General features: G+C 39.3%; 1 protein-coding gene across 1 annotated transcript; it reads left to right on the top strand.

Annotated features, from left to right (window-relative positions):
* Positions 1-41,075: 41,075 nt before the first annotated feature.
* On the top strand, positions 41,076-136,778 carry PARM1 (prostate androgen-regulated mucin-like protein 1). Its single transcript, XM_016154000.2, has 4 exons — positions 41,076-41,334; positions 100,854-101,558; positions 121,944-122,022; positions 132,929-136,778. The coding sequence occupies exons 1-4, from the start codon at positions 41,292-41,294 to the stop codon at positions 133,011-133,013; spliced, it is 912 nt and encodes a 303-aa protein (XP_016009486.2). The 5' UTR covers positions 41,076-41,291; the 3' UTR covers positions 133,014-136,778.
* The last annotated feature ends 7,401 nt before the right edge of the window (positions 136,779-144,179 follow it).

The raw sequence follows: 144,179 nt of genomic DNA, 5'->3' as shown, positions 1-144,179 counted from the left end.
AACTTGACCTTGTGTTATATTCCCTAAAGGATGTATGTAAAGTGAATCACATCTCCTCGTGAATGTTATTTTTACAATGTTTTACTTAGATAAAAGAAAATAGCACCAGTGCATAGAACAACCATTGGGTGTTTATTGAATTCCTCAAACATGACCAGCATGAGAACTACTCAATAACTAAAAAAAAAATTAATATCCATTAACCATGGTCTGCTGTGTATGTTCACTTTGAAAGTCTGGTAAAGTAATAGTCAGATGAGGAATTAAGTCTTTGCACATTTATTTAAGAAACACACACAGGTTAAAGTACACCAGTCAGGTTTCATTTCTATTTTTTTAAAAATGACTAAGCAGCAACACTGGCTATGCCCCAGCCAGGAACTTCACAGAATTAATGCGCTGAAAGATCTATAAGGAGATGTACTTCCAGCTAGACCTGGAGAATAAGTTGAATTCTTATGTCAGTCTAATAGCCATGGTGTTAATACCTTTAAGTGTGAAAATCATAAACTGCTCCTGTAACAGTCATTGAATTTTGTTGACCAAATAGCTAAATGAAAAAAAAATAAAGTTATCCATCTCATTAAAAGAACTGTAAAGTGTTGATTGAGCCAGCTGGGAGCTCTGAAAAGAATTTTCTTCTTTTTGGAGTTGCCACCTAGTACTCTTAGAGTAGATAAAAGTGACATGTTACCTTGTATGTAGAAATCATATCCAAATTTATTAAGCAAACAAATGTGAAATGTAAAGTCCCATGAGAGGAACACCTAGGCAGGTTTGGCTAGTCACACAGCTGCTCCCAGGACCCAAGGGTGGCTGCTCCTGGCTCCATTTAAGAAAATCCGTGAGATCATTTCGAACTCCTTTTTCTGGGTTAATCATCCAATGAAGTAAGCAGTCTATTTATGCCTTTGGGTTGTGTGAAGAAAAATCTCAAAGCTATGTCTTAGAAATGTTTTTAGAAATGGGTCGTATCCAACTATAAAATAAGAGCTCTGGTTATTGCACACACACAATTTACAGTGAAATGACTTGCATTTTCTTCAGCATCTCCAGTGAATTCTCAAACAATTCTCAAAAACAAAATATAAGCCCTACAATGAATTAATGAATCTTTAGATTCATGCAAGAAATAACATGCTTTTTGTCTCAGCCACAAGACCTGTTAGCAAACTTGAGAGGCAGCTGCATGCTGGAGCTGCCTGGATTATTCCTGATCTCAACAGTGAAGCTATTGTTCACAACCTTTTACATCAGTGTTCCATAGAAGTATGTTTACTTGATAAAGTTTCAGGAGAGAAATCCTAAAGGACTTGTTACTTTGAAAACAGTTGGTGCTGATACTGTACTACCCAAGTCACCACATATATAAAATATTTACTATGTTTTTTTTTTCTTTCTGGTTCCAAAATTATTACATGTTCATGCCTTCAAAAGGAGAAAATGTACGGAAAACTAAAACCAGAATCATGAGGTTTTACTTGGATTTTTGATTGATTTTTTTCACTTTGTACTATATCAAACATTTTCCCATGTCATTAAATGTTCCTCTAAAGTATGAGTACACAGTCTAATAGGGTAGTCTAATTTTAACAATCTTTATTTTTGAACATTCGGATTAGTTCCAAATTTGCTATTATAAATTAGACTTTAAGGAACGTGCTTATACATAAATCTGTCTGCATGCATTTCTTTGAGATACTTTTTTAAATGTGGTAGTGCTATATCAAAATATTTTAAGTATTTTTAAAGACTTTGATATGCATAGTCAAATTTAAACAGCCAATCTGTTTTATGTACAACAGAAAATGAAAATAAATAATTTCATGGAGTATTTACTGGCAAGAGCTTAGCACAAAATGGCCACGCCTTTGCTTTGACAGAATTCTCCATTGCAAGGTCAAGCGGTTGATCTTCATGACCACCAGATGTCAGTCTAAAACAGAGCAAACTGAACTAGACATAGCTAAGGAAAGGGAAATCCACTCTTAGCCTCATACACTCTGCTTGCTACTCTGTGTTTTCCTTAGGTTACTAAGGAAGTTGGGCCTTATCAAATACACACACACACACACACACACACACACACACACAGACACACACACACACACACACACACAAATGAATTTCATCATTAGATCAAGCACAAGGACGTTGGAGGATCAGGTGTCTTTCAATGAGCCTCAGGTTTAGGGCCACTACTTTGTTTTGCTTTATATTTTCTTAAAAGCTTCACACACTAGCCTCACAGACGAATCTTTTCAATATCAAAGATATTGGTTTCCCGAAACATTTTATGCCAATGCATGTATTTGTTCAACTAGCGCGCAATGAGGCAATGACTGTGGAGAGTCACCATTATTTCCTCTGACGTTGTGGATGCTTCCTTGCTTTCTTTTCCTGTCTCTGAAGAAAGAATGCTCCAAACTCTAATGCATTTGGAGTTGCCAAAGATACGGTAGATGTTTGGTACACACAGAAACTTTGCTATAGTGAGAACAGTGATACCATATTCTTTCAACAAGAAGAGAAGACTAATGTAACAATGTGATAGTTCTCTTTGAATGTCGAATGTTTGTCATACTAAAAAGGCAATGGAATTTATCACATCATGTTCACAGAACTAGAATCGATGCCAAAGTCACAGGGAGATTGATTTGGAGACAAAGTCAGAGCTCAAGGCTCTACAGTTCATGGTCTACAAAGAGTTGTGGTTGAAGAAATGAGTTTGGCCACACTGTCACTCAATTCACCTTTATCATTGCACAAAGTTGCCAACAGTGCAACAAGCCCCTCACCCAGAGTTTGAACAGCCCAAGAGGGGCACCATGAAGACAGTTCCTCAAAAGGTGCCTCCAGTTTGCCAAGCTGCACACTCCCACAGGGAGAACTTGTTTCTAATCCTCACAAAGGCACACTGTGTCAAGGTCATGTTCAAAAATTACCATGAGATCTGACCAAAAATGGAAGGGCTGCATGACATGCGATGAGATCATTTTGGCAAGAATATTATACAATGGATTTCTAAATGAGAAGGAAGCTAACTCTTGAATGTCCTTCCAACTCTAAGAGTCTACAATTTCTTAAAAATGGAACAGAAGGAAACCAAGCATTGCACATTTAAGTTATCACATCCAAGGGAAGAGTTTTACGATGAAGTTTTATGAAAACAACTGTTGTAAGAGTACTATTAATTCATTGGCTTAGGTAAAGAAACCAGATCCCTAAATTCCTAAGGCAGAACTAAAGCCTAAGTCAGTAAACTTCTAAGGATGAAGAAGAGAATAGGGGATTCATGCAGCTTTGATGAATGAGAAAGGAAGGACTATGCTGAGGTCAAGTAGAATCAGGTTTTAAGAGACAAAAAGGAAACTGAACACCAAGCCATATCCACAAAGTGACTTTTTGGAATAGTGGGGAAAGCTCTATGTATAAAAAAGCACCTCTGGGATGTCTGAATTTCAATAATTGAAGCTTTAAAAAGAGGTCCACACTCTTTGTGCTGTAACATTCTTTTTTTCACTTTTTTTTCTTGTCATAATTGTGCACTTGCCTGGTTTTTATCTCTTTCCTAGACTCCTGTTTCACTGGTCATTCCTTAACACTGGTTGCATCTTGTGCATATGGCTCTTCCTCCTCCCCAAGCAATCCCTGGTGAACCAAACTCCTCCCAGTGTTACTACCCTTTGAATGGCAGCAACTTCCCAATGTAAATCTCCAGACTACACTGATATAAACAAATGCCTGATAGACATCTCCATTGTGACATCCCTTGGGCCCTGTAAAATTCGGCATGCCCCTTTAGGAAAGCACACTGTTCTCCAGCCATGCTCTTCTGTATCTTATCCTCCCCATTTTATCCTGCTGCCTCTGTACTGTCTCAAGCCTCATTGCTTCCAGACTGGACTATAGCAACAGCAGTCTGTCTGTGGTGAGTTTTATTTGTACCCACAAATTCTTCCCACTCCTTTCCCCAAAATATAAAACCCAATTACACTGCCTTTGACTGGATTTGGTGACTCATATATAATAAATAGAAAACAGTGGAAGGGACAGTTGTGACCAGGTCATTCGAGCATCATTACTCTTTAGTCGTTAGTAATGATGTCTCTTAGATCCCTAGTTCTAGAGGAAGTCAGTTGTTATGCCATAAAAACCCTCAAGCTGATCCTATGGATTGATCCAAGAAACATGAAACTGAAGCCTCTCACCAATAGTTGGCAAGGACCTGAGGCCTCCTGACAGAGACCACACACGTCTTCTTGGAAGTGGTTCCTCCAGCCTCAGTTAAGATCTTGGGTGATCACAGGCTCAGTCACATTTTGACTGCAATCTTATGAAAGACTCTGAACTGGACCTACTTAACTAAGCTCATCATGAATTTCTGACCCAAAGAAGCTATTAGATAATAAATAAAATAATAAATGTTTATTATTTTAAGTCACTACATTTGGAGAGTAATTTTCTAGGATGTAATAGACAGCTAATACATAATCTACTTCCTTAACACAGCTCAAATTCATTCATTTTTCTCTATGTCCACAGACTACCCTCTGGTCAAACCATAATCACCATCAAGCAGCAGTAAGCCTTTGGCCGATTTACCACATTCACTTTTACCCCCTATGTTAAATCCACTAAATCCTGGGTGATCATTTTAAAGCATAAATCTGATCCAACCCATTCCTTACTTACACTGAAAGTGGCTCCCATTCCTCTTAATATACTCTTGAAATATTTAACCATGTCCTATCCCTTCATCTCCAGCCTCCTCAGCTACTACTCTCCAACCACAGAAGATGCCAGATGTTCCCTACTTCCTGACTTAATTGTTTTGTGAGGGCAGCTATAACAAAATACCAAAGACAATGCGACCTAAACAACAGAATTTTATTTTCTCACAGTTCTGAAGATTAGAATTCCAAGAATTTCAAAGTGTAGACAAGATTGGCTTCCTGTGGCTTCTGTCCTTGGCTTGCAGATAGTTGTCTTCGTGTGTCCTCACAGGGTCTTTTCTCTGTATATTTGTACTCTTAGTGTCTCTCTAAATGTCCAAATTGCCTCTTCTTATAAAGACACCAGTCATATTGGAATAGGACTCACCCTAACAGCTTCGTTTTAACTTAATTGTCTCTCTAACTACCTTATCTCAAAATACAGTCACATTCTGAGGTTCATAGGTTAGGACTTCAACATTTAATTGGGGGAAGGGGCCATTCAACCCATAATAATGATCTTCACTCTTAATGTATCCTGCTGGAAGGGGCCTTGCTGTAGAAGGCAGAGATGCAGAGTGTTTGGTGAAGGGAGAGGATGGCTGGGGTAAAACAGGAGAAGAAATACCAACAGAAAGAGAAATGGAGATTAATAGATGTCAGGTAAATACTGCCTACCTCACAAGTTTGCTAAAAAGAATTTATTCAAACATGAATAGTTTCTGCCTTCTACTGCAGAAAGGGGTTGAAGAAAGAATGTCACACAGTCTCATGGGCAAATAAAACATTAGAACATAAAACAAGCAGCTTCTCCCACCAAGACGGGATAACAGCACAGAAGTCAGTCAGCCTGAGAAATGAAGCAAAAAAAAAAAAAAAAAAAAAAAAAAAGCCATACAAAATATAAAAATACATATTCCTATGGCTAGTATCAAAGTCAAAGTATCAAAATTTGATGAAGTGTATCTGCAATAAATGAGTTAGGAAGATAAAAGGAAGAATTTTGCACACTTCCAAAAAAAGAATCTAAATGTAATTTGATTTTAACTAATTTTAATACATACATGCATGCATGCACAAATGTAGTTTTAGTTTCAGCGGTATTTCTTACCTCTTTTAAACTATTGATATTCTGAAAAGAAAACAAATCAATATTGCCTACCTGCTCAGCCATAAACACAAACGTGCCCTTTTATTCATTAATCTTGCGTTACAAACAATACTAAGCTAATGAAAATAAATGCATATAATTATTCTCACTTGTAGCAAAAAGTAAAAAGTTTGTCAGTGTAATCTCCCAATCTTCATTTATTCCAAGCTTTCTATAAATGCCCTCCAGTATACTGTCAGACTTTTGAAGGATGCAAGTTGTAGTAGTGCAGACCTGAATTTGATACTTTCTAGTGTCTTTCAATTATACTTTGTATAAAAAGTTGCTACTTCATAGACTTTCATTGGAAGTACTTGTAAAACTTCCACCTTGTTCACAGCAGAGGTAGGCAGCCACCCATTCTGCCTTTGGGTTAAATCCAGGACTGAGAACACAGCTGCTGCTTACTCACCTCTGGGTATTTGCTTACAATTGCTTCCACCCTCATACTTTTCTGGTATGAAATCTAATGGAGTATATCAGTTATTTTTAGGAGTATCAAAGGCATCATAAGTGTTTGGAGGTTAGAGTAAAATGGGATTTAGAATTCTAGAAGTGGATCAATTGCACAAAATAAGATCATAGGTGTGCTCGTGAATATAGATTTCTGCAGTCTAGATAATAATTATTGATGTAAAGGATATCAGGAAACTTGGGAGCTAGGCTAGTAGATTATTAAAAATCCTTGACCCTGAATCACCCATGATTATGAGTTGAGGAGATAACATGGAAAGACCGAGGCCACAAGAAAGACAAGGAAAGACTTGCATGACACCAAGGAAAGTGATAAAATCTGAGGGTAGGAGTGTCAAAGGAGGGAAGGATTTCACTCAAATGATTAAAAGTAACAGTTCAGAAGGACTTATGAGAGTCTGATAATTGATGGAATTCCAATACCATTTTCAGGCTTCATGATGGATGAATCATGGTAAATATGAGTCCATTTAATTTTAAAAAGTCACAACTAAAACAGTGACTTTGAACTTGGATTACACTTACACTTCAAAATCTTATCACTTGAATTATTCAAATAATTAATGTCAAATAAAATTAGGAACTTAAATTATATTTGAATTAAGTGAGCCTCAAATTTGGAAGGAATTTTATAGCTATAGTTCAATCTCATATCAATGCAAGTGTACTCATCCTTGAGTTTTGAATCTTAAGTTGAAGGTATATCCTTGGCCTGAGTTTTCTTTGATTGTATGACCATATGTGAAAAAATAAAGTGAGAAGAAGAATGGTTGATAACACATTATTTCAAATATGTTGCTTCCATGGATTATTTTTAAATATACTCAATTTAAACTCTCATTTTTTCCTTCAAATTCCCGTACAAAGGGGCCTCTTTCCAAATAAAGAGCTCTCATAACTACCTCTACCCACACAGGGACAACATACCACATACAGAATGTCTCAGAAAATAGGTTAGAATAACACAGAGCTAACATTTCACAATTTGAAAAAGATATTAATAAATATATATTTACTACTCATCGTTTCACGCCTTATTATTATTATTTTTTTAATACTATGATTGTCCTTCAGGAGAAACAGAGAGAAAAAAATTACACCTCCAAAGTGAGGCGTATTTCCTTTATGTGCTCCCTGGCCTTTTAGAAATCTTCCAGACCCAGAGCTATAAAGGGAATAATAGTCTCTTTGCACTGGAAACAGCTATTGACTTATAACTAAATCTGACTGAACAAAGTACATTACTATCTTTTCCCCCTTCTCCATCTTGTATGAGAAACAAGGGGAAAAAAAATCTTAAAAGCAAAATGATCTGAAAAGTGCTTGCTGCTGGGAGGAGAAACCTCTCTGGACTTGGCAGTTTGTCACCCTGACATTTATTGCCTGATGAGCACCAGCTAGCTAATTTTTGCAGAGAGCTAGACTGAGTGTGACAGACCTCTCTGGCTATTAGTTGGAGAGCTCGTATACACAGGTATTTATGTGGAATGGACTTTTTGAGGAGTGAAAAATAAAGTTGTGATTAAGTGAATACAAATTATGTAGTGAGAAAGAATATCTGAGACTATAAATGCCTCGATGATGATGATGATGATGATGATGATGATGATGATGATGATGATGATTAAATGAGAAACACTCCTGTGAAGGGCTCCCAGAAATAAGTTTGGCTCCCCTTGAAGTGTTGAGGGTTAATGTGAGAAGGCAAATAGTTCTGTTAATAGATAAGAATAGGTCTCTGCAAAAGGTACATTTTATTTTTCTGGGGTCAAAAAATTAAATTTTCCTAGAGATGTTATTTTTCAAAAATATATGGTTTTCGAATGAAGTAAAGCAGCTGAGATATACAAAATAGTACATCTTTCTTTACTTTTCTATTCCTGAACTTGGCTTGCAGAAATAGTTAGCGATACTGTTTAAAGACAGCTGAATTCTTGGAGTTTACTATTCAAGCTCTTTTGGTTTATTTCCCTTCAGTTCAGTTTTTTCTCTATCCACAACTCCCAGGCAGCATCTGGATTTAGGGAGGTTTAAGGAGCATCTTAGTACCAGCTGGTAGATAGGTAGGGTGCACTAGATCTGAGTGCTTTCCTCTATCCTACTGAGGAAAACCTTATTCTGACACTTGTTAAAGGTTAAGAAAGACTGTATTTAACATGACTGAATAGTGGTTTACAATAGAGAAGAGAATCCAGCAAACACAAGTGGGGATTTTTAGCCAAGGACAAGGTAAAGGGGTCCATAGATGGAAAATTGCTAAAAGGAGACATCAAGGGTAGAGAGATTCTTGTTAAACAGACCTAGTATTCTCACTAATGGTAGGCCAAGGACTTACACATCAAAGGTGTCATAAGTAGGGGGATGAATTGGCTGGGCTCTTTGCTCAGACTAAGCAGGGAAGGCCAAAAGCAGGTCAGGACAAAGGTCAAGGCCAAGTCGAAAAGAGGGCTCAGAAGAGTCTGACTAAAGTTTGGTCAAGGAGAACCTTTGTCCGTTCTTGCCAACCTCCACTGAGGCCCAGCTCATCCTGACTGGTCTAGGGCCTTGGTTACTGTCCTCTTAGCATACCCCGTTGAGCTCCTCACCCCACTCCACCTCTCAGTCCATATTTATTCTGTCTTGCTAATTCCCCCACTGAGGCCTTTCTTGGTCGGCCGCCTCTGCACCTCCTTCGAGCTCAGGGGCTCTAAACAGTATTCCAGTATCGCATTGGGGTATTCAGGACCCCGTGGAGATGCCTTTGATATTATCCTCCCAGACATCTCTCTCAGCCATTTTTACTCAGATATGTGAAAGTCTAGGGGCCTATGTCTGGACAAGCATCCTGTTTGGCTACTTTTTGAAAAACCAGAAGTTGTCTTTTTTTATTCAAAAATCCCACATAATTTACCAAGGACTTTCACTCATATGGCTAATAATGAAGAAAGTCATTATTCCAAATTGCCAAGCTTTACCTCAGATCTGAAGAAAACTACTGGGAAAGCCCATAATGTAATTGGAATAGAGAGAAAGAAGTGAGAGGAAAAAGAGAGAGCAAATATTTTTTTCTCTTATAGAATTTTTTTCAATTGACCACATTATCATCAAGGACTGACAGACATTCCACATGTATAAGAGTTTGGAAGAAATCCTACTAATTTCTTTTTAAATTTATGGGATATACAATGTTACTTCATTCTAAACTAGGAAGTCATTTTCTGAACATAATATTCTCTCTATATAATTTCAGTGTATCATGATTTGGTAAGGATTGGCAGAAATCTGGAGTGGAAAGAGCACTTGTCAAGATATCTAGAGGTCTGTCACTAATAAGCTCTTTCAATCTTGGTTGCTATATCTGCCAAATGATAAAGATCTGAATATATAAGTTTCCTTTTTTTATTATGATACTTGATGTCTCTGTTACTGGAGGCCAGGTTCCCAGCTTGAGGCCAAAGAATATGGACATGTCTGGACCTGGTTGGTGGACGGTTGTGGCAGTGAGCCTACTGGCCTTGGCAGGATGACCCAGATGCTTCCTGGGAGAACTCATCCCTAAAGATGAAGAAGTCAGACTCCAGGAACCCTATATGAAACAAAGCCTTAGTTGAGAGAAAAATGGTTATTTTGAATGCAAACCAGAATCCATTATTATTTACCTCCTAACTCTATGTCTAAGTTCAATGGAGAGCTAATTAATTAATAATAAATTATTAACATTTGAAAGACTAGATTCACCAAAAAAAAAAAAAAAAACCACTAAAAAATATAGGGTCAAACACAGTGTTATGTGACCTAACACACTCTGCCATAAAAGGACAGTGGACATTACACTGCCAAACAAGACATTGTTTTCTACTAAGATTGCAAACAATGAGCAAAATGGAAACCTAAAGCTACTGAAAATTGATAATAGCAAAAGCTTGCCTAAGAAAGAAATAAATGTAAAGAAAAGTAGAGCCAAATGTCATAAAAATTACGCACAACTTGGAGATGAGGCAGAAAATTAATTAATGTACCCTTCCATGAATGAAGTCTTCTCAAGAATTACCTAGAGAAATAAACTTAGATTGTCTCACTCTTCACTATAGATTAAAGATCCAGAAGTAGTAAAGTCCCATGATAACTGGTAGATATTTGCCTGGTGAGATGCAAATAATGTCCAATGGAAGAGATCATCCTAAAGATTCCAGTTCACTGCTCTCTTGGCTATTAACTAGTTTATGTATCCATCCAGCAATCTTATTTATGTATGTTTTTATTGAGTTACCTATAAATGCCTAGCTTCTCAAGTTATTGTTGGACCAGTTTTAATATATCTATAGTTCCCCAATAAATAAACTCTTTCTATTGGGTTCATTTTACATTTACCTAGAGGTCATGATTTTACTTTTTTTAAATTATACTTTAACACAAGAGATGAAAAAAAGAAAAGGATTAGAGAACAAGTCCAAACTACTTCATCTCAGTACCTGGATCCCCCTACTTCTACTTGTGGACTGTACCATCCTTTGAGTTAATATATTCCATATTTTGGCAAGCCAATGTGAGCAGGATTTCTACCTTTTTTATCTAAGATTCTGACATTCAGTTCCAATGTGTGGGGTTTTATTCTACACACCACCAAGCAATTCTCTGACACCAACTGGGTGGCCTACCATTCAACTCAATTCTGATGTTATCTACCAAGAGATAGCATCAGTTTCCACAGGTAATGTGCTTGGTCCCACAAGACTGCCATCCACTTCAGATGCCAATCACATGCCCAGGTTGTTACACATGCCTCTAACCAACAGACCGTAGGTTAGAGATTCCAACAGCCCCTTCTTTGGGTTTGATTAATTTGTTAGATCAGCTCAAAGAACTCAGAAATACATTACTTACTAGATGGAGATTTTATTATAAAATGATATAACTCAGAAATAGCCAGGGGAAGAGATGTATAGGCAAGATATGGGGGAAGGGCACAGAGCTGCTATGCCCTCTCCAAGCTTGCCACTCTCCCCAAAGCTCTATGTGTTGGCCAACCCAGAAGCTGTCTAAATATCATTATTTTGGGTGTTTATAGAAGCTTCATTGCATAAATGTGATTGATAGAACTTATTGGCTACTAGCAATTGATTCAACCTCCTTTCAGGAAGGTGAAACTAAAAATTCCAAACCTCTAATCATATGGCTGGTTCTCCTGGCAACCAGTTCCCATCCTTAGGTGCTTTCCTAAAGTCACTTCATTAGCATAACAAAGATACCTGTATGGCTCATTACTTAGGAACGAGGATGAAGACCAAAAAAATATTTCTTATTATAAATCACAGTATCGCAGTAACCATAACAGTGATGATGAATACTGGCGTGTTCCATAACCAGGAAAATGCAATTTGATAGCAGTTTGAATATATAGCCTGATGAGATCTGAGAAATATAGGATTACATGTTTTGAGGTCCTCAAAACAATAAATACTATGTACTAATACCACAGGATACCTTCATTAAGGCCAAAAAGGCAATTTCGAAAACCAGTTTAGTGATCTTTAGCTGATCATTAGCTCTAGCTTATAAAAAGAGGTTGGAAAAGTTGAGAAAAATATGGGCTGTTGGAATACTGTGCTATATGGAATATTGTGCTATGAGCCTCCATCTCATGGGGCAAAGTAAAAGCTGCCTTCTCCTGACTTTAAGTCAAGAACCGCTCAGAGCAAGGTAAGTGAACAGTTATCTGAATCATAGCTGAGAAGTGTCAGGGACATGAGACTGCAGCTGATTACTGCTTTGAGAGAGAAATGAAGGTGTCATGGCTGCTTTGGGATGGACCCGTGTTCCCAGAGTTTGTTAGAGTGAGAAAGCATGAATATTGCCTATAGATTAGATGTGGATATGCACAAGAAAGCTAATATGAAGTTTTCTTAGATCTTGTCTAAGAAGACTATCTGAAGGTCCGAAGGTACTTCAGCAGAATCTGGAAGGTTCCCACTAGATCCTTAGGGGTAAAAGAAAGAGTCATAGCAATCAAATGAAATGGTCGCCTTCTCTTATGCTAAGTGGACTTCAGACAGAAGATCCTAGTTAATGGGACCACCTAACTCCTCGGTCCCCTGTGTGGTTTGGACATATTAAGTCCTGGACTTAGATTGCATTTTAGGACAAAAGTTTAACCAGAAAATTCATGGGCCTTGGTCTAAGTTTCATTTAAGTGAATGATAAAGAGCCACCTCTAAAAACTTTAAAGTAGACCTGATGGGTTGCACAGAAAGTAAATTAAGTTGTTTTCTCATCAAATGTTGTGAGTTCTACCTGGCTAAAGTAATCATTACATACCCATGATTTATGTTGCCTTGATTATTAAACAAAGATTTTTCTGTCACGCACTTATTTCTGAAATCAGGACACACCTTGCAATCAACATGTACATTTAACAACATGGGAATAGTACAATCACTTTTTCTATCTAAAAATATTTTATTAGGTTGGTAGTGAGCATTAGAATAAAATAAAGATAGTAATACAGCAAAAACACTTAGGTCTTTTAGCACTCCGTTCCCATCACCACGTCAGAAACTGCATAGACCATATTTTTATAATAAAATCTGACAATCTGACCAAGGAATATTGACCTTTTCAACTCCTATTTGTGTGACAACTACATTTCTAAAATCCCAACAATTCTATTAGCGGGCACGCAGTCATCAGATGAGGTCACAAACATGCAATTAGCCAAGCTGTCCAACAGAAGACTCTAGAGAGCCTGGCGGGTTCCCTAAACTCCATTGCTGATTTTGGCATTGTTCTCAGGGAACCCAAATGCCAGCCCTGGCCGAGTGTCCCCAGACTCAGGGAGCAGGGCAAGACAGGACAGCCGAGATTTCTTGGACTGTAGAATTTCTTCATGCAAGAGAATGAAGCAACAGTGACAGATGGCCACAAGGCTGCCTGAACAGAACAAATCAGTTTTATTAGATGTTGAGAGCAACAAATAATTTAAAAAATTTATTTCACAGCTATTTAGATTCTTGAGGAAACTCTTTCCAGGTAAGGTGACTAGTGACAGCAAAGCGAAGCTGTTTTATGTCCTTTTACTCTGGGTCTGTCTCAACCCTCAAGGTGAGCACTATCTCTCTTCCATCCTGTGTTGAGCATCTGTAAGGAACCAATGAACCATAGGACCAGGTTGTGCAGTTAATTTTTGGAAAACTAGGTGAAAGAGACAAGTGGAAGAAGAAATGAGTAGCTGGCATGAAAGAAGTTTCTCATAGGCAATCTCGGCCTCTCCCTGCCTTACCAGGTGAAAAGCACGAGAGTGCTCATCCCACTCCAGAGGCTATCTGGTGCCTTGACACCTTTACTTATTTCTACTCATCTGCCCCTTTCAAATCTCCGCCTCAGTACCAGTCATGCGCTATGTTTGCCCATTCAATTCAATTTATTTTAAAATATCTGAGCACCTACTGGGCAGTAGACACTCTGTAAACCACTCTGGATCCCTAAAGGTGATTCAGACAGATTCCGCCCTCAAAGAACTTACAGTCTTGTAGGAAAAAACAATCATTGATGTAAGTAAATAGTGGAATTAAAGAAATGTCATATGAGAAGTATAGAATGCCATAGATGTACATAGCTTGTATATTATTGGTACGAGGGAAAACTAGAAAAAAAAAAGAATTTGATGAGGCATGTGAAAGACAGAGGTCTACGTTATGGGGCATATTTTGGGAGAGGCAAAGGGAGATGTCAAGCGTATCTGAAGGAAATGGCATATGGAAAATGTGATGGAAGCAGAGATACAACATATGCTGAGGCTGGAAAATGAGCTGTGGTCTGATTATGGAAGGTATTGAATAACACTGAGAAATTTAGACATTAATACATCATAGTGGGATGTAAAGATGAATACAAGCTTTTTCCGGAGCCTTGGGAAGATAACACCTTGGACACTGTGGATACTGAATTACAAAGGCAAAACTTTTGAGGCAGGGACAAGTTCCACGGCTACTGGCATGTCAGAGGTGGAGAACAGTAAGGACCTAAACTGGGCCAGCAAGGACAGTAAATAGAAAATAAATTTGAACATCATTGAATCAAGGAAATTAAGACACTTTGGTAAGTGATGGTGCAACTGATATGACCCATTTCACCAGCTTGGAACACGAATATGGCCATACCATTTAGGTTGTAGTTAAATGTCCCAAACGCCCATCTCACCCTTTCTTCCTTTCCTTGGTAATCCCCAGAAATTCCCAGGGGCTTTCTCATGTCCAAGAGACAACTCCTGTTTACTTCCAAGCTGCTACTAGAATCAGAAATCAGAAATGTCCCCTTAAAGTTGGAAAATGTCACAAACATCTTCAAGGCACAGTTAGTTCAGAATGCACCACTGAACCTCCACACTGAAGTCTGGAGCTGGTAGTCAAGACTCCTGTCTCAAGCATTGACAAAAGGGCTGACCTAGGTTTCAGGGGAGCTTCCAGGTGTGAAGGAGGACAGGGTCCTTCTTTCTCCCACCATGACAAAACGGGCCCCAGACTCTTGGGCATTATCACTCCACTAAACACCTCCGTCACACTGGAAGCCTGGGTTGGGACATGTCCAGTGTCTTTTGCCTCTCAGTACATTTCCACATTTCTCTTCAGTCACACACCCAGGGAAAGAACCAGCTTCTTCCTCTCCATTGGCCCCATCTCTTGTCTGATTGCTTTTCTCTGCCGCTAAATCTTGGTCAGAAACCTCCCTTTTACCCTTTTAATGATCTGTAACTTTGAATTAAGGCTGAAAAAATTGGCTTCAGTTCATTTTCTGCCAGAATACTCCTGGGATCCTTTTACAAATTTGTTAATCTTCTGCCCAGAAAACATATATATCGACAAGGCTTATATTTTTAACCAAATTTTAGTAGGCTCCTGAACCTTCTCCTAGGCCCATTAGTACACTTTCTTATAAAATCAAGTGTCTGCAGGAACCTTACAAAGCCAATTTAACTAGAACCCTCCTACCTCAATACCTGATCAGGTTCCTCATCCTCCACCATCCTCCAGCAGACATATGATCACTATGGCCTATCTTCATAGATAGGCCATAGTGATCATACATCTTCAAGAACCTTGTCAGGCTGGTTTAGCCAGACCTCCCCTCCACACACACCTCTGATATCTCCTCTCACTTGTTTTCCTTCCACTGACCTGCAACCTGCTTTGGCTATAAATTCCTATTTATCCATTCTGTATTCAGAGTTCGACCCAATCTCTCTCTTCCACTGTAAAAACTCATTGAAGTGGTCTCTACACCCATTGTGATTGTCCTGAATAAACGATCTTACTCATCCACCTTACCATCTTAAACAAATGACATTTAATATTTTTTAATAATTTCAATAACTTTTGTGGTTGCAGGAATAATGGTCTCAATGTATGAAACTGATGTGGATCTTGTTTCTCTCATAAAGGTTTCCTACTAACCGTTCTCTTACTATACCTCTAGGGAAAGGTGGAGAGAGTGCATTACACTTTGAAAATGAATACAAATAGGCATAAGGATAGGAAGAGAGGTAAAAGAAAGCTCTTCCAATGCCAGGCCTGGAATATGTGAGAAGGAGAATGTACAGAAGTAAGCAGGAATCAGCTTTGTGTGCTTTGTGGTGGCCCCACAATTCCCTGGGCAGAAAATCAAGTAGTTAAAAAATATAATTTAATAAGAAGGGTGAGAGCTAAAGGATTCTTCTACAGGGTTCTGTTTGGAATTCTGGAGAAGACCAAAGTTTGGTGTGGCCCAATGAAAACAGCAAAATGATAACAACGAAGCAGAGTAAAAATGATAACAGAAGATTTAGAGATTTAGAAAAGATTTAGAAAGGGTCTAAGCCAGCATAGCAGTCTTTGGTTCTCATGTAGTAGATGTGTCTAGAACAAAACTCAGCAGACTACCTGCATAATAAGGCCTCAGAGCCTTTGTTGAATTGAGGTATAGCTCCACCCCACCCCTATCCTCCTCATCCATAAAACCAATCACAGTACCTTTCTAACTTGGTTTCCCTCCATGTCTACTTTATTCAAACACCAAAGTTACCATAAGACTAATTCCTAACTAGTCTCCTCCCTGCAACAGAGGATAGGGCACTAAGTCTTGTTGAGTAGGGTAATAATGATATTAATCTACTGTGGCTCTCTTTCCAAACCTCATCAGTGAGGAGACTGAAGAAGGAAATGTGTAAGAAGAAGACATGTAGACATCTGTGATTTTGTCAAAAGGAACAAGTCAACTTTTAAGCTTAGATACATACATCTAAGTGTTAGCTCTCATTCTTTCTGATCCAAAATAGAAAATAAACTATTTTCTTTGCACACCCAAATGATAGAGCAAGAAAATTTATGACACCATTTATGTTTGATAGGAAAAAAATATCGAGCTCCACTTAACCAAAAGTTCTGCCACAACTATATATTCCTTATTTTAAATTTGTTTTTTGTTGTTGTTGTTAGTTCGTTTTCTTTGGCAGAGAGGGGTTCATAGGAGGGCCATTAACTGAGATGGGAAATATAAAAGAAAGAGCAAATGTGGGAGAGGGAAAGACCATGAGTTATGTTGAAACTGAGATTCATTTTTGTCAACAGTTTTGTTTTTGAAGTTGATGTAAGAGGTTAGAGCTATAAAATCAGGTTAGTAAAACTATGTGCAAATAAATTATTGTTGAAGCTATGAAACTGAATGAGACTGGCCTCAAAGAGAGAATAGAAAGAAAAGATGACTTTGAGGAACACTTTTATTTAAGGAACAAATGGCAAAAGATGAGTAAGAAAGAATAAAAAACAGTAGTAAGATGAAGACCACGGAGCTATAGAAACCAACGGAGAGAAGATCACAATAAAACTGTTCTTATAGTTCATTCCCTATGTATTTAGGACAGAGAATATGAAATTGGGTCATTTGTTGAAACTGAGGTTTATAGTGTTCTTATTGGCATCTAGGGGGAAAAAGTTTTAAAAAGAATATTAGATGAATGAAAGGATTACTGGACAGTGGAAAGGATGCATTGAAATTATAGCATTAAGCTATAGGACATCAAATGGGAATGATTCTGGTTGACTCTCCTAAAAGCCATCAGAAAAATGTCTTTATCAAGCAAAGCTAAGTTTATTAGACTTCAGTGAAAGACAAGAGTACCTTGATAGAGTTTCAATATCATCTTGGAAAAAGGAAGTCAGGATTTAGAACCGGGCTGGGTTATTTTAGGCAGGTTGAGATTACGTGCAATTGTGGCATAATAACTTTGGAATGGTGAGCACAGTGAAGCAAACCTTGTTGGTCAATCTGCTGGTCTTATTTCCTAAGAGTAAATATTTCCTGGAACAAGAAGCAAAGTCATTTTGTGCTTGTTCTCAGAATTATATAAAATAGGAACAGGAAAGTATATCCAGTTACTGTTTAGCATGGGAACGGGAAATTATTTTGGTTTCAGTTTTTCATTTTATAATTTTCTCTAGGGATAACAAGAAAGGAGCAGCAGTAACAGGAAAGATGTGGGATTATCCAGAATTAAGAACTGACAATTGAGATAGAAAGGCAGGTCAAGACAGGAAATGGTCCAAAAACTAGTAGAAGAAAAGGAGTCAAGGTCGAACAAATATTAGATTCAATGAGAGTAAAAATTTAGAAAGGTTAACTGATAAGAGGGTGAGTTGAGAAAAAAAAAACTATGTATTTTTAAATATGAGGGGTGAAAAAATAATTTATCACACTTTTACAAGTAATAGGTTCCCCTAATTATACCAATATTTATATTAGCCTGGAATAAATAACTATTTGATCCTTTCCCCCAGTTTTATGACTGGTAAATTTATTCTCATGCTTTAAAGCCAGTCTAATCTTTCCTCTGTGAAGCTTTCCTGCCTTTCTTGGGCATCTCCTCTCACCAATTAGGTTGCCTTCTGTCTGGATTTCCATAGTGATCCCTATCACAGTACATTGTTTGCACACATAAGAAAAGAAAAAACTACATTGTTTTTTAAAACCAAAGCCAACTCTGGACACTTCTGCCTCTAGGACAGTGGCAAAATTAGAGAATCTTGTATGTAACAAAATATGTTCAGAGTCTCCAACCCCTCCCCCCACCCTCTTCTTCATTGTTGTGACCTTCAGAGTGTGATTGGGAATGGTCCAGTGAAACTGAAAGAGGATAAAGTTGCTTCCATTTAAAATGAGTAAGAATTGGAGGGACTGGAAGCAAATCAAAGGGGACATTTATGGAGACTATTGAAAGAACAAACGACCAAGCAACTTCCATTCAAAGAGGCCCATGGAGTGACCAGGTAGTGAAGTTGGCCTAAGAGATTCTAAGAAGAGAGTAGGGTTGCATTCAAATTTAGTTATTTTCTGGGTAGTATTTTGTCACTATATTAGCCCAAACCCTTAATAAATTATACTATACGCATGAATGCCTATGTGTTGTAGAAAGCCAAGAGAAGAGAGATGAACTCCACATCTGGATGTGTTCAGGGCATGAAAAATAGAATAATCATGGAAGTCAGAACACAAAAAAAATCAAGTCATTGGAGTCATCAAAAAATTTGAGTGAGCACGTGATCATGAGAAAGTAAGCCCATGGAATCTAAAACAACAGTAACAAAATCTTATCAAGGGTGATGAGTTTCTCTGGGATGTGCAATAAGTATCTGAATAAGTATTTTTGTTTTTCTTTTTTCTCGTTCTTTTTCTAAATCTTTTAATTTAGTTTCAAGTATATAGTACATTGATTAGACATCTATATAGTTCATAAAATGATCCCCCCAATTGCACCCTCCCTCCCCTGACCTTCCACATAGCCAAAGTATTAATGCTAATTGCATTCCCTATGCTGTGCTCCTCATGCCCGTGACCATCCATCAGCTACTAATTTGTACTTCTTTAGCCCTTCATCCCATTCTCCCAGTCCCCCAAAATCCCCTCCCCTCTGTCCAACACGAAATTGTTCACTATATTAGTGAGTCTGTTTTTGATTAGTTCTTTTTATTCCTTAGATTCCGCATATAAGTGAAACCATACAGTGTTTATCTTTCTCTGAATTAAATACCTTCTAGATCCATCAAAGCAATATCTTTTTCCATCCTTTTATTTTTCATATGTAGGGGTCTTGTTTTCTTATCCTTTCAGCCACTCTATCTTTTGGTTGGAATACTTATTCTTTTCCATTTAAGGTACTTATTGATAGGAATGTAGTTGTTACCATCCTTTATTTCTGCTTTTGATACATGTTTTTTTTTTTTTTTTTTTCTTAAAGAAGTCCCTCCAACTTTTCCTGTAATACTGGCTTGGTAGTGATCAATTCCTTTAGCTTATTTTTGTCTGGAAAGCTCTTTATCTGTCCTTCAACTCTAAATGATAGCTTTGCTGGATAAAGTATTCTTGGTTGTAGATCCTGAATCTTCATCATGTTGAATATTTTGTGCCAAGCCCTCTGTCTTGCATAGTTTTTTTAAAGAAATTCGCTGCCAGTCTTATAGGTGTTCCCTTGTAGGTAACTATCTGTTTTTCTCTTGCTGCTTTTAAGATTTTCTCTTTGTATTTAACCTTTGGCATTTTAATTATGATATGTCTTGGTGTGGGTCTCTTTGGATCCCTGGTTTTGGGGATCTCTGAGCTTCCTGGAGTTTTATGTCCATTTCCTTCACTAGGTTAGGGAAGTTTTCCATTATAATTTCTTTAAACAGCTTTTCAAAATCTTGACTTTTTTTTCATTTATGCTGATCAGATGCATATCTGGAGCCTTAATAGTGTTCTATATGCTCCTTAAATTGTTTTTACAGTCTTGGCATCTTTTTCTTGCCATTCTGATTAAGAGTCCTGATTGGCTTTCCTGTCCTCTAGAGAGGGCATTTGGTCCTCTTCTTTATTCACTTTATGTATTCCTCTGTTTATTCCATTTAATATACTTCTCATCCCAGATCATGTATTCTTCATTTCAGACTGGTTCTTCTTTATAATTTCCATTTCTATTTTTACGTTTTTTTTTAATCTCTTTGTTGAAGTTCTCTATACTTCCCAAAAGTTTATTGAACATCTTTATAATCAGTGTTTTGAACTATGTACCTGTTAGATTACTTGACTCCATTATATATGGATCTCTGTTCTGTTTTCTCATATGGTTTCTACTTCTTTGTCTTCCCATTTTGGCTGCCTTTTCTTGTCTGTTTCTATATACTAAGCTAAGCTCCTAAGTCTTCCGGTCTTATTAGTGTGAATTTGTGAAGTATATGTCCAGTGGCACAGTCCTGAGAAGGGTTCAGCTGCAGGCCAAACTTAGTCTGATTCTCTACCCCTCAGGGGCCACCTGTTAAGATTCAGCAAACAATCCACAGGTGCTGTGCTTACAGTTCCCTCAAAAGGCCACTCTAGAAACTGAGGCCGGCTGTCTCTAATGTGAGTCTAGGTGCTGCTCAGCAAGGAGCACCTGACTTACTGAGGATACACCTGGACTTCGCTTGGGTGGGGCCCAAGATGAGGTAGGTGAGGTTTCAGGGAACCCTCTGGGCGGAGCGACTTCTGTTATACAGTTTAATGATGTCATAGCTATGGCAGCTCTGTGTTTGCATGGGGAGAGCTCACCAGAAAACAATGGATACCACCAGCATTTCTGTACAAAATGAGTCTCCCTCCGCCCTCACTCGGACAATATCTCCCTGTAAGTCCCTGGTGCCCCCTGTGCACAGCTGAATTGGCACTGGTGCTCAGAGTGAGCAGGTCTGTCTTTGAAAAAATCCACTCGCGGATGAGGCCCTTTTAAGAGGCATCTGCCACTGCCATAGCCTCTATCTGACTCAGCTGCTCAGGATCAGGTAGCTCTGTGTCCCTGTCCTGCCCTCCCTTCTGCTGTTGTGGGTGCTTTCTTGGATTTCTTCCTAGTTGTATGTCTTGATCATCTAAATCCTAGGCAATTTTTTCTTTCCCCTTGCTCCTTGTTTCCATCACAACTTTGATTTGGTCACCAGAGGGATGAACAGAACCTGTAACATCTACGACATTTTTTTTCTCTCCATCCGAATAAATATTTTTCTTAAATGTCCAAGGAAAAAGGATTCCAGCCTTCAACTGGGATGTATGCATGTATACATTCCACTTAATATATGTAAGTATAAGATGTACATATGTTTGGAAAAAAATATTTAGGTATATGAAATACTAGTTGCTATACAGTATTTATAAATTGTAATTTACTACTAATACAGTGATTCTTAATTTTTTACAGCATAGTAAATGGTTAATGAGCATTTGTTAAATAAACAGGTAAAAATACATGCATTAAAAATGTTTCTATTTTATTAGGCAAGAAGATCAGATAATTTTTTGCTGGTGTGAGGAAACTATCAAAAGCAAGAAATTAATCTTTAATTTCACATCCAAAGACCTATCATAGAAAAGGGATTCATATATTTATATATCATGTTCTACTCTTGAAAAATATAAATAATAATACTGGAATAGCAATACTGCAGTTATTGAGAGAAGGCAAAATATAAGGGGAAATGAAATGCTTATGAAAGAATATAGGAGTCTGTAGAGATTATAGGAAAGAAATAAGTACCAAGTTGATAAGCTCACCCTCGGCACTACAGTATTACTTAGGCAATTAATTCTTATGTCATCTCTCTAAGGTAGACAGCAACACCTGTAACAAGCAGAAAACCAAAGGCAAAAAATTCGTTTTTAATCATATTGACCTGGTCTATTATATTCAACAAGTCCAAGTAGTGTCCAAAGCCCGGTTTCCTATTCTAACATCGGCAGCGAAGAAACCAACAGTGCAAACAAAAGAGCACTTAAAAAAAGAAAAAGAAAAATCTCTGACTATCTCCCCGGAATTATAAAGCCTTATTGATATTTTATTTTATTACCCATCTCTCTACTAAAAAAAAAAGAAAGAAAGAAAGAAAGAAAGAAACAGCAAAATAAACTAGCCTACACTTGTTTTTAACATCAACCTTTTGGAGATGTTTACATAATACTAGAGGCATTCTAGAAAATTAAGAATCACTATATTAGTAGTAAATTGCAATTTAAAGATAATATATATCAACTAGCATTTCATACAACTAAACCACATTTTCCATATCATTCTGATGGAGTCTAAAACAATGAACTTTACTTCCAAGAATTAGATTTACAAGCCACAGTGATAATATTAAAGCGCTCTTCCAGACTAAAGCAGAAAAATGAAGATTGAGGCAAAGTTGGTTATTTTTTTCTTTATAGAATAAGGCAAGGAGAGTAAATTCAAGATGATAGAAAATATTGTTGACAGAGTAGATGTGAGGTATGAGGATTATTTAAACCATAAAAATTACTCCACATAAATACATAACTTTAGTGCCAGCCTGCTGAACATAGTAGGGAAAAAGACTAAATTTAAAAGTCAGAAACTGTTCATTGCTTGTTGTTGTTGTTGTTGTTGTTGTTGTTGTTAGGAGTTTATATACTTTACATAGTATATAAGAGCCTGACGTACAAACTAGTTTATGGGAAAATAAGGTACTAAAATAATTATTAGAATATTTAATGGGAGAGTACAAAAATCTTTGTTCTCCTCTTCTTACAAAAATCAACAGTGCCCTCACTTCTCATTTTTGAAAAAAAGGATTTATAGTACTTGACATCAGGTGATTTTGCAAAATGCTTTTAGAACCTGGGTAAGAAGATTGCTCTCAAATACAAAGCACTGGACTTTTTTTTTCTTTTTCTTCTTATTGTAAAAAATAAGGACTCCATCCAGCCCATCAAGACATTTTACAAAAACAAATTGCTTATTTTCTTCCCCTTCATATTTTCCAGAAGATTTTAAGGCAATTTTTCAGAAACCATTTGTCCTTCATTTTAACAGAAGAATCTTCCTTCACTATCCTGTTACCTTTCATGTCTGATGCTAACTTTATAATTCTATACCTTTAGGCTCATTGTTACAGATATCTTAAAACAAAACTAAGTTATTGACTGACTGCTGTAGAAATAAACAAAGACCGCTAAAATCAGAACAAACGAGACTTTGTATTCAGAGTTAACTATGGCAAAGAAGTCAGCCACAATCGCTTGCATTTTACAGAAACTCAAAGATGGACAGGGGAGTGAGAAAGCTTGATAGTGGGGGCAGAAAAAAAGGGAACGCTTCAGATAAGACCTGCTCAGAAGTTGGCATTAAGAAGCTGGAGGAGGGAAAAATGAAAGTAGGGAATCAAATGTAATTGGTTTGGGTAGCATATTTGGCTTTCTCTGGTTGGTCTTGAGTTGGAAGCAGAGATGAAAAATAGAGAAGCTAGAAACAACTGATCATGCCCTGCCCATTGTGGGACAATTGCTGGAGCAGTTATGGTTTGACTTCCTGAAATGGTCACTGCAGATGTTATAGCCTGGTGTCCCATGCCATTTGCTGCAGATTGTAGGTCAGAGAGCTATTGCTCTCTGATATGATATATGATATGACCTCGCCAATGTCTATCTGTATATTCAGTCTCTCATCTCTCTTTTTGGTCAGTATATTACTTGTGAGGGGTTAACCAATTCATAAAAGGCTAGAGATCCAGCTTTTATTGTTCAGGGATTATTAAGCCATCTTCATAATCAATTGCATAGCAAGGTTGTCTTGACATTTTTGTTATATCATCATGGTGATCATCTGATGAGAGAGTGGCTATTCTTGGCAGAATGGAATGGACCCATGTAGTGGCCATTATGAACAAAACAAGAATGATTAATATAGCTCCTATAAAATGCATGGAATCAGGCATTTTAATTGCCCGGCGCAGGCCAAGAACATTTTATAGACCATGAGGATCAACCTTAGAGAGACAAGTAGCTTTTTCGTTATGGTGATATATAATCTGTTCTACCATGTTCTACTACTAATACATGTAGAGCAAGAATTAGCAAGGGCACAGATGCTACCATGACTAGTCAACAATAAATCTAGAGCAAACTGGTTGTCCATCACTGTTCATGACAATAAGTTGAGACTGATCTGTATTCCATTTAAAGCAGAGGTGGTAACAATAATAATTTCTGCCAAAGTTAGTGATAAGTTTCTGGCAGTCTTTCCCATTTTTATGATTCCCACAGGTGGGAACACTGCTCTGATCATTTGCATAAACAGTGAGTCAATAATCCTCCAGGTACAGTCAAGGATGGCATTGTTCTGGAGCTTGTGTCCGAATTAGAATTTCCAGCTCTGATGATTTATAGAATTAGGCTTTCTGCACAGACAAATCTCAAAGTACTATTTCTAAGGAGTATGAAGCACTAGCCTGAGGAAAACAAGACCAGATACCCTGGACACAAAGGAAGTGGTATCCAGTAGGGGCACATGAAGAGGCAGGAAAGTGGTTCGTGGCAGAAGGTCAGAATCAAGGTCTTACGTTAGTTGTGCTATACACTTGAATCTCTATTTGTCTCTTATAGGTGGCAAGGATTTAGTCTACCACCCTATAAAGGTCGTTGAGTTCAAATTTAGAATAATGGAGATTTTTACAGCAGATTGTAATATTAGTCCTTTTTCTAGGAGAAAGGGACACAGCAAAGTTACAAGTTGATTTGTTTAAGGTCATTTGTCCATGTTTAAGGTACAAGTGGAAATGTCATTGGTTATAATTCCCTATGATCTCGTTTGAAGAAACTAGAATTTACCAGAGGTTTTATCCTTGGGATCTAGCAATGGATGAAATTTCCAACAGTCAGTAAGATTGGGGCAGTGACTACTTTTTGAGATAATCTAATAGTGGCATTAGAATGACTATATTCTTATCTAACAATTATCTTAAAGAGTAAAGAAAAGAGAAAAGGGACTATTACAAGTAGTGGACAACCACAAATCTATAGACAATGTGAACAATTATAAGGAAGCAGTGGAAAGCAAAACAGGAGTTATTTAGGAATTCCAGTTCAATGTCTTAGATGAATCTGTCCACTGAGATCATTGGCTTATTCTGTAGATCTTGGGTCAGCTGTCTACTTCTGAATATCAGCTATTTCTAAACAATCTCTGAAATCCTGTTTCAGATTTCCTGTTGGAATAGCCTTTTAATTGTGTGAAATTCTAATTACTTCTTTAGTTGTGAAATGTGGAATCCAAGGATTGATTTGCTACAGTTTCACTGCTATATTTGTTGTTAACAATACCTGATAAGGTTCTGTCTATGAGGGTCAAGAACAGTTTTGCTCTGATGTCTCTTTCAAAAGACAAACTCACCTGATTGCAAATCATGAAGGGGCTCTTTGGCAAGAAGTTGTGGAAAGGTGGCTTTAGCCTTTGGATAATGAGACCAAGTATAATATCTGAGTCCCTTGTAATATTTTACCATGTGGTGAGAAAGGCAGTGTAGTTTCTAAATAAGGGGTAATGCCTTACTTAGTTATTTTATAATAATTTCCATGAAGTGTGTAGATGGGTCACTTGATGTAAAAATTTGTATACCCCAGCTTGAAAACACAGTCTAGCAGCTTTTTAGCAACTATAAGAGTAACTTTTTGATGGAGAAATACTTCAACTCATCCTGAAAACAGACATAAAAAAAATTACAATGTATTTATAGCCTAGGGAGGATAGAAGTTGGATAAAATCCATCTGAAGGTGTACAAAGGGCCTGTAAGACTCGCTTGCCACCTTTATAGTTTTCCCAAGATTATGTTATTAACGGGTAACACATGACTTTCAGTTATCTTTTTAAAGTTTCCCATCAATCTTAATTTACAATAATAGTAACCAATTCATCAGTATCATGTGAAATAGCTTCACTGAAAATTTTAAATAATATTCATTGAAATCATCTGACGTTAATATGTCATTCCATCTTGAGAATGCCAGAGATGGTCTGAGCAAAGTGTACGATCATGTATTTCCTATTCTTTCTTTTCAAAATCAGAAGGTAAATGTTGATATTTTTAATTATTTTTTTGAATTCTTCCAAATATTTATCTTTGGGGTTTAATTAAGATCATATCTTTGGTTAAGACTGCTTGTTTGGCATAAAAACACGTTAGAGCATTTCCTTCAGCTTCTCTATTATCTCTTTTGGCAGAAGCCTCAATGTTTATAATAGTCACTTTTCTAGGAATTAGGAGTGCATTTAACGTTTATTCATTTTTGATTAGGTTTCCAGCAGAAGTGAAAAACTCTCTCTGCTTCCAAAACATCCTAAAGTAATGTACAATTACAAAAGCTTACCTATTATTTGTATACATGTTTACCCTCTAGCATTTGGATAGTTCCTATGCTCCAGAGTGTGTAGTAAATTCTGTCATCTGATCAGATTTTTACCTCAGATTGAGGACCACATTCTAAAGGCAAGCTTAAATTAATGACAGCATATCTTGCTTTATAACCTCCAGTTGCAGTTTTAAGATAGGATCCATTGACAAATAATATTAGGTCAGGGTTCTCTTTAGGAGTCTCTAATAAAGCAGAATGCGGTACAGAAAGTTCCCTAACAGAGGTCAAACGATTGTGAGATACTCCTTCTTTTAGTAGAGGCAGGAGAGAGGCAAGATTCAAGGTGTTAGAACAGTGAATAGTAATGTGAGAGGGTGAAAGTAACAATTTTTAGAAGAAGTTAATTGGCTGAAAAGTGTTGTGTAATCTCGGTCAGTAGTAATATCTACACTGTATGAGGAATAAGGCAGGGAACCTAGGACTAACGCACTGGAAGCATTGACAAATTTTGCAGTGGCAGTTATTGCTCTAAGATAAGAGGGCCTTTGCAACTAGGTCAAGATTAAGGCTATAATAAGTAATAATTTTGATGGTTTCCATCAAGTTGAATTAAAATCATTTACAAATAGAAGAAAGCAATGTTTGTAGTTAGGACAGCTGTTGAGGGCTAAATTGTGCCCCTGTTCCCCAAAAGATATGTTGAAGCCTTAACCCTCATAGCTCAAAATGTAACCTTATTTTGAAATAAGTTTGTTACAGATGTGATTAGTTAAGATGAGATCATACTGGAGTAGAGTGGACCCTTAATCCAATATGATTTATAAGAAGATGATCATGTGACAATGGAGGCAGAGACTGGAGTGGTGCAGCAAGAAGCCAAGCAATGCCAATAATTGCTGGCGAATACCAGGAAGAGGCAAAGAAGGACTCTCCCCTACAGGATTCACAGAGAACATGGTCCTTCCAATACCTTGATTTCAGACTTCTAGCCTTTAGAACTGTAAGGCAATAAATTTCTGTTGTTTTAAGCCTCCCAATTCTGGTACTTTATTACAGCAGCCATAAGAAACTACTATAGACCCCTAGGAAGGAGGTTGTTGAAGAGCCTCCTTCAAATTCCAGAAGGGCTGTTCATGCTTCAGCTTTCAAAGGATAGTCTCTTACTGAGGACTTAGTCAATTCATGAATAGGTATCATAATTCAGGGGGGAAAAAAAGTCACCCATTGAGTGCAGTATTCAGTTCAACCTAGGAATCCTCTCAATTGATATTTTGTGAGGAATCTAGAATAAGTTTGCATAGTCTTTATCAGGAGACTGGTTTTCTCTCCCTAGATAAGTCATGCCCTACGTAGGAGGCAATTGAAGGAGAAAGGGAGGACTTATTAGGAAAAATGAGTTTAATTTGTCACTCTGTTGGTCAAATTGCTCATTAGCTTTGGCCAAAGAATCTTTTGGTAAAACAATTTTTGAATTAGGATTTGATTTGAAATACTTTTCAGTACTATATTGTGCACTTAAAATATTGTTTTGGGTAGATCTCAAGTTAAGCGGTCTCATCACAATAAAAACTTACAATTGTAACTATATTTAAATATACTGTCAGAACTGATAGGTCACTTTCTCAAGTTCCATTTATGATCATGGATTTTGGAATTTATTTCATAAATATTCAACAGCAAACAAGTACTACTTTATCATAGTAAATGTAATATCTGAATATGAATCCTTATAATTTGCCTTTTTCTTTTCAATGTGTTTTGTTTAACAGTGTTATGTTATACCACCACTTTAAAAAAAAAATCTGCAACATCAGAAACTGATTTCCTGCTATAAAGTTTATGTTCAGGGAAAAGAAGAATTCTCACAATGAACACAGACCTTGTAGAGCCTTTATAAGTCTTCAGTAAGGATTTTAGAGATAACTGCCATTGTGACTTGTGAGTGAACACGTGAGAGGGAATGTACACTCAGTCTTCAGAAGACTTTATTTTGTTCACCAAAAAAAAAAAAAATAAATAATAATAATGTGATTTGGAAGCCACTGTATAAAAATAAAAAATATTGACCATTGGGCCAGAGAAGCCTTATTTCCTTTCTTTTCCAAGATGTCTCTCAATAAATAATTTTCAAGTCGAATGCTCTCCAGAGTGATCATTGAAAGCCCAAAAAATCTTTGATAAAGTGATGCCACTTAGAGATATACTTGTATGAATAATGATGGTAAGCAGATTTCATATAACACACCAGAGTTTTCCCTGAAAGAGCAGAGGATGTAGAATTAAATGACCCAGTGAAAGCTGGCAACTGAAGGCCAAAAGTAAAAACACCAAAATTATAATGATTTAATGCAGTAGAAGTTGGTTGCTTGCTTGTATAATAATTTAATACAGGTGTCCTATTTAGTGAGGGGAGTCACCTCCACAGTGAGTCAGAGCCCAGGCTTTCTCTGTCTTTAGAAGGGAGAAGAGGGAGGAAGCCTCATCTACTTAAAAGTCTTAGTCTGGGAGAGACACAGATCTCTTCTGGTCACACTCCATTCTAAAGGACTAATCGTTTGCCATATCAGAAGGCAAGGAAGAGATTCTTGTCTGGGCACCTTCCGTCCAGTGATGTATCACATGTGAAAAAGAGAGTCCAAATTTTTAGTAGACAGCTAACATATAACTAGCATGAGCTTATTATTAACCAATCCAGATAATTCAAGCTAAAACAACCCTACTTACCAAAACCATAGGAGTCCAAATTCTCTCTGCACATTGCTAGTTGATTACATAGCCTTATGCTTCATTCTGCATGTGAAATTATGCCCCAGATAAGGCCTTCTTCATACTGATATTTTGAATTATTAAAAGTAAAGTCCATAAAGCTCTCTTTAGCTTCCTTGAAGCTATTGTATCTTTATTGTGTTATTGTTACAGCTTTGTTTAACAGTGTGTCAAAATTTTACATAGAACAAAAATGACTAAGTGTTTGACTGCCAGTTCTCTTCGAATCACCAAGTCTTCCCTTATTTAATTATTTGTGATACAACCTAAGGTAGCATGACTGCATACCCCAAAATAGCTTTGCAATAATATTTTAAAGTATAAATAATTTAAAATAAGATGACACTAAGCTTTAAACTATAGCTCAATATGTTTCTTTATTAACATCAAAGAGAAGAAATAATACAAGGAAATCTAATTGATTTTGGTGAACTTTTGCCATTTCTAAAGACAAGAATTACTATTTAATCTCTTCAGGTGTTTTATAAGCACACAATATTAGTCTACCCAATGTCAAATGTAATAAACTGAAAAAATATTACAAGTAATATTCAAAAAATATTTTGAAAATCATAGTCTCTGCTTGGATGCACTATAGGGAAATATATTCCAATTTTAATGCAAATGCCAAATATAGTCATATTTTCAAAGGATAAGTCACATAGACTTAATAGGTTGAACATTCAGTGCTGACCATCAAAAATAGATGATGCTGACTCTATAAAGTGGCTACTATGATAATTATTTCTGCTCTCCTAAATACTCACTATGCTCTTATCCAGTGGTTACTGATGCAGTGAAGAAGTAGTTATTCATATCACCACTGGTGGTCTGTCACACCCACTTCGCCTCAGGGAGGCAAATAGATTTGTTATGCTCTTCCGCCGAAGGCAATTAGTTGGTTTGACCCAATAATTTGGGTGGCTTTATTTTTCTTCCAGACAAGTGACTTGTTACTAATTTGAGGATTAAGTAATATGGAAGAAAATTTTAATAGATAAGTTATACTGCTACATGTTTGTTTTCTAGCATGAGTTCCATTTAGGATAGTGATAACATCAAAATTGGTTAAATATTGAAAAGAGGTTTACAAAACCACTTGCATTCCAGTGATTACCCAAAAGGATCTATTTTTATTGACTTGAAAGAATCAGAGATATCCGCAGAATTTCTATCCCTGGAAGACTGGAGCGTCACCTTTGTTAGCCTGCCCAGTTTTAGATTTTTACTTCTCAGGTAGTAGCATCTGTCTTCCTTTGGGGACGTCCCTGGCCAAGGGGTAGTATTTGACACAAAACAGACCAAACTTGTCCACCTAGGATTTTTAATCTTGTGTTGATAATCTTAACAACTAAAAATGAATGGAGATAATTCTTTTTGATCCTCCTGAGGGGACTTAATAAAGAAACGATCCTTTAATTCCTGCTACTTAGGAAGATCCCTGGTTCTTAAGGCCTGATATTTAACTTTACCTCCTAATTTGAATTGCCCCTATCCTTTAAATAAATTCATTGTGTGCTTAAGTTAGCCTGAATCAGTTTCTGTGGTTTGCAATCCAAGAACCTGACAATAAAAAGGCTTTATAATTTGTCATCAAATACTCACCCAAAGATATAAGATTTCCAGGATTTGACTGAAAATGTCATTTTCACAGCTTAAAGAGTTGAACGATTCTACCAAATACAGGCATATGAAAGGCTTGACAAGTTCAAAAGATTTACAACTATGTTAAAAGCCAAGGAAATGTCAAATTCAATCAAATAACCTAGATGGGAATAAAGATTTCCATGACAAGAATTCAGTTATCACCTTGGCTAATAACTTTAACCATGACATATATGAGAAAGTATCTCTAAAATGTCTTAGGATTCGATAAATGTTTCTATAATGGATAAATATAGTTTAAAACCAAGAATATTTAGTATAAAGTTTAAAAATATTTCAGAGGATTATATCTCTAATAAACCAATAATAATAAAAATAATAATTGTGGTTCAGGAATCTCTATATTTTGTATTTTATGTACTTTTACTAATTTTAAAGAATTTGTCCTATTAGTAAAGTTACTTTTAATTCTATTTAAAAATACATAAATGTCACTTAAATTTGTAATTATAAGTAGAAAATTTTTTAGTATAAATGTTATTAAAATATATAAAAGAACTTGAGTATCACTGTTTGCAAACTCAATTAGATTTAAAAAGAATTATTCAAACATTTAGAAGTTTTGTTCTGGCGCCTGACAACAGAAACACCTAAAAGGGAATTTAAAATATTAAACCTATAATTGTATCTTCAAATGCAGCTTTATTTAGGAGGCTATTATCCAAAAATTTTAAAAATTATATATAAAATTTGATTAACCAATAAATACAATAAAATTTATAAGCTGAATGTAAAATTTTGACATTTATAATTTTAATAAATAGAATAACATTTTTATCTTCAAAACAGTGCCTCCTAAAAAAGTCATATTAACAATATCTGAAAGGACATATGGAAGCAGGATAGATAATTTGAATATGTGGCAGGAAATACTTTAAACTATTAATCAATCTTACTAATATATTGCTATTATTATTACTACTACTGTCTTTCTTTCTTTTCTGTCCCCATTTAAACAAATAGTCAATCCAGGTTTTATTGCCAGCTTGACGGAGAGGAGGCAGGAAGGAAAGGACCGTGGTAGAACAAAAATCAGAAGTAGCTTGATAATCTCCCAGATCTCTGATCCCAAAGACCTAATCCCTAAAACTGGGAGAAGATTACAGTATAGACAAAGTATCTAGGCCAGAATCATGAAAGGAAAATGACTTTTCTAAAACAAGAAAAAAAATCCCAGAATTTTAGGAGATAGATTGAATCATGAGAACAGTAACGTCTGAGCTCTAAATATACAGAGAACTTCATACGCAAAGCCTTTAGACAAGTGGAAAGACTGCAGTAATAAAATGACTATCTCTGTGGGAATCTAGGCAGCCTTGAAAAAATTCCTACACCCCTACCTTGACAGAAAGCCTCTGGATTTGAAGAGCTATGTTGAAAAGAATGACTAATTCTCAAACTACCACTTCCTGGTGCAAAATATCTTTAAAATGCTAGATAAACTACTATAAACTTTTTATAAATATATAATGAGCTCACAAGAAAGCACAGAAAATCTCTAGCCTCCTTTTCCCCAAAAAGAGAGAATCGAGCTATAATTGTAGTGGTCAGCAGTTTTTAGAGTTGTAGATGCTCTGGGTTTACTGCATAAATGGGGAAGAAGCATAAGGGCTTGGCTTGTATAAATTAGAGTAATGGGATTAGATTTCTTGCACAAATTGAGGACCCTTGAAGGGTGACTACAATTTAAATAAAAAGGTAGGCTAGAAAAAAAAAGGCTGATGATAAAGGGAAACACAAAAGGTAATTTAACTTCAAGGCCTCAGTTCCATGTAAAAAAGGAAAAATACTAAGGAAAATAGTCTCCCTCATACATCAGAACCATAGCCCTAACTTCATATAGATTTGGAGTTTGAAAAGACATTACTTAGCTCAGGAAGCCCCAGGCTAATAATCTGATGCTGTTATAGGTTTGAACCAATCCAGGATATCTAGCAAAAGCAAATGCAACTCTTCTCTAGAACAGAGGTGGGCAAACTACGGCTAGCATATCAAATCTGTTGTTGAACTACCTATGTCTTCAGAATGTCTACAAAGAATTAAAAGAAGAATATTTCACAACACATGAAAATTGTATGATATTCAAATTTCGGTGTTTGTAAGTAAAGTTTTATGGGAACACAACTACACTTATTTGTTCATATGTTGTCTTTGGCTGCTTTCATGCTACAATAGCAGTGTTAGTGTTGAATACTTGTGGCAGAAACTGTATGTCACAGTCTCATTACTTCATATTGCTGCTTAGCACACTACAAATCACAGTGATGAAGTCACTTTGTCAGCATTTTGAATGCCATACATATCACCATACCACTACTCTTTATTTTATTATTTTTTATTATCGCATACACATTATGTTGAAATGAATAAAAAAGAAAATGAAAAGTAGATCCTGAACATCATACTTTTAAGGTACAATGGAATGTGCAATATTTTGTTATCAAATTAAATTACACAGCATTATGCTATTGCTATATTAAAAGGATACAATTAGGTCAATATTGCCAGACTAAATAATCATCACACTGTTGCCAAAGAGCAGTATTCCCAAAACAGTCAGAACAATGAGAAAATGTAAAACAAATATCTCATTAGAACAGATTTTTTTCCATGAAAATTAAAAATCGAAACGAAGCTGCAACCAAAGGAACTTGCTAAGTGGCTCATTTGTTAGCCAAGTGAAAAAAAGATTGTTTACCAATTGTGAGTTACTTAAATTGTATTTCATTGTAGCAGCCAAAATAACAGTGTCCAGAGAAGACAAACTTGTTTGGATGATTAGACTTTCTGTTGCTGAAAGAGCTGAAGACATTAGGAGCAACAACAATAATCAACTTAAAAACGTTAATAGTCAGCTTAAAATGATTTCTAATGGTTTTCCTTGGCTCTTGATGAGTCGACAGATGTTACCAGTACTGTTCAATTGTAGTTATTTAAGGATTCAATGCCGAGTTTGAAATGACTGAAACATTAGCCTCTATGAGTGGTCTGATAAAACTACAGTCAAGAATATTTTCAAAGAAGATGAAAAAACATAAATTCAGTATAAGCCGAGGTGAAACCTACTAAACTATGTTACAACTGATGGTGGCAAAAATATATGTAAAGAAGAAAAAGTTTTAGTTGGCTAAATTTACAAATATTGTAAAAATGTAAGGTGTTTAAAGCCAAGGTTATTTATTGTATTTTTCGTTATGATGTATTTGTGGAAATTATTGGTATTTGCCATGTATTATTAAACCTGTCGTGTCCATGATGAACTATATTTGCTTTCACAAACTTAACCATTTTCACTTCTATGCTTTTTTCTTTCCAGAAATATAAGTTGAATGTTCTGACTTGCTCTACCATTTATTAGTTCAATAATTTAGCAACCATGTGGTTTCATTGTGGTTTTTTTTGTTTGTTTGTTTGTCTTGCTTTGTTTTTAGATCTGAGCTGAGAATGAAATTTTCCTGAATGGAAAGACCTGTCCTCAATGACTATTACTAAACAATGAATGACTTTGGAAATTAACTTTTGCGGCCTTCTGCATTAGTCAATTTCTTTGTGTTGCAAGTGACAGAAACCCAATTTGAACTAACTTGACCAAAAGGGGAAACTTATCAAAATGCTCACAGAAGGATGAAAAATGCAAAAGTGTGGTTGCACTTCAGAGACAAATGTGACTAGGGACTAGAATGCCACCAAGTCTCTTTTCTTCCAATTCTCCTCTTTGAGAGTCAAGCATCTGTATCCTATTTCAGACTAGTTTCACCCATATGCAGGAGTGGTACACCAGTATACTGAAATCCCATGATTTATCTCCAGGAAGTAGTTGTTAATGGAATTTTCTGATCCCAAGTATAAAAACCTTGGGAAAGTACAGTCGTGGGGCAGAGTCTAATGTCCACCCTATACCAATCACTGTAGCAACAGATGCAGGCTACATAGGAAGATGTAATCACCACTGGAACCGTTTGCTTAGAGAAGGGGAGAGAGCATTTTCCTGAAAAAAAAAAAGTCTGTCTGCTCTAGGCAGATAAAATAGTTAATGTCCTCAGCAATCTAAGATGTTTCACTAAACCAATAGTATAGAAAGTGTGGTGCACAGACTCTTCGGGGTCCTTAAGATCCTTCAGGTCTACAAAGTCAATGTCATTTCCGTGACGATACTGAGATGCTATTTTTTTTTTGTATTTCTTATTTTTATGTTATCTTTTTGGCATGTTGACCTTTGCATTGATGGTACAAAAGTGATTATGGATAAAACTTTTGGTGCTTTAGCATAAATGAAGTCAGTGGTACCAAATTATGCTAGCGGTCATTACATTCTTCACCACTATGCATGTCCAGTTTAAAGGCAAAAACAAACAAACAAACAAGTTTCATTTATGAATGTCCTTTTTAAAAGCAGTAAAACTATTTAAATTTATTAAATCTTGATCTTGAATACACATTTTTATATCTATGTAAATAAATGAGATGTGTGCATAAAGCCTATTGGCTGCATACAAAAATGAGATGATTGTCTGGAAGGAAATGCACTCATATAATGATTTGAGTTGCAAGCTGAACTAACCACTTTTTCATGGAACACAATTTTTACCTGAAAGAGTGGTTAACAGACAAATTATGGTTATTAAGACTTGGATATTCATACATATTTTTTCCATGAAGTTAGTCTGTTACTTCAAAGAAAACAACTGTCTGTATTTGGTGTCAATGATAAGATTCAAGCTTTCAAGTGAAAATTAGATTTTTGCCAAACTTGTATCCTCCACTATTAACTTTACAGCTTCTCAATATTTAAAGACTTTTCTTTAAATAAGTGAAGATATTAACAAAAGTAAGTGAAGCTATTAACAAATGTAACTTTTTGATGTTATATAATAAAATGTGTTAAAATTCAGAAAATCCACATCACTCTGTGAACCAATATTTTGTATATAAATAATGTGTGATGTTACAAAATCATACATGGGAAAAGGTACATTCAAAGTGCAAGATAGACCATGGATTCTAATGTAATGGAAAATGACCATTTAATTGAGATGCCTTCAGATTCCACATTGTTGTTAACTTTTTAAAAACTACTGCTTGTTGAGTTTTGGTATAATGTAAAAGAAGAAAAACCACCATTATCTTAAAAGGCCCTTAAATGACCTTCCTACGTAAACAAGTGGTTTTTGGAGTTCTTAATCAAATTTTAGGAGGGTGAAGGGATCCTGAAACAAAAATGTTGCGAACTGCTGCTCTAAACTGCACATATGTAGATTTCTAGGGACAAGAGATATTGTCAATGGCTCTGAGTAGTAAGGAATCTCTAATACTACAATGACAATTGGGAAGATTTTGCTATTAATAATCATTTTCATCATCATCATAACCATTCCTCCCAAATACAACAGAAAACATTTATTGAGGCTCTGCTCTGTCTAGGGTCTGTTCTACATGCTTTCCATGCATGTACTGATCATAATAATCTTTTGACACAAAGTATCATTATTATCATCATCATCATCATCTCCATTCCACAGAAGGGGGAACTGAGACTAGGAGTGGTTAATGAGGATTGGAAGCTATGTAATCAGCAAGTCTTAGGCTTTCAACTACTCCAGCTAGCACTGCTCTGGACTTTCCCAGAGCATATCCGTGAGGCAAGGCAAAAAGACCAGGCCAATGTTCTATAGCTGCGGTGCCCATTATGATAGCTACTAGCCATGTTGACTTAAGGTGCCGAGTCTGTACTGAGATGTCACATTATTATAAAATATACACTGGATTTCGAAGACTTAGAATGAGAAAAAGAATGTAAAATATCTCATTAACATTTTTATATTCATAACATGTGAAATGATAAATATTTTAGATATATTGGGTTAAATAAAGCATATTACTAAATATGCTCTAAATAATTAATTGCACCTGTTTCTCCTTTTTAAAAATATGACTTAAAAATTTTCAAATTACATATGTGACTTGTTTCTTCTCCTGGATGACACAGGTCTATAGTATCAATCGAGTTTTAGACTTGTTTAAATAAGAGGTTTCAATATGTGCATCACCTTCAAGAAGCCAGTTTCTTCCTTTCTGAAATCTGTTAAGAACTTCCTCCTTAATTAAAATAAAAATTAGTGACCTGTGGTTTAGTGTCTTCAAAGGGCTCATGCAGCTCCAAACAACTTTATTTAAACCAAGGAAATAATCAGATTTCACCATGCCCTTTTACAAATGCCCTTGTTCAAACAGATATTTCTTGGCAAAATTCCAAATTTATCTTTTTGCACATATTGCATAACCATTTTAAATCTTTTTTGCCATTTATATTAAAAAAGAGGGAATGACAGTTAAGAGAAAAGAAAAGTGATGCGAGGAATTGCAGCAGAACCCATGCAGACATTATTGCAATGTGGCTTGGGAAGAAAAATGAAAAGAAAGCGAAATATATCAGGGTCTTGAGGCTGGTGCATTCCTGCCTTTGGGATGGAGGTGAGGTAGAGAAGGAGCTGTCAGAGACAGTGTAGCCCTTTCTCCTGCAGCTCAGCTGTGGCAGGGGTGGTATTGCTGAGGGCAGAGCCCAAGTCACATAACTATGAGCATGAAGAAACAGCTGCAGTAGGCATTGATGGTCTCTTCTAGTGCTTTAGATTCAACAACTTTTAAAAAAATTACCCCCAAAGTTTCTCCTCTAATAATAGCAAACATGTATTGATACCTAGAACATGCCAAATCTTCACATATGTAGCCCATTCAATCTTCCCAATAATGCCAGGAAGAAACTGAGGCATAGAGGTGCCAAGTAACTAGAGTCACTCAGTATTGGTCAGAGGGTGGATTAGATTCAGCATTTAGTGACCATAGGCTAGACATCAGAACCCAGGCTCTAACGACTGCATAAACTGCCTCATGCAGCTCTCTGAATCCCAGTATTCTGTCTCTCCTAGGCCATGATAAATCCCAGCATCTAAAACTAACACTCCTATATTATATAACATACATTATATGACATTATCTATAAATTATAATAAATTCAGGATTTCAAAAACTAAGTCAACCAAGGGCAATTTTTTGTAACATGTTGAAAGTTTACAACACTAGAAATTCATTTTGACAGTAATCAAAAAGAGTGGAACTCAGTGAAAGGCTGGTTTTTCTTAGATTTTATCCCAGTGGAGTATTTAAAAAACCAACAACAACAACAAAAAAAAAAGGGGGGGAGGGGGATTTTCATGAAGACACAGGCTTTTGCTGTAAGGTTTGACTAAAGGGTTGCATGCAAATTTCATCCCTGACCCCAGTGAGGAGTGCAACTTCCCATGCTATAATTCATAGCACCTTTTGATTTCCTTCATACTTAAACTCTTTGAGTATCTCTCAGCTTTTTTTTTTATTTATTATTTGTAAAATTGGAATAACCTTCTGTAGTGTAATGTTTAAACAGGTTATATGAAAAGCTTAGAATAATTCCTAACACATAGCAGAAACTCCATAAATGTTAGTATTATTATTTCTATCATTTAAGATAAATTATTGCTTATATTTTTGTGATCGTTAATACAATGTTTGACACCTTACAACTAGAATATAAGCTTCTTGATGGCAGGGACATTTAACCACTGTGGCACACATCACAACAGTCTCCTGCTATCCAGCTCTCCTCTTCATCTGAGCACGCAAGAAGATTGATCTCTTGAAATTGAGCATGGCCATTGACTTGCTTTAGCCAATGAAATATGAGCAGAAACTTCTAGGTGGAAGATTTAACTGTTGCACTGACTCTCCTTTTCTCTCCTTCTCTATCTCAGTGAGTGGGCAAGCAGGTTTTGATATGGAGGTACAACCCTGAGTCCTGACATAGAGGATAGCTACTCTGAGGTGTAACCTGGTTCTACAGCAGACTTTAATGAGAGAAATAAACCATTATTGCTTAAGTTTCTGGAGAGAGTGGGGTGATTTATCACAGCAGCATTACCTAGCCTACCCTAACTATTATAACCTATGACATCCCCACAGTGTCTGGCACCTAGTAAGTGATCAAATATGTTTTCTTTAATCAACGAATTTTTTAAAAATCTTTGAATACATTTATTAATAAGTTATACAAAAACTTTAAGCACATTAACAATTATGATGACTAAAGAATTTATTAAATTCAACATTACATTTTTATCTATAGTTCATAGTTACTAAATTAAAAGCTTTAATCATTAATAAAAACAATTTTGTTAAAGAAAATATTTTCAATTCTATTTTATGTACAATGAAAAACCTTGGAAATTTTAACTGATTTGTATATGGGCATCACTATCCTTAGGATTCCAAGCAATCATCTTAGATATCAAAGTCAGAGTCACACATGCGTTGCACTCCAAGGGTATTTCGTTAAAGTTTTATTGAATTTCTATTGAATCATTTTTTTGTGTGTGGTTTTCAAAAGCTTTATTTCCATTATAGAGTCACTTACTTAAATGGCCCTATTTAAAGGCAACAGTTCCTTATAGAAAGGCCCTGCAAAAATTCATCGATGTGTGGTATCTGCCTCCATGACAACTACAAGCCAGATGCAGAAATTCTTCATAATCGTGTAGATTATACTAGAAACCGGAAGGACCTCAAGGTCAAAAGCATTAAGAAAATGTGTTTAACAAATGGAATTTGTGGTTTCTCTGGCTAGGGAGGAGGGAAGGGGAATGGGCACTGGTCGTACAAATATCTTTTTGTTCTCCTTTCAAAAAGAATCAATACATTTACAAAACTGTGCCCAGTTTTTCTTTCTGGTTGTGGAAGCATGACAAGTTCTACAAGTGGAAATAGTCAGATAGAGGAATTGACCTTGTCACAGATAAAATAATGAGACCCAAAAGAGTGAGAAGATAAATCCTGAGGCTCTGGTATATGCAAAAGAAGTCACAGAAAAACAGTGCTGTTCTCCAGAGCTACTAATGGTCTTGAGCAAATCAATTATTTTGGAAGATTCATTAATTCCTGTGGCTTCCCAGCTCTAGTGCCAAGGGGACCACCAGACTCATAATTACATATTCACTGGGAGATGATTTGGCATCTGGTCTGACTGATAGAGGTGTGAGAAATAAGTAAGTCTAAGGTTGTGTGGAGGATTATATGAAAGATCAACTTTGATCTGCGTAAACACACAGAACCTTTGGACTTTGAAGAGGGAGTAGAGTATGGAGGTGACCCAGGGTGCCTTAGGCAGGCATCTTATCAATACCATTAGTGAGTTGTGTGACTTTGGACTAGTACTTAAACCTCTTTGTGCTTCCATTTCCTCACCTGGAAATGAAACAATAACAGTGCCCACCTCAAAGCATCATTTTGAGAACTTGATTTGGTTAAAACCTATGCAGCACAATTGTCCGGCATGAAGTAATAACACAGGAAATGTTAGCTTTTGTTATTATGGCCCCCGTGCACACAAGCTGTTCTGTTATGGGGTCCAGCCCTTACCGTTATGTGACCTTGAGCAAATTACTTCTCTGTCCCTTAGTCTTCCCATCTGTGCAATGAAATAATAATAATTCTCATGTCATAGTGTTGTTAGAAGGAATAACAATATAACACCGAGTACGATGCCTTGCTCATAGTAATTCCATGATGGGTGCTTCCTGATACCGGTACTATTTCTTCTAGGAAGAAGCTGAATAGGACAGCAGACATATTGGCTCAGGTACCAGAAAGTGTCCTCCGGGGCTAACTGTGTGTGAGGGTTTAATATACAGGCAGGAGCGTCGGGAGAAATGGAAAAAAGGTTCTCCTGCTTAGAAAGAAATACGTGTGCTCTCTTACAATGGTGGGGTCTGGATCTCCAGGTGACGCCTAAAATGGGATATGGTTACCTTTTTAAAGGATGTAAGCTCTTGTAAGAAAAACTGAGATAAATTCCTGAGGGCAGAGATCCCCTCTCACTTCTTTACACTTCCTTAGTTCTCAGCACAGTGCTAGACACTCCAAACATTTGCTGAACCCAGTCAACACTAGGGTCTGGCGCCCTGACTGTCCAGCAGAGGCCGCCCTGGGCCGGGGCTCCCGGGACCCTAGCTCTGGGAGAGGAAAGGCCAGCGGGTGGCCTAGTTGTCGCCGTGGGGCCGGGGTGGGAGGAGTTTGGCGGAGGCTGGCGCGGCGGCGGGGGCGGCCCCGGGCTCGGGCGGCTGGGATGGAGCAGACGCTCGCCGGGCGCCGGAGGACAGACAGCTGACGGAGCCGCGCCGCGATCGCCTGGCTTCCCCGCCCGCCACCCGAGCCGCGCGGGACACACGGTTCCCACCGCAGCCCGCGGGGCAGAGGAGGAACCGCCCGCGCCCGGTGCGCTCGGTCAGTCCTGGCAAACTCTCCCGCCGCCCGCACCGGGCTCGGCACCGAGCACTAGGGTACCATGATCCGCAAGACTCTCTTCGTTCTCTGCATCTTCACAGCAGGTATTTTGGGGCGCGGTCCTCGCGGAGGGGCCGGGAGTGGTATGGGTCCTGACAGCCAGCGCTAGGGTCGGGGCTGGAGCGGGGAGATAGGGAAGTAAGTCGCCGCGCGCGAGCAGACCAAGCGGTGCGAGCCTCTGGGGTTGCGCGAAGGGCTGTGCGCACTGGGACTTGGGGGGACGCGCACCTCTGGAGATCCTGCGGTGTGCCAAACCGAGGGGACGACAGGGTCTTCCCTACTATAGCCGGCGCTCGCACAAACTCCGGGTTTTGTAGAACAGGTGGCTGCGCGACGCGTTCGAACCCCTTGTGGGCGACACTGACTGCGACCCGGGCCCTCTCGGGTCTCCGAGCGCACTCTGCCAGAATCCGGGACCAGACTTCTTAACGCGAATGGACCCGGGGCGCGATGAAGAGCAGGAGAAGCCGAGGAGAATCGCATTTGGAAAGGCTTTAGCAGTGGCTGCGAGGGGCGGGGCTGGTGTGCGTTCTCCGAGACTTAGTGACCTCTGGGAGACGATGCGGCACTCGAGTCCCACGGAAGCTGGTCCGACCCGGCTCAAGCTTGCGATCACCGCTGTGGAGTTGCAGTTGTACACAGTGGTCTGCAGCCTCCCCCCCCCAAAAAAAAAATGCGTACCATAGCAGAAACTGTTAACTTGGCTAAAACTAGCATGCCCCGTATTCCGCCTACTCCCCCATCACACACGCACCGGCCCCGGGACCGCTTCCCCGTACGCGCTTCGCAGGTCTATGGACCACCGCCGGCGGCGGCCTCTGGCAGGAGGCTGTGGAGAGAGGAGCAGGAGGAACGAGTTCGGCTTGGTGGGGGCCGGGGCGAGATTCAGAGTAACGCTTTTGAATCGAGTTGGGGGTGCCCAGTTTTTTTCTAGAAAATGCAGCCCGACAAGGGATAACTGAGTAGGATACAGCGCCAGTAGAAATAGTGGCTTTAGTGCTCGGGCACTGACGAGTTAAGATAAGAGCATTCCAAAGTCACATACACACGCTGATTTGACTCCTGCTTGTACTCAGTGTATATTTTTCCTCCTGAATTGCTCAGGTTCCTTTAATTGTGGACACAAGTCTCTATAACCCCTTGAAAAGAAACTAGGACTTTCCTTGCAGCTTTGAGGAAAAGTTTCCCAGCTTGAGGCAATAGCGTGCGTTTTTCCTCTATGTATGAACACCTGAGAAAAACCTTTTTTCTCTGATGTCTGCAAGGTTTGAGGGCCCGTCCGCCGACGGTTCCCGAACAGTGTGTTGGCTTTGACTGCGCATCGCGGCAGGTTAACAGCGCGTCCAGCCCGGGGCTTGCTCTGCGTGGCAACTCCCGTAATCCTCCAGGCAAGAGATGTTTACGAAACGCCATGAAAGGTTTTGACTTTCCCCTACTAGATGTGTTTTCATGAGACTCGAGGCTCAGAAAACCTTCGGTGAGCCGGTAGAGCCAGTAGGTTTGTTTACAATTTTATTTCGCTCCTCGTCTTTTTTCTTTTGAACAGCTCTGGCAGTAGGCAAAGTCAGGATTAACCCTACTAGGTAATGTATTGTGGCATTTTTCTTTTTTTTTTTTCTAAAGAGTTCAAGAACTTTTTCTCTTGGCCAGTTTTACAGGTTAGCCCTGCAAATTGGGGGCAGGAATACTGCCGTTGTTCACTGCCAGAGTGAGGAGGCTGGTGGTTCGGCGACTAACTGAGCAGCCTCACTCGCATCCCTGCACACGTGTGTGGAGGTCAGAGCCAAGAAGATCAGCCTCCCGGTCCTGGGGCTCTCCGGACCCCGGAACACATATGGTGTTTCCGCACACATCTCCCCGACAGGGAGTGATGCAGCTCCATTCTTTCCTTTGAGTGTGTGCCTCTGAAGGAATTTCTTTAGGGTCAGTGTGGTTTTAGAGCTACTTGCAATAAGTTGTCAGGAAAACAATATTAAAATTGATATAAATACCTCATGAGATTCTTTGCATCCCAGAGTAAAATGTTTACAGAAACTAAAATATCACTTTTTTTTTTTTTTGGAATAAATAAATGTTTAGCAAAGGAAGGGTGGTGAGGGCTCTTGAAATGAAAATGAACGTTTCAGTGGCTCATATGGAGCTCCCTTGGCAAAGCTTTGGTTTGTTTCACCAGGCAGTTGCTCCTTTTCTGTTTTCTCCTCCCACCCACCCCCCACCCTGCTTCCAGCTTTAGAGGCTTCTGGATAATTTCTGTAAAACTCTTAAGGTGATGCTATCTTGAGCCAGGAATGAGGTTTGGCAGGGGGCTTTTTTTTAGCTTAATAAATCAATATATGCATAGCATTTTCTCCAGTCTGTATAATAGACACTTGCAAATATGTGTGCATTGTCAACAACCCAGCAAAAAAATTATTTACTCATCTGTATTTTTAAAAGAAGGAAGAGAGAAACGTCTATAAGTCTCTCAAAGTTTACTGTGGTAGAGAATGAGCATGGCTATTGTACAAATATTCCGCCCCCCCCCCCCCCGCCTGTAATGCATGTACTAGGCTTACAGGAGTCCTGCCTCCAAACTAAAATACAAGCCAGAACCTGCAGAATTTGGCAGCAGAACCGAAAGTGAGGGAGGATGGCCAGCTACAGGAAGCCTCCATCTTCTTCCCTCGCCCTCTCCCCTCTGTATTCTTTTCTTTCATTTTCACCACAATCATTGCTGCCCTCCCATGTTCTATGCCAATTTATTTTAAAAACTACTGCATTGAGACATCCAAGATATACTATATACTGAAACTCTCAAAGGCCTTTTTCAAACACACAAGAAGGACGAAAGGGAAAGAAGCACAGGTAAGAGGGGCACAGACCCCAGAGTCCAACTTTTCCTGCCCTAGGTTCTGCCCTGTCTGCCCCTAGCCTTCCCCTAGGGAAACAACTGCATTCCACCCCACTACACAGGCCGACTTTCTGGCCCTTTGGTGATCAAAACCAGGAGAGCAGATTCCAGCCAGCCACCCAGCTAGAGATCCTATTTGTGTTCTGGGCCTGTCATAGCTCTTCTTCAGGTGACTAACATCTAGAATGTCTTTGTCCTTGAAGGAAAACCCCACCCTACACATTTCTAATTCTGTTCTTACTACAGGTCCTGATTTTTGTCAGGACCTTATCATAAGCATTCTAAAACCCTATCATAAATCTTGTCATAAACATGTTAAAAATAAACCAAAAATATACACACACATTTACAGGAACAGTGAGGTTGACTACAGTTGGTTGGTAGTGGGCCTGAAAGTTTACTTGCATTCGTTTAGCCTGGTTACCTACTATTCACATGAAGTCTGTGTCACAGTTCAAGAAATAGCACCTCCTTCACTTAAAACCTGACAGGAGAAAGTGGAAGCTCTTCCTTGTTACTTGATACATTTACTGAGGCAGTGTTGCAAAGTAGTTAGCAAGGAGATTCTGCAGCTAGATTGCCTAGGTACAAAGTCAAGTTTTACTACTTACTGTGTGATTTAGGACCAGCAACTTAGCCCCTCTGAATTTTCTAATCTCCAAAATTGAGGGATTATAACCTCATAAGGTTGTTGAAAGTGTTTAATGACTGAAGATACCTACAGTGTCTGGGACACAATAAGCGCTCAATAAATGTTAGCTATTATTCTTATTCATAAAGTTTACTGTATTTGGCAGTGATTAGGTCATCCTCTCCAAAAGCAGAATTTATATGTTAGCTCTTGGACTATGTAAATCAAAGATCTCAACTAATATTCCAGCCCAGTGCCAGCTGTTCTGGCAAATTCTAATGTGCAAATTAAGGAAAGATTCAGCTGAGCCTACTAAATGCTTAATTTGAAAAGGTTAATAACATGCCAGCTCAGATTTAGCACAACAGTCACAAAAATGCTCAACAACAAATAGAAGTAAAGTTTCACCAAGGACTTTGTTTCTTCCACAAAGTCTTTTACGAACTGGTATGTTTCAAAAGCCCAACTCAGGTAAACCTTAAGGTCAGGTTCCCAGAGCCACAAATTTTGAATACAGATCAAACAACTTAGGAAAGACAGTTTATGGTGTCTGAACGATCCAGAAAGGCTGTCTCCAGTACCTAAAAATATAATGGCCGAATTACTAATTTAACTTGAGCACTTGGGCCTGGTCTAATTGTGCTTGTGTTTTTATAAGAAAAATATTGCCCAAGTATTTTCACTATTTAAGTAGACTTTCTTAAACAATAATTTTCTGGGGAAGGCAGGGAGGGGTGGGGACAGCCACTGGAGAGAGACTTTTAAAAAATACTTTCAAAGGGATTGGCCGTCTTAACATCCAAATGAAAGGAATCCTGCCACAGCATCTAGAAGTTTGCTTCCTTTTGGAAGTGTCTGTCACTGAAATTAGAAATATTAGTTTAGGAACCAAATATTTGCTTTGCTAATAGATTAAATGAAACAGGTGCTTGGAAAAAAATAATGTTTCCTTTAGAAGACAGAGGAAGTACTAAAAAGAGGTAGGCAAGTAATAAGTATATGTGCCTTATGCAATGATTGCTTTTTACTTGGAAATGCAGGGCTAATAGGTTATCAACCAGTTAATGTGCAAGCAGGGTGACTATAAAATAAGACTGATTTGTGTATGTAGTTCATGGCATTACTTTTTTAGTCACAGCTTAAATTATTTAAATGACAAGGATGGATGCAACATCAGTTATCCTGATTTGTGGATCTTTAAATGTTCATCATAATCCTTTCCACCAGCATAGTCTATTTCTTTTACCTGTTTTAATGTTGTTTATAAACCTGAGTCCTTTACCATTTTATAAGAAATAGACAATTATATAATTCTTTTCATCTGTGTTTTGCCTTGGTGTAGGGTGGTATAATGTCAACTGAAAATAAGCTGAAAAATAGTTTTCCTTTGACTAGTGTTGCCAGATTTAGCAAATAAAAATACAGGTTGCTCAATCCAATTTGAATTTTAAGTAAACAGTGAATTCTAAGTATATTCCACACAATACTTTGGACACACTTAAACTAAATAATTTTTTGTTGTTTATCTTGAATTCAGGTTTAACTGGGCATTGTGTGTGTTTTGCTGAGAAACTCTACTGTTGGCCTTTCATCTGTGGTTCATCTCTGCAATGGGTTTAATATAGGGTTAGTTTTATTTTGAAGCCTATCTCACCTGGCTTTAGTGACACCATTTCATTAGTAACAATCTGTTCATGGGAAGACAGGAAGATTTCGGAGTAACTCTCTTTCAAATAGCAACTACAAGGATTCAGAGGCAGCTCTCCAAGGAAATATTTTGAATCTGACTGCACATTGCGTAATTGTGCTTTGTGTGTTTCTGAACGATTGGTAGATTTCTGTGGTCTCCCTGAGGCTACATTACCTGACCTCCTAGTAACCCTTTCTTTTACAAAAACAGTATATTTTAAATGCTAGCAATGTTCTTGCATAAGAGCTGGAACTAGAAGCCATATAGAATCCAGCTGGCAGTTGATTAAAAAAAAAAAATTATAGAAAAGCTTTGGATCGTAATGTTGTCTTCTGTGCCAGAATCTTAATACATTTCACAAATATTAATTATATAAGGTTTACATAATTCCTGCAGGATGGATCTATTGGTATCACTTGAAAGCTATGACTATACAGAGCCTGAAGCAGCACATTAGACAAAATATCAAAGCAAATTAAAAAAATCCTTTAAGCCATAGGACTGTGGTAGAAATTTGTATTTCATATGTCCAAGGTAAAATCCGTGACTAGGTAACTGTTAAGAGGAAAAAAATTGTGGAAAGTTACCAGGTGCGATCTTTAGAAAACATGTCTATTCAATACCAAATAAGCTGAATGGCAGAATACAACTTTGAAGATAATATCTTCTAGTTACAGTCCAAATTCTGACACCTGATTTTCTTTTCCATAAAGGAGGAAATAAGAACATGGGAATTTTAGTGCAGGTGTTGAACATGAAAAGAATTGGAAGAGAGAAGGTTTTGTTTGGTTGATTTTTCTTCTTCTTCTTCTTTTTTTTTTGCCATGGTTGTAAATTTCAAGCTATTATTCAGGCTGCACACTGGTTAGAACATATATTTTCTTATATGGGGATATTAAAATATGCATTGCCTTTTAAATTATGATATTCTTGCCAGCTTTGTGTAGTCCAGAAATATAACCATATAATGACAGAGTTGATATACCCATAGTTTTATCTATGATAGATTGTTACTGGTGTTGTCTACCCCTTATTAAATCCTTTCATTTTCTTTTGGAAAAGCTTTTGTGATCCCACAGATAGATCACAGACAGATACCGTTATATTTGCATTGAACTTTTATTTGATTGTTAAACACTTTATACTATATGATTCTTGCTTTGTACTATGATTTGGATTCTTTAGAAAGAGCAGTAACAATTATCATAAGGATAAAAGAATGCCATCTTTATTGACTATGCAGAAACTACAGTGCACTGTCTCTATGTGTTTAGGAAAATGTCTAAGACTCCAGTCTTCTACTGAATTAATCTAATGTGTTATTATGAGAGAACTTCAGTACATCTCAGAATTACAACATGAGGGAGTCTTGATGCCCATTTTTTCAACAGAAGGTCCTAAAGAAATCTGGTAGACTGAACCCCTCCCTTGGGCTGAGAAAAGAGGCAAGTTATTTGTGGATCACATACTCTGTGAGTCATGGGACTTCTTGCTGTTGATGGATCTGCTGCATGAGAAGCAACGTCAAGATGGATATGGCTATCACTCAACCAGTGGGCAACCCTGGATGTTTTGTTTTAAAAATTACAGTGTTGATGGAGATGACATTTGAGAGGAGAGAGCCCTGGAATTCTCCTTTTTGAAGAATACAGACAGGTCTGATCAGGAGAAAGTATTAACAATTTTTGAAGCTAAATGATCATTCATCATTTATATCCTAGGAAATGTTGGTGGGGAAAGAAACATGATATCAAATTGCATGTGGAAACTGGGTAAGAAATGGATGGTAGGAAGGGGCGGCAGCAGCTGTTTCAGAATTTCTGCATAGGACACATGGGACGAGCTGGGGGACTGAAAGGATATCAGACAGATATTTTTAAAGAATTGGGTGAGAGGTGTTAAGAGAAAGAGACTCAAAGACGACTTATGATTTTCATCTTGATCAACTAGAAAGTTGGAGTTGCCATCAACTGAGATGGCGAAGGCTTCAGGTGGAGCCTCTCTTATCGCATGCAGTGGCTGGGACATACTTCCTCTCTAGATACTCACATGGCTCATTCCCTCATCTCCCTAAAACCTTTGTTCAAATGTCATGTAAAACATGTAAAACAGAGCAAGACATGTAAAGAGTACAAAAGTCTCTGTGAGACTTACCTTGACTAACATTTTAAAATTGCGGTCTGTTCCACCTGCCAACAGCAAATTCCAGTGCCCCTTATCTGCCTCTTGCTTGTACTTTTTCTTTAATGTCTTCCTTCCTCAATCCCCTACTTTCCCCACATCCCGGGATTTTGTCTCTTGTTTACTGTGATATTTCCAGTGCTAAATACTGTGCAGCACTTAGAGAATTCTCAAAATGTATTTGCTGAATGAATGAACTAAATAACACTTTTTGAGGGCTGGCCAAATGAAGATTTAATTCAAAATTTTCCTTAGATCACCCAAAAATAAAACTTTGGCAAACTTGCTTGTTCTCAGGTGCTTATGTTTAGTGTTTCCAAATAGCATTTTTGAAAAATGAGCCAGGCTTTTAGTTTTCATTGAGGATTACAAAAACTAAACTTTAAAATCAGATCTTTCTTTCTTTCTTTCTTTTTCTTTCTTTCTTTCTTTCTTTCTTTTTCTTTCTTTCTTTCTTTCTTTCTTTCTTTCTTTCTTTCTTTCTTTCTTTCTTTTTTTTAGCTATGCACATACAAAACACTTCTTTTTAAAATATAGGGCCTTTTTTTTTTCTTTTTTGTGCCATGGATATCACTTTAAAATAGCTGAAATTTCTTAAACTCTGGCCAATTAAGAAAACGTTGCCTTTGAGCTCAGCTACAGAAGATAAAGATACCTCCACTATTTGAACATCTTTGAGAATTTTCAGAATAATTAAAAATAGCCTGGTGCTCAAAAGTGACTTGAGTTCAAGGGAGGCACCTCTAGCAATTTCTCAGTTGTGTTTGAGAATGTTAAGTCAGGTCAGGTGCCGAGTGTTGAGGGTGTAATTCAGACACTAAGAAGCTTGAAGAACAGAATGGGTGTTTTTTCAGCCTTACAGACTCTGCGTTCTGCCTTCACCGGTGATTCTGAAATAATCATAGTGTTTTAGTCCCAGCAGTAGAAGTGATGTGAGGTCCTGATTAAAATCAGTCCTGCATCCTGTGAGCACCTGTGTCAACCCCGCAGGGCTGACAACCCAGGACATGACTGCTATTAAAATCACCCAGGCTGGCATATCCCCCAACCTCATCATCCCACAAATTCTCATGGCACTTTCTGCCTTAAAGAGGAATGTTTCATTATTCAGCTACCCAAAATAAAAATAAAAATAAAAAATGAGCTTAGAAAAAATTGCAAATACTCATCTTGAAGCCTTAGAGATAATGGTATCAGATTATATCAACTTGAAGAGCAACCTGTTAAAAAAAAAAAAAAACCTCAAATAAAGGAAAAGGCATGTATTAAAAACATGTGCCTTGCTTGTTCAGTGAGGACCACTGTCCATTCTTGAGGTGGAAAGGCACTCTGCCTTCTTGAAATGCAGCAGCATTAACTATATGCAGAGGAGTGACAAAGGAGAGTAACCCCGACCTCGTGCTGGAGGATGGACAGGGAACTGTGTTTGCTGTTGTGGGAGTGACACTGGAGGACAGGTGACCATTCCCCACCTCTCCTCCAGAAGAGATACCTTGTTCCCTGACTGAAATGAAAAATGGGACTTAAGTTCGCACTAGAAAGAAAAGGAACATGCATTGACAAGAGAAGGCTTGTGGTACCCAAAACCTCAAAGTCAAGTGTGGCTGAAGGAGCAAAGCATTACTGCATCGCCAAGAGCAAAGTTTCAGTTTAGAGAGTTATCAGAAAGAGGGGGGATGTGGTTTTGAGATTTAGAAATTTACAGCCAAGTATTTGTATAAAAAACTTAAATGTCATTAGTGACAATTGCCTTTTGTCTTAAAATAAATTTTTAAAAACTGCCCTGAAGCATTGATTTTTTAAAAAAAATTTTTCTATGGAAACTATAAACATACACTGTTTAGATCTGATTTAGAGTCTTGTTTATTTGTTTTGTTAAGAACTTTTACAAATATTAATACACTGGAAGCAATGTAAATGTCTAACTGAAGTGCTAATCAGATAAACTAGCATGCATTCAACATTTATTTGACTGGGCAAAACTACTAAGCAACTGTTTAAAAGAATGAAGTGGTTCATTTATGTATTGATACATAAAAATGGTTACAATATATTGAGTTAATATTTCATAACTTTGTATTTCACAATATATTGAAAAAGCAAGCTATGGAATAAAATGTACATTGTGATGAAATAGTTAAAATATTATGTTTATGTGGGGGAAGAAAATGGTTTAGAAGGTTACAGTGGTTATCTTCAGCAAGTGAGCTTTGGGTCAGATTCACTTTTTATGCTCTTTTTTTGGTTTTGCCTGAAATTTCTTAAATACTTTATATTATCTTCATCATTAAATATATACATATATATTATTAACAGTTTATTCCATCTTTATCAAGAGTTAATGTGGCTGTAGTAACTGCTAGATGGCTGTTTCTATCTTGAAAATCTTGATTCAAAAATCCTTCTGATGGAGCCCTCAAAAATAAGATCTTACAGAAGCTGATAATCTCAGAAAGAGTTACAGAATATCACTGACGTAATGGGCAGGGAAGGTTCTGGGAAGGAATTGACTTAAAGTGATATTATATTTTCTAAAACCAGAGTGCTGCATAAATTATTGATCAGGACAACTATCCTGGACAGTATTATAAGAGGCTCTGAGCTAACTGACCAGTATTTAAGGTACTTGGTTAGTTTTTAAGAACTTTAGCGTTTGTCACTAATGGGAGCAATTTTAAATTAAAACACTAGTCTAAGATTTTCAAAATAAAATTGGTCGACTTAGATATCAAATAAGAAAAACAGTCTTCAGAAGATATATGGTTTGTTTTTCTTTTGGCAACATTAAATTTATTAAATTATATCATCTTTCAATAAAATAATCAATAAAATGTGATTTAGGCAAATGCTGGAGGATCTATTATTAATACTCCATAACATCATCAGAGCACAACTCAAATTCATACAGAGAGAGGACTGGAAGAGCCTTTATAATATGCATCAACTCCTTCATATTACAGATAAAATTAGACATATTGGAGAGCAGGGAAATTCACATTTTTATCACACATTATACTATGTTCATTTCATCTGCAATTTCATCTGATTCTTCTAACAACTCCATGAGCTAGGCAGTACTATTTGTATCTAGTAGTTCTGGTCACTGAATCTCAAAAGTTAGGTAATGAGATGTAGATCACACCATTGGTGTGACAAAGCTAGGCTTTGAACCCAGATCTGTTATCTTTTACTCACTTTAGGCCCTACTGCCTTGAACTGCCAAATCCGTTGATAAATCCTTTTGTGTAAATTTGGGCTCTAGAATTTCTTCCAACTCTGATCTTCTTCCTCATCCCACAGATACTGTTGATTGAGAATCTTATCATCTATTCCTAGACTGTTACAGTAATTCCTAAATAGTCACTGGTCATCCTTTTCCTTCTCACAGTCTCTCTACTCTTTTGGGACTCATTCAGGCCAAGCCCAATTGTCTGCTCCCCTCTAAAGGAGGAGACGCAGACCCAGATCTGCTTAAAGGTCTTCTGAGTACTCAGATTGAGGTTGCTAATTCCATTTCCGCTAAAAGGAATGAATGCTCCATGGAGAAGTGGCTAATTCTATGTCTGGGTTGGCAATGTATATAATGTACCTGGAATATCTTGTTATACCAGATATTAAGGATGCTATCATACTACCAGGATCCTATTAAAAAGACTCAGAACATCTTAACAAGGCCCCCACCGGCCAAAGATAGGACAAGTTGAGCATTGATAAGGATAATTGCAATTGATTGAACCACGTTGTTTAAACTCATGAGTTCATAATGATACCAAAAATGAAACAATGATAACACAAAATTATTAATCTCCATTGAAGGATGCTTATTAACCAACACATTATTTTGAAAATTAATACGAAGAAATAATTAAGTATTCTCAATTGATCAATTGATCATTAGATCTTATTTTTTCTTTATTTTATGAGGTGTACCATGGGGTGAGCATATTTTAAATGATGGAATGACTAACTATCTGAAAGTAGCCCGATCAATACATGAGACAGCATGGTAGAAATAAAATATCACCGACGGCATGCTCTCATGGGTTAATGTAATGGATCTTGGCACTGGCCATCAGTGGCTGCCAACATCATGAAGTGTGACACAACCAGGTACTATATCTCTGAAAGGAAGAACATACCATCTTCTATAAAATAGTCATGCCACATTGAAAAGAATGCATATCTGATCAGGCCTCCACATCTAACAATCAAGTTGCAGGATATGCAGAGGACCGAGGAATAACACCTATGGTGCTAAATAATACCACAGGAATGAAATCAGCAAACTCTGGACTATGGAAAACTCTACAGGACTAACAACATGGTTTCTTCAATAAATAAATTCCAAGACTGAGAAAAAGATAAGGGGCAGGAGTTAGAGGCTAAAACGAGACTTAGTTGACATAGCAACCAATCATTATTGTGGACTTTATTTGAATTGCGGATCAAATGAAAACTAAAAATAAATGATGACATTTATGAGATAATTATAAATTTAATCATTGACTACATATTTAATGTTCCGAAGGTATTGTTATTTTCAGCATTATAATGATATAGCATTTATGTTTCCAATAAAAATCCTTATCTTTTAGAGATACACTGTTATATTTAGATAAGAAATGCTGTAATGCCTAGGATTTGCTTCAAAATAATATGGGAATGAGATAATAGATGGAGTTATAGAAAAAAAAATGATTGCGAGTTAATTCTTGAAACTAAGCAGGAGCAACACAGGGGTTCATTATACTATTCTCTCCCATTTTATAGATGATTAAATTTCTCCACTATAAAAAATTTGTAAAAACAATCTTCCAGAACTCTCTATTTCTTACAGAAACAAGTCCAAACTCCTTATCAAGTGGCTTAAGATCTGTATCACAGGCAGAACGAAAGAAAAGAGCTACAGGTCATAATGATGTGAGAGGCTGGAGAAGCATGTGGGTCATTCTCCTTTGGGCAGGCTTCCCCAAGACGAATACAGCTGCCACGTATCTTCAGGCCTTTGCCCATGCCAGCTTCTCATTCTAGAACATCATACTCCTCCATTCCGTGCCAGCAAAATTCTCTTCATCTTACGAGCTCAAATTTCTCCTCAAGTTGTTTGCATTGTTAGCGCCATATGCAAACAATAGACTTTCGCCTTTGGAGAGCAGGATCCTGTCTTAGTTTCATACCCCTCCCTCCCATGTGTGAGTGCGCACATTGTGGGTCCTCGGTATGTGTTGAATTGGACTAAGGTAACTAAGGCTCAAAGATGTGGACCCTGAGGTGTCCCAGCTCATGCATGGCTGAACTTAGACCAAAAATCTCATGTGTGTAGGAATATAAGTCCCCTGACTTTGAAGTCTCCAAAACCCTTTCAACATTGTGCACCACACTTCTCTCTTTGAAGAGTTAGGATTTAAGAGTCATGGTCTCCAAGAGAAGTAACAGATTAATTTAGAGTAGCTGAAAGTTACTTCTCTATTGCCATGCACTCACACGTAGATAAGAACAGAGCCTGGACAAAGTAGCCTGTAAGACAAATATATTTTGACAGTGGAAAGTGGCTTGTGAGCTGGGATACCACCTGGATAAAATGTTGAACAGTAAGAGGCACCATGAATCTGCTGGACACTAAAAGGCCCCTGGGGAAGCACAGAAAGGAGAGGAGATCCATTAGCCTCCTTCACAAGGTCACACCTCAGCATATAAAATTTGGAAGGGAATTATAATTGCTTTCCAGTCGAGCTTGCTATCTTTGGGCAACCTCCCTTACCTGCACATCTTTATGAAATAAAATTTCACTCTAGATAAGTGAACCCAGCAAAAATTATCTTAAAGGATTCACAGGTAGAGGAATTTCAAAGAAAATGTGCTCTCCCATGTAGAAAGCAAGAGCCTTCTCGTGTCTTCTCAGTTTCCCGGCAGCAGAGGCTACCAGTAAGTGTCCTGTCCCTAAACGTCATTCTCCCTAAACTGCTGTGAACTGCTTGCTCCCTGAACTATGCCAACCTGCCAAGCTTGGCATAAATATAGATTAGCTATTGTCTTGGTTTCCTTGGGCTATCATAAAAAATTACCACAAACTTGGATGGCTTAAAACAACACAAATTTATTCTCTCACTGTTCTGGAAGCTAGAAGTTTAAAATCAGGGTTTCAGCAAGGCCATGCTCTCTCCCAAGCCTGGAGGGAAGGATCTGGCCTAACTCTGGGCAGCCCCAGGCATTCCTTGGCTTGTGCAAACATTAACTCCAATCTCTACCCTGCTCTTTACATGACCTTCCTCCTCTAAGTCTGACTGTGTTCAGATTCCCTTCTTATAAGGACACCAGTCATCCAGTCCTATGGGATCAGGGCCCACCCTAAATCTGTATGACCCCATCTTAACTTGGTTACATCTGCCCAAGACCACATTTCTAAATAAGGTCACATTTACAAGTTTTAGAAGTTGAGGCTTCAATGTATCTTTTTACAGGGACACAGTTCAGCCCATACCAGCTATATCATTTTTCATATCTAAGCCATGTTTATAAAAGACCTTTCCCCACTGATAAAAGAAGCAGTTAATAACTTAATTATAAATTATTTTTATTCAAGACAGCAGCTGCTATCCCCTCAAGAATTTTTTCACTTGTTTATTTGTTTAATTTATTGATTAGTTATGCTTGTAGAAGGCTGGTTGAGACTGTTTAAATCAGGTATCTTTCATCTACAACCATGCCACCCTAAACAAGCCCAATCCTGTCTGATTTCGGAAGTTAAACAGCGTCGGGCCTGGTTAGTACTTGGATGGGAGACCACCTAGGAAGACCAGGTACCAAAGGCATAAAAAATAAAAAAAAAATAAGGTCCTTGCAATCTGTGAGGTCAACCAAGGGCTGCCTCACCTAAAAAATAAAAAGTAACAATAAATAAAAAAAATAACAATAATAACAAAGATAAATCAGGCATCTTTCAATCACAGTTCTGTGGACCCCTCTGAAGGGGACATAACACATGGAGACAGTGTCCCTGGTCCCTGACCTCTAAATAACAGAGGACCCTACAGGCATTGTGATAACAAGATTAAAGAAAAATAGAGGAGGAAAAGAGGGTGAACAGACGAAAGTGAAGAGGGAGGAAATAATGCCTTCACGTATTTCTAAACTTATTAGACTCATCGGAAACCAATGATCTAAATTAATGAGATTTTTAATGGTCTCCTCAGAGCCTCACACAGAAAGAGTCATACTACGCAAGAGCAGCTCTGCTTACTCAGCTAGCCTGCTAACCACGAGAAGGCTTTGGACGCTTCAGGAACATTCTTGTTTGGACACGTCTAGTAGCATGTGTACTATTTGGGAGGCATGTGGCAAATTTCAAGGGCACTGTTTCACTTATGCTCTGTCATTTGGTACAATTTATTACTATATTGTTTTTCACATTGTACCTGAGGTAGAGTCAGAAAGAGGATCGAAAGACCAAAAAGTTGCAGAAGATAAAAATAGTGCCTATGCTTTTTTGGTATAGCTCATTGCACTGTAGATATGATGCCTTTCCTCTGTGTGCAGGGAGGGTATGTGTGACCTACTCCCGAAAAAGGATCTTCTTCTCAGTCTTTTTTTTTTAAATTAAATTTATTGGGGTAACATTGGTTAATAACATTATATAAAGTTCAGGTATACAACTATTATTGGATGTGGGACATAGGCGGTCACAGGACTCTTTCATGGAAAAATGTAGAAATCATGACATTCTAGAATAGTGGATTTCTGTCTGCAAGTGTGAAAAGTGTGTGTGTGTGTATGTGTGTGTGTGTGTGTGTGTAATGTGTGTATATGTATATTTCTAGGTGAGATGTATTTACCCTCTTTCTTAGCAGCTTCCTTCCTTACTAAAATAATTAGAAGAATTTTAAAAGGGAGAGGCCAAATAGCACTGGAAAGAATGTTTTATTAAGGAAAAATTAACATTCAGTAGGTTCATACATTTTGTGGAATATCTAAAATTGAATTCTCCCTTCCCATTAAAAAGCAGGATATTCTATACATTTAACAACTGTAATAATATACACTCATGTATTCTGATTAGTAACTAGAATGTTTATTAGGTAGAATATGGATATTTATTTGGTTCTATAGCTTCCTATTGAATTTTTTTTTTTTTTTGAATAATAGCTTTCCTTATGTAAGTCAACATGTGAAAGATCAACATGTGGAATTCTTTCCCCTGGAAAAACTATACTTACACTTCTAGTAGGTTTAATTACTTAAATAGCTTTGCTTGTATATGCAACAGAAATATTCTAAGAAAAGTGAGAAGTCTGCAGTCTAAGGTCTTTATTGATTTGGGTTATTTATAGAGGAATAAAAAAATTTAAAGCTCTGATACTAAAAAGAAAGCTCCTTGATGAGAGCTGAGTTCATGCTGAGATATAAAGTTACAAAGCAAGAGAGCAACTTCATTATATTTTTTAAATCCCAGGGAGAGCCATTGTTTTGCCAAAGCAATGTGGTAAGACCGCCTGGGACCCAGCATCAGTGCCCAGGAGACTAGGAGTAAAGAGCTTTAGAAGCTTTGAATTTTTTTCTAAAACAATTAAGATTAAAGGAGTTAATCAGGAAATCTGAGGTTATGTAAGAGGTGAACAGGTCAGCCAGATCATATATCTGGTTTGGAGCACATGCTTCCAATGACCTAACTTTTCCATGGAAGATTGTACTTTATGATAACTCTTCCAGAATGAAAGAAGTGACAGGAAACATTAAAGTCTGAAAAATGATCCTCACCACCACTGATAATCTGAGAACATCTTGGCCTCTCCAGAGACATCTGACAGAGGAAAGCAGATGAGCTAGCTGGGGCTCGAACCCTGAAGGGCCTGACAGGAAGAGGAAGGAAAGTGGTTCATGTTTGGTGAAGCAGCTTGTTTGCCTGGGCAAGTCGACCTGGCCAGTTTGGAGGCTACCATCTCTACCATGGCTGGCCTGGCCACCTCAAGACCTCCTCTTCAAAGATGGAACGGCTGCCACTTGAGACTTTACGTGGTACTTACAGCAGAAACTTGAGGTAGATCTGGAATATATCTTCTGAAACTCTAAGGCTCAATACCCACAATAAATTCTTCTCGAAATTAGTGGGAAGAAGTCACTCACTAAATAGAACCACCCAGGAAAAACCAAAAGCCTTCTGAGATGGTACGTGAAGGGACAGGAATCCTAGGGAAAAGAGACAACTTCTCGACTTGATTGGAATTGGGTGTGTGGAAGGCATGGAATATTTGAACTAGAGAGACAAAGTTCACTGACATATACCAGTTGATACACCGTTAAGCCTTTGCTAGTTAAACTGATATTGTTTATCATCTTTCTTAAGCTGTGCCTATTCTGGTCAAACTTTACCAACAGTAACAACTTAGATGTGAAAGGGCACCTATGTTCGTTATGAAGCACTTACTACAATGTTTTTAACAACCCAAATTTGACCTGTGTTTGAATTGTAATGCTTGACAAAAAAAAAAAAGTATGCTATTTTGAAGTTACGCGGTGAACAATGTGTGACTCAGGCCTTGCTGTAAACTCAGTGGTTCTACCTGCTCATTTTCTTTTCACTTATGATGCTAACGGCCCATTTTAGCATTATGTTCAGAAAATATGAACAAACTCCGCTGTGCATTTGAGCAGTTTCCTCAGGTTGTGATGACAGTAAGTAACGGGCACCAGATCCCCATCTGCAATGGGAACATTGGTTCCCATCACCCAGACTCCTAAATGTGAGAATTATATTGTGTATTCATTTTCTTGATTTTATTTTTATAAAAATACACTTTTCTCAGCATCAGACTTAAACAACACTGATTTTTCTTTTTGGTGAAGAATTTGGCAGAACATAGGCAATTAGCTGGGAGCCATTTAGGAAACCTGATTAACAGTTAGATCAAAATTCATCTAAGAATTTAGGTTTAAGCCCTCGTGGATAAAGTATCCTTCAGAAAGCATTAGCAGTTTGGCTTTAAATGGGACATTGGATTAATTCAATCTGCGCTTCCTTTCTACATGGCATCATTTCAAAGTATAAATTCAATTTATAGTATGGGAAATGGATACGATATGCATAAGCTTGTCTTGATTTAACAAGGATGACGAATTCAATGTTCTGGTAAATAAAATATTCCAAATAACTGAGCTTTCTCTATATAATGTAGGTTGTTGCTTCTGAAACTGGGACAGGGTGAGGGGAGGGGGGACAACATATTCAAAACTATATTTAACATTTATTGGAATGGTCATTGATAAGCTCCACGCCTCCATCTGTCATCTTTTAGAAAAAGAGTATTAAATGAGATAAGCTTTAGTATCTTCTCTTTATAATCTAAAACAGATTCTTAACCTGAGGTTTACCAAAACATGGATGACCCATAAGTGAGCACCATAAAGCCCATGAAATGCCTAAAATTGTACCCAATATAGCATGTCTGTACTTATGTGCCTTTTCTCCTTGGGAGAAGATCCATAGATTGTATCTAATACTTGAACATCTAGCATTCATTCTGTGATGAATTTGATGCTTATATGATTTACTCTTTCTTTGAAAATTCATGAGGTTCCTTGGCATGGTCTGGTGCTTGAGAGTATACTAATACTAACAGTAGTACTGGCTCAAGTTTATTTGGGCCATGGCTTTCAACCTATCGATTGATCTTGCATGCTTCATCTCACCCAAGGATTCCCCACAAAGGCAGAGATTATCCTTTCAAGTTAAGGATAAGAATGTGGGGGTACAGAATGACTCTGGGATGTCATGGAGGCAGTCAGTGAGAGCCCTGGTAGTCAGCATAGGTGTTTTAACTTCCTGGTCCGGTGTTCTTTCCATTATAGTTCATTATATATAATACCATAAAACCTACATTTCAATGCACATGAGCTCAGTATTTTTGGATGCCACTTATGTTACTTAAGGTCTTCAAATTCTAAGACCCCCATAACTGGTCCAAAATTAATCAGACCAGTGGCAAGTATGAATTTCAATTTAGAAATGGAAAATACTATCCCGAGCATGCAGTTCTTCAGGCTCCTGCTCCTTATATTCTAATAAAAACATTCAAATAGCATCTTGTGGTTTCAACACAGCTTTCAGGAGCAACGTGGCATTCAATCCTTGCAAGCCCTTGGTAGTCAGTTACTACCCCCATTATGTGGTTGAGGAAAATAGAGACTACTAGAAGTGAAGCCACATGTCTGAAACCACAGAGAAAGGGCAGAGCCAGGATTCAATGCCAACCCCAACTTTGCACCTGTTCATTGTACCACAGCTATCTTTACAGTGTTCTTAGGGCATCGGGGTACACGGGCTAGGAAATAGGTTGTCAGGTGAGACCACTTTCATGGACTCAGGCATTGGAGAGGGAGCTGTGTGTAAAATAAATTCTATGGTAAGATAAACAGTGCATTCCCTGGAGTCTAGATTTGAAGAACTTTCCTAAAACTTCAGAATCTTTCTCTATATCAAGCAAAGGATAAATGTATCACTGACAAGCTCTGAGACTGGACCTGGAAGAAAACTACTGAGACTGAAATTCACCCTGGCTCAAAATGCAGCCCACAATGTTTTATAAAAACTGTTTTTATAGACTAGCATTTTTTTTTTTCTTTACAGAAGAATGCACAGCCTACTTCAAAGCAGGGACTATGATAGAGGTTTAGAACAAGACGAGCTATTATTGCTTCCTATATCTTACTGGCTTTTCACAAATTCCATAGGAACCCAAACCCAATAATTATCCTATTATCTTATGCCTACATTAAACCTTTTTCCCAAGTAGTTTTATGACATTAAGTGCTTGGCAGAGATATTTATATGATCAGGCAGTGCTGAAAGCACATTGTAATGCACTGGAAGATGCATGATTATGTATTTTGATTTTCATTTCTGGGCATAAATATATAAAATAATAAGAGAATGTTTTGTCAGTTCAAAGGAAAGAACCGCTCAAGTTCGGCTAGTCTGATTCTACCCCACAGTGGTGGAGGAGGAGCTCAGCAAAGTTCCCATTCCAGAGCTGCAAAGAACTTGGGTTTAGGGCCCATGACCCTGCTTTGGAATTCCAAATCTTTCATTTAGCAGACAAGGCATTAAATCTTATAAGGTGCCAGCCAAGTGTTAGGCACTTTAGAAACATTTTCTTATCTGACTCTACAGCAGCCCTGGAAGGTTAATACTTACTAGTATTTATTTCCAAATGGAAAAACAGAGGCCTAAGGAGGTCCAATAATTTGTCTAAACACACAGAGTTAGTGGCACCCAAATTCAAACCCATCTCTTTGTCATTAAACCCATGCTCTTTCTTGGGCTTCAATGTTTCCGTCTGTAAAACATGATCGTTCAACATACCTTTTAGGATTGTGGGGTCATAGAGGTTACACTACCAAGAGCAACTCTGATACACAAGAGGTCTTTGATCAATAGTGTCCCTCTTCCTACACTTTGTTCTGGTAATAGTTCTGATTTTGTTTGTCGATTTCTTTGTTACGTTGATTGATTAGGGCTTTGTTTTGTTTAGATTTGGACCTAGCTTGACTTTTTTAAAAATGCAGAGTCAAAAAGGAGACCTCTAATAGAGGGACCTGTATGACTTTGGAGGACAGTGAAGGCAGGGCTATTTGTGTCTGGGGTGAAGAGCTGCCGGGCAGGGTGAAGGGCGGTGATGTTCTGCCTCCAGGGAGAACATGGGGCAAGGGGGGCAGATGTCTGTTTATCTGTGCACCAAGACCTTGTGAATGGCATCCCTTCATAAAGCAGTTGCGGTCCTGTTGCTTTGGGGAGGACCGAGCCAACATGCACCCTGGTAGGTCTACAGTATTTTCAAGTGGCCTCTATCACTATAGACAGGCAGCCCAGAGCTCTGGACAGCCCTGGTGCATGGCAGAAAGAGTGGACAGAATTTCACCAGCCCTAGTAGAAAATGGCAGTATTTCATTGCTTATAAATGACAGCTTGCTTGCAGAGGAGCTTGGGAAGAACTACTCATCTCAGAAATAATACGTATGTGTGTGTGTATGTATGTCTGTATGTATGTATGTATGTATGTATGTATGTATGTATGTATGTGTGTGTGTGTATTTAACTTTGCTCCCTACTTGAGGGCCTTGGAGCCCTCTGCTTACAGATAATGAGCTAGCTATCAAATGATAATGAACTATTTAAACTCGCATCTAAACTGCAAGTTCCAGGGAAAATGGAAAGCATCTAGATAAGCCCGAGTGGTTGAAAAAGATAGTAACTCTTAATCTCAGAAAGATATTTTGATATTTTCATTCAACAAACATTGATTCAATGCCTTCTTGGAACTGGAGATATACAGAAATGATTGAGGCACAGACTTCACCAAGAATGCACTAAAAGTCTGGAAATCAGATTTGCAAACAGACACTATAATGCTGCTGGGTAGGTAGCCTCTATGTTTGAGGTCTGAATATAGTGTAGTGGAAACCCGAAGCAGACAGGGTAACTATTTTGCCTGATGGAGAAGTGACAAATAGGAAGAGAAATAGGAAGTTACCAAACAAAGAAAAGGTGGAGAGGGAGGGCATCCTAGCCAACGCAGGCGCAAAGGCCTCGGAGTCCACAACAGGGGGTTGTGAGGAATCCCGGAGATGTAGCCATAAGACAATGAGACCAGAAACCAGTCTTGGGGCCAGGGTGAGATATCTGGGCTCCAGATTATGACAGTCAATGGGCTCCAGTCCTGGCTCTGCCACTTCTTACAATGTGACTCTAAAGAACTCAAGTCACTCCGTATATGTGTCAGAGGGTTGTTGTAAGGATTAAATCAAAATAGCCCAATTCTAGCAACAATAGTGCTTAATAAATGTCAACTCTCAGAAATATTTGTGGCAGCAGTAGTCAATTTTACAATAAAGTCAATAACTAAGGACATAAATATTGTTTATATCAGACTTCTCAAGGGTCTTTTTTTAAAAAAGATCTAGAACAGAGCTGTCCAATAAAACTTACTGTGGTAATAGAAATGTTCTCTGTCTGCACCATCCAATTCAGTAGCCATTAATCATGTTTGGTTATTGAGCATTTGAAGTGTAACTAGTGCAACTGAGAAACTGCCATTTTAATTTTATTCAATTTAAATGGTTACACATGCCTAGCGGCTACCATATTAAACAATGGCGGTTAGAGTCATGGAATCATAAAATGTTCAATTTATAAGAGACCTTAGAGATTGATATAAATTTCTGTCATCCCCCCCCCCCCATCACCACCATTTTACAAATGTGTAAATAGTCACACAGTTATTTAATGACAGACCTTGCTCTGGAATCCAGCAGGTCTTCTGGCTCTGTTGGCAAAGTTCTTATTATCCTGAAGTCTTGGTTGGATTGTCCTTTCTCCTTTAGAAAGTTCCCATTGCCCAAGCATTGTGGGTCACTCTGGCCACCTCTCATTTCCCCACCATGCACCATTTCTGCTCCTTTTGAAAATACATGCTGCGCCCATAGGATCCCAATAATCCATAACTAACTGAAATATACTTTTGTTCTTGGTTTTGGCAAATGCTAACGGAATTATGTATTGGCAGCAGCTCATTTGGTACAAAATGTCCAGCCCATTAATTTCATTACTAGTACATTTTTGTTGTTATTATACTACAATTATTTACTTTTTGTTACTTTTCCTGGATGCTAAACCAAGGTATCAACAAAAATACAGGCCTTCTTATACTATTTACAAAACGTGAATCCAAATTCTTTATCATTGGGGATTTGAGGTGATTAAACCACTTGACAGAGTCACTGGTTAATCAAGTGCGGAGCCAAGTCTTTGCAACAACTAGTGTAGTGAGTTATCCTTGAACTCAGAGAGATAATCCTTGAACTCAGAGAGATAATCAAGTGCGGAGCCAAGTCTTTGCAACAACTAGTGTAGTGAGTTATCCTTGAACTCAGAGGCAAATATGCTGAGGGGATTTTTCTGTTACCCGATCTATAATGTAGCTCTTCTCTTTTTCAGCAAAGAGAAGCTTCAGTCTTTATCTGTAGCAGACTCTGGTTAGGAATGACATATGATGTCAGGGAGCTGAGATACAGATTTGCCATCTCATTCTCTCCCTTTCTGAGACGTGGAAGGAGCAGGATGAATAGCTAAGAAGTAGGGACAGGTCAGTTAGCATTTATTCACAGTTCACACAGTGCTCTTCTATGTGATGAAGGAGGTACTTAACTCTTGCCCTCTTGAGCATTATTCATTGCACCCTGCCTAAAGGACGGCATTCACAATTTTGAACATGGTCTTAACCTGACTGTGCATGATTGCTGAGGTCATACAGGTCTCTATGCCCCAAACACACTCTGCAATTCTTAGAACATTCCAACAGGCCCTCCTTTCAGCCTGTACTATGTTTTTCACTGTCAGCTTAGCTAACTCTTACTCATCCTTCAGATCTCCTATAAATGTTAGTCCCTCAGATTAGCATTCCCTGACACCTACTCTCAAAAAGTAAATCAGCTCTTCTTAACACCCTGCAAATTACACTCCCTCACACACACACAGTAGGTCTCACTGCATCCTTCCTTGATGTTTTTTTTTTTTTTTTTTTTATGATTCTTGTCGTAACTTGAAATGATTTTAGGATTAAGTGTTTAATATATATCCCCTGAGATTATAGGTTTTTGTGAGGGGAAGGATTATGTCTATTTTATTTATCCTATTCCTGGGATCTAGTCCAGTTCCAGAGAGTAGGAGCTTAGAAAATATCTGTTGAATTCAAACACAAAGAAAAACTATATCATAGGTATGGACTAGCTTATTTAGCGACGAAACAGAGAATAATTTTTTGTTGAGTGAGCCAATGAATGAATGAATGACCTGTCCTTTTTAGAGCTCCAAGTTAGTTTCTACTTCTCTGGGAACTTTAGGAGTAGATTTGCCTACAGACCATTTAGGACATAGAGGAAAGAGTGAGTAGCAAACAACTAAAACAATGTGATGAGTGAATTTGTGATCACTTTGTAAACATAACTTTGAACAAAGCTAGTAAAGAACATTTAGGCAAAATAAGCCTCTACTCAACCATCCACCCCCAAGATACTAGAGCCAGGACAATTTTCTTTAACTCTGCAGTTTATCTTGTATGGGTGAACATTATGTTGAAGTCATTTCTTGCCTGATAGGTTGTGGGTAGAAAAGATTTTAATATACCTTCTTTAATGTGAAAGAAAAATATTATTTGTGATTGAAAACATTATTTCTTATTTACTCTCCCTAAGTGACTTTTGTGCAGATGAGTCTTCAAAAGGGTCTTTGCTGAACCAGATAGTGGGTATAGAAATGAATAAAAAGAGAGTTGGTGTGTGTGTTTGGGGGGGGAGTGTGGGGGCAGGGGAGATCTGAGGTACAGATGCATTGGAGTTGGTGGGTTCCAGAGGCTGCCGGGGCAAGTGGAGGCCACACTGGCTGACCTTCCTGTGGAAGAAAGGAGAACACTGATATTAGTGATTTTCATTAACTCATGTTCTGTTACGTGCCATGTCACTTTCTTCTCCTTCCCTTTCCTTACTTTCCACCATGAATCTTCAGGAAAATCCCTTACAAATACCTTGGAGGGTGGGTTTCCCTTTAGATAGCTATGGAATGTGAGGAGTCTTGCTCTAAGATCAACAAGCAAAAGCTGCCATGTTTGCAATACTCACAAAATCAAAAGAATCACAAAAACATGATCATTCCATGAAAAGGACACTTCATTTCCATGGTATTCTTTCTCAAACCCCAAAACTCTGGTCTAATGAGAAAAATATCATACGAACCCAGATAGGGGTACATTCTCCTGGACACCTGGACTCATGTTCCTCAAGACTGTGAAAATGATGAAAACAAAGAAAGACTGAGAAATGGTCACAGTTTCAGTTACAGCTAAGAGGAGAGTAGGGAGACGTGAAAACTGACTGCAGTGTGGTACCTGAATTGGATCCCGGAACGGAAAGAGAGCATTCACGGAAAAACCGATGAGATCCAAATAAAGTCTAATTAATCATAATTTTAATTACATTTGGAAGTTTAATTAATAGTAGTGTACCAATGACAATTTCTTAGTTATGACAAAAGTAAGATATTAACTGTGAGGGAAACTGGGTGAGGGGTATAAGGCAACTCTCTATATGACCTCTGTCATTTTTCTGTAAATCTAAAATTATTCCAAAATAAATAGTTTATTTAAAAGCAAAGCTTCATAACTAAAATAGCTAATGTTTTCTATAAATCTAAATTTATTCCAAAATAAACAGTTTATTTAAAGATAAAACCTCAAAACTAAAATAGTCGATGTTGGCTTTTTGTTAAACTAGTAGGGGGAGCAAGTAAAACAAGGACTAACTTTTTAAAAGTTTATTTAAACAAAGTAATCACAAAAGAGGAAACTTAAGCTTCCTGGCGAGCAGACAGTGACATTTCTTGTCACCAAAATGCCTTGACCTTTGGCTTCTATTGAAGTGGTCATCACTGTTAAAGAAAAAATCATTATGACACTTGTTAAAATGGTAAGGAAGACTTTAGTCAAGACTCCTGCAATAAGTGTTCAGAGCATCACAATAATGCAGAGAGATGGGGCTTGACTGAATCCAGCAAGGACACATGGGGATTTTTAAGCAAAGACAGAGTGAGGGGGTCACTGGATGGAATATCACGAAGAGAAGAGAGACATCAAGGGTAGGGGGATTCTTGCCAAACCGGCTTCACAGGAATCTTGCTGAAAGCAGGCCAAGAACTTACACATCAAAGGTGGGGGGTGAGGAACTTGGTCAGATATCAAAGTTGATCAGATATCAAGGGTGGGGGAATTCTCAGTAAACTGACTTGGCAGGATTCTTGCTAAGACTGGGCTGGGAAGGCCAAAACAGGATGGGGGGGGGTGTGTAAAAGAGGGCCTCAAGATCAAGGCTTAGTCTAGAGGAGGGCTCACAGGAACCTGGCAAAAGTTTGCTTAAGCAGAGTCTTTATCACCACCAGTCATGCTAATACTGTCCAATGCCAACTGGAGTGGCATCTATACTACCAGCACTCACACTGCTTGTCTCCTATCCAGATGATTTGGCTGCATCTGTAATCTTGGCATGTTGTAGCCTGGGAGCAGATTCCACCTGTGATTTCACATCCAGCATCTGGACCTTGGCCACTGGCATTGCCAGGTTAATGTTATATGAGCCAATTTCCTCCCAAATTGATTGGCCAGTGGGTCTAGAGAAAGGAAGTTTTGAGGATTTGGCATTTACTTTTGCAGATGGTTTGGTACCTACAACCCACAAGGCAGTTTTTTCCCACAGTAGGAGTCCTTTTTTCCAACCTAAAGATCCTTATGCAGGTGTAAGAATGTTACATCAAGCGCAAACACAAATCTCATAAATCTGCAGGGTTAAGTGCAGAAGAGGAACTACATGAGGGCTTTATTTCCCCATCCAGGACATTTGTTCACATTAACGTGTCCAGGTGTGCAGGGTTTTGCAAGAAATGATGAACTTTGTCTCCCCTTTGCATTCCTCTTGGTGTAGAATGTCGTGGTTGTTTATCATTTGGGTAGGTCCTAGAGTAGTGTCTCTCCATGTAAAGCCAAGTGATAAAATGAGGACAGCCAGGCAATTTCAAGCAGAACCAGTTTTGGTTTTTGGCTCATATTCCGACCTAAAATTATCTTCACAATAGCCCCATTTCTCCACCTGCCTTTGGCTGTGGGGCACCTTACAACTCTGTCTGCAGTGAGACAGACTGTATCACAGGGAGCATTTGAGGGGACAGCTTGTGGGGAAGGATTGATGGAGGTTGACATTGGCACATGGGCTGAATTGGTGAAAACTTAAATTCAAAGTTGTACTTTTTCTTTTTTGGTTTTAGTTCCAAAAAAAATTTCATACGCTAACACATTCTGACTCGCCCAACTCCTTAAATAAATTCTGAAAGGGCATGAAAAAAGGTCATAAAATCTAACCAAACTCATGTCTACCTGTAAGGTCCTCTTGTTCTGCTGTTATTTAACTTGTGGTTTTCCGTTGGCGGATATCTTAATATACAGAGTTGAAACAGTGGCTAGAGTATTAGGTGAAATGTGGCCATTATTAAACAACAGGCTTACAGATTGTTAGCTAATCTCCAAGCGTTGTGGTGGTTACTTAAGTATCCCACCAGCACAGTGGATAAAGCGACAAACACAGGATCCTGATGTCTTAGAAGAGGCTGGCAAGGAAACATAGGTGTTTCCCTTTTTTGTTGAAGTCTTCTCAGAGTTTCCCCACTTCCTTTCATTTTCCTTCTTGCAAAACTCTTTAATTTCAATGCCATCTCTTAGCCAGCTTTCACAATAAAATTAATGTATACCTATGACTTCATCTCTTTTCAGCTGTTTATAATTTCTAAGGACAAGCCAATCATAATTTATTTATAGAATTTGATCCCATTTCTGCTTTTCTGTTTTGTCTCCTAGAAAGCAGAGGGAAACAGCTCTATATCAGAAAAATTAGACATTGAACTTTACTTTCTCCCAAATGCTACAAATAAAATTAGAGCATTTGTCTCAAGAAAAATTAAGGAAAAGAACACTGCATCATTTGGAAATCAGATTACCAAAACATCAGGTCTAGAAAATTAAGTTTGTGCAGGTCAGGAAATAAGAAAGTTGATTTATTCTGGTTTTATTCCTCACCCTAAATGTGGGTGCTGTATTCTGTAATAAGGCTTTTTTGTGCTTCCTGAATTCAGTGCCATCTCATCCTTAAATGAGATTTGAGAGTTTTACATGTCCTACTCTAATTATTTGTCACCATTCATGGAAGAAAGCAAAGCAGGGGGAAATAATACTGACACTTAAATTAACTGAAACAGTAATTAATTGTGAAACCAGCCACCATCCGCCCCCCCCCCCCCCCCCGATTTTGTCCTGTTGACTGAACAGAGAAAAGACAGTCTAGGATCAGTTCTTTATTGTGCTATCTTTCACTAATTTTTTAACACGGTTTCTTTTTTTCTAGAACAAAAGAAGGAATTTTTTTGATCATTTACTTCTATCTCTACATTATTCAAAGGTAGCAAAATACAAAATATAATTTCTTTGAACAGAATTAAACCAAGCATAAGTTTGAGAATGTGTCAAAATCACTTCTCAGAAATACATATCTGTAAGATCTTTGGTTTCTGCTCAGTCTGGGAGTAGTGGTTCTTTCCCAGATTTAAGAAATACTGTAGTGCATTGAGAGGGGGTTGCTGGCCTTCAGAATGGAAAGTACAAATGTAAACTCTGACTTAACATGTAAGAAAGACTCAAATGCAGGGAGTATAGCGCAAAATGTATCATCCACGTTGCTGACATGCAAGCACCAAATCTGAATGCAGTTTCCATCTCCATTTTACCCAGCATGTGAGTCTCACCTTCCAGACTCCATCTGTGGTCCTCTACAGCCACAGGAAGACCAAAAGGGCAGACGGCCTCACCTCGCATCACAAGCACTAAAGTGACCATCTTGCTTGTGAAAACAGTCAGTGTCTCAAAAGGAATGATGCATTTTCTCAAGCAACTGATCTGATGGCACAGCTCTGAGAGTGTTTCCTTTCTTCACAAGGCAGGGAACGCCAAGAAAATAAATGCCTAAAGACCGGACGGTGGTGTGATGAAACCAAATACCTTCTAAGAAGGCAGTGCCTCTGTTCCTCTTCCAGCAAGGGCAGCCTGGCTGCTGTTTCTCTTTGGAGCACTGCCCAACACCTTGCTATCACCTTGGGCAACAAGAGAGTGGCCAGGGAGCAGCAGATTTTGTTTCCCACTGTTTGTGAGATCATAGTGTACCACACTCTCATCTTGAGATCTGTGAGCTAAGCTTCCAGGGCCTCTAACAGGAACCAAGTGAATGCTAATACAACCTTATTTTATTGTCCAAGTCATCGGCATACTCAGAAAACATTTCAGTTCACAGCCAGATGACCAGCACTGGGACTGAGGGAAAAGAGGGATAGGATGAAGGGTCATTATGTCCACTCACTTGTAATCCAGGTGTCAGAGTACTCTGAGTTAAAGGACGACTCTCCCCACACAAAGAGGTAGAAGTCATGCCTCCTTAAGCTAAACTTAAAAGTGGCAGTATGTGGACAGGAGGTACACAGTATCTTGGGTTCCTGGGGCACCAGCCAGGTGAGACACTCCAGATTCTTCTCTTTCAAGCCTAATTTGTGCCTTGATGCCAACCTGGCCATAGTAGGCACTGCAGAAGGGGCCACCCTTTGGTGTGGCCTTGCTTCTCTTCTCATGACTGAGGGGATTCTGGGCCGCATGGGGCTGGAGAACTCCCATGCCAGCCACCAGAGCATTTAGTGACAAGTGTAGCAAGCTTCTACCATTTACGTGGTGGCACAGGACTTGTGGAGTCATCTTAGCTCACTAGCTTTGGGGTGGAGGGAAGGGCTAGGCCTAGAAAGAGTAAAATTATTCTCACCCCTCTCTCACTTTCCAGTAAGTTTAGATCGAGTAGAACATCAAATCCACCTGCCAGAAGTAGCTCTTCTGTTGCCAGCCATGTATATTACGTACTGTATATATTTTCCCCGAGCACATTTTAAATCCAGAGGCACTTCTTCCCCACTGGCAAACCTCTACCCAGGCTGCTCCAATCCATCTGCATATGTTCAAGGCAGCAGCTCAATTTTTTATATTATCATAAGCAAAACCTAATCAGGAGCAAATATTTTGCAGATAACTTTAGTTCTGTCTTCCAGAGCTAGAGATCTGGAGTGAGAGGCCACATAGAGTGGTGAGAGCCACCTTGTAGGAGTCACAGGTCTTCTAGGAGTCCTGCTTCAGCTCCTTAGAAGCTCGAGGACTTTCAGTAAATTACCAAATCTCTGGACTTCAGGATTCTCATCTGTGAAATGAAGTTACATAGCATAGTGGAGAACAGAAAGAGACCTAAGGACTTATTACTGAGCATTTGGGGCAAGTTGCCTACTACGTCTCATCAATTCTCAGACACCTACCTTTTTTCTTTTACATTTACCACCTCTGAAACTAGAGGCATCTCACAATCAATTGCCTATTGCCGTTTATTGACAGTATTTGCCACTCTCTTAATGGTGCCCGAAACAGCAGTGCATCTGATAATCGCTACTTTTCAGGTCATGCTTCCTGAGCTGGGATTGCTTATTTGAAAATGAAGTGGGTGAGTGAGGCGAGCGCTGAGGTTCTGGGTTCCGCTTTGCTGGATCTTCCATTCTACAGCCTTCTTCCACTGGTGGGGTTACTGAGGACCTAGCTTACCCCCAATCCTAATTTTCTCTCAGGCTGGTCTAACCTCTTCCTAGGAGAAAATTCTCCAGGTTTCTGACGAGTTCCAGGTATTGGAACACATTCTTCCTACAACACCGATTAGCCAGATGGTACCAGTCCCTATCAGAGCCAGAGCACGGCCACAGCATAATGATTTTATGTCACTGATACTTCTTTATTCACATGTAGCTCCTTGATGTCACTGGCAGTGGGGGCCTGGCTGGAGTTGCGCAAGGGCGACAACACGTATGTCCCTGTCTCTCGGCAGGGCAGGGAGTGACAACACTGACATTTCTGATTCACTGCTGATGGGCCTTCCTGAGGAACTATAGAGACTGAGGGAGTATGAACTGAAGATCGTGCCACAAGGCTCTTCCATGAATTTTCCTTGCTTCATTTTTTTAGGTTTAGCCCTGGAGAGTTCACATTTTTAACCAGAAACAGTGCCTAGAAATTAGTGGGCACTGGTTTATAGTTCTCTTGGGCTTTTTTGCCCCCCTTAATCCTTCACCTTCCAGTTCAGCAACCCTCTAAGACCTGTTTTGTTATTTTTATTCATGTCATTGATGTCTTCCTGGCTGTTTTTATTCAGCTTTCTCTTCAGAGACTGTCTGAATGATTAAAAGTCAATCAGTTAGGATGACTCGATATTATCTCCTGTCCCATTGGAAAATCCAGTCACCTGGGATCAGTAGAGGGAGATGTGAGCCCTTCTGAGTTCCATGCCTCTCACACTCTAGCTGAAAATAGTGGTCTGAAAATATAAAACGTCCTTATATTATACACCAAAGCTGTATTTTATAAAGCAATAACTTAATGACTCATCGCAGGACTTAACCTCTGTCATGCCTTGGCACACTTAGGAAATGATAATATTTGCACAGCTCACTGGGGTTGACAAAGAAGAGTGCTCAGGGCCAGTTGCCCAACTGTCTCAAAGGGTGAGAGGCTCCACGTCCACATACACACCTGTAACCTATTGTTGGCACTGCATTGGAAAGCCCGACATAAAGAATTGTCCTGTTTTCAGAGGAACAGAACTCACATATAGGAATAGAAAGAACTAGTCACTGTTCATTATATGTATACTAAAAATTTCTCGCTATTTGGGAACATTATTTGACTATTAACAGGGTTTCCTTAGGTTTAGAGATTAACAAAACAAAAAACATGAAGTGTGAGAATAGCTAATTTTTTTTTTTTTTGGAAAATTTACTAATCTAAATGTTTTACATGGCCATCATGGAAGAAACCCAGCCTCATAAGAATGGTGGTCCTAACCAGCCTTCAGCCTGTTTTGTTCAACTTGGTAATTAAAATGGTTTTTACATGTTTGGAAGGTTGTTAAAGATAAAAATACATAGAAAAGGGGGAAGGGGAAGGGAAAATTAATTAATTAATCAATGAAAATAAAATGAAGAAATAGGAGGAATAAGGGGGAAAAAATCCCAATTTTCTTATATACTAGCATTGTGACCTTGGACAAGTATTTAATTTTTCTATGTTGTGATTTCCCCATTTGTAAAATGGGAATAACAGTGATATTCACCTCAGGGGGCCGTTATGGGAATTTTAAAAAGCAGTGCATGTGAAGTACCTAGAACAGTGACTGGCACATAGAGGAACTCAAATAAAAACTGCTATTTATAATTAAAATTTTTTTTAATTTAAAAAAAATACACAGAAGAATATGCAATAGAGTCTATATGTGATCCCAAAGCCTAAAATACTATCTGATCTCTACAGAAAAAGTTTACCAACTCCTGTTACAGAAGACTGCAAGAAGTAACAAGACTACAAAAAACATCCAAATGATATGCGTTAGTGGCAGGAAGCCTGGCTTGCCCAAACTCCATAGTGCTGAAAGTAAACGATAAGACTCAATAGATAGAGCAAGACGGTTTTTACTTACAGCACAGCAAACAGTATGAGTATCACATAGTGGGGCCAGTTCCTCTGCCTCTAAATCCCGTAAAATGCAATAGGCCCAGATGACCCCTGAGTATCGGTTGTGCTGCAGCTGAGGAATCCAGGGCCAAGGGCTTGGCACTTTTTACAGCAAATAGTGAACAAGCTAGGTTCCCCCTGGGGAACTAGTAGTCAGATGGTAATCAGTCTTTGTCACTTTGACCTACTTAATAGGCTGTGTTGCTAGCTATAGAAATGGCTCAGGGTCAGGATGGTTAAGCCTTGCAGTTTGGCTCACTCAGCAAGGAAGTGTACAGATGCTTGGGCCAATGGCACAGTGACTTTTCCAACAATGGAATGTCCCTTTCGTCCTCACCCCAATCCTCTGAAGTAGGTATGACTACTATCCCATTTGACAGATAAAGAAACCTAGGCTCAGAGGAAGGAGAGTGACAAAGCAACTTACTCACTGTAAAAAGCAACTTGCCCAAGGCTGCTTACTCTGTAGGTGGTGAACTGTGATTTAACCCTGAGCTATCTAAATGCAGAGCCTAAACAACATACAATTGCCTTGTTTCATTGAGCAAAAAGCCAAGAACTACAAGAACTAGACTTAAATTATATACTGATGAAATAATTCACTGTTTTGCCTTCTTCCTTTAATAACAATAATATTAAGAGATGGCATTTTACAATGTGTAGGCCTGCCTCGCATAATCCATTTGAAGATTTACATACGTTTAGATGCCAGCAAAAGATTGCCAAAATTTTCCTGGTTAAAAAAAAAAATGGATTTGGCTAGGTTTTACCTTTCCCAGTTGTTTTGAAAGTTTCCCTTTGCAGTACGAAAGGTAAAACACAGATTTAATTACCCTTCTCTGACTAATGTTCGAACTGCCTAATTGTATAAAAGCATTAATTGCAAATATTACAAACAGCAACTCACAATAAAATATTTCTTCATAATTTAATCATGCCTGTCAATGAAATAAAGTTCCAGATATCTTTTTCAAAACCTTTTGCATTATTTGCCCTATAGTTCCACAAACACTTAAGCAACTGGTTTGTATGTACAGAGCAGAAGCAAGTGCAAAGACATGCTATGCGTGTGTGCCTATATGTAAGAACTCGCACGAAGTGCAGAGGAGGTTGTGGAAGTAGGAATGTGAGCATATGCACATGAACTTCAATGACAGTGCTAGGTCTGACTCAGAGGGTGTAAATGAAGGGGACATGGCTGTTGTATGTGACTTAGCAAAGGGGGACTATTTAATCAAAGAAATTGGTCTTCCTTATAATATTTAAAGGCAGAAAGTCCAGACAAGCTTCTGGCAAGACCAGAAAGTCTCACAATAAGCAAGCCAGTGCTCTGCTCTCTAGCATCACAAAGTCCCTCATTCTGCTTTGCTGCTCCAAGCTGGTGTAATGTCACACGAGCAAGCTGGGCTCAGGAATCAGATTCACGTTTCTTCTCTGCCACTGTCATTAATCTCTCTTAGCCTTTAGCCTCTTGATAAACACTTGAGTTTAGTTGATTCTATGAGAATTAAATGAAATAGTACCTTATATTTACTAAATACTCGCTATTATTTGTGTTTCTCTTTTGTGTTTGTTTCATTCTTTTTCTTCTACAGATTGGCTTTTCTTCTTCTTTAGGCACATGGGAAGATGTCCTCACAATATAAACATTAATTATGACAGACTCCCTAATGTCTTAGTCCCTAATACAACTTCCTGGAGGAAGGGGATCTGATTGGGCTAGCTTGGGTTAATGGGTGAAGTGTCTACCACCAGTCCAGTCAACTGTGGTTGGACAATGGGACCACAGTGTTTGGGTGTGACTACAGGGGCCCATTCTTTTGTTAGCTCTTAGAAAAGAAGCAAGACAGAAGTTTCATAACACTTTTGTGTCTACTATAAATATTCATAGTTATAAATGAGAGATAGTGAGTTTGTTAGTAGTCCTATCTACAAACAGAAATTATATTAAGGAAAGATATATGTAAATCAAACCCTATGGTAAATAGTATATAGGAAGATCATGAAGTAAAATTATTTTCTGAGATTTCTTTTAAATTTGAATTAATAGTTATACCAAATACTTATTTTCTACATTAAAGATTAAAATATTTGAGGTGATGTTAAAGCCAAGTTATATGTCAATGTCAGAAGATAAAATTGTGAAGTTTTAATGTTTGTTGCTCAGTTAGCTTGATTACCTTTTGAAGAAACTAAACTTGACAGATTTTTTATTGTTTTTGGTGTTTTTTAATGGTTGATCAATAAGAACAGAGTTCTGTTCTGTTTTGAAAAGGATTAAAATCAAATACAAAGAAGCAGTCAGCACCTACTTCCTCCAGGGATATTAAATGATCTTTGTCCTTCCAATTATTTGAGACATAAACAGATCGTCAGAATCCTGACTTGCATCTGAGCTGTGTTTATTTCATCAATTCAGAAAAGAATCTTTTTCCATTCAATTCAGTATTTACTGTGTGTCATGTGAGGCCCTGTGCCAGGTTCCATGAGTGAAGTCAGGAGGAATAAGGCATGATCTGTTCCTTGAGGAACCTCTCTGTAGGAGGAAATGGCCACATGTGCAGTGGACACATTCATGCTGACATGAGAGAGATGCCCATATATAGACTGGACATGTTCACATCACCATAGCAGGGATGACCATTATTCAGATAACCCCATAGAGTAGAACCTTTGCACATCATAGGTGGTCAGTCACCTCTTGTTGAATGAATTAACTAATTGGGACATCAAGGCAGGATGATAAAAAGTGCTATTGAACAACTACCAAAATGTTATGAAAGTATAAAAAAGAAAGAGTCATTCATTCATTCATTCATTCATTCATTCATTAAATACTTTTCGTCTGCCAAGCACTGTTCTAAGCATAAGCACATGGCCATTACTTCTGGCTGGAAACTTTGAGAAAATGAAATGAAGGAGTTGACATGTGTGCTGGACCTTAAAGGTCAGATTCATAGGTGTAAACAGGCATAAGTAGGCCTGAGAGAATTCTGAAAGAAGTTAGAAGTTCAGTTTGGCTAGAGATGACCCATGCGAGATGAGGTATGATGGCTCAGATTACAAGAGTAGTAGAAGCCAAAACCATTAAAGAAAGAACCTTCAGTGTTGGAAGACTGGCTTGGACTTAGTTTTGTAGACCACGGGAGCTATTGCAACTTTGGAAGAGGGAATTCGAATAAGCAGGCCATACTTGAGGGAGCTTTATCTGGAAATACTGTGTGCGATGGATTAGTGATGCTAGAGGCATAGGAATCAGGAATGAGGCTTTGCAGCAAGGAAGTGATAATGGGAATGTAAAGAAAAAAATAAATAAGAGAAACATTGGAGGGTCAAAATCCATTAACACATAGGAGATATAAATGCAAAACTCTTGGGATGAGAAAACAGATCAGCTGAAAATAGTAAAAAGCCAAGGGGCTGAAAATGACCCCTGAGGTTCAAGCTTATCTTATGAGGAGATCAAAGCCACTGCGAATGAAAACAGGGACTAGGGGGAAGGATCAGATTGGCAGAGAAGATGAGAAGGAGAATTTTGGATATACTGAGCTAAGGTGAGAGCAGAATATCTACAGGGAAATGCATAGCACAGCCATTGACAGAGTTTTTAATTCAAGCAAGCAAGGCCTGGGAGCCACAGCCCTTGGTCTTGAAGGAAGTGACTTTCACCTATGAGGTAGTAATTTTATTGATATCTTCATCTACAAAACCAGTTTTTCCAGTTGGAAGGAGGAAGAATTTTGCAACCACAGTATAAACAGGGATTAGTGAGCTTGTCAAGAATCCACAGCACAGATCCAGCCAGAGATGAAATTTAGATATGCAGGAACAATACCAGAAACAGCAAATGGACCTTAGTCTCTGTCTGTGATCCAAGAGACGGGAACTTAGGACTACTCAGAGAAAGTCTTGGAAAGTCACAAGTTGCTACCAGCTGAGTTGAGAAGACATTAAAAATTACAGCAGAGAGAGGGAGCTTAGGATCAGAAAGTGGAGAGATATCCAAAATAATGAATGTCAACCAAGCAGAGTAATTAAAATAATCAAACTAATTTGTCCAGATGGTAGTTTTTCACCTCTGTTCACCTTTAAAATATTTGGCACATAAATTCCAGTTTGAGACCCACAGGTGTTGTCAAGTTGCTGTTACATATTCGACAATAGCTAAAGCCATCAGATTGGGTGATATTGTGAAGGGGATCTCTTATATTTATAGAGTGGGAAGAGGAACCGAAGGATGGAAATAAGGGAAGGACCAAAAGGATGAACTATTATAGAAGCAGAAGGAAGACACTTTATTTCTAGCCCCAAGAGACTATGTAAAGAGAAATATGTACTTTTCAGCATGTGCACAGCACTGTGCTAAGGGCGAAAAGAATCAGATAATATGGGCTCTGCCCTCTGGGAGCACTTCTTCATGGGCCTAAGGGATACATGAAAATTTAGGAGTGGATGAACTATGTTATAGGTTACTAAAGCATAGGGAACAGATTTCCACTTCTGAACATGATAGAGTAACAGAGACCAGATTTAACTTTATACCTTAAACAACAACAATGACCGAAATAAAAAGAAAAATAAAACTTGATTAATGGTATTCTGATACTGGACGACAAGCATGAACTCTAAGAAAAGGTAAACAAACAAAGTGAGCCCTATAATTGCCTCAGCTTGATACTCAGACAGAAGTTTCAGGCTGGGGTGCAGAGAAAGAGAAGTTAGGCAGAGCCAGGCAGCCTCCCTAAGTCAAGGAGGCAGAGTTGAGAATTTTAGGAGAGGACAAACCAGCTAAAATTCCCAAGACAGTGTACAAGAGATAGACACACACACACACACACACACACACACACACACACACACACACACACACACACAGACAAAGAGAGAAGAGAAAGATCCAGATCCTGAAGAGGGCTCCATTCAAGTCCTAAGTTGAGTACGAATCAGAACATTTTTGTGTGGAAGCTTCCTGAAGTTGAGGGAAAAATTATCAGGAAGGAATGGACAGAAAAATTGCTGACCCTTATTCAAGAGTGAAAACAATTCATGTTCCCAGCAGCCAGAGGAGAGAAACCTGGTAATGCACGGGGCACCAGGTTGAGTACTCAGAAGGATATTACCTAAGTATAGGGAACAAATTAATCCTAGCTTAAAGGCAGCTGTGGTTCACCTAACAAAGCTTAAATGCAAGCTGTGAAAGGATCAAAATGTTTCAAAGTATCTTAACCATGTCCCAGAACGAAGTTCAAAAATAGGAAGAAAATTAACACCCAACAACATAAAAAGACACAATGTCTATTACTTAATCAAAACTTACCAGACATGTACAGAAGAAATAAAATCTAACTCATAATAGGGGGAAAAAGTAATAAATATGTACAGACTTAGAAAGGATACATATGATAGAATTAATAGAAAAAAAACATTAAAACAATTATAATAAATGTACTCTGTAAGTTCAAGAAGATAGAGGCAAATGAACATTTTAAGGAGGGATGTGGGAGATTTTTTTAAAGTCTAATTAAACCTATAGAGAAGAAAATTACAATGTCTACTATAAAAAGATGGGGCTACAGAATCTGACATGGTATATAAAAAATTAGTAAATCTAAAGACAAAGCAATAAGAATTTTCCAAAATAGGACAGTAAGAAAAAAGAGTTAAAAGACAAATGAACAAAGCATAAATGAGTTGGGGGACAATTTCAAGAGGTCTAATATACATGTCCTCAAAGGAAATGGGAGTATAGAAAAAATATTTGAAGACCTAATGACTGACATTTTCCCAAACTTGATGAAAATGATAAACTTAGAAATCCAAGAAGTTCAAAAAACCCCAAACAAAAGAAACGTTAAGAAAACTACATCAAGAGAAAGGAAAAATACAGCATAGATAATAGAGGCTCTGTTCATCCCTCTGGCAACCAAATCAAAGTTGTGACAGAAACACTGAGCAAGCAGCAAGAGAAAATTGCCTGGGATCTAGATGAACAAGACATACAGCCAGGGAGAAATCCAAGAAATCACCCTGCAACAGCAGAAGGTAGGATGGGGCAAGGACACACAGCTGCCCAGTCTCCAGCGGCTGAGTGGGATTGAGGCTTCGGCAGTGGCAGTGGCAAAAGCCTCTTAAAGGGTCTGGGTCCATGAGTGGATTTTTGTGGTGATGAACTTGCTCACTCTGAGTACCATTGCCGATTAGGCTGCACGTAGGGGCCACCAGGGACTTAAAGGGAAACATTGTTGGAGTGAGGACTGAGGCAAGAGTTACTCTGTACAGAAGTGCCAGTGGTATCCATAGTTTCCTGTTGAGCCCGCTCTCCTCCCATTGTGCAAACACAGAGCCACCATAGCCATAACATCATCAAACTGGATAACAGAGGTCACTCCACCCAGAGGATTCCCTGAAACTCCACCTCCCTCAACTCCCAGTTCCACTTAAGCCACATCCGGGTATATCCTCAGCGAGTCAGGTGCTCCTTGCTGAGCAGCACCTAGACTCACACTTGAGGCGGCTGGCCTCGGTTTCTGGTGTGGCCTTTCGAAGCAACTATAAGCACAGCATCTATGAATTGCTTGCTGAATCTTAACAGTTGGCCCTGGAGGGGCAGATACTTGGGCTAAATTTGGCCTGCAACTGAGCCCCTCTCAGGACTGTGCCATTGGACACCTACTTCACAAATCCACACTAATTTAAAGACCAAGAGACTTAGGAGCTTTGTTTAGTACATAGAAACAGACAAGAAAAGGCAGCCAAAATGGGAAGACAAAGAAGCAGAAACCATATGAGACAACAGAACAGAGATCCATATATAATGGAGTCAAGTAATCTAACAGATGTAGAGTTCAAAACACTGGTTATAAAGATGCTCAATGAACTTTTGGGAAGTGTAGATAAATTCAGTGAGAACTTCAACAAAGAGATTAAAAAACATAAAATGAAAATGGAAGTTATAAAAGAGAACCAGTCTGAAATGAAGAACACATTATCTGAGATGAGAAGTATAGCAAATGGAATTTTAAAAAAAAGAATAAACAAAGTGAATAAAGAAAAGAATCAAATGACATATCTAGAGGACAGGAAAGACGCTCGATCAGAATGTTAAGAGATAAGATGCCAAGACTATAAAAACAATTTAAGGAGCATATAGAACACTATTAAGAGTCCATACATCCATCTGATCAGTGTACCTGAAGAAAATCAAGATGTTAAACTACTGTTAAAAGAAATTATGATGGAAAATTTCCCTAACATGATGAAGGAAATGAAGATAAAACCCGAGGAAGCTCAGAGAATCCTAAAAACCAAGAATCCAAAGAGGCCCACACAAAGACACATCATAATTAAAATGCCAAAGATTAAATACAAAGGGAGAATCTTAAAAGCAGCAAGAGAAAAGCAGATTATTACCTACAAGGGAGCACCTATAAGACTGGCAGCTGATTTCTCAAAAGAAATTATGCAGGACAAAAAGGACTTGGCACAAAATATTCAACATGATGAAGACTCAGGACCTACAACCAAGAATACTTTATCCAGCAAAGCTATCATTTAGAGTTGAAGGACAGATAAAGAGCTTCCCAGACAAAAATAAACTAAAGGAATTTATTACCACCAAGCCAGTATCTCAGGAAATGTTGGAGGGACTTCTTTAAGAAGAAAAAACGTGTATCAAAAACAAGAATAAAGAATGGTAACAACTACATTCCTATCAATAAGTACCTTAAACGGAAAAGAATTAAGTGTTCCAACCAAAAGATAGAGTGGCTCAAAGGATAAGAAAACAAGACCCTTACATATGAAAAATAAAAGGATGGAAAAAGATATTGCTTTCATGGAGCTAGAAAGTATATAAGTCAGACAGAGAAAGATAAACACTACATGATTTCACTTATATGCAGAATCTAAGGAATAAAAAGAACTAATCAAAAACAGATTTACAATAGTTGACAATTTGATGAGGGACCGAGGTAAAAGGTTAAAGTACAAATGAGTAGCCGATGGATGGTCATGGGGATGGGGAGCACAGCATAGGAAATGTAGTTAGCATTAATACTTTGGCTATGTGGAAGGTCAGGCAAGAGTGGGAGCATTTTGGGGGATTGTTTACAAACTATATTGATGTCTAACCAGTGTACTGTATACTTGAAACTAATAAAAATAAATTTAATTTTTCTAAATTTTGTTATTGCCAAAGACTAAAAAAGAAAGAAAGAAAAGAAAACTACATCAAACCACATTGTAATCTAATTGTTTAAGACCAATGAAAAAGACACTCTTCAAACCATCCAGAAAAAAAAAAAAAAAAAAAGACAATAAGGGACAAAGATAAAAATCGCATGCGGTTTTCTCATTGGAAACAACACAGTTTAGAAAAAAAGTGAAGTAACAGCATTAAAGTACTGAAAGTCTAGGCTGACAGTCTAAAGTGCTGTCAATCTAGAATTCTTTACCCAGCAAAAATAACTTTCAGAAACAGACAAAGTAAAGATTTCTTCAGACACACAAAAGTTGAGAAAATGCTCTGTCAGCCAAGAAGCAATTTAAGAAATGTCAAAGGAAACCCTTCAAGCAGAAGGACAATAATGCCAGATAGAAATCAGGATTTAAACAAAGGAATGAAGAGCTCCAGGAATTGTCTTTCTAAAACAAAAGTGATAACAGTGTGTTGTGCACTTTGTAATATATGTACACCCCAAAAAAAGATGGCATGCAGTAGTAAGCTTCTAAAATGGCTGCTAATGATTCCCATTTCCTGGTGTAATCCACTTTACTGTGTATAAGATGAATCGAGAGATTCCTTCTAATGAATGGAATACAGCAGATGTGCTGGGATGTCACTTCCAAGATTAGGACATAAAAGACTTTGGCTTTCATCTTCCTTGCTTTCTCTCTCTCTCTCTGTTTCATCTTGCTTGCTCATTCAGATGAAGCAATCTACCATGTTCTATGCTGCACTATAGAGGAGCCCAAGGAGTTGAGGATGGCCTCTAGCTAACAGCTGCAAAGAAACCGAAGTCTTTAGTGCAAAAGCTCACTAGAACCTGAATCATGCAAACCACCATACGAATGAACTTAAAGGTAGATCCTTCCCCAGTTAAGCCTTGAGCTGACTGAATCTTTGAACACACCGTTTGCACCTTTGTGGAGATCTGCAGCTAGGCTGCACCCTAACTCCTGACCCACAGAAGCTGTGAAATAATACATGCTATTTTAAGCTGTTTCAGTTTTGGAGTAATTTATTTTGCAGCCATATATAACTGATATACCAGGGAAAGGGAAATGGAATATATATAATGGGATAAATATAAAATACTTTGTCTCTTATTTTTTACATATCTTTATAATATAATTGAATGTTTAAGGCACAGCTAATACATGTAGGCAGGTAGAAGTGAAGTGAAATGTATGACAATTTATAATTTTTGGTTACTAAAAGCAGATCGACAGTTGTCTGTGAACAGGGCTGGTTGTAAAAAAAAAAAAAAAAAAAAAAGGTAGAATTACAAAGGGGCTCAAGGAAACTTTTGGGTATGATGGATATGTACATTCCCTCGATTGTGGTGACAGTTTCATACTAGAAGACATAGGTCAAATTGCATCAGTTGTATATACTTTAAATATGTACTGTTTTTGTATATTAACTTTTCCTTATTTACATAGTCAAAAAAAGATATCAATAAAAAATAAGGAACAGGCAATAGAAGTTTAAAGAAGGGAAATGCCAACATGGATTATAATTATTATAAAAGACTTCGCAGATGACAGGGCCCTAGTAATAGAGTCTTTGATAAAATAGACTTTGGTAATGTGGTAAAAGAAAAATAGGGAGAGAGCTAAGACCAAGAAGCAAGAATTAGTACACTGTGTGGAGGGGAAGAATAAGCCAATGCCCAACATTGAGCAGAATATGCTTTGGAAGTAAATAGTCTCTCAATCTTTCAAGAGTAATTTCTTCCTGAAAACCTTCATAAGGCAAATTCCTATAAGTCTAAAACATAATTACTATTAATTTCAAGAGATGATGCTTCTTGAGCCCTGAAATTAAGCCACTTATACTAAAACACCAAATCTCCTTCCAATGGACACTGTCACATCAGTAAATAATATTAGTTGTCACAGCATGACCTCCAAGGCAATTTCTCTTCATTAATTAATCTGTAATAATGCTGAATGCCTTTGTTTGGCTCATTTATGGCTATTGCATAATATACATTTAAACTGTTACTGTCCTTTTCTTTTTTTTTAACCCACAAAAGACAAAATAAATCAATAAAAGCAAAGCAAATGGTACATAAGGTTGTCACTACTACAGACTTGCAAACCAAAAATACAGAGAATACTTCACCACTGGGAGATAACCTTATAGGGGCTCTTCCTGGCACCCAGCTACTTGAGAGGTACAGACTATCCAAAACAGTTCTCATAAATGTGAATAAATGCATCATTAGAAGAAGCCAAAGCAGATATTACATGAAATTCCTTGCAAATTTAAATTCTTATAAACCAAAAGGGCATTCCCTGGGGTCATAACTATAATAGGAAAAAAGCTTAGAGAAGAGTAAATAAGATGAGGTTGAGGAAGGGTTCAAATTGTTAGATTATGAATTTTTGACTTAATTTGGGGACTTATGAGAGCTGGAAAAGTTTAGTGATACATCTTGAAGAAAGATGTCTTGAAGATTAATATAGAAGTCAGGTGCAGAGTAGATTTAAGCAGGGAAAGAATAAGGTAGGAAGGCTATTTAAGATGCCATCATGGGGTAGACTGACAAGACTGTTAATAAAGGAAATAACAATATAATATCGGACACACTAAATAATAATAATATTTATCAAGAGCTTCTCATGTGCCTGGTACTGTCCTACCTGCTTACATGTATTTGCTATGCATTTACTACATATTTACTATGGGATGTATACTATTATTACCCCTATTTTACATCTGAGAGAACTGAGGCTCCAAAAGATTAAATCAATATCCATGGTCACAGGGATAATGAGTAGCAAACTCAGGGTTTGAACAGCACAGTCTGGCTCCAGAGTTCACTGTATGTGCTGCAGACCCTCAAGTATTCACTGTGCAAGCCCAGGATAGGTACTGAGAGTGACATTAAAGGAGCCCAGTTCAAGCAGTGTCCTGAATGCACTCACTTCTCTCTATCTCCATGGCCACTACCTTAGCCCAGGACAGTGACTTCTCTACTCTGAAACAGCCTGGAGCAACTTTCCCTGGTTCCAGACTTGCTAGCCTCCAATCAGATTTCGACCCTCACCAGAGTTATCTTCCAAAAACCTAACACTGATCACATCACCCCTCTGTTCAAAATCATTGGGATAAAGTCCAAAGCTCACACAAGTCTTAGAAGGCCCTACATGGTCTGGCCCTGTATCATTTTGCATTCTAGGTTCCAGACATAAATTGCCAAAATTATTACATATTGTTATGTGTATGATCATACATAAAAAAGGAGAATTAATTTTTTCTGTATGGTTCAGAAAATTTTCTTTTTTATTAAATTTATTGGGGTGACATTGGTTAATAAAATTATATAGGTTTCAATTGTACAATTCTATAATACGTCATCTGTATATCGCATTGTATGTTCACCACCCGAAGTCAAATCTCCTCAGTCACCATATATTTAACCCCCTCTTCCCTTTTCTACCTCTTCCCACCCCCTTTCCCTTTGGTAACCATCATACCTTTGTCCGTGTCTATTAGTGTTTGTTTGCTTGTCTTGTTCTTGTGTTGCTTTCAACTTTATATCCTACATATGATTGAAATCATATGGTTCTTGACTTGTTCTGTGTGACTTATTTTTCTTATCGTATTATTCTCAAGATCCATCCATGTCATTGCAAATGGCAGTATTTTATCTTATAGCTGAGTTGTGTTACACTGTATGTATGTACCACATCTTCTTTATCCCATCATTTATTGAAGGACGCTTCAATTGCTTCCATGTCTTGGCCATCGTGAATAATGCTGTTGTGAACAGAGGGTAACATATATTTTTATGAATAAACGTTTTCAAAATTTTGGGGTAGATACCCAGAAGAGAGACTGCTGGGTCATATGGTAATTCTACCTTTAATTTTTTGAGGAACCTCTATACTTTTTCCCTGGTGGTATACCAATCTACATTATCACCAGCAGTGTACGAGAGTTCCTTTCAGAAAGTTTTCTTATATCCTTTTTATTCTGCTGTTACTTGGCTTAGTGAATGAAAGGGTGGATTTGAGAGAGAAGCCAAAGCTGAAATGTTCTTGATTCAATTACACGGCAAATAGAAATGCTATTTCTGATCTTGCAAAGAATAATTTTGGCTTTTCTATATATCATTATTTGATAAGGACTTAGTAAAAGGTAGATTTTCTGTATAAAGACTTGTGAATGCAATTACAGTCTCATAACCATACCAAGCCAAAGTGATTCTGCTTCAGTCCACAGAGACCTGACTAACAGTTGATAAAGTGCTTTTAGGGTGAGATGTAAATCTGTCATGCTAAAAGCAGCCTCTGTGCTAGGAGAAGGTGATCAGTAGTCCGGCTGTCAGATAGCTCCTGCCAAAAGACATGTGGGCATCAGTCCTATGGATGAATGACCAGCCCATTTCCTTCTAGCTAGCTCTATGAGGAATTTCTGTATTTGACAGGACAAGCAAAAGTTCTTCCTTCCTGATGCATATTTAGAAGGGCATATGTATGCATCTGTGTGTGTCTATGTCTGTGTGTGCTCATGTGTAGCTTAATATTTCACCACAGTACGAAGTGCTTCCTTTGGTAGCCTCCATATCTACAGACATAAGAGCCTCCTTACAAAAAGACCTGTAGGATTACTAGAATAGTTAGACATATCTGGGCCCAAACCTCAGCTTTGTTTCTTGTGAACTGTGTAACTTTGGATGAATTGATTTAAAAAAAATTATAATAAATGTGTATGAATATTATTCAGCCTTAAAAAAAAAAAGAAAGGAATTCTGCCATTTGTAACAATGTGGATGAATCTGGAAGACATTGTGCTAAGTGAAATAAGCCAAAAACAGGGGGTGGGAGGACCCTACATGATCTCACTTATATGTAGTATCTAAAAAAGTCAAATACATAGAAGCAAAGGATGGAACAGTGGTTACCAGGGGTGGGGAAGTGGGAGAAATGGGGAGATGTTAGTCAAAGGGTACACAATTGCACTTATGTAGGAGGAATAAGTTCTAGAGATCTAATGTACAGCATGATGTGTATACTTAATACCATATTGTATGCTGAAAGTTTGCTAAGAGAGTAGATTTCAGGAGCTCTCATCATAAAAACAATGGTAAATATGGGAGATCATATGTTAGCTTGATGGTAGTAATCATTTCACTATATATGTATATAAAATCATTATGTTGTACAACTTAAATATATACAATTTTTATTATTATATAAGTTTCAGGTATACAACATTGGACTTAAATGTCTATATATACCACAAAGTGATCACCCCCCAAAGTCTGGTTACAATTCATCACCATACAATTGACCCCTTTTCCCGTTTTTCCCATCCCGAACTCCCTTCCCCTTTGGTAAACACTAGTCTACTCTCTATATCTACGATCTGTTTGTTTTGGGGGTTTTGGTTGTTTTTTTCTTTTTAGATTCCACATATGAGTGAAATCATACAGTATTTGTTTTTCTCTTTCTGATTTATTTCTTTTAGCATAATGTCCTCAAGTTCTATCCATTTTGTTGAAAGTGGCAAAACTTTATTCTTTTTTGTGGCTGAATAGTATTCCATTATATATAGTATATACTACATTCTTTATCCATTTGTCCATAAGTTACACTTAGGTTGTTTCCATATCTTGGGTATTGTAAATAATGCTGCAATGAACATGTCTTTTTGAATTAATGTTTTTGTATTCCTTGACTAAATACCCAGCATTGGAATAGTTGGATCATATGTTAGTTCTATTCTTAATTTTTTGAGGAATGTCCATACTGTTTTCCATAGTGGCTGCACCGATTTATAGTCCCAGCAGTGTATAAGCGTCCTTTCTTTCCTACATCCTCTCCAACACTTATTATTTCTTGCTGTTTTGATAATAGCCATTAAATAGGTATGAGGTGATGTCTCATTACTGTTTTGATCTGCAATTCCCCTATAATTGATGATGTTGAACAATTTTTCATGTTGCCCATCCCTATGTCATTTTTGGAAAAATGTCTTCAGATCCTCTGCCCATTTTTTAATTAGGTTTTTTTGTTGTTGTTGTTGGATTGTATGAACTCTTTACATATTTTGTATATTAATCCCTTATTGAATGTACGATTAGAAAATACCTTCTCCAATTCAATAGGTTGCCTTTCATTTTAATGATGGTTTCCCTTGCACTTGAAGTCAGAGCCATGGAAACATTGCTAAGACCAACATCAAGGGGCTTACCAACTATGTTTTCTCCCAGGAATTATGTGTTTTCAGGTCTTTTATCCAAAAATTTAAACCGTTTTGAGTTAATTTATTTGTATAAAGGATAGTGGTCCAGTTTGATTCTTTTGCATTAATTTTTATTTTTAAAAAATAAAGTAAAAAGAACTTGGATAAGGGGAAGGGTAACGACAGAAACAAGGGAAGGTCAGAGAAGCTGGCTTGATAGGGAATAATAAACCTGTTGTTAGACTTATTGACTTTGAGTGCAAAGCCCAAAATGCACTTGGACATAGAGGACTGGAACACAGGAGAGAATGCAAGTCTCGATATTTAAACTTCAAAATCACTTTTAAAATAAAACCATGAGGTACAAGTGCCTTTGCCTCAAATTAAGCGTGCATTTAGGGTGTCACTCTATAAGCCAAACGTTGCCAGAGAGAACAAGGAATGTATTAAAGAAGTGATTCATAAGGTATAGAATGGGCAGAGTTACTTTTTTGAATAATTTCTTTCTAAGCAGCAACACTTATAAAGCTATTCTAAATAAATATACCAAAAGCAAAATTATTCTTCAGATTGAGCTACCAGCAGAGCCAATTTTTATACAGCTTCTGTAATTCACCCAAATGAGCTCACGTTGCCAGATTCTGTCCTTCCAGATTGATGTGTTTAATGGCATCTGCCAGCAGTGGCTGTGGAGCAGCATTTTAATGAATCCCAAAGATTTTCATCAGAATATGCTGTACTTTAATAACAGTGCCAGTGGCGCCTCCCCAGTTGGTGTTGCTGACACTTTCCTTAGCTGAGGTAGCCATGCTACAGGCATTTAAGAGATGCTGAGAAGTAGCAGCAGTTGGAGGTTGATTAACAAATGAAACCCTGAAGACCAAGTCTGATTTACATTATTTTAAGCAGAGGTGCAAACTCCATGAGTAAGGAGAGCAAGTGGCTTCTTTCCGGAGTAGTAAATGTGTTAGGAAACAAGAGCATAAGAGAGTCCGGATATTTAGGCAAATTAAAAATCAGAACGCTTCATACACAGGTGACAAATTAGGAGGTAATTTGTCACATTAAATAAGGATTCACCATGGAATTTCTTTAAACAGCCAGTTTCCTTCATCATGTATCTGATTAAAATTCATTACCCACACTATCTTTTACAAGCATGGTTCCTCATATTGATTTCAACCGATTTAGTTCATTCTGAGGAACATTTCTGCAGAGGAGATTCACTCTTATAAAATTAATAGTTTACTCGAATAACACATGAACTGGACACAAGATTTATTTCCCCTTAGCTTGTGCTCTTCACATCTTCATGTGAACTACAAGCTCGCACACATGACTGGGACCTCCTAATGACTGAGTTCCCATTCTCAAGGCCCTTTCTCTTTATTCAAGGAAAGAATGGGTATACGGTTCCCTGCATCCCTAGGATAGTCCATCTATCTTTGATGATGTTTCAGGACTTGGACCACATTCCACAAGAAAACGAAACACAAAATCCTCTCCTAGAGTCTGGTAATGAGCTGGGTCTTGCTGTGTGGTGTGGTTCCATGCACAGCCCCCATCCTCCACACAGTCCTGGTTCTGAAAAGGACCCCCTTCAGCAGAGGCGCTAACCATAGCATCGAGGGTCTCTTATAGGGAAAGGGTTAATATTCATGGAAACTGGGTCTCAAGGGAAAGAAGACGCTTGTCCAAGAAACTACACCCTAGACTCCCACAAATTCAGAGAGACTTCAGGGTTCCAAATTCTGCCTCAGCACTATCAGACTAGGATGCTCAAGTATGTAACAAGACTCATTCTCATTTAGATGTGTATAGAGGATAGAGATCTTTAGATGCTAGTAACCGTATCCTGAGACTGTAAGTTTTTAAACTTGTAGTTCAGGAGACAGTTTAAAAGGCAGAAAGAGAGCTGAAGTGCAGAAATCATAATTAATTAATACCTTACAGGGTGTTACATGATAGCCTCCCAACCCCTTCACCTCCTTTTTTATTCCCTTCTGACTTAGTAATGCCGTAATGAAATTCCATGGCCTAGGTGGCCTTTAAACAACAGAAATTTATTTCTCACAGTTCTGGAGGCTGGGAAGTCTAAGATCAAAGCACCAGCATTGGCTGCATTCTGCTGAAATTCTTCTTCCTGATTCATGACCAGCACCTTCTCTCTATGTCCTTACATGGAGGAAGGGGCTAAGGAGCTCCGTGGGGTCTCTTTTATAAGAGCACTAATCTCTTTCACACGCGCTCCACTCTCATGACATAATCACCTCCCAAAGGCCCCATCTCCAAATGCCATCACATTGGGGTTTAGGATTCCAAGATATGAACTACGGGGGGTGGGGTTGGGGGGGGATGCAAACATTCAGACCACATCACCAGCCTTTCAGCATACTTGACAGAACAGATTTTCTGTGTGGAGAAAAGGCGGTAGAGGAGGAAACATGACTGTGCCAATATCAGATGTTATTATTATTCAGAAAGGTCAGATGCAGAAGACATTAAGCATTGACATACATGATTGAAAAATAAAGCTGAATTGCAGCTATCAGGCTGAAAGCCCACACGAAAGGCTATATGAAATACAAAACAAATTTCTCTCTTCCAGAGTGCCTTCCTTCATGTCACTTAGATACCTGGGTGCCTTGGTCATAGCAAGCACTCAATACATATCGGTAGAATTGGACCGAAACAAACGAATCCTCATAGATTTTTAAAATGTAAACTGCTAAGTGATGCTTAAATTTTTTTAAAAATAGTTGGATGCCATTCTAGTGAGTACATTCTTGCTTATACCTCATAACACTGAGAAAGGCAGGCTAGCTTGTCTAATAATGACAAGGTCCAGATCTCTGATTGTTCCCGAATGCTATTTCCTCTGCTTCTTTACCCTACTGAAGCCATTTAGTTTCATGCCTGTCATATCAAGACTCATAGTAAAAACTGCCACAGGAGTTTCTGAACTTTTTTTTTAAATAAGGCAGAAAAACACAAATCGCAGTTAGCCAGGTTTCTTTTTTCTTTCTTTTGTTTTTTTTTTTTCCTTTCTGATGCGTTCCGTGAGAATCCCTCTGGGAACACTAACAGTTCCAGCTGCCTATTGCTTTGTTGAAGGATGTTAGGAGCACTCCATCCCTACCACTCACGGCTGATACTACTGTCTCCCTCTGATGGTGCCTAAAAATTGCCTTTTGACAATCATTAGCAGATTAAAAGAGGTGAAAGCATTTGGGCCTAGGTTCCAGTTAGACAGAGATCAACATAATAGCCTAATATTTATTGAGCTCTCACTTTGTGCCAGGCATTGTGATAAGCTTTTTACATGATCTATCACCTATATTGCAAGAAAAGGAAAACCTGACCAACAGTGCCTTAATCCCCAAAGACATTTACTGTTTACTTAACAGGAAGTCTGGGACGGGCACCCCAGGCCTAGCTTGGCAAGCTCAACAGTATTGTTAGGGAGAAAGCTTTCTCCTTTTTACTTTTGTCATCCTTTTTACTTTTGTCATCCTTAGGGGGTTGACTTTCATCCTTGGCTTCACAAGGTGGCTGCCACTGCACCACATCACAACTGCGTTAAAGACAGGAAGGAGGAGAAGGAGTAGGCATCAAGAGAATTTCCTTTTCTGATTTATTCCTTTTATAAGGAAGCAATGGTTTTTCAGAAGTCCCTTATCCTATATCCCATCAATCTCAGCTATATAACTATATATAGCAAGATGGTTAAGAAGTCAAGTCATTGAGATAGACTGCCTTCTAGAGTTTGAATCAAAGCTATACTATTTTCTAGTTATATGTCTTGGTAAATTATTTAAACTCTTTCTGCCTCAGTTTGCTCCTTTTTAAAATGGGAACATAATAATACTTACCCTAGGTTGACTGTGGATATTAATACTTAATACTTGTAAAGTACCCAGAATTTGGCTTATAATAAGCATTAGGGAAGTGTTAACTAAGACGCTGTGAAGCAAGCAGCTTCACTTTTCTGATTACATTTTATGGGCATTATCCTATGATTAGTCAAATTGCCTACTAAATTAGTAAAATTGTCTACTCGTTCTCCAATAAGAATGCCAGGATGCATCTACCTGGGATGCCCCTGAGAACTGTCCTTCCAAAGGCAGGTTGCCACAGAACTGACCACCTAAAGATCTGTAGCTCTTTGTAGAACAAGGAGTCATGGACCAGACACTCAGCTGAACTGCAGACAAGCGGGGGAAGCAGTGGACAGGTGCATTTAGGCTGAGAAGGCGGTGGTGAACTACAGCTGTGCTGCCTCAGCCGTTTGGGCAACTCTAAGTCTAAAAAGGATTTGAAGGAAGAGGTTCAGGATGGAAACAGGCTGATACGGGCTTTCTTAAATTCTCATGGTTTCCAGAGATCATAGGGTGTGAGAAATAACTTGATTGTGACTTGGGCCTGTAGGAGGTGAAGTGGATGGAAGGGTACACCCGCACTTGACCAGGGTAGAGACCACTGCATTTTACAAACACTCAAGAACAAAGATTTTTTTATTTACAATCCCATAAGGAAAAATAATTTTTTTAGTTTCATTAACTGACTGAACAAACAGGAGAGGCCCACTGCAACTGAACTGGGCCCCCAGGCCTGTGAGTGTGGTCAACGAGCACACGATTGAGTGTAGAGAGGAGAGAATCACAGCCTCAGCTTTGAGTCACCAGAGGAGTGGCTGCCTTTGTTTAAAGTTGATCACCACAGGACACCCAAGGTGCCTACCCACACTCCCGCCCTGCTTTCAAATGCCTGAAAATCCTACCAGAAAAGTGAGGCCTGAGAAGAGGAGCTTGCCCACCAACGCTGCTGGGGCAATGAGTATAGGTTGGTCTCCGTCCTGGGTTCAGGTGGGCCAGCACCAGCTTTGGCCTGCGCTGCCCAGCAGATCTCTATTCTGTTAGTGCTGCGATCACTAGAGGGGTCCCCTGAGAGTGTGCTGCAGGGTCCTTGATGGAGCACAGGCCACGGGGTATGTCTTAATGTATAACAGTTCCATATTTAGACATTCTCCATGCGAGCCTTTGTGTGTACTTTTGCCCTGGGCTTCACGAATATTAGAACTGAGTCCATGGAAGGGTACTTGAGAACCTGACCTTGTTCAGAAAAGCCCCTGCTTCCTGAAGGCAGCATTAGGTCTTCTTCTACCACCCTACTACACACTGCACTCGCCCATATCCACCTTCAACCGAAAAGGTCCTTGCCCTCCTTGTGTGGTCTCTCTTTCTCTCCAATGCCCATCTTGAGAAACCCCAATATGGTACCTTCAGAATTTCAGGCTTCTGTTGGCATCGTTGCCTCAGCATGGCCTCCTCCTGAGGCTGGCCACCACAGTCCCCACGACCTAATGATAATGAGTTTTGGGGGGCATTTGACTGACAAAGACAGATGTTGCTTCTGGGGAAAAGGAAAAAAAACAGTATTATTTTTTCCCCCAGGAAGTAGAACATTCTTCACAAATGTTATTCTCTCATTAACATTCACAGCACCCATAGGGAGCCTGGTGATACCATTAGTCTTGATTTCATGGATGGAGAGATTAAGCCATACACCAGGTCTGATTCGGCGGCTAGAACACAGAGAACTTTTTCTCATTTTGGACTACAATTGTATCTCATTTCCATAAACAAAATACTCAGGAGAATATGGCTTTTCTACTTCAAACAAGTGTCTTCTTGAACACAGTTTGATGGCTTTGGGGCATACACATTCTGTCTAGACAGATGATAGCTTTCAAATGCCATATGGTCGGACCAGACTCTGATTAGTAATGATTTTGCAGATGTTAGATAAACCTTCTGGAGTGTTGGGTGCCTTTAGCAGCCCCAACCACAAGCAACATGGGGAATTTTTGTAACTGTGAGGATCCCAAACAGTGGCTTCACTCAAGCTAAAGAACACTAAGACCTGGCTTCGATATTAAAAAATATCTATCATTTCAAGATTATTTTTTACTTTGTCTTTCTCTCTCTTAAATGTTCGTTGATGTTTAGTCCACTCAGTGCAAGGATGGTAAGGCCAGCCTATGTTTGAATCAACTGATTGATAGTCAGCATTTCAAGAGTTGGTGACTCTGGTCTGTATCATGCAGAGAGAGAGGAAATCCCTGCGGTCTCCAAAGTAGAAACAAGCAAGCAAAACTAGCAAAACTCTGTTTATAGACCCATCCAAAATTTCACATTAGCTGGTGGTTTTTATGGAACTTAAAGACAAAGCAAAGGAAGGATTCATTTCTGCTCTTATGGCTCAGCATATAAGCCAGAGAACATTTCTGTTTTTCCAAAGGTAGAAAATCCATGTTTTCACTTGCTGAGCACTTTCCCTACGCCAGGCATTAAGACACAAAAAATAATCATTAGGGCTCCCAGTCTGATGGGAGACAAGCAAGAAATTATGGCTCAGTATAATGTGTGCTACAATTAAAGTATGTATGAAGCACTGTGGCCTCACAGAGGAGAAGGGCTCTGTCAAGTTGCAAAACAGTCATAGAGGAGGTAAGGCTCCAAAGGTCTCCTAACTTGGGTAGTGAGAGGGGAGTCGGGATGGGAAGAACAGCGGGTGCAAAGGCAAGGAGGCGGACAGTTGGAATATTTCAGGAACGCGTGGTGACTTGGATCGATAAGATCCCAGAGCTCATGAAGAACGGGGTCCGGAGATCATCAAAGGTGTCGTGTGTTATGCTAGGGAGCTCAGGATTTATCTACAGGATATTAGGAAGCTTGTTACAGGATTAAAGGGAAGGAGATTGGTTCATATAATCAGACGACTTTTTAAAATACCGCCCTAGTAGCCCACACTGGAGAATTTATTAGGGGATAGAGAAAAACTGGGGACTGATTGCTTTACAAGCCTGGGGCCAGGCTTTCCCAGTCTAGTACAGTAGAGTGGTTCAACGGTTAGCCTGGGGCCAGGCAGTTTCATCCATGCCATGTAGTAGTTGCGTGATTTGGGGGAATTTACTTAACTTTTCTGAGCCTGTTTCATTATATGCGAAACCAAGATGACAATGGTTATTATGATTAAATGAGATGATGCCCTGCATAGAACACTTAGCTCATTCACTACGTGTGAGTGTGTGAGTGTGTGTGTGTGTGTGTGTGTGTGTGTGTGTGTGTGTGTGTGTGGAGAGAGAAAGACAGTATGTGTGTATATGTATATATATTTGAATTTCTACCATGGGCCAAGCAGGAGTAATATATGGCGAGCATATCCACTATAATCCCTGTTGCACATGAATCTTAAAGTCTAAAGGGGGAGGTGTGCATTAAACAAAGCTTCTCATAAGTAGTTACATAGTTACATGCCAATTTCAGTGCTATGGAGTTAAGATACAAGAACTTGAGCACATAAGAGGTTGGGGGCAGGGAGTGGATTTATCAGGAGAATCAGCAAAGGCCCTAGGCTAACACTGGAAGGATAAATAGGAGTAAGTGCGACAGAGTGGAGGAGAGCTGTCGAGGCAGAAGAAATAGAATAAAGAGTCTGCTGTGTTTAAGCACTTGGTAGGGAGCAAGGCTGGAGAGGCAGACTGGGGTGGAATCACAGAAGGCCATCTCAGCATCAGGTAGCACTTAAAGGTCTATCCTCAGTGCAGAGAGAAACCAGTGCAGTCTTCCTGTCCTCCGCTCAGCCCTCGCAGTGGAGTGATAGGGTCCAAGTGGCCTTTTAAGAAGCTTGCAGGGTGGTTGTGGGGAGTAACCGTTGGTGAAGTAACCCTTACTTCGCGTGCAGACCTCAAGAGCCATGGGGCCAGGGCCAGGAAGGCTTGGCGTGATCCATTGAGGCCATAGGCAACACTTGGGCTGACTTGGCAGCCCCTAGAGAGGCCTCGACTATGTTTTGATCGAGTTTCACTGAATCTGCCAAAGAATTGTCACATGTTTTCTAGGGTACTTGACAAACCAAGGACAAGAAAGGACATGTTGGGGACAGGGGGTGGGGAGAGGGAGAACAGATGAGCCACAGAGGTAATTGCTGCCTGGGACTCTGGCACTGGCCCAGGGTGTTGTTCATGAAACCCAGGAAAAGGTGACGGTTCAGGGTACTCACGGTCCACCAGCTACCAATGTTGCCGACTCGTATTCCTGATGCCCAGTTGGACCAGAAGGCTAGAACACATGTGAAGAATGCAAAGTTACTAGCCTAGAATGTACTGTAACTCCTCTCAGCACTGGGAGAACTCACCTCCCTGTCTCAGCCATCAGCCCCCAAACCCCTCCTCCTAGCACGGCAAAGGAACCAGGGATCAAGCCAGACACATTCTTTCACATGTCGGACAGATGTAAACAATGATATTGGTCTCCTCCATAAAAGACAATATACATGCAAATGAATAGTTTTCTATCCAACTACAAATCCTTTCTTCTGAGTGATAGTCTGTCAGCCATTCTTGAAACATAAAAGCTGACATAACTTGAGGAAGAACTGCCGTTTGTAAACTTACAGGCAGGAATTTCAGATTTAGTTGGTTGTCATACTCCTAGACCTCTCATTTGGACCAAGTCTAAGAAATTTCCTTCCTTGAACGAATCTGTTTGAGGCATGTGAGCCTGTCACTGTCCGGGCAGGCAACGCCATATCTGACAATGTCACTCTGTTTTGGAGCAATGCTCAAGCATCTCTAATTTAGAGTTTAATGTGTTCAATTTTTCATTCTATTTCCTCTGTCATTTTCTCAAGGAAATATTAGAACCAATTCTTTTCTTCAACTAAAAGTAGCTCTGCTTTAGGTGGGAAGGTGTATGGGGCACTACGTTACTTTAACTTCATCAGTGGCCCCCGTCTCGTGTGGGCTCCTCCTCGTTACTCTGTACTGATAATTGCCACCGTATGTTCTACCAGCGCTTTTGAGACCAGGGCACAGTGTGGGGGTGGTGGGGTCAGAGGGTGGGGGTTCTAGTTCTGACTCTGTCCCCGCACAATTCTCTCCAAATAACACTGCCCGACTCTTTCTCTTAGATGTAAAGTTTCAATCACATCACTCCCCACATCTCTGTCTGTTCCCTCACTTATCTAATGAGGGGCTGTACTCACTCATCACTTAGGTCCTCTCTAGTTTAAAAAAATTTTTTTGAAATCCTGAAGAAGTATACATCCTTAGCTGTTTGGCTTATTCAATTTTGTATTTCTGTACAAATACAAGTCCTACAAATGAAAAGGCAGAGATGATATTTCCCCAGTGATTTTGAATGTTTAAACTCTGATCACCAATGTGATGGTCTTTGGAAATGGGGCTTTGGGGAAGTAATTTGGTTAGATGAGGTCATGAGGATGGGGTCCTCATGCTGGAATTAGTGTCTTATAAGAAGAGATACCAGAGAACTTCTGAGCTCGCTCACTCCCCCTCCTTCTCCCTCCCTCTCTCTCTCCCTCCCTCCACAAGCACATACAAAGAAAGGGCATGCAAGGACACAGCTAGAAATCAACCGCCTACAAGCCTGGAAGAGAGCCCTCACCAGAAGCTGAGTTGCCCCACACCTTGCTCTGACTTCCAGCCTCCAAACTGTGAGAAGGAAATTTTTATTGTTAAAGCTGCCCAGTCCATGATATTCTGTTCTGGCAGCCTGAGGCAACTGGGACAGCAAGCAGTCTCTAAGATAATCATGGTGCCTGAGCCCTGGATATTTTCATGCTGAAAGACAACCCAACCTCAGGCAGTCAGAAAAGTATGGAATGTACCACCAAATAAGGCAAGGCAGAAGCTTTTATGTCCTTAATTTTTAATTAAACATTAAGGTTTAATATTAATTGTTCAAGTGAAGATAACCCGTGTAGTTACACAATTTCATGCACTGTAGTTTTGTTAGGAGTAGGAATTGCCTGAACTAGACTGCAAAGTACTTTAAATGAGTAATCAGTAGGGAGCCATGGAAATGAATGACCATCTCCAATCCTCTTTGGAGTAGGAAGGGTAGGAATTATAAAAGCATATTAGTCAGAATTAAACAAGAAAATGGATGTCTTCTGCAACAAAACTAACTTCTGGTGTGTGTCATCTTTGGCACTATAATGATTTCCATGGTACAGCTTTTAGCTCCAGTGGGAAATGACAATGCAGTCGTCACCCTGAACATCATACACGTTATATATGTTGTCCTCCTTTCAGAACCAGCTCGATGTTTTCTCTTCTGTGACTCTTCTTAATGTCATTTGTATATTTTTACATTCCATGGTCCCCATAAAGAATGTATTCATCTTTCCTCAGGGCTCTCATTACAACTTTTAATTCCGAGGCATTTGTCATATCATAATTCTGTTGTCCTTTCTGTCCTGGTTGAGAGTGAACGCTCCAAGGGCAAGGCCATAGACATAGAAGTTACTCAATAAGAGCTTGAATAGATGAATGAATGAGTAGGTGCTCCTTTGTATATGACTCATTAATCGTTCATTTCATGCTTCCAAAGACTCTGACTCAGCTACCAGACATGCTCACTCCGCTTCCATCTGCCCATCTATTATATGATACTATGAACGATAGTAAACAACGTCATTTTTGTTATTCTGGCCTTGGAATCTTTAATGGACCATGGGAGCTAATGGGATGCAAAGCCAGTAAGCTTCAAAGGTCACACGTGAAGATCCAGTGTTTTAATAATATTTGTTTCAACTGTTGTTTTGTCCATATTTCAAAGATCTCTTGATCTGTATTCATCCTGAAATCGTTGACACTTTTGACAGCTGCCAAAGTCCACCATAGCAACATGGGCTTATCTGGCCTACTTTGGGAGCTCCACCCTCATGGTGACCAGTGAGTAACTCTCTTGCATTTTATGGTGTTGATTGACTCCTTTTAAATAAAATAAAACCAATTATTTTTATAGCAATTCAAATGTTAACTTTAGTTAAATAACAAGAAAACCATGTCCCAGCCAAGGACAAGGACAGATTCTGTAGCAGAACTTGCCATCAGCTGCTGAGTCTCTTATACAGCAGAATGAAGAAGTAAACAGTTTTATCCCTCATACATCTTTTATCTTTTCTTCTGTGCTAGATTCTAGACCATGTTGATCATGATTGGCCATAACATATATGCGACACCCAAGGAAATCTCCAGAGTATGGAGGACTAAACCGTTGAAGATCTAACGAGACAGCAGGCATAGGGCTATGTCATGGTAGAATGACACAGAGTGACGCTGACTTTCTAAGCAAGGTTCCTGACCTCATGTAACACCAGAGAGCCAGCCATCCCTGAGGCAGCTATGATGGATGTTGCCATGCTCAGTTGTATATAGAAGAGACAGGAAAGATGATAAAGTATTTTTAATAAAGTTCTTAAGATTTTTTTTATTTTTCCTGTCTCCTTCCTCTTTTTTCTTCTTTCCTTCCTTTTTCCCTTCTACAAGTACTCACCGAGCACTTACTATGACCTAAGCACTATCCTACGCTTGGGGAAAATTGCAGTGAATAAGATGAGATCCCTGTACCCTATGGAGCATACACTCTGGTAGAAGGGAGAGATTAAATAGATAAATAAATAAATAAATAAATAAATGCAATTTCAGGACTAAATTATTTTATGAAAAACAAAAATGAGCAAAGAGTATGGCAGTTCCTAAAAAAATTAGATATATAATTACTATATGATCTACCACTTTCACTTCCAGTTATGTATCTAAAAGAACTGAAAGCAGAGTCTCAGATTATATGTACACTCAGATTCATAACAGCATTATTCACAATAGCCAAAAGGTAGAAGCGACCCATCAGAGTCCATTAACGAATGAATGGATAAAAAATTGTCTATACATACAATGGAATATTATTCAATCTGAATAAAGAAGAAAATCCTGACACATGCTATAACATGGATGAACCTTGACGACTTTATGCCAAGTGAAATAAGCTAGTCACAGAAAGACAAATATTGCATGATTCTACTTACATGAGGTACTTAGAACAAATTCATAGAGACAGAAAGTAGAATCGTGGTTTCCAGGGGCTGGGGAGAGAGAGGAATGGAAAGTTATTGTTTAATGTGTACAGAGTTTTTGTGGAGGAAGAAAAAGTTCTGGAAATGGATGATGGTGATGGTCGAACAATAAAGTGCATGTTCTTAATGCCACTGAACACTTAAAATGGTTAAAACAGTAAATGTTTAGCAATTTAAAAAATTTAAATCTTAAAAAAAAAAGTGAGAGGCTAGAGTAAAAAATGATTTTAGTTAGGATCATCTGGGAAGACTCTGCTGAGGAGGAGGTGGCATTTGAGTAGAGACCGACCAGGACCTGAGAACATGGGACATCATAGGGGATTACTTTGGGATTTTGTTCTAAGTACAAGAGAATGTCAGTAAAAGAACACAATCTCATTTACCAATTTAAAAGATAATACCGGCTACTGTGTGAAAAGTAGACTGAAAGGGAGGAAACCTGGAAACCAGAAGACCAATTAAGAGACCATGGCAGTTGTCTAGGCGAGTGACTTGTGGCTCAGGTGATGTGTAGATAATGGGAGAGGTGATGAAAAGTGGTTGGATTGGGACAGATGTCAAGATAGTGTCAACATGATTCCCTGATGGATTTGATGTGGGGTGTGAGGGGTGATGTCTCAGTTTTTTACTGAGCAACAGAGTGAAAGCGAGAGTCATCCACTGAGGTGAAAATGACTAAGGAAACGCTAATTGGGGAATGGTAAGGGGCACGGGGATCCCATCAAGGATGCTTTATATAAAAAGTGAAATCATAAACCCAGTATCTAGCAGAGTATTAGCACATAGAAGCTATTTATTCAATACTTGAATTAATTAATTAATTAAACTGGGTAAGTGGGGCGGGGGGGGGGGAAGAAAGAAAAGTAATTCTAAATTTTACAAAATATAAAGAACATTTTGTAAAATAACATGATCTTAAAGACCCCAGGCTATAATTTGGAAGAATTGGGTTCCAGCCTCAGAAAATACATCCAAATCTCAGATTCTCCGTTCAGCTTTTATTCTGGAATCTCCCACCTTTCTTCCTCTGCAAGGAATGTGCTCACACCTTTACTCATTTCAGCCAGCAAGCCTATCGCTCTTGCATCCTGGTACTTAAACCGTAGAGCTCATGACCCTGGAGCAGGGGACAGCCAATCACTGAGCTCCTCTGACAGAGAACAGCCAGCCAATCAGTAACCTCCTCCACCTTTCCACTCACTGACCATGCCGTCCCTGCTCCCAACACAGGCCCTGGGCATCCCCCACAGGCATGTGAATCCCCACAGGCACAGGGCCCTTAGCAGCCTAAACAAATTCCCACAAAGCCAGAGAGTTTCACTTTTTAAGGGTATGGTTTTAAGCAAGCAGGAGACAAGATTAGGTCATTACATGGATTGGCTGGATCTACATTGAACCTCTAATGTTCTTACTGAGCTTTCAGCTCGGTTCCTACTGATAGCCACAAAGGAAGGGAAGAGCAAGTAGTGGGAAGAAAATACTTAAAAGTCCCCCTCACAATGCAAACTGAGAAAGACCTGTGAAAATGCTATAAGACAGACTTGCCTCTCAGGTTGCACACACTGACCAATCTGTACTGGCTCTTCCACAGGACTGAGGGTACAGGGCGTGTCTACATCAGCCCTCTTGCCTGTTTCTCTTTCGGCAAAGATTACCTCTACAACAGCCACCTGGACGAGCTCTTCACAAAGCCCTCCTGCCTCCCCAAGCAGTGGCACGCGCAACAACTCAGTGCTCCCAGTTACAGCGACATCAGTGCAGACATCGCTACTCCCCAAGAATGTTTCCATACAGCCAGGAGAACAGGAGACCACCAGCCCAACCTTGACTTGGGAGGGCACAAACACAGACCCCTTATCAACAAGTGGTGGGGTCCCCTTAACACCCATGCCCACGGAACACAGCTCAGGCACTCCCGAGGCAAGTGTGCCAGCTACAGGGTCACAGTTCCCCGCCGAGTCCCCTGCACTCACTTCCCCTCAGGCTCCGGCCTCATCACCCTTACCCTCATCAACCTCACCACCAGAGGTTTCTTCTGCCTCCGTCAGCACCAACCACAGCTCTGCTGAGACCAGCACCAAGCCCACGGGAATTCCAACCACACCAGAATCCCCAGTAGAGGAGCACAGCTCTGGCCACACCCCCAGTTCACATGCCACCTCGGATCTGTTGCCCACGGAGACAACACCCCAAACAACTGTGCCAGCCAAAGTGACCTGTATTCTGGTAGACATGGAGACCACCACCGCCCCCAAAAGGGCCATCATGCAGGATGTGGAGCACGCACTAAGTTCAGGTGAGTCTCAGGCTGGAACACTAACTGCTAACACCCTGACGATGCTGACATGTTAAGACTGCAGTTTGGCTAACGAAACACAACTGATTAAGTTTGAATTTTGGAGTGTTACACCTGAGCTGAAGAATAATTTATAAGAATTTCCATAAGAGTCCAAACTTTATTTTTAATCACTTAGTAATTTCCACATGATATCTCATTAATTGTGGCCAATTGTCAGCTTTATGACTTGTCTTTACGTATGTCACAGGGAATGTAAACAAATGAGACTACGTAAGTAAAGGGATTAATAGCATGGCTTTTGGTCAAACTTCCTAGGTTTCAATTCTGGCTTCTGACCTTGGGCAGGTTATATCATCTCTTTGTACCCTTATTCTTCCTCATCCGTAAAATGGGAATAAAATAGATTCTATCACATATGGTTCTTGTGGAGGTTAAATGAAATAATATATAAAGTGCTTATAACAGTTCTTGGCAAGGGGTAAGCACTCAGGAGATGTCAACTGTTTTTACGATTTTGCTCAGCATGTTAACAAAGTGCTTATGGAAATCATGGAAGCCAGTCCAAAAAAGTAGGGCGGGGGTGTAGAGAACTTGCTTATTTTTTATAGTCACTGATATATTTCATGGAGAAGACAATAGATTTTACAGGACATCGCATTTGTTCTTATTCTCCCAGCAACTCTATGAAGTTAGAATTAGTTTTATCTGGATTTTGCAATCTTGGAAATAACAGTTGAGAGAGATTCAGGGTCTTTTCTGAGGTCACATGCATCTGACATTAGCGTGGAGACTGTAAATTTTAGGGCATTGAGCAGGAAAAGGCTCTAGAAAAAAAAGGCATTTGGAATCTTGATTGAGAAACAATGAGGTGAGAACAGCCAGAAGATGAAGGGGGAACATGGAGCTGGACCCCTTCCCTGGGAAGTCCTGCCTGGGGTGTGGACCGAGAGGAGAATACTGGGGACAGAGCCATGCGCGATCAGTTAGGGTCAAAGGAATGGCTGTGACTGTAGAGAAATCAACATCTTTAACAAAAAATTAATCAACAAACACTATGAATGGAAACTCTGTTAGACAGTGGAAGTGGAAGAGAGAGAGCTACGATTAATAAGACATGATTGCTTATGGAGGAGCTCACGGTTTACTAGGGAATTAAGTCCCGAAGAATTACAAATTCTTGTTTTAAAGGACCACTATAACAGTGAAGAGTTCCAACAATCAAGGGAGATACAGTCAAACTAGAATAAAAGTATTAACTACAAAGGTTTGGCTGGGGATTAAGGGAACCACAGGGGAGTATAACAGCAGAACTGTTGTGAGTCAGGCCTAGGAGGAGAGAAAAGTAACCAGAACCCAGAAGGAGAGAGTCTTGTAGAAGAGACCACTGAGAGGAGCAGTGACTCTTAGTTGAGAGACACAGCTAACCAAGGTTAACCTCCTGAGGATGAAGGGAATCCGTTCTGTGCCCTCACTCTCCCCTTTCCTCTTGGCAGCCAGAAGCCAAGGACAAGGAAGCCCATTCATGTGGTCCATACAGGTCAGCCCCCTGGAGGCCTGTTCAGAGAACAAAGTGGAGACGTAGATCTGGAGAGGCAAAAGGAAGAAATCTGGCAACTCAGATTCCTCTGTTCAGCCCCATCCCCATTAGCACCCTGCTTATACCTCCAGCCACACATCACACCGCATTTAGGTGTGTACTTCCTGCCTCCATCTCTGCCACACTCCCATGCCTCCACCTTCTGCCTGATACTGTCCATACTCCCAACATGCAGGCAACGTCCCCAGCATAGGCTAGGCACCTAGAGCAGAGTGGATGTTGACTTGACTCAGTGTCTGAAGGACTGTCCCTAACAAAGGTGCCATCGAAGTACAGGCATGCAGACTCCATCTCTCCTCTTTTTCCCAGTTCAGTCCCTCACCACCACCTGTGCGCACTTCCTTTTGCCACCCTCCTGCCCCTCCAAGATACTCCAGACACCGTGGATCCACGAATTTTGAGCTTGGCATGCAAGAATCTCCGTAACTTGATAAAACCTATGACTTTCCACGAGTGCCCTAGTGTTATGGCTTGACTATCCAAAACAATCCTGTTTTAATATTCTGGCTTGTGCTTTAAACCACTTGTCTTGATTTCCTCAACTCTAAGCCAGCAGGATCAAGAGGCACAAAATTAGTGACAGAGCTGGGTCATGATCACTTATAGTTCTAGGGAATGTTGTGCCCAATAGCAACTTTAGAGTAAATGAATGAAGAAATGATTGAATGGCTGGAAAAGAGATGGGCATGGCAGGTGAGAGGGAGATCACTGAGCATGGGCCAGAGTCCATTTTATAGACCAAAGAGGATTATGAAGTTTTAAATCAAAAATATATATATTGTGCATCTCCCAAGACCTTGTGCTTAATGTAAAGAAGTTCACATAGCATATTCCTACTAATCCAAGTACTCATCCATTCATAGTCACCCATGACTAATTCTAAAATAAGGTAAATGCTACTGGAGTTAAATTCGACTAGAGGAAATAGGGAAGCCTCCATGATAGAGGAGCACATGAGCCGAGTTGTAGGAAATGAAGAGAATTTAGGCCTAAGGAGACAGTTCGGGCACTTGTATGCAAAGGTGGGGGACCAGTGGCACATGGTTAATGCTGTGCACGCCTGGCTTTGGAATCGACCCAGCAGTAAGCACCAAAACTGCTCTTGTCAAGGTATCTAGCACCCTCCACTTTGCTAAGTCTGAGGTTAATTCTTAGCCCTGGCTCTATCTGACCTATCAGCAGTGTTTGATACAAATGGTCTCTGCTCTCATCTTTACCTGCCCCTCCCCCACCCCCGGCAGACACATTATCTCTTGGTTCTTTATCTGCCTGGCTGAGTGCTCCTTCTCAGTCTCTGTTGCCTTACTTCACCCCTCATCTTCCTACACTGGAGCACTATAGGGCCAGTACTGTCCTCCCCTCTCCCCGACCTCTCTATACTCACACCCTCCTCTTCTCTCCACACTCACTCCTGAGATGATCTCATCCCATCTCATGACTTAAAATGCCATCCAGTTCTGATAACCCTGAGATATATAAAATTCTATGCCTTTTTTTTTCATTGAACTAAAGGCAAATATATCCAGCTGTCAACTAACTCATACTCCCCACGTGTGTGGCTCATAGGCATCTCACAGTTAATATGTATGGATTACTGAGTTCCTCAATCCCAAGTCTGTTCCTCCCTCAGACTTTCCCTCTCTTCTTTTGATTCTTCAGGCCAAAAGCCTTGGGCTACTTCTAGGCATCCTTCTTCCTCACATACTCCGCATCCAGTCCATCAGAACCCAATCTCCTCCCATCCCTCTGTCATCTCTCACATGTATGACTTCCATATCCCTGTAACTGACTGATATCACTACTCACTACATCCTTGCAAGAGTCCTTTTAAAACCCAGGATAGATCTGTCACTTCTCAGCTCTAACACTAATTGCTTCCTCTTCAAGTCAGAACAAAGCCAAAGTCTGTATCATCCCTACAGTGCTCAGCATGGTCTGAATCTGCACAGCCTCCTGGCTCTCATCTTCTTTTACCTGCAAACACACTGGCAATCTTACTGTTTTTAAACAGACCAAGGACATTCTTGCCTCAGGGCCTTTTCACTAACCATTTCCCATGCCTGAAACATTTACCTGCAGGTCTTTAATGGCTTACTCCTTTTCATGAGTCAGGATTTTGGGTAACCGTTATCTCCTCAGGAGCCTTTATTCACACTCCTATCTGAGACAGTAATCCCATCACTGTTGATCTCTTTACCCCGCTTTATTTTCCTTTTGATCACTTACCACTTTCTTACTTTATCTCATTTATTTGGTGAGGGTGTCTGTATTCTGCCACTAGACTGTCAGCTCCATTAGAGCAAAAACCCTGTTCACAAAGAGGATGATGTAGGTTACAGCCAACCCCTAGAACAGAGCCTGACACATGGGAGACCCTCAATAACATTGGTTGAAAGAGTCAACCAATAAATACTAGGTAAGCTACTCAATCTCTCTGAACCATGGTCTTCTTATCCATAAGAGGAAATAAGGATAGTATCTGTATGATGGGGTTACTGTAAGGTTTAGTTGAGTTAATAAATTTGTAACATGGTAGATGCCTATGATTTTTATGTTACTGTGACTTACTGTTATCATTACCATTTAGTTATTATTATTTTTGTTACTGTTGTTATATTTATCATAATGAAGAATGCCCACCATCTTCAATAAACTCTCATTGAGCTTTTGAGCCAAGCAACTGGCTAGATACTAGGGATTTGGCCATGAATAAGACAGTCACTTTCTCACAAGAGTTCACAATGTAGCATGTACACGGCATGGCAAATAGCCTAGTTGGTGAATCCCAGACTGTGTGGAGAGGAACAGTGCAGAACAAGTAGGAAGGAAGATTTCAGGACAAGTGTTAAAGAACTGTGAGTAGGAGGATGAGACAATTTACTTTATTTACCAGGCCATCTATAGTCACCAAAGGTTTGTGATCAGGGGAAGAAAATGCTATGAATTTTATTTTAAGAGGATTCACTTGGCAGGAATATGTATGGAAACATGTAAACCAGTTTACATTTGGTTTCTGGCTTGTTATTGTCACCGATAGACCATGTCACTTAAGCACTCTGACTTTAAGAGATCTTAGCTATAAGCTACGTACAAGTGAGGTAATCTTTCAGGGTCCTTTTGGTTTATTATACCATGAAAGTTATTTGTGGCAGTTATCCTCTGCAGAAGAAATGAGATTCATATCCACACAAAGTTTGCTGAGAATGTACATGTTTCAAGGATCGACACAGGTAGCCCCTCATCTACTCTTCAAAGCATTCTAGTGCGATGAGCTCGAGGGTTATCTGTTCTATAGGTGAAGAAATAGGCTCAGAGGGGTGAAGTGACTAACTCAAATTCTCACCTAAGTGACAAGGCCAGGATTCAAATTCAATTCTCCTGACTGGCCTTGAGTCAAGTGCTCCTTTCACTACACCCATCCTACATGAATTCATAGAAATGAGAAGTTGAGGGAGGACCAGCAGCCTCCAGAACTACTGTAGGAATGAATGACATGGAATATTGTCACATGCCGAGTGCCACCAGCTGGATCTCTCGGGTGGGCCTGCATGGTGGGGGCAGAAGCAGGAGGTAGTAGCACTCGTCCCAAAGCAGCTACCCAGAAAAAATGAGTTTTGATTTTCATTTTTCAGCTTTTGTTTTGCTTTTAAAGGAAGAGAGAGGGAGCCATGATGTGTTAAATTTGGGCTGTCTTGTGTTGTTAAATCAGAGCTCTTCAAGGGTGGAAACCACGGCTACAGAATGTTTCTGACTCCATGAACTCAGGTGAATGGTGCTGTGCACAATGCCGTGCTCAGCAAATGCTTTGGGGATTAACTGACATTGCACACCAAGTTATATGCAAAGTCTCATCAACTCTTACATGTGCAAACTTTACAACTGTAGTCACTGTGCTTGTAGCCAAAGCGGATATTCTCTTTTGTCTGTAAAATCCGATTGTCCGCTAGTCTTATGCTATCCTATACTTTCCATCACAAAGAGAAGGACACATAATTGTGAAAATTGGTAAAGGCCTTTGAAATCTAAATTACTAGTCTAAACCCCAGTATTTATTCAGAATGAACTGTGCTAATAAATACCTTCAAATAAAGGACACTAAGCAGGTGCAGACATCTAGACATCTCTGCGTCAATACCTGCAAAGGATTTGCAGCTCCACATAATATCTCCTTATTCTAGATTAACTCTTAGGATGAATATAGATTTGAAAAAAGAATTAACTCCTAGAAAATGTGAAAAAATAACTTTTAAAGAATACATAGATTTATTTTAGGAGTAAAATGTGTATTGTAGTAAGTTAATTACCTTCACATTTAGATAACATTAAAAATGTGTTAAAAGGGAAAATGATGATTTAATGAAAAAAAAAGAATAGGCGAGAAGACCATATAAAAGGATATTAAACATTTACTGATTAGATTCTTTTGGAATGTCCAGGAAGCAATAATCCTAAAAAGTATTATATCTATTTTAGGCTCAGTTTTACAAATACTGAATCATTGTACATCCCCAGGCCCAGCCTCTAATAAGTAAATTTTACTGCCATCTTTTCAGTTCACTCTCCTTTACTACTTGTGTCCTCTCCATCGTCAATTACTATTGATTTTGGACTCTTAGTAGCTCTCAGTTCATCTACTTATCTTCGGTTTTACCCCCATGTCAAAGCTTCCATAGTTCCACCATGATAGCCTCCTCGATGGCCCCTCTGTTGCATCCCCATCTCACCAATCTCACCATCTTACCTTTTCACACAGCAACCAAAATGGCGATTAAACACAAATCTGATCAGGTCACACGTAATCTTACTACTACCAGTGTCCCACTGCTCTTAGGATGAAATCCACAAGCCCACAGAGCCATGCAGGGTGGGGCCTCTTCCTGCCATCTCGCCCGCGTCTAGCCCTCTAGACCTGCTCTCTGCACTCCTGTGCTGGCTGTCTCTGAGTTTCATGGACCTGCTGATCTCTCTCTGGACACAGGGGATGTCCTCACTTGGATGCTTCCACCTGGAAGCTGCATGTCATCATTTGATCTGGTTAATTCCAACTCATTCCTCAGTCTCAGCTCAAACATCACCTGTTCAGGAGGTCTCTGATGGGACCTCCAGTTCAGCTCTGGCCCCCAGTAACAAACTGCCACAATTCAGCTATATCTCTTCTTCACAGTGTGTGATTATACATGTACGTGTGTGCCTTTGTGTCATTGATTTACACTGCTTTTCCAGGTGCCTGAAGTGGGGCCTTGTCTGATTGGGCTCACAAATATATTCCCAGTACCTAACAGTGCCTGGCTCAGTGTAGGTGCTCAATGAATATTTGATGAATGAGTAAATGAATGCATTTTAATGACCGAATATCAAGCTCTAAACCATAAATTCACTATTTTCTTAGTTTCATAAATCTTGACCTTTGAATTGAGAATGAAGAAAAATTAAACATCTTCATCTGTTGTGTTAATCTGTTCAGGCTATTATAACAAAACTACCATAAACTGGATGGCTTAAAAAACAAATTTATTTCTCACAGTTTTGGAAGTTGGGATGCCCAAGGTCAAGGTGCCAGCAGATTCTGTGTCTGCGGAGGGCTCACTTCCTGATTCGTACCTAGCCATCTTCCCACTGTGTCCTCCCTCACATGGCAGAAGGGGGAGAGGGAGCTTTCTGTGTTCTCTTTTATTAGAGTGATAATTCCATTCATGAGGACTCCACCCTCACAACCTCATCATCTCCCGAAGATCCCGCCTCCTAATACTATTGCAGTGGGGCTTAGGATTTCAACATATCAATTTTTTTTGGGGGGGGGAGGGACATAAACATTCAGTGCATATACCTATGCATGCAAAGATACCCTTCTAACACAGTGTCATCATTATAGACCATCTAAAGGGTTCTCTGTGGATGCTATGGGTTTCTGCTCACCCCCATTCCCACCACACCTCTCTTTCCTCACTATGCTCACTCCTATCTTTGGTCACCATGGACTTCAGGGATGATAAGGTTTTGGATTGTTACAAACTCTCACTCACATTGTTTTCTTTTGTGCCTAATTCTTTAAACATAGGATAAACCTAAAAGCTTTACTAATGCCAAGTAAACTACCATAAGGAACTCCAACTGTCAAATTTTATTTTAGATAAAAACTATTCTGAATTCTTGTCTCTACAACTTTTTAATTCTCCTTCATTTACTTTCACTACTTAAATCTTAACCTAGTTTTGATATATTTGCAAAATATCTTTTGAAAAATATGTCAAGGTAATAAAATCCGATAGTTATCATTATGTTATCTAGTAGAATACAACTCTACACAACACATTTATAACATAAATACAACCTATTTTAATTGTCTCATTGTCACCTTTCATTACATTTGGAGACTTTCTGTTTCTGTAAAACAAATTTTTTTTTGTTTGTTTCAAATACTTTCACCAGTTATTACTAAAATGATTTTGTAAATGCTTCACTGAGAAAGTGGGTATTAGCTTATAAGCAAATTAATGAATATATGGCTTTTCGGCTCATTAGGGAAACTGATTGGATTATGCCTGTGACTCCAGATTGAACCCTTATTGTACTCTTCTGACTCAAGAGCATGTTTTTTTTTAGTTACAAAATAATAACAGGAAAGTGGAAGCAAATCAACATCAACCCATCATCTTTATCTGAAAAGGATCTAAAGATCCCATCCCAGCACCTTGAGTCAGGAGTACTATATTCAGAGAACACATGCTGGATTCTACATTGATACCGTCCTCAGTATGCCTTGTTTCTCAGGTCCCAGAAAAGAAAACTATTGGCCAATAAGAGATATTTTATTTAATAGTACCTTGCTTTTGTCATCAGACTCATAGCCTTCCAGGGTGGACCACACACTCAAAAAAAGAAGTGAACTTAGGTTAAAATCATATCATCTCAATAAGTCCATGAAAGTAGATCATCAAAAACACTTTTCCATATTTCTGTTTGGAGAAATCATGGAGGTTTTTCAAAACCAGGCTGTAGGAAGGCAAGAATATTTCTGATTGTACAAACTTGGGCATTAGACTGCCTGGGTCAGATCTCACCAATGCTATTTGCCAGATAGGAGACTTGGGCAATTTTATTCATCTCTGTGTGTTACATTTTTCTTATTTACAAAATGAGGGTAATAATAGTATCGTGTTTGCCTTATAGGATTATAATTAGTATTAAATGAGACAAGTATATAATATAAAGTGTTTTACATAGTTAGCACTAAATAAATGTTAACTATTATTATTACAGTTGGGTTCCTCATTCTCATTGTGGATACCAACTGACTCTTCTAGACTCTGCTTTTTTAACTTAAAAAAACAATGTTTTTTAAACACTTTTAAGACTTCCAAAAGGATTTTTACTGTAAATATTAGGTAATAAAGATCCATTTAAGCACCTGCTTATAACACGATACAAAAAAGGATAATCCAAAAGTATGAAAGAAAAAATGAACTTTGTTCACATTTCAAATAGTAATGCTTTCATGAAACTTATAAAATCTGAAGGAAAGGGTTAAAGAGTGAGAACAACTAAAGATTTCTAGCTGGAAGAAAAGAAATGTTGGGGGAAGGAGGATGCAAAGGTTGAGCTTTCAGACTTTGCCAAGGCCCCACTTGTCCCTAAGGATGAAGACTAAGAGCTAGATGTTCCCTTTTCCCTTAACTTGCATCAAAGTTTGGAAATATTTTCTTTCCAGAGTTTTTAAGTCTAAATCCTTGAGGACCTGATGGTAGGAGAAATTAAAACTTGGTTAAATACAGTATCCACAGTGGGTTCCTGCTTGACCTTGGTGATTAATTGCATGCAGGCAAAGCTAAATTAACTAATGATTCTGCTGAGATCCCAAGTCCTTGGGCTACAGTAATTATACTGATGTCACTGCCCTTGGCCAAGGTTCTGGGACAGGTGATAAGAAACTATGACTCTCCACTCCACACACATATTCCACAATTAAAACGATAAATTTGCATGCTGCTTGGCAAATAGAGTTAGGACTCTGTCTTAGGCTCTGAGAAGTTCCTCCTCTCCTTCTCACTTATGTCCTCTGAACCAAGAAAATACTAGTGTGGAAGGTCTTACTTGCTAAGGCTGATGAATCCAGAAGAAGTCTGAGCCTTCGGATTTGCAGCCTGGATGAGTCTCACAAAAGGGCATATGCCAACTTTTCTGGTTTATTTCTCTTCTCAATATTGTTTGATCCATAGTCATACCTCATTTTCATCGTTGAAATAATAAAGAGACAGAGGAAGAGGTAACAATAAAAACCAAAATCTTCTTTCGGTGTTCACGGGGACACGTGACATCTCCCGAACAAGAAAGTGGTGTGAATCCTGCCATATATCATTCACCCTTTTATGTGTCAGCCACAAAGAGATGAGTTTGGAGTTGAGATGTTCAACTTGGCTCTTAATGTTGAAAGCCAGGGGCTGCAAAAAAGCAGCCTTCTCAGCCTACACATACCTCTTCATGCTCACTGCCATGCAGCCAGTTGTCCCAAACTGGAAAAACCCCAGGGTTGGTTTTTTTTTTTTTTTTTTAAATAATTTCAATGCTAATTGCATTAAGGATACTTAGATAGCAGAGAGATGTGGGGATTTACTTTTCTCTTTCTGACTTAACTCTTGAATGGAAATATCTATATCCTCCTATCGAGGAATTAGTTGACCTAATATAACATAGCTGACCCGTGTGCACTGCAGAACAGAATTCTCAGAAGAGCAGAAGAGTTCTCTTCATCCAGAACAAATAGTAGCGGGAACTCTCTTTTCTTTCGGGGTTTCTTTTTCCTATTATTCTCCAGAAATCTCTTCAATTCTGCCATCTTCCCCATCCCTGGGACATCTGGAATGGGGCTAATAGACGGCTGAGATTCCCATCCATGTCAAGGTATGCTTCTCTTAGCAGTAGAAGTTATAATTCAGCCCGGGTTGAAATGTATTCATGACATAAAACAATTGTAAAATAATGATGATGAGCTTATAATGCCAGGCACTGTGAGTCTGCCTACAGGAGAGATATGACAAAGGTAGAAACTGACAAGGAGCATGTGAAGGGACAGAAAGGAGGGCTTAACATCACGGATCTAGAAACGAAGTTGATGTTCATGTCTGCACTGCCTCTCCTGGGAGTGATCAAGTCAGGACAGTTTTCTCCCCTGTGCCACTTTTCCTCCAGTTTTGGCCTCTTCCAAAAAGCAATATTCACGAAGCTGCCACCACATTCCTTAACGCAACAGTAGGTATTGACAACGCGCTTCTGGCTCTGACTACTGCCCTCTGTTCTTCCTGGCCTCTTCCAAGGGCTCCACGGGCAACTCATTTACCCTCAGCCTGGCTTTTCTCTCCCTAGCCGCATATTCCTGAGAGTAGTGTTCTCAAAAGTATGGCTTAAGTTCTGACATGGGTAGTATGCAAGGTGATGAACATTTTTATTCTAATAAAAACTGTGTTTTTGTTTTAATGCGAATTTGAAAAAAGAATAAAGTAGTACATTGAATGTATGATTCCATAGCTGTTATTGCTGAGGGTAAGGCAATATGTAGTGAGAAATATAATAACTCAATTTAAACACAAATATTATGAAAATAATAGTATAAATGGTGTGGACATAGCAAAAAATATGAGAGTGTTATGGAGATGATTGAATTTTGGAAACATTACCCTGAAGTCTTATCCTTATTTAGTGCCTCAGTTGCCAGCACTTTAAGGCTTTAACTTGAGATGAGACCAAGAGGTAGAGAATTTAAAAGAATGTAAACCAAGCATCAAAAGTTCTGAGTTCTGTCACTAATGGACTCTTCTCTCATCCAAATCTCTTAATTTCTATAGACTTTTATTTTATCTGCAAAATAAAAAGGTTAAATTCAATGAGCCTTCTTAGAATTTCCTTTCAACAATAAATTACGTTATTCCATTGGTCATGATCTTGCTGGAAGCAAAACTTGAACTTGAGATCCTCACTCATTTCTAATACCTAGGTTGGCTCAGATTTCCTCCGGATTCAAGTTCCTTCCTGGCTTCAGAGTTTTTATGGGTAAGAGGTGCTTGGAACTTAAGTGCAACCGTTGTATTGCATTCATAATGGACAAAACATTTTAAGTACACTATTTAATTTGTAAAAGCACTCTGAGAGGAAGTGGGTGTTTTATCAAAGTTCAGCACACAGTATAAACATCAGCTGTGTGAATGATTGAGTGAATTCCTGGTTATAGGTAGAGATGGAGACACGAATGAGGCCATGGAGGAGAGGAAGTTTAAGGTGACTTGCCCAAAATTCTTCAGCTAGAGTGTTTATAAAGCCAGTCTCCATGCCAGATTGTCTCATCACAGAAAGTGGAAAAGCATAGGTTTGGGGAATCCAACCTCAGTGGTTGGATTCTGTTTCTGCCCACTAACCAGATGAGCAGATTTTTGTTAACTGCTTTCTTTCCTAAACTCCAAAATGGAGATACCTACCCAGCTCTGCCTAGCTTGGTGCCAGGGACAGAGTGGCCACAAATAATGATGGCTTCTATGATTTTTATGACCAGGATTATTTTTCCTAATGCTTCTATTACTGTTCTTGGTACACTACTACAGATGTCCCCTGAGAACTGTTGTTAAGCCTGGCCTGAATTCAGAGCAGTCTTTTAGGAGTCTGTTAATAGTATTCAGATGGAGGGGTCACTGTTTCTGAAGGAATTCTCATTCCCTGCAGGCTCCTGTTAGTCTAGGCAGTGCCCTTTGGCCAACTGAAAGAGAGGAATCCTCCCTGACATTGACCTTGGGCTGCTGTGTGGTCATTGGCTTGTCCTATTACTATGGGAAAGGGAATGAGGCACACCCTTTGCTATTCTTAGAAATCCAGTCTAGTTCATGCATTACGAGTGTCAAAGGAGAGCTGGGAATAGGTGATCTAAACAGATAGTTATAATAAATTCCAGGTGGGAAAGAAGCCTCATTTGTGCTCGGAAAGACTATGATTTTAAGTGAAGTGAAGAAACTTTAAAATTGTCGTAGCTAGAGAGTGTGCTGGCTAAGTGCCCTGGGTTGCGTTAATTGCAAACCTGAGCCACCTGTGTCCTGAAAATACAGCCAGTGTGCCCACATGAAAGAGAAACATGGGGAGAAAACACACATTCGCTTGGGCAAGTGCAAATCTTTTATTATCTCCACAAAGATGTATATTTCTGTCTCCATTCTTAACCATATGCTACCTATATCAATAAAATGCTCTCAAAGTAAAGCCAGTTCCTAAACCAGGTCTCCCAATTGCAGGAAATGAAAAGTATAAATATTAGGGACCCTGTTCCAAAGTTTGAATTCCAAGTCCGCTCACCGACCAAGTCAGACCACTAACTAGCTTTTAGGTAAAAGTATAAATATGAAGTAAAAGATTCTGGTTGTGGTACTATTTCATTAATTTTAATAAAGTTTACCCCTGCCACTCTGTGTGAAGAAATGACTAAGCGGTACTTTAATGATTCAAAGACTCAGCGGGATGGGGCAGTGGAGAGAAGGACCAGTTAACTGAGACAAACTTAGGTCGTGTTAATTAAAAACATTTTTGTAGCATATTTGCATGCAAGCTGTATGCCTTATAAAGGAGTTTTGTTTTTGGTCTTTACTAAAAAAGTTTTAAAAAATAGCTACACTTTCTGAAAAAAAAAAGTTATTTTTTTTTTTATGGATTTATTACTCGTGCCTCAACAAATAAAGAAGGGTACATGATATCCCTGGCTTTAAGGGACTTTCAGTCTAGTGGGCAAGCAGAACATGTTCATATAAAAGCGTGGTATAATATGTATTTCATACATTTTTATCTCATATGTATATTTATAACTACCCACAGCAACATATGTCAGTGTTAGTTACATACCAGAATAAGTAAACTAAATTCTGTCATACAAAGCAAAAGAAAAAACATCTAGAAAAAGAAGCTCAAAATGAGCAGACGTCATTGGGATGATTTTTAAGAAAAGACTGAACTTCACAAGCTCCTTGCAAATCATCCCTCTGCCCAAAACATGATCCCCGGTCCCCACACTGTCAAGCCTAAGCACCGAGACTGGCTTTCAGAATTCTCCATGATTTGGTCCTGAGTGTCCAACCATTCATGGTCCCTATTGTTTCCATTGCACCCTCTAATGTGGATGGTGGCTTTAGTTTTGTCTCCTCCATAAATTGTGTGACCTTGGGTAAGTCACTCTGAATCCCTTCCTCCATATCACAGTCTCCTAATCCATACAGTGAAGGGGCTGGCTGTGCAAAGATCCCAACAGTCCCCTTCATTTGTACAATTTTGCAAAGCACTTCATCTCACTGGACCCTCCCCACAGCCCTATGAAGTGGAGAAGCCCGGGATTATCCCATTTTTTTAGATAAGGACACCAGCTGAGATGCTCTGCCCCCAAGCTCAGTGCTAACCCTTCAAGCCTGGAAATGTTAGGTGTCTGTGCTCCATCTAGCTGGTTCCTGCCTCAAACCTTCATTGCCATCCATTCAAGTCCAGCCCGTCCTTCAGAGAATAGCTTCATTCCCACCTCTTCCAAGTCTGCTCCAGCTTTTGTAGACACACCCTCCCCCCAGTTAGAGGCAGAAATATAGAGTTTGTTACCACCCAACACCCGTCTCTCACCTTGCCTACCTGCCCGTCCGTCCATCCAGTCCCACCTTCCCCTGTATGATTCCCAGGGCCTGACACTTGCCTCTGAGCTTGGGTGGTGAAACCTCAGCACCCTGGCCTGTCGCTTCTCTATACCCTGTATTGTCCTAGCTCACAGGGAGCCAGTGGAGCTCATTCAGGAGAAGCCAATGGCATCAATTTGGGTTTAGAGGGAAATAAGCTTACCTTCCCCTGGGGTGAGGTAGCGTGAGAGGAAAACAGAAGTGAAATTCAAGCAGAATTCAAGGCCAGAAGTCAAATGACTTTCAAAACTGGTAAAACTAGGATACACCTAGGTAACTGAGATTTTTCCCCCCCTTTTTCTCCCCCATATCACAATGTGCACACACGTGCATGCATACACAACTCAGAGTAAAAAAAGCACACCCTGTGTTATTTAAGATAGCGCAAGGTACAGCACTTGGCAGCACTCGGCAGTTATTTTGGACCACAACACATGCTGGAAGCCAATGACATGGACCTTCCTCGGTTGCTGTTCTGTGATGGTTGTCCGCTTCTAACTAGTCCTCCTCTGGTTTGTCTGAGTTACTGAGTTTCGACCCACCTTCACCAGTACCTGCTAGAGGACCCAAACCACCATTAAGCCTCAAATTAGGCCCAATTCCTGGACAGCCAACAGAAAGCAGGCAAGACATACCAGAGCAGCAGTTTTTATCCACAAGCAGATGTGGATCTATCACTCGAGCCCAGGGTGCCAGGAGAGCCTCATGGGTAACAGCATGAGTGCTGGAGCCTGCCCTCATGTCCCAGTTCTTCTAATTACCAACCACGTGGTCTGTAGTTTCTCTGTGCCTCAGTTTCTTCATCTGTAAAATGGAGATACCAACAGTACCTACCTTACAGAGTTCTCTAGAGAATCATGTAAGTTAAAATAATCGAAGTTCATAGAACAGCTTCTGGCACAGAATAAGTAACAAAAAAGAGTCCATTGCTGTTATTTTTATTCTTGTTTACTGCTACTATTATCATTGTATGCAGGAAAGAGTTGTGATGTGAGACTATTACTATAAAGATGGAAGAGCCTGTTCCTAGTGTAGCAAAGAGAGATTCAGGCACACACAAAGGTCTAATCTTTGAGCCTCTTCCCTTACCGGTCACCATTTCCCTCCTCAGCACATATACAAACACATGCTTTTAAAGAGAAAGAATTCCTTTGAGACAAAATGTTCTTTTCCTCTTGGTGACCTTGACTGAAGGAGCTGCCACACATTTCGAAGTGGCCAACCGCTTCTGGTTTCCATTCTCACCTACTCTCTGGACCAGGAAGGGGAAAAAAAAGAGCAAGAATATTGAAAAACAGTCAAGAGGATTGTTAAGACTCTTAAAATAGATCAGATACGCACACCCATGATCAGGAACTTGGTCAAAGTACTTACATGTGCATTCTAAATAAGCTGACTCTTGACATTCCAAGGAGAATGTGATTCAGGAGTCATCTACAGATGGGAGCAAGACACCTTTTTCTTACCCCTGGAAATTTTCCACCATTACCTCCTCCAGCTGCAGTTCTCTCAGAACAATAACAACTTTGAAAGATCCTAGGAAGGCTCTTTCTTTCGAGCCTTCTTTCAGGTTCACCCCATCATGCCCTACTATTGTTGTTCTGCATATGATCTTGCCAAAGAGGGTAGAGGAAGTTTAAAGTGAAGAAAAAAGAAAATGCCTCAATGAGAAGAGTCCCAGAGGAAACCGGGACGTTTTGGGATGTTACTAAGCCCAGGAAGACAGGAGGGCATCTTTAGGCCAAGTGAGGAGGAAGTAGCAGAGCCCCTTCCGAATGTGGAAGACTCCCTGTGTCTGGAGCACGAGTAAGAGAGTGATAAAGAGAGGGGGTTTGTCTGCACTGTGAGAGGCAGGGGTGGGGAGAAAGACCCCTTCAAATGATGCCATCATTTATTCCAGGACTGCACAGGGCACAGGACAGAGTCAAAGCAGGTCAAGTAATGACCTCCTTGGTTAGTCTGGCCAGGTCTGACCAGGTTATGGCCTTCTGGGAGTTTGCTCTGGTTACTTCAAGGGTATTTTCTGATTTTATGCAAACGGTTATTACTAAAGTAACTCCCCTGCACCTCAGTAGTCCATGGGGACTTGCAAGCCGTGGTGGGCGGACTATAGCTGTAGAGTCTTGAGAGTAAATACTCAGGCAAGCCCTGGAGCAGGGGATTCCAAGATGGATAGGAGCTTCCTACTTGGGAACTTCCTTAGCACAGTGATTGAGCTCAAACTGCCACTTACCTTTTTTTTTCTGCCAGTATTACATTTATTCACTTGACATGAAACAAATGAGCTAAGTACCCACTACAGGCTAAGACTGTGGTTGGTATTAAGAGTGCAGGAAAAAAAGGGTAAGAGATGCAAGATGAATATGAATTGAATCTGCCTGGGAAAGCTCATAAACACAACACAAAGTGTTTGAAAGAACAGATGCAAAGAGCTAACACACAGCAACGCTGTAATTCGCTTGCAGGTATCAGGAAAGCTTCTCAGAAAGGTTAATATTTAGTTGTCATGAAGAAAGAGTAGGAGTTGGCCAAGCCGAGAAAAGGGCGGGGAAGTAACCAGTATACCGATGATTAAAAATGTGAACCCTGGGTTCAAATGTTAGCTTAATCATTTACCAGATTGTAAAACTTGAATTAAGTTCTTAATCTCTCTGAGCCTTCGCTTTCTCATCCATAAAATGGAAATAATTAATTGTAATAGAGACAATGAAGTCAGATGATAACTATAAAGTTCTCGGCACAGTGCCAGCCCAAAGTAACCACCTGCAAATACAGAATAGGTTATTCTTCAGCCTGTCTTTTCCTTGTTGTTGTTGTTGTTGTTCTGGGTTCTTGTGAATGTGGCAAAATGGCACCCTGAGAAATCCCGACCTTCAGAGAAGCCCAGAATTCACGGAGGCCTTGGCTCATGGATCTTCAACAGCCCTCTGGTCAGGCAGAACATGCTGGCGGGGTGGAATATTCTTGGACCTTGGCTAATAAAATATACAGATAAGTTTCCTACAATCTCTCTTAATTGCTTTTGGCTCCAGGGTGTTACAAGGTGAGTCACACCCAGTGTGTAACTCCAGATCCTAACGAGGAAGGACAGCGGTGCCGGCCGCCCTGCACACCCAACGCACCGCCCACCAGGCGTCCACATCCTCCTCACAGGGCAAAGCCACATGTTCCTCATGTTTTCTCTCTCTTCCCCGCCTTGTAAAAAGAAAGAGGAGGAGGAGAAGGGGAGTTCCAGTTAAGTTTAAATAGAACTCAGGGGGAAATGACATTTGTTTTCACAAAGAGGAAATCAAGCCTTTTTCAGTTACCATATAAAGTTGTGCTAATGTTGGCTCAGCCGCCCTTCATATGTTCAAACTGCGATGCCCTGAGGTATGGAACTTCCCAGAGTAAGGGTCCCGGCTGCTTCTAAAGGGAGCAGCTGCTATGGAGGTGACGGGAGCTCAGGATATAAGATGTCACAGGCTAGGGGCCTGATAAAGGTCCTCTAGTTCCAGAGGACTCTTGCTCCCACGGCGGGCACCCTCTCAGGAGAGCTGGCATGTGGCAGAATAGTTAACAAAATGGCCCATAGTGCAATCTCAATATATTTTACCTGCCATGCATTGGCCTTATATTGGGCAGTATCAAGCCCTCAGAAGGGCCCCTTTGCCTAGCTGTCCTCGAGGGCCCATCAAGTGGAAAAGCATCTGTTAATTCCAGTGCTGCTCACATGGGCTATCCTCTGTGAACAAGAAAAGGTGGCCTTAAAGAGCCCCATTTGAAGACTCTTGTTAACACTGACACTAGACAGCCACCGGTCACATAGAGGAGAAGCAGGTCACTCTATCACTTGTTTAAAAAAAAAAAAAAGAAAAAAAGAGCAGCACTCGAGTTGGGGAACTGCCCGATTTATCTTTAGAAAGAGGTGGTATATAAATAAATTCAGTGCATCGCAGAGCTGAAGGAGATCCAACTGCTCAGAGTTAGGGAAGAAACTTTGAAAAAGGTCAAACCTACAATTTCCTATATTAAACTATCCCTGGAGCAAGAGAGAAGGGTCTTACAGGGAAATCAACTATATTCTTTCTTTTCTCCAACTATTAAAAGGGTAGAGGATTAAATTAAAAGGTCAGTTTTAAAAATTGCTCCTAATTGCAATCACTGTATCTTTTTGAATCTTGAAATACTCTCATCACTTTACCTTGCAGTAATAATCCTTGTTTCACAAGCTCCTAACAGAGCTGTTAAGAGGCTTCATTGAACTTTGAATTGTTCTAATTTCAGCACAGTTTGGAGGCCAAGAAGCTAAGTGCAGCCTTTCAAAGTAGGAGTGGAGCCTTTTTCTAACGGGAACTGACCTGAAACTTTTTCTATTTGATCTGGTCTGCACATTTGAGCATTTAGTGTCATAATTCTATCTTTACAATAATAAAAAGGGAAAAGAAATGTTCTGATAATTTTACTAATCATGCTCTAAAGGATTCCAGGAGCCAGGAGATGGGCATGCAAGTGTCCAGAAGTGTGGAAGCTCTGAAGTGGTCAATCTGACACACTTAGCTATGATCTTAATCTCTATGTTAGCAATGAACCTACTTGCTTTCTTTTAAAGATTATAACCAGCGGGAGCATGGGTCACTGACATATCCTTCTCTCACCGAAACTTCTGAGGAGTTACTGAAGAATTAATTAGTAGACTGATTTGTTTCTTAGCTCTCTTCTAACTCCTTTGGTGGAAAGGCTAATGACAAGAACAATATACAAAAGCCATTCATAAGAGACAGGAAAAATAAAAGGAGGAATAGTAAAATAATCTACAAACAGTAAATCTCCAAAAATGTGGGACAGATTCATCACCTTTGAGACATAGTCTATACGAGACGAGATCCGGTCCAGGGCGGTACATTTGGAGAGGACTTTAACTTGGTGCACATGGCATCTCATTTAATCCTCCAAAAATTGTGAGAGAGAGAGAGCAGAACAGCTCTTCCTTCTGTTACTGCAGGTGAGTGGTACACAAGTGGACATGGCTAGGTAAATAGCTCATGGTCACATAGCTAATCATGATGGAACCACAATTGAATCCATACATTTGGACTCCAGACCACTGATGCTCCTTCCAGTGTGTTTCAGAATCCAATTTATTTGTTGAAGTAGTAAATAATTTCCCTGTGGCCTGAAAGAGTAAACGGGGTCCCTAACATCAGCATTAGTACTAAAAAGCCACTTTAACTATAGGGGACAAGAGCCTAATTGATTCTTGGCATTTCTGAGATGAAATAAAACTGAAGTATATACATTAGTCCAAAGCTCACACAAAAATACTGTTGTGATTCAAAGTAGTAATCTTTGGAAGCAGTATGGTTATTCTTACATGGCTACATGCTCAAAGGGTTGTTTTTTTTTTTTTTTAACTGCCCATTAGTAATTGCCTTTGGAACTAGATTTCAAACTACACAATAAAATATTCACATTACTTTATAATTGCACTAGGTTAATTCTACAAACAAAAAATACTGTTGCCTACTAGACTTGACCTTTTTTTTATACCAGACTTGATTTTATTCTCTACAAAATCAAACTTACCTTTCAAGAATGAAAACTGGACACAGTTCCCAATAAGGAATTTTAAAAATGCTTTGATTTGATGGCATCATTAAAATTAGTGCATCTCCTACCAAAATGGTTCTTTTGAAGTGGGCAATGCTTATTTAGGTATATGATTCTGGTTTATTTGAAAACCAACCACGTTACTTTGGAGTAACCCTTGAATAAAACATCCTGAGTCTCCCAATATTTTGCAAAGGGTGGGAAGAGGAGCCAGAGTTTATAAAATAAGAAAATAAAATCAGGAGATTTTAAATCCCTTACTCCTGCAAACAGCAACAGGAGAAATAGCTTGGCATTATTATTAAAAAATAATCAAAAATTACTGTAGACTGTTCTATGATCTCCTGGCCAGCCAAACAGACTTAATAAATGCTGGCCATTTACTGAACCTCACTTAGCATGAAAAGCATTTTGGTAAAAAGAATTAAGACACTGAGTTTTGTTCTAGCTCTGACTTCGGAAGGATCTGGAATGAATACGCTCCCTCATCTTCTCTCCTTTGCTTTTCCTCCTTCACAGGCAGCATTGCTGCCATTACAGTGACCGTCGTTGCCGTGGTGGTGCTGGTGTTTGGAGTTGCAGCATATCTGAAGATCAGGTGAGAGGCACTTTACTCTTCTTTATGAAGAAAAGAATTCCATTTTGTTGGGTTCCAGGCTGAGAGCTGTTTTGCTGAGTGCTTATATCTTAATAAGTATCTCAGCTCTCAGAAATATTGGCAGGGAAATGAAAATGGCCAGTGTCCTCCACACTGGATGGGAATAGATGGTACAGTAACTGAACTTTGGCAAAGCAGAAGAAATAAGCTGAAATACACAGCATGATGATGTAATGGAGTCAGGAGACTAAGGCCCTGGCTCTCTGCCCTTAACTCATCCCATCACCCTGAGGGAGCCATGACTCCTGACCTTCAAGCTGTCTCATCTGTGAAATGGGGGAAAGGGTGGGTTTGGTGGTCCCTAAATACCAAAGTTCTGAACACTGTGGATGTGTACCAGCCTGTAAGGATGTTCTCTCTGGCACTAAAGCAAACTGTTGAAAATATAAGGAAAGTGTAGCATTTTCTATAAAATTGGTCCCCCCCCCCCACCCTGAGATGATATCCTTATAGCTTTGGTTTTAAAATATATTTTGTTATGTAATGAAGGTGATCACAGATGGTAGCTGAGTTTTTACTTTTTTTTTTTTTTTTGCCAAATAGAAAGTTGCAGTACTCTGTGAGCTTCCACTTTTGTCTACTGCTCTGTGAAATCCCAGTCTCAAAATCACATTACTCATACTGAATGTCCTTCCAGCTGTAAAATACCAAATGGCAAGTGACAGTCTTATTTGCCAGTCTGTGCATTTCCCGTAAAAAGAGGCAGAAGGACATGTGCCGCCATGATGAGCACTCCCTGACCTCTAACACATTTGCCTCCCGACAGCAGGAGCTCTTTACAGAAGCTCCTCTGACCCTGTCACTCCCTCCCTTAAAAGCCCCCAGTGGCTTCCCCAGGCACTTAGAATCAAATCCTAACTCCTCAGCTTGGCCCTCAAGCTCCCTCATGGACCCATCCCTGCCTACCTCTTCTCACTCATCACATCTGTCTCTCTTTCTTAACCACTGAGCTGCAGTCATGCAGGTCTTCTAGCCGATTTTTAGAATACACCAGGCTCTTTTTCTCTCCAGTCCCTTGGCTCTTCTCGGTGCTTCTCCCTGAAATGCTTTTCTTCTAACTCTTCTTCATATATGGCTTTCACATCACATCCTCCTTGCCTTCCAGTGTGATGCCCATTATTTATTATCTTATTTTACCCTGGCTGTTACCTGTCTATTATTTTATTTGTTTCATATGTGTGTGTGTGTGTGTGTGTGTATTTGTTTGTTTATACCCCTTTTCCTGACAAAAATGTAAGTTCCATGAGAGCCCAGACTTTATCTGTGAGCACAACAAGGTACTCGATAAATTGAATGAGTGAACAATGGGGCATAAGGCTACGCAGTCATGCATGTACACTCCTGACTTCTCTTCCCCACAGCTGTCTTCTTCCTCAAGAGGGTGTGCACACCCTGTTCTTCCCTCCTTTCCTCATCCCCCATGAGTAGTTCGTGTATTGAGTTTCTCTTCTTTATGCACACATCCCCTTTGCTGCCCTCTCTCCTCACTCCCTTTCATCTCCTCTAGTCACCCCAGCCCACTCCAATGCCCACTAGGGAACGTTTCCCTTCTCCTTCCCTTTTATCTCCCTCCATATTTCGTTCTAAATGTGCACTGAATAAATCTAATGATGGTGTCAAGTATAAGAGTGCCCTGCAATATCAACTGTATCTAAGGTTCAAAGAATAGGAAAAATAGGTTTTGAAGAGAAATTAGAATTAAAGGGCCAGTGCTACCTGCATTTAAAAGCCTTTATAAAAGCATTGTTAGGTCTCCTTCATATTTTAAAAAAAAAATCTCTTCATTAAGTCTATATTTCCTTGAGCAGCAAACTTAATTTTATGAATTATATCTTACTGAATGGCACTCTTTTTCATTGGTTGAATTAATAATTTATCACTGTGAAATATTGTATTTTTATTATGAGTTAAATTGGCTTTCACAAACTACTCTTGGAACCTCATTCGCTCTTTGTAACAAAATTTTTCTTTGCATTGGGCCCCTCTCCCCCCAAAAAGGGACTTACAGATTAACCTAGAGTCATTTTGGAATCACCAGTGGTGAGTTTCTGAAGGGCTATGTCACCAAAAATGTAACCTCCACTGGAGAGAAGGAAGAAATAGAAATCCTTCTTGCCACACACTCGCCAAAAACACTGTCAAAAAACCTAAGGACTCTTCCTCTTGACTTCAGACAAGAATTCACATTTACCATCTCAAACCTGCCATTGACTATAGACAGGCAGTCTAGAATAGGGATTAATAATTCAGACTCTACATCAGGGAGACCTCAGTTCGAATCCCAGCTCTACCACTTTGTAGCAGGTGCGAGTGTGACCTGAGCATGTTACGCAGCTTCACTAACCCTCACGTCCCTCCCTTGTAAAATAAGGGCAAAAATTTTAAGTACTCAGTAGCATTGCTAGGAGGATTAATAGACACCGCTTCTCAAGTACATATCCCTGCCATCATCATCATCATCATCATCATCATCATCATCATCATATTATCAAAGTGGTCAACTGGAAGTGACCCCAACAGTAGGACAATTTCTTAATGATAGTGAGTGTTAGCCATATGCCAGGTACTCTTCTAAGCGTGGGGTTCACATCAGTGATGAGACACAGTCCTGCCATCACAGAACTTAATGTGCTTGGAAATTTTATAAGCAGGACATTAAAATTGGTTCTAATAAGTGCTGATTAAAATTATGTAACATTTTATTTGAAAAATTTAAAGCCTAATTTCTTCAGGCATTCTCAACATTGGATAAATTCAGTGAGTGATTAAATTGAATGAGTCATGGTTTCTCTCTCTCATATATACCCTCCCTCTAAAATGTAGAACGGTCCCCAGTGGTACAAATATAAGGTTACTATTTATCTCGGGAACTATAAACTTAAGGATGGATAAAGTGATAAAATCCGTGTTTAGAAACTCCCTAAGGAAAACCCCACTCTGCTGCTGTTATTTTGGCAAAATGATAACAAGGGGATTCATAACTTTCATGAATCTTAAAGCCGTGCTAAACCCCTTCAAGTGTTATTTTGCCAGACTCTTGGAAAGTCCCACTAATCATTCATCAAACACATTTGGCTCAGTTGACAAGTGTGTGTGTGTGTGTGTGTGTGTGTGTGTGTGTGTGTGTGTACCTACCTGAGGCTGAGTTTTACCTTGGATGGAAATTTATTTCATTCCTATCCTAGATTTCTGAGAACAATGACATGACAAGAAGTCTGTTGTCTGTGGTCCTGTAGCTCACTTGGCTGGAGTAGCAGCTGACTGAAATCACAGCCCATGAGAGAGCCATTAGCATCTGGCCTGAAACCCTGTGCTACATCCCTGCTAACACAAAAGAAGGGTCCACTTAAAAAGCACAGCCTTGCAACCAGAAAAAGGGCATGATTTGCAAGCTCTGCTACCAGTAGCTCTAATTCCCTCTGAAGGCATTGGTAAACATTAGGCATCTGTTTTTAACAGTCCTATTCTTTGGGGACCATGACCCCTAGTTTTATCACAATGTCCCCTGCCTGGAGAACCATGTCTTTCTGAAATCTAAGCCACTTTTAGATGTTGCTTCTAGAAATGAACTGCCCTGACCTTCCAAGGTTCTTTATTATCAATGGGTCCCCCATTTTAGCCAGCAGCAGTGTGGTGTGGAGGGAGGAATGTAGGCTTTGTGGTCAAGTTCTCCTTACTATTTAGGTGGCCTTGGGAAAATTAAAATCTCTTTGGTCTTTAATTTCTTTACCTGCAAAAAATAGAGCTAATAATACCTATCTTTCCAGTTTGTTTTGAAAATGAAGCGATGAGTGGAGAGTATGCAGAGGAAACAGACTGCATACTGGTTAAGAACATGTACTCTGAAACAAGTTTATTAATCATTCTGTGCATAGTTTCTTTGTTTGTAAAATGGGACTATAGTAATATCTAACTCAGGATTGTTATGAGGATTAAATATGATACAGATAAACCTTCAGTGCCAGGTGTGAGATGAGGGCGATGGAAGCATTAACTATTGCTATTATTGTAATTGTTCTTGTTAAAATGATGCTACTTCTTAGGTGCTCAGTAAAATGGTGGCTGCAAAAAGTCCCATCCAGTAGGTAGGCATGAAAGATTCGAAGGAGAGGGGAATCCTAGAAGGAGGAGAAAGATGGCACTTCAGCTCAGTTTTCTAATGTTCCATTTGGGCAGTTTCAATTGTGCTTTTTCAAAATGCCTGTTGCATCTGTGTTATATGTTCATAAAGAGAAACGATCTCTGAGCAGTCTTTATTCCAGGGTTTATGTGAAACTTTAAAAGAAAGCAAAGCCTTGCCTGCCTCTTGCAGAAGGGTGTCTTTAATTAGTTGTGACTGAAGAATGAGGTAAGTCAGTTTTGTTTTGTTTAAATTGGCTCAAAACCGTTCAGCCACGAGATAATCCCCTGCACAGGAGACCGTATCTACAATCACCAGCAACGTGAATGCTGCTATAATTAGTCGTGCTAGTAACCCAGACAGACAACACGGCTGTTCCCTTCACAAAAATAAATGTGATCTTGATTTATAGACACTGCAGGGCCTGGGTCTGAAGGCATCTTGTTATAAGTCACCTGTTTTGCTTTAAGTCTTCTAGTGATTATATTTTATAGAACTAGATTCCTTCTGGTTTTTGTTAGGTTTAAAGATTAGGCCCAGCCAGCCATAAAGGATAAGATCTAGAATTTGTGATCTACAGGTTGACTTTTTTAGATCAGCTTTTGGCATTCTGCGGGTCTACCTCACTGGTCCTCAAAATTTAATGTGTATAGGAATCAATGGGAGAGCTTATTTAAAATACAGTTTCCTAGGTCTCATCCCCATCGGATCTGCTTCAGTAGGTCAGGATGAGACCCATGCATCGGTATTTCTCACCAGCTCACAGGTGATACCAGCGCTGCTGGTCTGAGACCAATGCTTTGAGTAACCCTGCTCTGCTCTCATCTCCTAACACTCCAAACACCTCGCTCTAGAGTTTCTCAGGTAGATTGCCCTGCTGTTTCAGGCCTCTGTTGCTTTGAACACGGTGATCCCTCTGTCAGAGGTATTTGGTTCACCTCTTTTTTATCTGACTGATTCCAAGTTGTCCCACTCAAAAGAGAGTGCCTCTGGGAAGTCCCCTCCCAACCCTCTCCATGGCGAGTTCCTTGCTGCATACACACCCTTTGTACCACTCACTTCCCTGGACTGGAATCGTCTTGTTCTCTGCCAAGTCCCCTCCACTAGAAAGATATAAAGCCCTAAGCTGTACCTGGCATATAATAATTACTCTATCAATATTTCTTGCTTGAGTGAAAGATTCTGAGTAGGCAAGTTTAGGGTGCAGAAGCAGTATTCATTTCCTCCAAATCAGGAGAAACTCTGGTTTAGAGAAGGGGAAGCCGTGGAGATCTGTTAAATAATACACACGCACTGGTAACCTCATGACTCTGAACCTGTTTACAAATAAGGAAGTGTTCCAGTGTGCAGGCCTGTTCCGTGATGAGTGTCTGCAAGTATGATATCTGGCAGATAATTTTAAACGTAAAGTAAACTAACTTTATCTGCCCCTTCAAAGTAGAGGTAAGCATTTAAAGATAAGTTTGAAAGTCACTGTTTTTTAAAGGAAACTCAGACTATACAAAGAGCACTTAGAAAGTGAACATTTAGAAACATTTCCATCATTGGGATTCTGATGGAAGGAAAATAGAACAGATAGAATCCCTGAATTATGATGCTCACTCTGTCACTAATTTGCTACGGTAATGGTTAAAATCACCCCTGATGGTCACAGCTTTCTTAGCTTCAAAGCTGTAGCTCACGATGTCAATTTCTTAGTTTTAAAAAATGTGCCATGGTTATTTAAGAGGTTAACAACAAGGGGAGCTGAGTAAAGGGCGTATGGGAATTGATCTTTTCAGTCTTTCTCTAAACCTAAAATCGTTCCAATACAAAAAGTTTGTTTTTTAAAAATTATAATTCAGTAGCTACCATACAGATGTGTTCTCTGTTCCTGCCCCAAAGCATTTGCACTTGGGTCCTCTCTGTCTGTAGAGAATCTGTCTCAGGCATCCAAGTGAGGCTCATCTGCATCTCTTTTATATGTCTGCTCAACTATCATCTTAGTGAGACTTTCCCTGGCCACTGTATTCAAAATTACGATCCTCCCCTCCCATTTGGAATTCCTCACTTCCCGGAACTTCCCTGCCTTATTTTCCTCTACTACATTTCTTACCACCTGACATATTATTTTTCATGTCTTATTTATTGTGTCTGTCCCCACTAGAATATAAGCTCCCTTAGGACAGCAGAATAGAGCCTGATAGATGATAAGTTTTCAACGAATAGTTAACTGGAAAGAGCCAGGAAGGGAAATGATATTCAGAGAAAGAAAGCCGCCAGCAGAAACAAGGGAGACAGTGACAGCTGCACCAATCTAGCCTCGCTAATGGATGATAAGTGTCTAAGGCTTAATTATAATGACTAATGAGCTACGGGTTCAGCTGTGTTTTCCCAGCACTAAGCCACATCTTATTTATCTTTGTATCCCTCCTTCTTTGCACCTAATAAGCACTAATAAATGAATGGAAAGAATCACTTAACTAAAGAGGAGAGGGTTTTGGGAGAAAAAGTAACAAAGTTGGAGCCTTAATGGGGAACTGGGGTTGAACCTTAGGAAGGAGAAGGTGTTTTCTAAAATGTTCGTTTCAACACAAGAAAAGTAAAACCTCATTCATTTTCAGAGACAATTGAGTTCCACTAAGTATTAATGGTACAGTTACTTAAACTAGGTATCACTTCACGGTGGTGGAGAAGGCCTAAAGCGTGCCACTCTACGTCCCAGTTGTCATCGACAATGCATCACCCACTGAGAAGGGAAGTGGGGAGAGCTGCTTCCTATTAGTGCAAAACCACTTGAGAAGGAAGCAGTGAGGCAACGACAACATAAATTATTCCCTATTTTGTCCACACAGGTTCTGCTTTTAGCTAACTAAACCATGCAATACAGTAAAATAGTATTGATGATAAGCACAGTGCCATTGATTAAAAAGGACTATGAGCACTGCGCTGAGTGCTTTAAAGACACATTGTCACATGGGAGAGATTTAGCTGCAGTTCTCTTTCTTCTTCCTATATTTAAGGTTGAAATGGTGGCTTTGATCCTTTGTGTTCTTTAATAAGATATTTTCACTTTGCCACAATTAATTGCCACAAGTCATACTATTCTCTGCTGGTAATGACCAAACAAACTCCATGAGTACTATTTATGTGCTACTGGAGTACACAGCTATCATCAAACACTTATAAAAGAACCATTGCAATAAGCGCAGCATGTTAAATGTTCAGAAAATAAGAAACATAAGGCATCATCTGCCCCCAAGAGGTTTACCATCTAAGGGAGCCAAGGCACAGCAAGTAGAAATAGAGCTGTGTTGGATGGATCCCAGTCTTCCCTAAGAAATTGAGTAAACAAAACTGCTTTCACCTGACAATGATGTCACTCGTACAGATTGCCATTCAGATTGAAATTGGATGAAGCAATGTTGTGTAATAGAGCTGGGAGACCAAAGTTTTCATAACAGCTCTACCATTAAATCACATAGACAGCCATCAAGATTCCTTGAGGCCCTCCTTCCTGATCTTCGGAATGGGAGTTTTTCTACCTCTTAGGTTCCACAAATACCAGTCTGAAAACCTTCCCCCCTCATTTCCATCTAAAACATGACATGCTTTAAGAAGTTTTGACCTAGACAGTTTAAAGTGATCATTAATGATTTTCTCCTTACCTCTCTCTCTCTTTCCCCTCCCCACCCCATGTATGTGTAAGTGTGCTTGTGTCTTACCCTTTCTATAATATGATAGAATTTATCCCAACTTGGCTTGAATCCCAGCACACCCTATGTTTTTTGTTTAGTTCATTAATATACTAAAACAAGCCCTATGGGTTCAGTACATCTCCAAATATGGTTTATTTATATCTCTTGCTTTGCTTTTTTTATTTATCAGTAATTTGCTCAAGTCACTGTTCATTCGAATGTGAGGGCAAAGAAAAATGAAAGATCCATTTTTTCTTTTTTTCTTTTCTTGCTAGTGTTTGTATAGCAGATGTCTCTTCTAATACAGCAGACTGAGGTATAGCTCTGATTAAATAGTCTTGCCTAAAATAACCATTATCAGTAAAACCTGGTGACCAGAAGATTTTTAATCCTCCAACCTCACTCCGGCATGATAATAATATTTTTTTTAATTCAAATAACAATAATATAAGAAGCCGGTTTTATAACTGTGCTTGGAGAGTAGTTTCAGGAGTTCCTTATGGGAGGGAGGCTCATTGATACCGAATGTTTTTTTTTTTTAACTACTTGCAGATTCGTCATGTGCTTGTATAAGTTTCACTATAATAAAAATTAAAAAGCAACAATGTCCAACACTTATTGTGCATTACTATGTACCAGGCCTTTTATACATATTACCTCATTTAATCCTCCCAATAACCTTAATGAAGTTTTTTTTTAAGTTTCTCCATTTTATAGCTAAAGAAATGGGAAGTTAAAAACACATTCAAGGACATACGTCTATTGGCCCTACTGACATTTTATGGGAATAAAATCATATGATAGATATCAAAATGTTGCGAGAAAGTAAATTACCATACAAAGCTGAGGCAGGAATACCCTGTCAAAAGAAAATGTTTATTACGTAAACGTTGGCCAGGCTTGCAATACTAAGTCATGCTGAAATTTAGGCCCGGATCCAGTTTTGTAATCCCCAGATTTTTACTTGTTCTTTTGATAGCTTCCATTTCTCAATCATTCTGTTAAAGAATTTGATTGGATTTAGAAATTTTAAACATGGGGGAATGTTGGCAATGACTAACTAGTGGCCTCATCTACCAAAACTGGCCTCCCCATTCCTGTCAATCACCAGTGTGTTATTTATGATCTCTTGCCTTCTCACACCTGTAGAAATGAATGTGGACCTTTAAAGAAAACAAAACATAATTATAGAACATCCTCAAATTTTCAGGCATATAGACTTGGTCAGCTAAGCCAGGCTTCAGGACAGAAATCAGAATTTCGAAGGCTAAAAAATTTGAAACCAGCACATCAAGGGTCTGGTTTTTTTCAACAGATCACTTCTTTTCAAATACCTGACAGATAGAAATAAGCTTCAGAGAGTGACAACAATTATTTTAGCAACAGATTTAAGTACAGCAAATGTTTTATGTGCCTCTCAGATTGCATTTTCATTTCATTTCATTTCCATATCTAGCTGAGACAAAAATTAGGGGGACTGAGCATGTTTATCTGTACTATATATAGCATAGCTGATTTCTGATGGCAAGGTGTAATAATTCACACATTAACATGAACCTCAGAAGCACCATATGCTCATTTTGTGAAGTTTTCCCAATCCTGTCATTAGTTCTAGTCTTAAAATGACCATAATCCTCTCCAGGAAGCTCTCATCTTGTGAGGAGATTGGCTTTTCATGATGTATTTTTTTCCAGTCACTCTTTCTTCCACCAACATTTATTTTATTTATTGAGGACTTACTAGGTGCTAGATATTCTTCTGGGTGCTGGAGATAGAACCAAGAACAAACAAAATTGACAAATGACCCACACTTACAATCTAGTTAGGGGAGAGAGGTGAAAACAAAATAAATAAGTAAATTATATAGTCTATCAGAAGGTTATGACTTCTATGAGAAAAATTAGGCAGGGAGTGCTCAGAGAGCAGGGGTACAAGTTTAAATTGAGTTCTTAAGGAAAGCGTCACTGAGTAGGTGACATTTGTACATAGGCTTGAAGGAGATGGAGAGATGAGCTATGTGGAGACCCGGAGGACAATTGTTGCAAGCTAAGAGAACAGTAAGTGCAAAAGCTCTGAGGCAAGAGTGTACCAGGCATGAGGGGAAAGTGCAAGGAGACCAGGTTGATTGGAACAGAGGGTGTGAGAGGGACTGGAATGGTAGCTGATGTGCTCAGAAAAGTAACAGGAGCCAGATCCTGTGGAGTTTTGCAATCCATTGTAATGACTTTGGCTTTTGTTCTGTGTGAGATGAGGAGCCACTCAAAGATTTTGAACAGAAGAGTGAGAATAATCTGACTTCAGTTTATTAAAGACATAATATTACTTGTGGGGCAGGTTCCCAGAATACCCTACCAAAAGCTGTTAAAGCCATATTGCCGTTGAACTAAGGTGCTAATCAGACTCTAAGAAACAGCACAGAGCACTGGATCCAGGAGGTGGGGGACTGAGTCATACCTCAGTTGGGTGACCTTGAGCATGTCAATCAACATCTCTGAGCCCCATTTCCTCATTGGAGAAACAAGGATAAACAATACCTGCCTCATGGCTTTATTCCAAGGATCAAGTAGAAACAGCACTCAGAAGCATTTTGTAGATTATAAAACAATATGTAAGTATCAGGAAGGGTGGTGAGAGCAACAGTGGCTGTGGTTGTGGCATTATTATTTCAGGGAACATTAAATTCAGCACCTAAGTCAAAATGACAGGAATGCAACTTTCCCTTTCCCATTACTTCCTATAAAATAGCCAAGGGAATGGGGCCTCTTCCTTCTCCAGCACTGGATGGTGAGGAGAGACAGACAAGACCCTGCTGATCTCAACAGAAGGTGTCATTTGGGCCTCCAGCTGATCATTGGTAACTTATAGGGTGTTTATAGACTGGGGACTCCACAGTTGATGAGTCTGTCGCCAAGAGGTTGTCCTAGTGAAGATCCTGGCTTTCCTCTTGTAGGCTCTGTGAACCTCCCTCAGTTCAGGCTGCAGAGCATCAGGCTGTCCACAGATGGGCAACTTCTCTAAATAACCATAACCCTCTTCTCCTTCCCACCAGGCATTCCTCCTATGGAAGGCTTCTTGATGATCATGATTACGGATCTTGGGGAAACTACAACAATCCTCTGTACGACGACTCCTAACGAAGGAACGTGGCCTGGAATGAGGAATAACTGCTCTTTATTTATAAGTGCTTATCCAGTAGAATTAATGACAAGTACCTGATGCGCATTGAGTGACAATCTTAAGCCCTGTTTTGTTGGTTTGGTTGTCTTGTTTTCCTCACTCTCCTCTGGCTGCTACAACTTACCCTTTCTGATACAAAAAGAACCATTACATAAAGTTGAGTGGAGGCTGAGTTGCAGCTGAAATGGGCCGACCTTGAGCCTGTGAGGCCAGACCACTGCAATGGAGTCTTCTGTACCCACCACAGGACCCACTGCAAAAAGGACAGAAGAAGAGGAATCGAGTTGTTTTGTCGGGGGGTTACTTTTAGGGGAACTTTTTGTTTGTGGTATTTCTTAAACTTTTATTTAGGAAATTACATTAAATCTCAATGAGGGGAAAGGAAATGAGTTCTGGGAGGATTTCACCTTACAGGTAAGGAAGCAGGAATTTCTCAGATTCCTTTTTAATCTCTATTTATCTGATTGTGTCTGACAGGATGCCTGCTTCTTACCTGCCTAATTAATGAAAGGGGAAACTAGAAAGTGCTCCAGAGGAGGCCAGCCAGCCAAGGGGCAGAGTAGCTGGTTGCTGTCAGATCTCATTGTACTCTCTACCTGTTCTCCCATCCAGGCCACTTGTCTCCAGGATGCCTGTCCTAGTCAATAGCAGCTGGATTCCCAGCCCACAAGCTTACAGCGGAGTTGTAATTCCACAGAAAGCAATGAGATGAGCTTAATTAGAGAAGATAAAGGGAGAGGAGTGTGGAGTAAGTGTTCAGTAGGGTGAGTGAAGGAGGGAGGAAGCTGACATGCACTGAGTGCCTCATTAAAGAAAGTGGGAATCAGCTCTGACTAACTATCCGGCATCCACTGCTTGGAGGAGCCCATAGAATCCTTGCTTTATCCCCACAAAGCAACTGGTTCACTGCCTTACTGTCTGTTGGATAATGGCTGTAAACTGTTTTTAAAGACAATTTTTCTAAGACACTAGTCTATCTGCAATTGCTTGTGAGGCATTTGAAAAAGACACCATGATTAATCCATTTATTCTTTGCATACACTTACTTTACTGATGCTGCCCTTTAATAAATGAAAACCCCTGGGTAGATAGTCTTCAAATCTTGTATAAAAAGTTTTGAGAATGAACCAATCATTTTTGCAGGAATCCATTTATTGTAATGATTCTCAATACAGGCAGTTTTGTACTCTGGGGGCATTTAAAATGTCATGATTGTCACATGAGGGTGCTACTAGTGGATAGAGGCCATGGATATGCTAAACATCCTACAATGCACAGGGTAGCCCACCATAACCACGAATTATCTGGCCCGATAGTGCTGAGTTTGAGGAATTCTAATTTATTGCAATTGCCCATTGTGACAGAACAAGACTCCCAGATTTTTAACTAAACTCAATGATTTGTTACATTTTTACCCTTTTTAATTTGTTGGCTGATGGGTTGTTTTGAGCATGCATGGTTGTCTTTTTATTTCCTTGTGTGTTCAAAATAGCTTTATTTCATGGCTGTAACTCTGCCCTCCTATAACAGCTGATATCAGCATCTGATGTTCTGATTTTGTAGAGTAGAAAATATATAATAGGTCCTGTTTTGAAATGTGTTATATTGTTTGACAATATCATAAAGAACTTGACACTGGTGAACTTTTATTTTTAAACTTGGACTTGCTGCCACGACTCTTAGTTTCCAGAAACTTGACCCTTAGCTCATCCTGTCACTTGCTGTGGCCCAGTAAAGTACTGACATGTGAACCACAGTTGCAGTGCTGTCCTAAACCCCTCTGGTATCAAAGACATCAGTATCCAGGCCATTTCTATAAACCTGCCATTCCACACTCTGGTAAGGATTTATTCCTAAATGCCTTAGGTACCAAAGGAGATTGAACAACCACCAGAGGTATATTACAACAGGAATGGGTAACAAGGAATGGAAGTCAAATATCTCTTATTATTTAAAACAAAAAATAAAAAATAAAATTGACAGTCTCAGAAAAAATGGTCAGGAATGACCAATGATGACTCCTCTGGTTGAGCTTGACCTAAATTATTGTCCCTTTTCCTGGCCCCATTCCCTGTATTGGCTTTCAGTTTGGCAAAAAATGAGCCAATAAAAACAGGACACTCCACATATATTTTTTCTCCCTCAGTCACAAACATTTTGACAAAATATCCATGAAACCCTTTGAAGAGATAGGTGCACTACTGGATGTTGCTTCTGTCATAAATCCTGGGTCAGAGGGACCAGCCTCTTTCCAAGGAATCCTGACCAGTTATAAGCCATGAACTCAGCCAGCATCTTTCCTTACTGAAGGCTAGGATTGATTGTGCACTTGATTCATTTGTTGCTCTGATTAACTTCCATATCCCTATGGCAAAGACAGGGATCTGGACCTAAAGCGGATCTGTTCAGCAAGGTGACAGCTTCCTATAAAAAAAAAACTCTCTAAAATTGTTTGTTATATTAGTATAACGTACCAATGGGTTGAACCTGATTTTGCCAAATGTATTTTCTCGATTTTTGAGCCTGCCAAAGGATTTTAGCAACTGAATTCAACAAACTTTGATTCACACACACATACACAATGCACACACACTTGAAATATATATGGATAATTGACAACCTTTACCTCAAGGAGTCTATCCAGCTCTACCCAAGAGAAATAGTTCCAGTGGATCTAAACAACCACATACCTTCCAAGGACAAGACTAGTCAAAGCATCAGAGGAAATGTCAGAGCAGGAGGGAGGCAAGCAGCCTCTTGTATATTACAGCTTGCAAATGATAAAATGGCAGATTCAATTTTATTTTCTTTTCCTGAGGTCCCAATAAAGTCTCCTACCCTCCTTGGATGTCTGTGCCATCATTTCTTAAATGGGGATGATGCTTTTTTATTGTCCTCACCCATGCTACCTCACAAATGTGTTGTGAGGATTAATGAAATCATGTCTACAGTGTTTTAAGTTTCTTCAGAAAAAAATATTTATAGACATTTTAAGTATTTTAAGTATTACACAAGTATATAAGTACTCTCTGTTTCTTATTTGTTGTCATACTGGTGTGTTGTTTTTAGTTAAGTCTATAAAACAACGGCTATCTCATAGCCACATCAAACAGCTGTTTTAGCTCTAGGCTACCCCCCACAATGTAGCTGACTGAGGTTTTACTGTGCTCGGGACCACAAAGGCTAGTTTCCATCTCCATATGAAGGATGACCCTAGACATAGATTTCACAGGCTGTTGAGTTAGGATCCAAGAGGTTAGGGTAACATGGTATAGATACTGAATACTAACAGAAATAGACCTCTGGCCTTTACCATCTTGGGGTCTTCTGGGTTCCTTTGTGGAGTCGATTTTAGTTTGATGTCATCTGTTTGCCCTTCATCTTGCTTGCAAAGTTGCATGGTTCAATCCCTTGCATCTGGGAAATGAATTTTGCAACTGGGCCGGATGCAGATTTGCACAATGATTCACCTTCTTTGCCTTTAACTTCTTTTTGGCAAATAAATGTACCATTTCAACTTTGATTTCAAAGTGCTAGGTGATATTGGTAATAGTGCTAACCAAGAAGACCAACATCAGATTGCTTTCTTGGGATGAGTTGGCCAACATCATTTAAGAATGGAAAGATGTGCAACTTCTTTGATATTTAATGTAATTGTATCTACTTTTGTTGTATGGCATATTGCATATTAATTATAATTATATCAATTAAAATTGTTAAAAGCTTGTGTCTGACAGTGATGATTTACATTTTGATACATTTTGTTATTCAAGCCATTCAGTTGATAAGCTCCATACTGCTTATATTAAGTAGCCCTGGCTTGTTTTTATAGAAAACTTATCCCACATCAATAAATAATATTTTCTGCAGAGTGAAAAGGTCTTTCTGATCTTGAAAAAAATTGAAAAATGTCAGAAATGAAGAAATTTTACAAGCAGTGATTTTACTCTTAACTATACACTGTGCCTTATAAAATAGATGTAAAAATAAACACTTTGATTCAATAAATAGACAGTGAGGCATAATTAAGTCCTATGAAAGTATATTGGCATTAGGAGTATATTTGATAACACTAGGTTCGTTCTCCTTCAAAAAAAAAATTATATTCAGCATACCCACCCTTATCTGACAGTAAAATGGCAAGCAATATCAATCATCCAAAATATAATTTCAACCCTTAGAAGCTAACCAAAGATTATTCTAATTCTGAAGAAAAGAACAACAACAAAGCCCACACATTTTGGAATGCAGGAGAGGTATGGAACCACTTGCAAACTACAGCTCATTGATTTCATGACGGATGTAAACTCAAGGTCCGATTTAATCAGTTTAGATACCTGACTTCCAGGGGCACAGCTTGGAGGGTTGACTGTGAAGAATCAAGATGGGAAATGAGGAGAAGCATAGAATAGACCCTTTTCCATTGCTTATTCAGTGATTTCTTGAGGACCCCCCATGAACACAAAAGCAGTAAAGACTCCATCATTCCAAGCTTGTCTGCAGAGGATGGGTCAGAAAGCACTTTAAATGTGCATAGAAAGAAAAGGCTTAATAATACACAGTGTTTACATTATATGATTTGGGGGTCCAAATCAATATTTTCCCCAGTATTATTGCTTTTCCAAGTCACATCATACTCTGTTTCAATTTTTTAGTACCCTATCTGTAATCTTTTACTCTCCTGAAATTCAATAGTACTGACCAATAGCTACATTTTGATTATTATCAGAAATCATCTAATCATAAATGACATTTGAAAAGCACTGATCAAATTAGAAAACATCCTGTAGTGGTACGTTCTCTTAAAGGATCTAGTCTTTGGCAAATGTACATTTGTTGCACTAAACAGCATTAATCAATTTTAGTCAACAAATATGCCGTGCTTCTATTTTAAGACATTGAATATTTACTATACAAAAGAAGGAATCTAATTAATATTCAGAGGGGGCTTAGGGTACCTGTAGGCATTGTCTAATGTAATACTTGCATCAGCTTTAATGGTCCTCACATTCTCTCTATCTTACAGGTGAGGAACTGAGGTTCCACTATGTTAAACTCATTCATGCATATACTGAATCGTATGTACTCTATAAGAAGCCCCTGCTCTCCAAGTATTTACAGTTTAGTAAGTGTCACAGGTAGGATTCTAACCCGGTTCTCCTTTCACCAGAGTCCTTAGTCTTTTTCTACCCAAGGGACTGGTATCGGATGTAAGTACAACCCAGCTCTTAAGACTGTCACACTTCTCATTAAAATGGGAACTTTCACCCTTTGCAAAGTTCCCCTAAGCTCTTTTGGGTAGTCTCAAGGTATCTGGCATGCAGCTCACAGCAAGCCTCATCAGCTCCAGAGCACATGTATGCTAACTTGTGCTGCCCGGCTGGGCTGTGTTCTATGCCAAGAGGGAGACTGCCACCCCACCACCACCGCCCCCTCCGTCTCATTCTGTTAGGACCCCTCTGTCTCTCAGAGTGTTAGTGAACACCTCTCCTTTAGTTTCCACTTGCAGCCTCCTTGCTCTCCGCAGGAGTCAGGAGTGAGTCCACACCAGCCTAGACTAAGATGCTGCCCTTGAAATCACTCCCCCTTACCCTAAGGCTTCATCATTGTCCAACTTGTCCCTCCTTGGTGTCATAATAATAATGATAGCTTATTCTCACATGGCACTCACTATGAGCCGGATACTATTCTAAGCACTTTACATGGATTATCATCTCTATAAGGTAGATGTTATTAATATCCTCATTGTATAGATGATAACATTAAGGGCCAAAGAGTTATAGAAACTTGCCCAAGGTCATGCAGCTAGTAAGCGGTGGAGCAGAATTCGAATGCCAATGATTAGCCTCCAGAGTGCATGCTCGTGACTGCTTCCACAGAGCCCTTGCTCTGTGCCAGAGGTTCCTGACACACACACTCACCAGCCATCAGACAGGCCCATCTGTGTCTGAATCCAGTATGGACAACCTGAGACCAATGCTGGGCACCCACCAGAAGCCAGATCCTTACCTGAAGGAAAGTTTTTAGAGTAGCCAGAGGGGCCCACTCTTAGAGCACCCGGCCTGGCAGACTCTCAGCTGCCTCTGTTGAGATACTGGCACTTCCAGCCAAGGTCACCCACTCGACATCCACCAACCCACTCGACATCCACCAACCCAATGGCAGGGCTAATTCAACAGCAGAGGACTCCAGACTGACCCTTCTCTTGTCATCAGATCCACACAGCAGCTGTGGTGAGACAATCCAGACTGCTGTCTTATTCCCCCACTAGCCATTTTGACCTTGGCACTTGGACAGAAATTTACTGCAACAAATGCTGCTGGGCAGAGTGTTGAAAAGTTTAAGTCAGTCAGAAGCCAGGTGTTATCGAGTGGTGTGAGAGACAAATGGCCACCCCAGCCCCTGTGCCAGTGCATTCGACTCTGTAGGAGTTCATCAGAGAAAAGTAAAAAAAAAAAGAGAAAAAAATCTTCTCCATGTATTCCTGGGATATATATTAAAATCTTAACACAAAGTTAAGAATTTCATATAAGAAATAGAGTCTCACACAAACTTTGCCAGACCAGGAAGAGAAAAGGTGAGGGAAGCCACTAGCAGGTAACTTCTGAAATTCTTGAGTCTCTGGGAAGCTGCCACCACCATCTCAGGCTGCAGCAGTGAGGTGGGTGGTCCTCAAGAGCTCACCGGGAAGCCACCAGCTATCTCCACACCTGTCGACAACAGTTTTTGAAGAATGACTTTGCCTTTTTCATATCTGGCCTGAGAAGCTCTCATAGACAAGCTCTAGCCAGAACCATACAGGAAAGAAGATTGCAAGAAATGTGGTTCCTGGCTTCTCCTCCATATTGTAAAGGAGATCTTAGAAATGGTAACAATGCTGAGCTGAAAACAAATGAGCACAGTTCATCTTTCTTACCCCAGATGAGAACTTCCCAGAAAAGGACAATTATATTATGTTATCCATAATGTGATCCAACTGTCCCTTACACAACTGAGGATGCACTCCTCCTCTCCCTAAAAAGAAAGTGTCCCATATGTCACTTCAGCTATGGGAATAGTCACTCCTAGTTCAGAGGCAATCTTCCTTTGATAGCCTATGACTTACATAGGAAATTATAAGGTTAACCACTGCATATTGGAATTGAGGGGGGATGAGAAAGGAAAGAAAAAAAGTTATTTGTGTGTGTGTGTGTGTGTGTGTACACACATGCATGCAAGGATGAGAATATGCATAATTATGAAAGACCCTTTCTGTAAGTAGTCACGTGACAATGTTGATATTTATAACTTTCTCCTTCTGTTAGCCATGATATGTTTCTTTTGTCCTCAGCCAGCATTTCATCTGGTCATGGTTTTTTACATGACAAGTGACTCAATCTTCTGTAGAAGTGTAAGTAAAACTTAGGGACTGGAAAAGAGAAAAAGAGTTACTATACCGAATACTGTTTCTACCATTTAAAAAATATGAAAAGAATAAACAAATGAACAAAAGAGACAGGGAGGGAAGGAGGGATAGAGATAGACTCACATCGTATATAATGTGCCAAATTATCTCCTCTCTCTACGTTCCTTACTCTCTCCTCCACCTCTCCCATCCTACCATTCCACCTCTTTCACTCTCAACTCCCCCATTTCTCCCAGCTCCCCCATTTCTTCTTGGGGCCTTCTGAGGAGAATGATACATCCTTCAGAAAGCTAGAATTTGATAAAAGACCCACTAGGAAGAGTAAGAGAGAGTAAGAACAGGGTTCTCTTTAATTTATTCGCTTTCAACCTAGGAGTTTCACAGGCCATCTCTCCTTCAATATCCCACTAAACCCCCATCCCTCCCCTACCACAAGGAGACTTCAGGCTGCAGATGGTTTTGCTGAGCCATGATAACAAGTTCTGGGGCTGATATGCAATGAAATAATACACATCTAACTGTTACAAAATCAGTTACCCCCAATGGCAATTAATCTCAGGCCCCAAGGCTCAGGGCTATTGGAAGAGTTGTGCCCTCTCCTCCTGGACACCCACTTCTGAAAAGCAGCAGATTTACTAAGCAGACCTACTCAAAGGAACACAATCTTGAGGCCTTTGCCTGTCCCTTTCCAAGAGTTCCCAACATGACCTTGAGTAGAGAAGCTAGTTATGTCTGTCTCCAATGAGCCAGTTTTAATGCTCCCATGATTTCAGGTAAATCTCTGAGTTAATTTCTTGGAGACTGATCTCCTGAACCATCCAGGGGGCTGACAGGTGGCTCCTCAGTAAAGAAAGCCACAATCATACTTTCCTAACCTCCTTGAGCTTGTGGAAACTGAGGCAGCTGGTCCCTGCAAAGTAACAGGCTCTCACACCAATCGTAGTCAAAACCATAGCAAAGAAAAACTGGTAGGCTAGAGATTCTACCAACTTTCTATCCTTTCCACTGGGTTCCTTCTCTATGCTTAGGACACCAGCTGTAAAAAGAGAGGGGGCAATTGGAAACCCAGGCTGCTACCTCATAGAAGCACATGGGATTTGAGACCAATGTGATGCATTTGCTCAGGGAGAGCCTCAGTGTTTGCTCTATTAAAGGCCCCAAAGGATTTCCCTAAAGAATGGACTGTGATGGAATCATAGCATCGAAAGCAAAACTTATATTCACTCAGCATTTAAAAATAGTATTTATTTATACATTCTAGATGTACAGAACTGTGAAGCAAGACACAATCCATAAGCCAATATTAATCCTCAAAATGTTTTCAACTTTATAGTAAAATAGTCAAATCTGTGATTTCGTACAGAGTTACAGGTACCCTAGTAAAGTATTGTGCAAGATACACTGGAGGTGCAGAAAAGTATGTTATAAAAGCATCTGAAAGTGTTCTAACAAATTTATTTTCATTTTTCTTATTCCAGATGCTTCTCTGATTCTCAATCCCCCACTGTCTTCCTAAGTGACTTCCTGGACTTGATCTTGCCCCCTGGGCTCTTTGCTTACAGCTCCATCCTTTGCCATTGGTCCCAGATTTTATCTTGGAAATTTAATTTGTTCCTCCTAACTGACCCTTTTGAACTTGGTGAACTGGCCTTTTCCAACCCTGCTCACACTCAGATCAGCCCTCTCTTGCAGTGGTTGTCATGCCCCTGTGATTTCCCAGCTGGAACTTGATAAGTATTGTATCTCCAAATGCAGGAAGAAAGCAGGAGAATGAGGAGGGAGAAGAGAGGAGAGAAGAGAGAAGGGAGGGAAGAGAAGCACGGAGAGGAAAAGGGAGGAGAGGAAAGGAGAACACCATCCTTTCTTCATGAGAGAAAATCATACTTTCTTCTTCATGCCACAATTTTCTAATGATCACCAAAGAGCCAAATTGTTTTTCCTGTGTCTTCTGATGGAAGGGAGAAGAAGAAGAGGAAAATGACATTTAAATGCCTGTTATGTGTCAAGGTATTAAGATTTTTTAGTGACCAAGAAACTGAGGCTCAGAAAGGTTAAGTGACCTTCGCATGGTCATACAGCTAGTAAGAGGCAGAATTTTTATTTCAACTCTGGACTTTCTTATTCCAAAGCCCATGTTCTATCTAGTATGGCAATGCTTCTCAAACATTAGTGTGCATGCAAATTACTGAGGATCTTGTTAAAATGCAAATTCTAATTCATAGGTCTGGGGTGGGACCTGAGATTCTGCATTTGTAATAAGCTTCCAGGTAGTGCTGATGTTATAGATTCCTGGCTGCCCCTGATTTTGAGCAGCAAGGCAACATAAGACGCAGCCTTCTCCATATAATCTCAGGTAAACCCGAAGGCCTGACAGCGAGCAGTTTTCAACAGAAGTGATAACACCATCTCCTACCCCAGGGAAGGAGATGGGTTTGTTTTTTAGTTGTCACTATAACTGGTAGAATTACTGGCATTTCATATCTGAGAGTCAAAGATGCAACAAATCCTATGATGTATAATAATCCAGGCTGAAGTTCTCTGAGTCTTGCACAGCACAGAATTTTTCCACCTACAATTTTTACAGGATCCTCATTAAGAAACCCTGACCAGAAGCGTGGGGTGTGTGCACAGCTGTCAGAGTGATCCCTTCCATTGCCTTATCTCCATGACCTGTTCTCAGTCATTAGAAACATCAGCTTTGCCCTCCAGCTGTTCTGTTCCAAACTGTCATCACTGACAGCTGCTCTACAGGGCATCACTGAACACACATGACTACATGTTGATTTCTTCCTTCCTAGAATTCCAACGTGTCACAGACAAGATGACCCAAGATGAGCCTAATCAGAGAGAGGAATGCTCACATATTTCTCGGTGCCCCCAAAGAACACAGGGATGCTGTTATTACACGAACTTAGACATTTTATGAAAGTATGTAGACAAGCTGATACATTCATATTGTTTTGTATTCCACAGAATTTCCAAAGATATTTATTGAGATGATGAGAGAAGAGCTGACATCTACTAAGCTCCTGATATGCATCGGAACAGGACAGATGCTTTACAGATTATATTTCACTGCATCCATAGCATGGAATAGTCATTATAAACTCAGACTCTGGAGCTAGCATGTCTGGGTTTGAATTTCACTTCAGTTAATTACTAGTTGTATTACTTTGAAAATAATATTTCACCTCAGACTTCCTCAGTTCCTTCATCTGTAAAATGGGGATAAGAATGGTACCTGCTTCATTAGGTTGCTATGAAAGTTAAATTAACACCTATAGAATGCATAGAACATTACCTAGCACAGAGCAAAGACTATAAAAGATAATGCTTGCTAAATAAAATAGCTATGCAAGGTAAATTATTTTTCCATATTTTATGTATGAGGAAATCAAGGCTTACCCAAGTTCATACAGCTACAATGTGATAGAATTTGTCTAATTAATCATAGTAAAAACTAATATTCATTCAAGCTTATTATGTACCAGACATTATTCTAAGTGACTTCCTAGTATCAACTCAATTACTATGCACAATCATCCTAGAAGATAGGTCTTATTATCCCTATTTTACCATCTGAGGAGACTGACTCGTCTAAGAGTACATGTTTGGTTAGTGGTGAATCCAGAAACTGAGCCAGTGAGTTGGCTCTGGACCCTGGTGCTTTCAGTCCCAACCTCATGCTTTATCCATTTCCCCACTTACCCCTGTTGGT

Source organism: Rousettus aegyptiacus, unplaced genomic scaffold, assembly GCF_014176215.1.
Source record: "Rousettus aegyptiacus isolate mRouAeg1 unplaced genomic scaffold, mRouAeg1.p scaffold_m13_p_10, whole genome shotgun sequence".
NCBI lineage: Eukaryota > Metazoa > Chordata > Mammalia > Chiroptera > Pteropodidae > Rousettus > Rousettus aegyptiacus.
This window is presented reverse-complemented; position numbering and strand designations above follow the sequence as displayed.

Coding starts and splice junctions, on each gene's coding strand:
- PARM1 (XM_016154000.2), top strand. CDS start 41,292: ATGATCCGCAAGACTCTCTTCGTTCTCTGCATCTTCACAGCAG. Junction 41,335..100,853: donor TCTCTGCATCTTCACAGCAG/GTATTTTGGGGC, acceptor GCTCTTCCACAG/GACTGAGGGTACAGGGCGTG. Junction 101,559..121,943: donor GGAGCACGCACTAAGTTCAG/GTGAGTCTCAGG, acceptor CCTCCTTCACAG/GCAGCATTGCTGCCATTACA.